Source organism: Heloderma suspectum, chromosome 3, assembly GCF_057233095.1.
Source record: "Heloderma suspectum isolate Gila_16-S chromosome 3, 16-S_ref, whole genome shotgun sequence".
Classification (NCBI taxonomy): domain Eukaryota; kingdom Metazoa; phylum Chordata; class Lepidosauria; order Squamata; family Helodermatidae; genus Heloderma; species Heloderma suspectum.
Window position 1 is genome coordinate 42582449 of NC_139460.1, and position 102829 is coordinate 42685277.

The following is a 102829-nucleotide window of genomic DNA, read 5'->3' on the forward strand; positions in this document are numbered from 1 at the left end:
AGGAGAAATGGAGGAGAGGCAGCAAAGCCATTCTACCAGGCTTACAGACGCGCACCACGTTGTGCTCTACAGGCAGCCAATAGCAGAATGGCAAAGAGGCAAAAGGGCACAGGCGTGGCAGGGTCACACTCCCACCCCATTGTTGTCACAGACATTGTCATGATAACTGCGCCCCCAACAAGCACTCACACAAAAGCGGCTCATTGCGCAATGGCAGAAGTACATGGGCAGGAGGAGGCAGTTTGATGGTGCTACTTGTGAAAATACTGCATTTTCCCCGTTAAGAAATAACATGGGGAAATGGGGGGGGGGAGGCAGGAGGCGGGACAACAGCTGCAGGGCAAGGACGTCATGTAAAGCACGCAGGAAAAACCATGACCAAAGAATGACAATTGCACTAAAAAAAACCTCTGTGTGAAGGAGCCCACAGATTTGGCTCTGGGTAGTATCCAACAATATCATTCCGCAAACTCAAATATCACTAGTAGAGTTCCACCTAATCTTTCTGTTGTGCAGGCGGTTGCACATTATGCCGGTGCAATGTGTTGTGCAACAGTGCTTGCGCAAACATAACTTTAGGTGGATTCACCTCTTGGACATAGTTTGGATCCTAGTTTCTGCTAGTGCAAGATCATTTGTGCTAGAGCATGTGATGGCCTCACAACTCCAAGCAGTGTTGGATGATATTGATTATTTAGGTCCATTCCAATCAGGTTTCAGACCTGGTTTTGGGATGGAAACTGCCTTGGTCGCCCTGGTTGATGACTTACACAAGGGGAATCGATGGGGGTAGTGCAACCCTGTTGGCGCTTTTGAAACTCTCAGTGGTTTTTGATACCATCAACCATGGTATCCTTCTAGATCATTTATCTGGACTGGGCACGGGAGGCACGGTTTTAAAGTGATTCTAGTTTTTCCTGGACAAGCAGTTTCAGAAAATAGTGCAAGGGGACTTTTGTTCCATCCCATGGCCATTACGCTGTGGGGTGCTGCAAGGTTCCATCCTGTCCCTCATGCTTTTTAACATCTACATGAAGCAGCTGGGGAAAGTCATCAGGAGGTTTGGGCTAAAGTGTCACCAGTGTGCAGATGATACTCAGCTCTACCCCTCATCTCCATCTACACATCCCAGGGAGGCTGTCGAACTTGTGAACCAGTGTCTGGAAGCCTTTGAAGACAGTTCAGCAACTCCAGCTTTTGCAGAATAAAGCCACCGAAGTGTTGGTGGGGGCAAGGCAATTCGATCATATAACACTGATATTGCACCAGCTGCACTAGTTACTGTTGTATTTCCAAGCCCAATTTAAATTGCTGGTTTTGTCCAACAGTTTGGGACCAAATTACTTGAAGGACTGCCTTCATCCATATTAGCCTGTTTGCCCTTTAAGATCAGGAAGAGAGGCCCTTCTCATCTGCCCACCTGTGAGAGCAGTTAGGTGGGCAACCACATGAAAGAGGGCCTTTTCTCCAGTGGCCCCACACCGCTGGAATAAGTTGCCATTGGGGGTCCATCAGGCCCCATCACTGCAGGCTTTTAAGAAGGCTCTGAAAACTTACTGCTTTACTCTGGCCTTGCCCTGATTATGTGTTATTGGACAGATGTCTGTTGTAAGTTTTATGCTGGTGTTTGCTGTTCTTTAGAATGTTTGCTGCAGTGGCTGTTTTTATTGCTGTTTCTATTGTGTTTTTACTGTTTTATTGTGCGTGTTTTTGTTTTTAATATCGCATTGGTTTTTATTATATGTTTTAGTGTTTTTTGCCACCTTGGGAGGACTCCTGCCTTGAAAGGTGGTCAAGAAATATTTTAAATGAAAAAATAAATAAAATTGCACTAGCAGAATGACAAAGTTGGATACTGTCCACCGTTTGAAATCTTATAGAACTCGGCATCCAGTTCCCTCACTTCTTTTCTCATTATTGTTAGTAAGAGAACACACTGCCACGAAGTTGTGCCTTTCCCCATATCTGCTCCACATTATTGGCTGCTGTGAGGGTGAAGGGAAGGCCATGGGGAGACACATGACCTGATGACATCAAATCATGCCTCTTCCTTTCTAAAAGTTAAAGTAGGAGAAGGGGAAACTAGACATGCTATTGCTTTTTTCATTAGCAACCATGTGATCTGTGTAGCATTTAATTTCTACCATAAATGCTATCTTCAGATTCAGGATTTGACAGATTAGATTAAACCAGTATCTAGATAATATGAACATTCTCCTTTTACGTTGCTCATCACCATTCAATATTGTACAGGAGAGTATAGGAAAGCATACTATGATAGATTTAATAAATGACCTGTTAATGGAATCCCTTTTAACCTTTTGTCTGCCAGTGGCTGCTCCGAAGCATGACAAGAACACATTATATTCTAATTAGTAGGACTCTCTGACCCTTCCCAGCAGCCTGGCACATAACATTAAAACCACAACAACTCTGCAGGGTATAGGTGAACTAGAAGGAGGGATGACTTCAAACTGGGTTATGATGTTGCCATGTTTGCGGCAACTCTTGCTAATAGCAATAGTAATACAGTGAACAGAATCTGTTTTATGTCCCTTTTATGTTATTAAGGACTCCGCAGCATAGTAACGAAAGGGCCCTGGTTCAGTGACTCATCCAGAAGGGCTTGAGCAACTGAGTCATCCACAGCAGTTCCTTGATTTTTCTTGGAAATCTCCCTTCCGACCATTGGGCCAAGTTAAGTCATTAGTGGTGGAAGCTGATGAAATCCCAAGCAGTCAAGCAACTGGTTGAATAAGACCAACTGAGAGGACATGAGAAAAATGAAGAATAGTTAAAGAAGAAATGAAAGTAGAAATAAAATGAGCATTAAAATTTCAAGTTGGCCACACAAAGTACTGGAGAAAGTAAAGATACTGAGAGAAGTATATTTTTTGGTGGCGGGGGGAGGTGGGGAGGGTTAGTGAGAAATGTAAACTTTGTTTGGAAACTCCTACTAGTTCAAAAATGCAGTTTCTAGAACGCTGGTCAGTGCTCTATGGTTGGAGCACATTATGCTGATTTTATAACATGTACATTGGTTACCTGTTCATTTCTGGGTTAATTTTGAAGTCCTGGCATTGGCCTGTAAAAGCCTGGGACCAGGTTACCTTAAAGACTGTGTTTTCCTGTATGAATCTGCCCAAGCCTTAAGATAGGCCTTGGAGGCCGTGCAATTTGTCCTATGACCATTAGAAATATGGTTGGTGGGAGTACCAGTGACACAGCTTTCTTGATAGTGGAGCTATAGTTGTGGAATACCCTCCATGATGATACCTGATAGGCTCCCTCTCTTTCAGCTTTTCAACAGGGTATGAAAACTTCCTTATCCAGACTGGCATTTGAAGTGCACACCTACTGCTGTTTTAATTGATTTTATGCTATTTTTGATGGTTTAGTATTATTGTTTGTATGAATAGCTTGAATTTTGTGGAAAAGTGGGATGGAAAGAAACGAAATGAAAATAAGTAAACATAAGGACATTTTGGTGCTGGAGAACTGACCTTCCTTTTCACATTCTGAAGGGAACATTGCTAATTTCACTTATGCTGTTAAAGCAGATAAGTGAAGATAATAAGGCTTATTTGTTTTCACCTTCTCTGCAACTGTAGCTAAAACTGCTGAAGAAACCCTTTAGCTAGATTCAGTATTCCAGTGAAGCTGAGAAGGGGTCCTCCTTGCTTTGTCTTGAATCTTTAGTTGGATTTGTGACTTGAGAGCACAGATGGGCGAAACCCTTCCTTATTGATTTGAAATGGGCTAGGGTCCTACTCCGACTTGCAGCGGCTGCCTATGGTGTCAGGAAGAAATCGCTTCCATCATCTGCTATCTGATACTTTTAACTGAAATGCTGAGGATCAAACCTAGGGCCTTCTGCATGCAAAGTATGTGCTCTGCCCCTGAGCTGTGGCCTCTATCCCCCCGCCCCCTACCTTTCCAATACTTTCCCAAACTCATCAAGTTGTGGAAAGCAGTGGGTGGGAGGAGTGAAAATGTCAGCCAAGAGTATTTGCAAAGGCGATGGGATCTCTCTTGATTTCCACTTCTCTGCAATTAAGGCTCCTGAGCAGGGTGGTAAGTAGTCAGGAGGAATAAAATATATACTCTTCCCAGAGTCAACAATGCTTGTTCCGAGCATGCTGAGAAATCTTCCGTTGCAGAATGAGGAACTGCTTAGCTCTCGGCTTAACTCTGAGAACTATAGTTTTTAATTCCCTCCTCCCCCATGAATGACTCAGGAGAAATAATGAAAAAAACACACACACTACATTTCCCAGAGTTCATGTTGGTAGGAACAGTTTAGAGTTCAGGCACAGTTTAGAATGAAACCTTTGTTCTCCCCTCACCCCCAGAATGTGTAAGTGTGAAAAGGGAGACTGGCAGATGAGAGGGCTTGTGTTGAGCCTTTATGAGCTGAGGTAAAATTTATTCAGAAGGGGTGGGTGGGATCAGCTCGTAATGTTTTTTTCCAAACTAGGTTTTGGTTTTTCTTGCTTTTAAACCCTGCCGTTTCTGAAATTCTTCTCCATCCCTACTTAAGGATATGTGAAACTGATGGAGACCATTACAAACACTGAGCAGATTGTGCACCCATTATTGATCTGCCTGCATGATGATGTCCCAACAAGCAGCTCCATTTTGGGCAAATCTCTGTCTCCTAACACTCCACTATCAGCAGTTGCTGGGAAACAGCAGTTCTTGCTACAGAAAATGTAATAATCTCACAGGTTTCTCTGTGGGAATGAAGGTTGTAGGGTCAGCCCTACCATGAAGCAGCGTGATGCAGGCGCATCAGGCGGCAGAATATGGAAAGAGTGGCGAATTGTGCCCCTTTCCCCCTCCAAAGGGCCTGTTGCTTCTTAGTCCTGCTGCCCAGCCATGCAGGCGGCAGGCAGGAACAAGAAGTGGGTGCTCATGCCTGCCCATTCCTGCCTGCCTGTCCACCTGCCTGCTGGCTGATCCACTGCTCTTGCCTTGTCCCCAACCCATGGTGCATCTGGAAGATGTTGGCCAAAGTATCGCAAGAGTTCTTGAAGTACCGCAAGAATTCCAGGACTTCTCGCATGAGATCCAGGTGTCCCACAATACTTTGGCCAACATCTTCCAGAAGCCCTGTGGGTTGGGGACAAGCGTCACGTGCGCCTGCCCACCCCCACCTGCCCACCAGTCTGCTGCTCCCGCCTTGTCCTGAAACCATAGGGCTTCTGAAAGATGTTGGCCAAACTATTACGAGAGGCCCGGAACTCTCACAAGAGGTCTTGGCCCTCTTGCGGTACTTTGGGAAATCTCGTGATTGTTTTGCTGACCTCTTCCAGATGCTCCGTGGCTGCTCCACAAGGTGGGATGGGTGGGAGGCAAGTGGGCAGGAACAGCCAGATGGGATAGCTGGCCACCAAGCAGGTCAGGTGGGAGGGAGGGTGTGAAAAAAAATAAGTGGGGCCGCAGCGGCTTACTTAAGGTGGCAATGTGCCTCAGGCCAGGCCTGGATGGCTGTGATAGTGTTGTGAGCAGCAATTGGATGGCACCCATGATATCTCTGCATCCCAGTCCTAAATCATCATTTACATCATGGGCAGAATCTTATTGTGGTAGCTGGAATATAGGCAGTTACCTTATATCAGGTTAGACAATTTGTCCACCCACCCCAATATTGCCTATTCTGATTAGCAGTGGCTCTCCAGGCAGGGGTCTTTCCCATCACCTGCAACGTGGTCCTTTTAACTGAAGATACCAGAGGCTGAACCTGGAAACATTTGTATGCAAAGCATATAGTTTACCACAGAGCTACCACAATGAGAGCTGGGGGAAGAATCTAGCAGCAGTTGGTTATGTCGGGCAGCATATAGCATTTAGCCACTGCTGGGATCCCATACTTTTATTGGTGGGCACGGTGTGATGGTAGAGGAGGCAGGGCAGCTGTGTCAGCAGCATGTAGATCCATGTGCAGCTGCTCATAGGCCAGCAGTGCCCAGCATGGTTCTTTGGTGCCCAAGATGAGTACAGGCCGCTGATATTGTTATCCCATGGCTTGCACTGCTGGCTGGTCAGCAAGTTTGTGCCCGCACAATGCTGCCACCTGCACACAGCCACCACCGATAAGGACATGGGACCTCCCTTCCTCTCAGTTTCTGCTCAGGAGCTGCAGATGAGTACTGTTCTCCACTCCAACTCACTGACTGCCTCTGGGGGAAAATGGCCATTTTCTAACAAACAAACAAAAATGGAACATTGCTGTTTACATCATGCAACAAAGAAGGAAAGGCAAAAATCCATCATCATCTGGAATAGCTACCCAATTTTAGAGGTTATTCTGAATCCAAGACTCTTTAAAGTTTGACATCATTTGAGTGATGGTGCTGTGGAATTTCTTTCATTACATGCATCAGGTTGAAAGCTATCAGCATATGAGGAAATGTGAGTGAGATCTCTACATATTTCTGCAATGCCTTTTCTTGTGTGTATTTTATTGACCTCGTCCCCTGCAGTGATTTCTAAAGAAGCTGACCAGACAAATATTGGGGTGGCTGGTGGGAGGGAATATCAGAGATTTGTTAAAAAAAGATGAAAAATACCTCACTCTCCCATCATGCACTTCAGGGCATAGAGACTGATACATTTTCTGGCTTAGCAGAGGATTTATGTGGCCTTCTTTTTTATGTAGCTTTTATTTTCTTTTAGCAGCTCTCCCCACTTTAGCCCAAATATCTGTGCATTTCTAGGTCTTAATAAGGGGCAGGAGGGGAAACAATCTCAGAACAGTTGGCCTTTAATCAGAGGATTAAAGTCAGACTCAGACTCTGTCAGACTCTGTTGTCTGGGCCTTTTCCAGAGCCCAGAAATCAGAACATACAACAGTTGCTTCTTTCACACTTCAGTGGGGGACAAGCCCAGATCTGCCTGCACCAAGGCAGTTTTCTTGTATTCTGCTGGCAGCAGAATGACCCAAAGTACAGAGGCATCCATGCGAGAGAGCTTGTTTATTCAGTTTTTGAAGCCGTTGGTGGACTAGCTGCTTTCAGACACGTTGGCCAACCTTTCTCATAAAACAAAATAGCAATGCTTTTAAAGAACACTTTACAAACACTTGTTTCAGCAGGCATTAGGGCAGCTTTCCCCTCCAGATATGTTGGACTACAACTCCCAGCAACCTCCAGCCAGTTTTTAATTTATTTTAGTTTTACTTTTTACAAAACACTGTACCCTTACCTTGTGAGGTAGATCCCTATTACTGCCATTATTATTCCCATTCCAGATGGTGAAGAACCGAGGCCAAGACTTTCTGTGTCAGAGGCAGGATATAAATGTAGGTTCTGCACAAGTTCTATTTGCTGCCTTCTAAGATCACACGGTCACTATTTCCTTTCTCATCACTAATTATTTACTTATTTAATATATATCTCCCACCAGTCTTGCAAAATAAACCCATGGAGGCTGCCTTTATACTAAAGAACCCCCCCCCCCCCGTAGTCCTCCAGTTCTGGAGCCTTTCCACATTTATTGCGGGCCTGGGCTCCCAGACAGTGACCATGTGATTGCTGCGAGGGGAAGCTTTTAATTTTCAAGGTTCCATAGAATTCAATGAAACAGCGACATCTAGTGGCTGTTTTAATCACGTAACATTCCAAGTTGAAAAAATGGTTCATTAGTTCCGGATCTTTTTGGACGAACTAAGCAGGAAATACCTATGAATGTGCCCTGGAGGTTAACGACATCTTGAAAAGGACCTGCAAACTTCCGTGAGTGAGCAATCTTAATAGCCGGATAAAAGCTCCGTGTGAAGGAGCCCGGAAAGAACATTGGAGTTCCGTTACAAGCAAATCACGAAGTAATTAGAGACACAATACGAAGGTAATCCATGAAGAAACATCAGAATATGGTAGAAACAGAAAACCAACAAGAACAATCTGGTGTCCTCTGGATGTTTTGGACTACAATTCTCATCAGCTCCAGCCAGCATTCCCAATGGTCAGGGATTATGGGTGTTGCAGTCCGAAATATCTGGAAGGCACCAGATTGATGAATTAGAACAGAAGAGCTGCTCCATGTATGGAGAGATGGGGAGCATATTACTAGGCATGTTAGTAGTGCAGAACCTCAGGGCCTACCTGGGGCCAATTCCAGCCCTCCAGGATTTCCCAGATAGCCCCATCGTCTTTCCCCTGGCCCCATAATGTTTGGTTTCCTGGCCTCTGTGCAGATTTTCCCCATACCAAAAGGTTGAAGTGCTTAGTTACTGGAAGTAAGAGCTTTAACCTAAAATATGCTGGTATTTTTGGTTTTTCCAGTCCCGCCCCTGGACTGCATCCCCTGAGAGCTTTTCCGAAATGGAATGTGGCCCTTGGGTTGAAAGAGGTTGAGCACCCTTGCTATAGGTGCTCACAGCAGTTACATGAAAATATACACATACTTATTGCACTGGTGGTGGGGAGGTAGCCCTGGCTTTTCCTAGGCATTACTGCAAATGCCAGAGAAAAGCAAAGGCAATTTGACAGAAAATCATCAGAGGTAGAAAAAAGCTGAGCTGTGTATGGCATGCAGTGACAACTTTATTAATACCACCTTCAGCTCTTCGCTTAGGTGTGACCACAGCCACATGCAAACCACTGACAAGCACTCACCTGGGCAGCCCCCCCCCCCCTGCTTAAGAAGCTGCCTTATATGAGTCAGACTACTGGGTCATCTAGCCCAGTCTTGTCGACGCTGACTGGCAGCTCCAGGGTTTCAGGAAGGGATTTTTCCAGCCCTACCTGGAGATGCCAGGGACTGAACACGGGAGCTTCTGCATGCAAAAAGCATGTGCTGAGCTACAGCCCTTCTGGCATTATGTTTTAAAGGCTAGCCAATATATGAACAGCATCGCACTCCAGCAGCTGGGACATAAATAGCTGCAGATGTACAAACCAGTGCACACCTTTCAGACACAATGCTGGCTATATTGACAGCCTACATCTGTAAGTATATTTCCTTATGGCTGTTGTTTTAAAATGGGCCCTAATGGTCATAATGTCAGTACCTCCACTATGTCTGGGCTCTTCTTCAGTTTTGTTCAGTTCCAGAAGCACTGATGTTCCTTCCCTGAAAGAAAGAAAAAAGAGGCCTCCTGGGACCCTCCTGCTGCCTTAAACCTAATCTCAAAGGAGATTTTGAAATGTGTTGAATCCCCCTTTCCCCTTTTTTGGAGGGCAATTTTTTTGCCTAAGCTCTCTCAGCCAGAGGTCATCAGGGGTTATCATATAAGACTTTATATCTTCTTCCTGCCCCAGAATTTTGCTCTTACTCCTTTTAAATGTCAGTGCAGGTTAAAAGGGAGAAGGAGGATTGGTAAGTATAGAATAGGGACTATTAAATCTATATTTGAATTGTGAATTGTTGGTTTGCAAACATAAAAGAATGGAAGAACATTTTTTAAACACCTACATCTTCAGTGCCCCTTTGAGGTTCCGCTTCCAGTATTTCTGCATCAGTCCCCTCTCTCCTTTCCTTCCTTAGCAGTTTGAACATTCTAAGGCACAATGTATTGGTTATATTTGCATCCCACCTCCTTCCATGATGGGCTAATGAGCAAGTTTTGAACTCCTTGAGGCTCTCCTTTTCCTGTCCTAATGTTAGTTTCACCTCATTCCTCCTTGCGAGTGTTTTTTTTTTCTTCCCCTTTTCGAACAGGAAAAGTGCATATTTTTGAACAGGAAAAATGTGCACTTTTCCAAGCGCACCCCTCCTGCCCTCCCCCCTTAGTAAAGCATGAAAATGCACCCTTTGGGGAAAATAAGCATTTTAAAGTGCACTCACACTTGCAGCTACAAGTGGGCCATTTTTATCACTTTTTGAGCGTGATCAAAATACGCATGCATCCCTAAAGCTGCTGCACTATGTTGCGGTGGTTCCGGTCCTTCCTCTCCGGCAGGTACCAGAGGGTAGCACTGGGAGAGGAGGTTTCGGACCCGTGGCCACTCACTTGTGGGGTGCCACAGGGTTCCATCCTCTCCCCGATGCTATTTAACATCTATGTGAAGCTGCTGGGGGCTATCATCAGGAGGTTTGGGGTGCAGTGTCATCAATATGCGGATGACACGCAGCTCTACCTCTCATTCAAATCTTCACCAAGGTTGGCCGTAGAATCCCTGTCCAAATGTCTGGAGACGATGAGTGGCTGGATGGGGAGGAATAGGCTAAAGCTGAACCCTGACAAGACCGAGGTATTTTGGTGGGAGACAAGAGGAGGCTAGGGGATGTTGACCTGGTGTTGAATGGGGTACGGCTACCCTTGAAAGACCAGGTCCGCAGCCTGGGGGTCATTTTGGACTCTCAGCTGTCCATGGAGGCTCAGGTGTCAGCTGTGAGCCGGACAGCGCTGTATCAACTCCATCTGATACGGCGGCTGCGCCCCTTCCTTCCCGACCATCTGCTCCCATCGGTAGTACATGCCCTGATCTCCTCTCGTTTAGACTACTGTAATGCGCTCTACGTGGAGTTACCCTTGAAGACGGTTCGGAAGCTGCAGCTGGTACAGAATGCGGTGGCTCACCTGATTAAAGGCAGCCACCGGCGAGATCACATCACTCCAGTGCTGAAGGAGTTGCACTGGTTACCAGTTGTTTTCCGGGCCATATTCAAGGTGTTGGTTTTGACCTTTAAAACCCTATGTGGTTCCGGCCCAGCCTATCTTAAGGAGCGCCTCCAGCAGCACCAGACAGGCCGCTTAACAAGATCAGCCTCGGATGGCCTTCTCTCTGTCCCATCAGCCAGGACAGCTAGACTGGTGGGGACGAGGGAAAGGGCCTTTTCTGTAGTGGCCCCCACTCTGTGGAACTCCCTCCCTAGGGAACTCCGTCATGCCCACTCTTTAATGAGCTTCTGTCGTGCATTAAAAACGTGGTTGTTCAGGCAGGCATTTGGGGTGGGTTAGGGTATTTTAGAAAATGTTTTTATTGTAGAATTTTATTGTTTTATTGTATGTTGTACATCGCCCAGAGTGGCTGGGTGACCAGATGGGCGATTAATAAATTAAATAATAAATAAATAAATAAATTGGTCATCATCATCACTTGAATCCTTCTCTTTTATACTTAATGCATGTAGGTTCCTAGGAGAGGAGTCCAAAGGGCAGCTAGGTTGTTAATATCCACCTACCACTGTATAGGTGGATATTATCTGTTTGCATTTATCAAAGGAAAATATGTTGCACATTAAAAGGGCACAATTCAGCAAAAGTTATGCTTCTAGTCAATGCTTTGATCATGTAGTCACCTTTCTTGCTGCTTTTCCAGCTTTTTTCTTTCCAGAAAATCTTTAAGTAGGAAGGCATGGAATAGCTCCACAATACTAGATTCTACTAGTTGTTGTTGTTCAGTCGTTCATTCGTTTCCGACTCTTCGTGACCCCATGGACCATAGCACGCCAGGCATTCCTGTCCTGCACTCTCTCCCGGAGCGTGCTCAAGTTCATATTCATTGCATCGGTGATGCTATAGTACTAGGATCTAGAAGCATCATTTGTCCCATCTTGTCCATGGGACTTAATCCTTAAGTCTTAAGCTGCAGGCCTGTACATGTGTTGCATACAGATTTCCTGCCTGTGCAATGCCCTCTCCAGGGAGGCTTACCTGGCACCTATATTATGATACTCCGTCCACCCCACCCGGCATTTTAGTAATTGTTTTTAGTGCTTTTGGATCTTTTCACTATCTTTTTAGCCTGTTTTTAATCTGGTTTATTTTATCTCATTGTTTTATTGTAGCTTCGTTTTTTTTATGTTTTTCATTGTACAGCACCCAGAGAACTTCAGTTCTTGGGTGGTTTCGAAATGTAGTAAAATAAGAGTAAATGCCTATCTGTATGAAACATGGAGTGCAAGCAAAGCACAGAGTTTCACATGGCCTGGAGTCTCATTCAGAATGTGTTCTTACCCTTGCCTTGATTTTTTACATACAGCACTAGCAAGCTATAGTCTAGATAACAGCTTCATTGGCGTACTAAGGGTACATGCAGAGGGACTGTGTATATAACAATTTAAATGAGGCACTTTGTTGTTTATTCGTTCAGTCGCTTCCGACTCTACGTGACTTCATGGACCAGCCCACACCAGAGCTTCCTGTCAGCTGTCGCCACGCCCAGCTCCCCCAAGGTCAAGTCTGTCACCTCCAGAATATCATCATCCATCTTGCCCTTGGTCGGCCCCTCTTCCTTTTGCCTTCCACTTTCCCTAGCATCAGCGTCTTCTCCAGGGTATCCTGTCCTCTCATTATGGGGCCAAAGTACTTCAGTTTTGCCTTTAATATCCTTCCCTCAAGTGAGCATTCTGGCTTTATTTCCTGGAGTATAGGCTGGTTTGATCTTCTTGCAGTCCAAGGCACTCTCAGAATTTTCCTCCAACACCACAGTTCAAAAGCATCTATCTTCCTTCGCTCAGCCTTCCTTATGGTTCAGCTCTCGCAGCCGTAGGTTACTATGGGGAATACCATTGCTTTAACTATGCAGACCTTTGTTGTCAGTGTGATGTATCTGCTCTTAACTATTTTATCAAGATTTATCATTGCTCTCCCAAGAAATAAACGTCTTCTGATTTCCTGGCTGCAGTCAGCGTCTGCAGTCATCTTTGTGCCTAGAAAGACAAAGTCTGTCACTGCCTCCATGTTTTCTCCCTCTATTTGCCAGTTATCAATCCAGCTGGTTGCCATAATCTTGGGTTTTTTTGAGGTTTAAGTGCAACCCAGCTTTTGCACTTTCTTCTTTCACCTTCGTCAGAAGGTTCCTCAGCTCCTCCTCGCTTTCAGCCATCAAAGTGGTTACCATCTGCATATCTGAGACTGTTAATGTCTCTTCCAGTGATTTTAACTCCAGCCTTGGATTCATCAAGCCCAGCACGTCGCGTGATGTGTTCTGCGTACAGGTTGAATAGGTAGGGTGAGAGTATATAACCCTGCCGTACTCCTTTCCCTATCTTAAACCAGTCTGTTGTTCCGTGGTCTGTTCTTACTGTTGCTACTTGGTCGTTATACAGATTCCTCAGGAGGCAGACAAGATGACTTGGTATCCCCATACCACCAAGAACTTGACGTAATTTGTTATGAGCCACACAGTCAAAGGCTTTAGAATAGTCAATAAAACAGAAATAGATGTTTTTCTGAAACTCCCTGGCTTTCTCCATTATCCAGCGGATATTGGCAATTTGGTCTCTAGTTCCTCTGCCTTTTCTAAACCCAGCTTGTACATCTGGCAATTCTCGTTCCATGAATTGCTGGAGTCTACCTTGCAAGATCTTGAGCATTACCTTACTGGCATGTGAAATAAGTGCCACTGTTTGATAGTTTGAGCATTCTTTAGTGTTTCCCTTTTTTGATATGGGGATATAAGTTGATTTTTTCCAGTCTGGTGGCCATTCTTGTGTTTTCCAAATTTGCTGGCATATGGCATGCATCACCTTGACAGCATCATCTTGCCAGATTTTAAACAGTTCAGCTGGGATACCGTCGTCTCCTGCTGCCTTTTTATTAGCAAAGCTTCTTAAGGCCCATTCAACCTCACTCTTCAGGATGTCTGGCTCTAACTCACTGACCACACTGTCAAATCTATCCCCGATATTATTATCCTTCCTATACAGATATTCTGTATATTCTTGCCACCTTTTCTTGATCTCTTCTGCTTCTGTTAGGTCCTTGCCATCTTTGCTTTTGATCATACCCATTTTTGCCTGGAATTTATCTCCAATGTTTCTAATTTTCTGGAAGAGGTCTCTTGTCCTTCCTATTCTATTATCTTCTTCCACTTCCATACATTGCTTGTTTAAAAATAATTCCTTATCTCTTCTGGCTAACCTCTGGAATTTTGCATTTAACTGTTGCCACCTCCTGAACAATGTTGCGAACTTCTGCCCATAGTTCTTCCGGGACCCTATCTACTAAATCTAGTCCCTTAAATCTATTCTTCACCTCTACTGCATATTCATTAGGAATATTAGTGAGCTCATATCTAACTGATCTGTGGGTCTTCCCTATTCTCTTTAGCCTGATTCTAAATTGTGCAATAAGAAGTTCGTGATCTGAACTACAGTCAGCTCCAGGTCTTGTTTTTACCAACTGTATAGATGTCCGCCACCTTTGGCTACAAAGGATGTAGTCAATCTGATTTCGGTGTCGACCATCTGGTGAAGTCCATGTATAAAGTCGTCTTTTAGGTTGTTGGAAGAGAGTGTTTGTTACACACAGTGAGTTGTCTTGACAAAATTCTATCAGCCTATGTCCCGCTTCATTTTGTTTTCCCAGACCATGCTTGCCTGTAATTCTAGGTGTCGTTTGACAACTCACCTTAGTATTCCAGTCTCCTGTAATGAAAATAACATCTCTTTTTGGTGTATTATCCAGTAGGTACTGCAGATCCTCACAGAACTGATCTACTTCTGCTTCTTCAGCATCTGTGGTTGGGGCGTATATTTGGATCACTGTGATGTTAAATGGCTTACCCTGAATTCGAATTGAGATCATTCTATTATTTTTTGGATTGTATCCAAGCACTGCTTTAGCCACTTTATTATTAATTATGAAGGCTACTCCATTTCTTCTGTGATCCTCTTGTCCACAGTAGTAGATCTGGTGGTCATCTGATGTGAAGTGGCCCATTCCTGTCCATTTCAGTTCACTGACACCCAGAATGTCTATATTTAATCTTGACATCTCCCCAATAACCACATCCAATTTGCCCTGGCTCATAGATCTTACATTCCAGGTTCCTCTGGTGTGTTGATCTTTCGAACATCAGATTCATCATTCACCACCAGCACCGTTGGCCGCTAGCCGTCCTTTTGGCTTTGAGCTAGCTGCGTCATCATGTCTGGGGCTAGTTGAACTTATCCTCTGTTCCTCCCCAGTATCATTTTGACCATCTTCCGACCTGGGAGTCCCATCTTCCGATGGTATACCAACGTATCTTTGGTTGTACTGATCCATTAAGTTTTCACGGCAAGAATACTGGGGTGGGTTGCCGTTACCATCCCAAGGGATCGTATTTAGTCTGACCTCTCTGCCATGACCTTCCTGTCTTGGGTGTCCCTTCACAGTTGAGCTCAAGACATCATTGAGGTGCTCAAGCTCCAGCACCATGACAAGGTAACGATCTCCTTTGCTGGAGAAATGAGACACTAGGCTGTGTTAAATGCATGCTGGATGGGAATGCTGGGAGTTGAGGTCTAACACACCTGGAAGGCACCAAAATGGGTAAGGCTATGTTAAACCCTGTGGTGAAATGCCTTGCCCGGTCTTGCATCTCAAATAAATTTACTGCAAGTTCTGTTGAACTTAATGGGATTTGTTCAGTCGTTAAGTCGTGTCTGACTCTTCGTGACCCCATGGACCATAGCACACCAGGCCTTCCTGTCCTCCGCTCTCTCCCGGAGTGTGCGCAAGTTCATTAGTGGGATTTACATCTGAGTAAACAAGGGGCTTCTTCATTTGGACCTTTTATCCTGCTATTGAGATTGCTCACTCACAGAAGTTTGCGGGTCTTTTTCATGATATTGTCAACCTCCAGGACACATCCAGAGGTATTTCCCTGTTATATCATGTTAAAAGGATCTGGAGAAAATGAAGTATCAAAAAATCTCGGATTGTTGCACTATTAAAACAGCCACTAGATGGTGCCGTTTCATTGAGTTCTATGGAACCTTGAAAATTAAAAACTTCCCCCTCAGCAATCACGTGGTCATTGTCTGGGAGCCCTCTGTAAATGTGGAAAGGCTCCACAATGGTAGGACTGTGGATTTTTTCTTTAATGTAAAGGCAGCAATGCTTAGCATTGCATTGATGTCACATTTCATTTCTTTCAATAAAACTCAGTCATTATGACTAACTTTTGCTGGGTTATGTCCTAATGAAGTAAACAAGCAGCTCATAATATGTAGGCCATTTGGTGGTACCCATTATTGCGTCGTTATCCTCCAGTATGGGACAGGTTTCTCTCCACTAAACCTGCTGGAAAAGTTCTCTGCAACATTTCCTGCAGTTTTTGTCATTTGCTAGTCTCCCTGTGCTACATCTTTGTGAAGTTTCTTTGTGCCACTTAAGAAAATGTGTTATTCTCCTGTAAAAACACTTCATGTAATTATATTTTAAATACATGATTGTAAATGCTCATACACATGCTCCTTGTCTGTTTTGCAAAGCATATTGCACAATATATCTGCAACGAACTGTTGACTGTTAGTATGGATAGACGAATGGAGATTGCTGGTTAATGTTTTGCTCCAGGAATTTTACTTGAATAGAGATACTGCTGATTATTGCACGAGGGTACCTGATGGTAGGCTAAATGATGAACATTTTGGTTTATAATAAATAGCAGATGGCTCAAAATTTCATCCCTAAGCAAAATTGTGTGTAATTTTGACTTTTCTAATAACAATTTATAACAACAAATTTATAGATTAAATATTCACGCATCTTACATGTGTTTTGCTTGCTCTGCAGTATGTCTGCATTTATTTTCCTTGATGATTCCACTAATTATTACGTTGTGCATCTCATCTCTTCCAGTTATTTTGATACCCTTGGCTGCAAATTAGGTAAACCTGTGGAAGTTCTAGTCCCAAATTCTTCAACCAACAGAGTACAAAAATCAGTTTAGGGTCTGTTCCTTTAAATGCATCCTGACAAAAAACTGTAGGAAATCTTGTGGAAAACTCATAACTCATGTTACATGGGTGAAGTGGTGTTTACGCAACCAAGGAGCAGCAGGGCCCCAATGTTACAGAACTTCTGCTGATGTCCACACATTAGGCATGGATGTCTGCAGACCAGGGATGTATGCAAATTGCATTTATGTTCACAAATCCCAAACACAAGCATGAGCAGTAGACTTTTAAATGGGAAATGTTTGCACTCACATTTGAAAAAATGATTTTTTTTTAATGTGCATTTTTATATGCCCTTCAAAAAAAGCGCTATTTTACACTTTAGGCGATGGGCGAAAGTGCACACTTTTGAAAAATATGCGGAGAAATGTATATTTTTGCCATTCAAAATGCATGCTTTTCCTGTTCAAATGGGTTGAAAAAAAGATAAGAGTGAGGTGAAATGATCTTGAAACTGCATTTCAGAGAATTTTGGCGGGCTCGAAAATCACTGCTTCTTCCACCCCTATTGCAGAAGGAAACCCTGCATGCATAAATCTCATATCCATCTTCTACATTATGAACCATCATAAGCCCATTTTATGCAAATATGTGTCCTCCTTTTTGGTGATGCATTTCCTCTTTTTGGATGGTACTTCTTCAAAATATTTTGGTTTTCTTCTAAGAAAACAACAGTAATCCAGATTTCTCATTTTTAGCTCCATGGGATTAATTACAATATGGAGAGGGATTATCTCTCCCCCCCCCCCCCGTCCATATTACTGAATAATTTGTTTCACCACCTGTCCCTGTAAAACTATAGCAGTTTCTACTTCAGTTATTCTTAGGCTCCTGTGGTTCAGGAGAAAATTTTTCTGCAAGCTGGAGACACGCAGCGTATTTTTTTTCTTCAGTGTTACATTCAGGCATACGTTCTGTATGCGCAAAGTAGATGTACAATATGTAAAACTTTACAAGCTTTAAATGTCAGCTGTTAAGCACATAATGGACGTTCTCTGGAAATTTATTAGCTGTTGTATTTTCTCAGCCAAGTTGCCAACATGACTTCTTTGAGGTGATTTATGGTGCAGTTTTGGGTCACCGGCACTAATGCCAGATCCATAAATTCCTGGGATTTCCTCCGCTATGGTGTTATCTTTTACAATCTTAGCAGTTGTTTCTTGGTCCATTTCTGCACTTATTTGTTGAATTGATTAAGCATTTGGGAAACAGCAGTAGCACCAACAACACTTGTCTGGGAAGATTCAGTAGTATCAGTGGGATAGTATCAGCTAGCCAATTCCTTTTGCATTATATTCCTTGTCTCCTCAAGCTCCCCAGCACAGCCATTCCCAGTTTTATTTTCTAAAGGAAGGGAAACTCCAGTCTTTAACATGCAGTTAAACATCTTGTATAAAAATTGATTAAAGAAACCACTGTATCAAACAATGCATACTTAACATATGGCCATTTATGTCACCCTGATGGCTTCTAGCATAGGTTTGGTGATGTCACCCAGATTTTGGCTTTATGTGGTTTGGTATACAAATCTACCCAATTTGTAAAGCTCACATGACAAAGCTTGTGCACCATAAGCAGTCAACAGACCAGGCACCCAACGTTGCACTGAAAGTGTATGTTCAAACGTTCTTTAGTATTGACTCCTTACTTTGATGAACTCTGGTTGATTGCTGTGAATTATGGGACAGAAGCCAATGGGGCATTTACTATGCCCCCACCTATTCTCTTACAGCTCACCTGTTCCATTGTGCAAGCAGCCCCCCACTGCTTGCGCAATAGCAATTTAGCACTTCTGGGCAACCTGAGACAGGTTGGAGGTCACATAAGGAAGCTCTGCCAATCTGCCTCCTTCCAGAAATGAGCATTTCTGCTCATTTTGTGGCTTCCCCTAGGAAGCTTGAAATCTCCCTTGCATAAGAGGTGGCTTATGACAAGCCACTCTCTTATTATAAGAGAGGCAAAAGAGGACACATAGTTGCATAAACTGTAACTGCTGATTCAAATGTATACATGCAAATTAAGAAATAATAACTATAATTTAAACAGAAATACAAGACATCGCACCATAATGAAGAAGATGGACTAGGTGACCTGTGTGCCTGCTACTCAGCCTGTTGTTCAGGTACTGCTAATTGTTGATGGGCATCTTCAAGGCTCTGCTCTCCCTTCTTTTTCTTTAGTTTAGACTTGGACCAGAAAGCCTTTCTCACAGAAGGCACCTTCAAATAGAGGACTGTCCTCTGTACAGTCAGACATGCGGCCACCGTATTTGTTGTGAGCGTTTAGGCTGATGGCTTTTAGCTTGGCCACTTGGTGACAAGGTTCTAGAGCAAGAGTGCTACGAGAGCTCCTAACGCTACCAATGAAAAGTCATTGTGCAGTTATTCCATCTTTCCTTCCGTAATGGATTTTTTGTGGCAAAAAAAAAGATGGAAGAAACAAAGGGAAAACACAGCCAGAACACTGGTAAAAGTGACTTTAGACTTCGTGTGTTGTTTATATTTGGTACTCACGCTTATTGGCTAAACCTCTAGTTGTGTTGTTTTGGTGTTAACAGCGTACCCACAAATGTTTCCCTAACGTTCTCCTACAAATACTAATCCTCCCTCCCCCCTTCCCCTCCTCCTCCTCCACCTCCTTGAATTGCCATTTGACCCCGCTGCATCTATATTTACATTTACTTTTATTTTTCTCTCCCTTATATTTTAGAACTTAACCTTCTGCATAAACAGCTTGGTATCCTGTTTTGCTTCCCCCCCGTAACTGCAACTAGGCAGAACACTGGGTTAAAGGATTCAAGGATTTTTCCATTAATAATCCCCACACCCTTTTCCTGGCCAGTATGTTGTTTAAGAAGGATTGAGGTAATTCATTCAAGAATAGGGAACTATACTAATAAGTAAGAAGGAAAACTGAGAGTTCCAGCAAAAGGAAAATATGAGTTTCTCTGTGGTGATTGCTGGCCTATTTTTGTAAAATATTTTTGGGATATATCATATATGCTGTTTCTTTTACAAGAAGCAAGAAGCGCATGGCTTGATTAAATTTCTTTCTGTAGAATTTGAAGGTGCTGCTTGGGCTCTTATTGGCAGAATTCCTTATTGTACAAAACCAATACATGTTTGGCGCTGTGCAATCAAAATGAAACATTCTGACTAGTTTGCATGTCACGTTAAGTTTGCAAGCTTGGCTTAATAAACCGGGAAATGCACAAGCGGTATGTGCATACATGCAGCCCCTTTCCTGCTGCTTCTCTCCTCCTTTTTCTTAATGGCAAAACAAGGCAGGATCTAGCACTTAAGCATAGTTTCTCATTACGTGTGAACCAGGAACTATGTGAAGTACTTCCAAACAAGCAGGATCCTAAGCCAACTTCAAGCCCTAGTTCAAAGCTGGCTTCTGATCCTGGTTTGTTTGGGAGCACTTCCCCATTGTTTCCAGTTCTTATGTACTGGGAAACTATGTTAAGTGCTGAATCCTCCTGTCTTGTTTTCTTGCTTGTATGAAGGGAGTAGTGAAGTGGGATGCATGCATCCACATGCTGCTCATGCGTATCTTGGTTTAAGTTTTGGTTTCCCATTAGGTGCAAACGTGGTCTCTGAAACTGTAAACAGAGAGGTTTTTTTTTTTAAAAAAAGAATTGGCATATCTCCTCTAATATTACTTACATTGTTAAGAACCAATCCTGTTAAGAACCCATCTTACCATGCCAGTGTTTCAGATGAAATGGAGGTAGCGAGGAATCTTGCTGTATGGGGAAAATCTTTTTGCCGTCACCCTTTGTTAATCTGTGTTAAGCATATATTCAGAAAAGAACAAAAATAAATTAAGCTTCTTTTTATTACTTTTGTTCGTCACTTTTAAAAGTGTTATGAATTCTAGGGAGAACTACAACAAAAAGGCTACCAGAACAATTATGCTGCTCAGTGAAGAGGTGTTTACCTTGCAAATAACTTTCAGAAAATTAAAAGCAACTGCTTAAAATGTGAAAAATAAAGCAGGCATGGAAGAGGCGAGGAGGATGTATTTCTTGTCATAAGTGATGTCGCAGGCATTATTATACTGTAGGTGCTTGTGACAGTTAAACAATAACTTATGCACAATGATTTTAGCTGCAATGAAGGCGCAAGTTGAGGAGGTTGGAGAATTAACATGTAACAAGCAGCTCTCAAATGCAGTTTGAGGCAGTAAACTGGAATGTATTGCTCTTCTTACTTGCTATGAAGATCAAATTACAAATGCTCCTCCAGATAGGAGCCTACATTATTCCACAAACCAGTAGCCTCATTCAAAAATGGAAATCTGTGGAGTTCAGGACAGAGATGAGTATCAGAAATTTGGTGTGTAGCTTATGGTTAACCAGTAAACTATATTTGACCCAATTTCAATAAAATATTCTGCAAAATAAGTTCACATGTTAAGCTGCATATCTTAACCATTTTGTGCTAACCCACTTTGTGATACCCACTTCAAATAATATGAGAAGTTCATCTACCATAATGTCCATAATCTGTTTTGTGGAGGTTAAGGTTAAATTGTGCTTATAAAAGGCACAAAATGCCTATCTTAAGGTTGTCTCTAAAATCTGCATCTTTGGGTATATGCATTTACCAACCCATCTATAGCTTGCTATTACTTTCTGAAATAGTTATGTCAAAAATATTTATCTTGTTAAAAACCTTACTTATTTCTGTCACGGTTTGGATTGCAGGTTGTCAAGATTCCCCTTATGACCTGGACCCCCTGAGCAACTCCTTGAGGATTTCTTGACTCCTTAAGAGTCCCACCTTCCTCTTTTTAAACTTCCCCTTTCCAATAACATAGGGTTTAGGCTGTAGACTGGGGTGATTGTCACTTCAGACACTTGGGTTTTAACCACAACAATCTACTGGTAAATTAAAGCAAGCAAATTACAACTAAAGTTATTTACACAATACAGGTGACTGATACAAAAGGCATTAAGAGAAAATAAAACTTGCAAAATGCAAGTTCCTTTACCCTAGCTGTACTTAAACTCCTCTAAGCTGCTTCTTCCTGATCCCTCTTCAGGCTCTGGTCTCCCCAACCCTGCTCTTACTGGCTCTCTCACTCTCTTTATATACTCTCCTCCGTCAAAACTGAAAGTACTGCTTCAAACATGAAAAATGAAACTTAACTGGGGAAATGAAACTACTGTCCTGAGAGAGCTTCGGCTATTGCGCGGTATAGAAATGAAAGAAAGAAAGAAATGAAATGAAATGAATAAATAATATCCCTCCCAACAAAAACTCCAGGCTCTAAGCCTGACCTTTTTTCCCTTTGCCTCTGTAGGCCACAAACCTTCACACAAGTTTTTCTAGATTGTTAAGATTTATTTAATATGAAACCATATAAATACATCCAAAACAAAGCACAAAAATCACATTGGGAGGCTTTCAGCTATTCAAAATTAACTTGTCCTTCCTCTGTCCCAGTATAGCAGAAGAGGAAGGAGGTATGTGTGGGAGTGAACACAGTGCAGAAATTCCCTGTGTATATCGACAGCAATATAATAACATATCCTCGAATGGAAACTGGTGGAGACCTTTAAGCCCACTTAACTTCCGTTTGGTCTGAAATATCTTCCAGAGGACCTGCAGGTGATGTCAGTGTTCCCTTTCCCCTGTCTTTGTAGACATAAGTGGATCGCAGGCACAGATTGAATCATAGAATACTAGGGTTGGAAGGGGCCTTTAAGATCATCATGTCCAACCCCCTGTTCAATGCAGGAATCTAAGTCAAAGCATCCCTGACAGGTGGCTGTCCAGCTTCATCTTGAATACCTCCAGTGTGGGCGAGCCTACTACCTCCCTAGGTAATTGGTTCCATTGCCGTATTGCTCTAACAGTCAGGAAATTTTTCCAGATGTTCAGCTGGAATCTGGCTTCCTGTAACTTGAGCCCATTATTCCGTGTCCTGCACTCTGGGATGATTGAGAAGAGATCCTGGCCTTCCTCTCTGTGACAACCTTTCAAGAACTTGAAGAGTGCTATCATATCTCCCCTCAGTCTTCTCTTCTCAAGGCCCAGTTCTTTCAGTCTCTCCTCATAGGGCTTTGTTTCCAGTCCCCTGATCATCTTCGTTGCCCTCTCCAGTTTGTCTGCATCCTTCTTAAAGTGTGGTGCCCAGAACTGGACACAGTACTCCAGATGAGGCCTAACTAGTGCTGAGTAGAGGGGAACTAGTACTTCATGGGATTTAGAAGCTATGCTCTATTAATGCAGCCCAAAATAGCATTTGCCATTTTTGCAGCCACATCACACTGTTGGCTCATATTCAGCTTGTGATCTACAACAATTCCAAGATCTTTCTTGCTTGTAGTATTGTTGAGCCAAGTATCCTCCATCTTGTAACTGTGCATTTGGTTTCTTTTTCCTAGGTGCAGAACTTGGCATTTATCCCAATTAAATTTCATTCTGTTATTTTCTGCACAGCATTCCAGCATATCAAGATCACTTTGAATTTTGTTTCTGTGTTCCAGGGTATTAGTTATCCTACCCAATTTTGTGTCATCTGCAAATTTGATCAGCATTCCCTGCACCTCTTCATCCAAGTCATTAATAAAAATGTTGAAGAGCACTGGGCCCAGGACTGAGCCCTGCAGTACCCTGCTCATTACCTCTCCCCAGTTTGAGAAGATCCCATTATAAGCACTCTTTGAGTCCGATTCTGTAGCCAACTGTGGATCCACCTGATCATTGTTTCATCTAGCCCACTTTGAGCTAGATTGCTCAGCAGGATATCATGGGGCACTTTGTTGAAAGCTTTGCTGAAGTCGAGGTATATGATATCCAAAGCATTCCCACAGTCCACGAGGGAGGTTACCTGATCAAAAAATGAGATCAGATTTGTCTGGCAGGATTTGTTCTTGACAAATCCATGTTGGCTTCGAGTAATCACTACATTGTTTTCAAGGTGCTTACAGACTGATTGCTTTATAATCTGCTCCAGAATTTTCCCAGGAACTGATGTCAGACTGACTGGTCTGTAGCTCCGAGGTTCCTCCTTTTTGCCCTTCTTGAAGATAGGGGCAACATTAGCCCTCCTCCAATCATCTGGCATTTCACCCATCCTCCATGATTTCTCAAAGATAGTAAGATAGTGGTTCTGAGAGTTCTTCTGCCAGTTCCTTTATTCCTAGGATGTAGTTCATCTGGCCCTGGAGATTTGAATTCATTCAAAGTACTTAAGTGTTCTTTTACCATATGTCTATCGATCTCAAGCTGCAGTCCTGCCCCTTCAGCCTGTACTTTGCCTTTGCCAGGGGGGTCATAGACCCTCTTTTGGGAGAAGACTGAGCCAAAGGAGGATCTGAGCACTTCTGCCTTTTCTTTGTCATCTGTTATCCTTATTTAATAGCTGAACTACCATTTCTTTCCTCTGTCTTTCTTTTACTATGCACATATCTGAAGAAAGCCTTTCTGTTGCTTTTAGCATCCCTCGCTAACCTCAACTCATTCTCAGCATTAGCCTTCCTGACACCATCCCTGCAATTCTGTGCTGCCTGCCTGTACTCTTCCGTTGTAGCTTGGCCTTCCTATATGTGTCCTCTTTTGTTTGCAGGTCACCTCGTGAGCATTTTGTGAAGCCACATTGGCTTCTTCCGTTGTCTTCCACCTTTTTTTTCTTGTTGAAACAGTTTGTAATTGTGCCTTTAGAATTTCCTTTTTTAAAAATTCCCATCCATATTGGACTCCTTTTCTCATACAAGTCGCTTGCCATGGGACCTTACTTATCATTGGCCTGAGTTTATTAAAATTGGCTTTCCTAAAACCCAGCGCGCTCAGCTTTTTCTCCCTTTAGAACTGAGAACTCAGATATAACATGGTCACTTTCCCCCAGAGTTCCTGTAACTGCTACTTTATCCATGAAGTCATCTCTGTTGGTTAGGATCAAGTCAAGGATAGCCAATCCTCTAGTTCCTTCCTCTACTTTCTGCAGGAGGAAGTTATCAGCAACACAAGTCAGGAGTTTCTTGGAGGGGCCATGTTTTGCAGAATTACTACTACATCCTTCTTCCTTTTAACCTTGGCAATTTGCATTTCAGAAGTTTCATCCTTGTCTTCTCCTTGATTTGGTGGTTGGTAGTAGACTCCAACCACCATGTTCCTTTTATTCTTTGCCCTATTTATTTTATTTTAACCCAAGTGCTCTCAATGGGGCTACCAAGCTCATCCTCCTGTATTTCTGTGCAGAGGTCTGTATTTTTAACATATAGTGCAACTCCACCTCCCTTTCTGTTCCTCCTGTTCTTTTTGAACAAGTTATATCCTTCAGTTGCTGTATTCCAGTCATGGAAGTCATCCCAGCAAGTTTCAGTTACACCCCAAGTCATAATTTCCCTCCTGTATTAAGAGCTCAAGTTTGTTCTGTTTGTTTCCCATACTCTGGGCATTAGTATATAGACATCGAAGACCATGTGCTTTATAGTCTGGCTTTCTTCCTACATGTTTCTGAAGACCATCATTGGGTGCTATTAGAGCTGTTTTCTCGGTTGCGGTGCATGAGCCTTCATCCATTGTTACCCCCACCTTTACGTCTCCCTCCCCTGTAGGATTCAAGGTTCTTCATGCTGTGACCAAACACATTCTTCCCAGGCTTTGTGAGGTGCAATCCATCCCTTGCCAACAGTCCATCTTCCAGGAAGAATAGCTCGTGGACCCATAATCCAAATCTCTCACTTCAGCACCACCGTCGTAGCTAGATTGGTGGATCTTTTGGCCTGTGTTTTGACGATACTGAAAGGGTCATTGTTTACAGTAGTTGTTCTCATGTTAGACAGTGCAGAGAAAGATGGATTCATCCTTTACATTTCCCCAGTGTTTATGATTCCTAAATCTTATATCAGCATGATCTTATGGGATGCCTGGAGTTATTGTGTGTTTGTTTTTAAACTGAAGGTGCTAGTTCCAAAATTATAAAAAGCAAGACGGGATGGGCAACTGGCTGCCCATTGGTAGGATTTGAAGGATGAAGCATATTTACCTGGCTCATGGTGAGCCTACCAAATGCAGACTATGATGTGGAAGAAAGGTTTTCCATAGTTTCAAGCATAACACGCAAAAAAATGTTTTCAAATGTTATATACATTTTGGTGTACATTTCCCCTTAATATACACATTTTTGTACACATTTTTTTAATTGGAGAACTTCACTGGAAAATTTGGAGAAGTGCAAATGTGGAATGATAACTGTTTGTGTATTGATTAGAAAGTGCAAAATTAGGTGCAATATGTGCAAAAAACTAAACACATCCCCCCACCAATTCCTAGCCATGTGTGGCAGCTATGTCTCAGATGAGCTACTGAGTAATGGTGGTAGGAATTTGGTTGCCTGGATACTCCTTACTTCTTTCTCCCCAGGACTGTAGGACTTTTTACTGTCCAACGGCAGAAAGGGAGAAGTCCGGTGCAGCAGAATATATGATATGGCCTATACCAAATCAATCTATTGGCCCATCTAACTGAGACCTGTCTACTTTTACTCTCAGCGGTCTGGCTGGTTAAAGATATTTCCACCACCTTCAGCCCCTTTAACTGGGTGTCTCAGGGATTGAGCCTGGAACTATCAGCTTGTGCTGCTCTCCCACTGAGCGATGCCTCCATCCTATAGCTGCTGCTATTATTATTATTATTATTATTATTACTACTACTACTACTACTACTATTACTAATATTATTATTACTGCTACTACTAATACTACTACTACTGCCACCAAGATTTATATATCACTTTCCACAGAGGTATCAAAGTGGTAAACATATAATGTGATTATGTTAAAAACAACAATAACAACATAATAAAAATGCAATAACAAATAAATGCTAATGAGCAGTAAAACTACTCTCTACAGACAATTGCTGTCTGGGTCACACTGCAGGGAAAGCATGTATGAAGAGATGGCTCTTGAGAAGATGTCTGCATGTCAGAAGTGTCAGGACCTGTCTAATGACAGTTGGTAATGCATTTTGGAGGGTGGGTCCTGCAACACTAAACACTCTACTGCAAGTATTCAAAACTAAACACTCTACTGCACCTCAGAAGTGCTCCCTCTGATGATGGCAAAAATCAGGCAGGGACAGAAGGCGTGAGGTGTTCCCAGAGCGCGTATGGGGGATGCATATCAAAATCCTGGACATGCTGCCTTCCAGCCATTGGCTAGCCACATGTGTATATCCCAGATTTCAGCGCATACCAGCCAATGCTTGAAAAGTGATGTTAAAAACAAAATAATGATTTGGATGTGTGATGAAACTGCATATGACTAGCTGGCCATAGATATGGAGTTAACAGATGCAGGATTTTCAAGTGGCTCCCATACTGGTTGTGAGAATCAGTAGTAAATTAACCCCAAATCAAAATGAGCTCAGATCCTCCCACGAATATATTCCAATGCTCGCCAAAATAAGGACGGAATTAGATGTTATTGGAGACATGTGGCAGCCTCTGAAAGCCGCAGCCCTGCATTTCCTTATTCTCTCTGCCTGAGCAGGTGTAGTAAAACACATCAAATTCTGTTCCTGCACCATCATTAGCTGTTATGTGTGTTTACGGGCATGTGTGTGTGTGAGAGAGAGAAGGAAACAAGAACTCAGAGTAGCAAATCCAGAATTCTGTGCTTCTGCTCTAAGAAGAGACAGTTTGAAACATACAATTTCCAGTTCATAACTGGATAATAACTTTTTGTGACGTTGAAAAGATAGCCAGGTTTGAGTTAATTTTACCTTTCTGCCAAATATTAAGAATACCACTTCAAGCACCAATTAAGGTAATGAAGGAAACTGTGTGCATTTTGACACAGGACTGACGATGATGGAACTTGCTATAGTTTTTATCAGTTCCTTGTGCCTTTTCAACCTTAGAAGCCTTCAGAACCACTTCTAATTCAGTGAATGCGGAGGAGAGTGATGTATTGTTTGCATCCACACTTGGCATTCTATTTGCCTCTCCCAATTTAGCTTGCATCTCATGACTGATTTCCTTGTCCGCTTTTGTTCACGAAATGAGCAATAGTGCTATCACCAGTAAATGCATACTCTCACTTTATCCAGGTTGGGCTAGACCATTTGTCATTTGGACTTTGTGATAGGCTTACCTGCTTGAACAGGTCACGTCAACTGTTTTAGCAATTTCAAGCCATCTATTCTAATGAAGTCTAACTGTTGAACATTTGAAATGACTTTGGATTCTTCAGGTGTACCACTTGAGTTACCAGCAGTTGCATGTAGGACTGGAGGTAGTTTTTTCAGACTTAAAAGCAGCTTGAAAGTGGGTTCCTACTTGGTGTGCATATACTCATTCCACTTTCACCTCTAATATACAAGTGTAGTATGTAAAGTCTACTATGTATAAGGCTGCTGAGGTTATGGTGGCGCCCAGGTGTGTGTTCTCACTTTAGGTCTGCCAGAGCATGCACTATGCTGTTGCTATTGAAAAAATGGCCTTAGAAACACATCTTATGCCCTTTGTGACTGGCAAAATGATGCCACTGCAAAAGTGAAAGGGTGAGGGCGGCCATTATTTTATATTATTGTTATTAGTGTGGGAAACAGTAACTGTCTGAAATACAGTAAATGAATATACAGTGAACAAAATAAAAATACAATAAATGAAGATATAAATACATTATTTTGCACGCTTTTCGAAGTGCATCATGTATGGCAGCATGTAAACCAATAGTGTGTGGCCCTGCTCGCCGAATAACTGTGAATGTACTTGTACAATCCCAGAATTGACAGCCAGCCTCAGATCAACCAGTCAGTCCAAAAGAAAGAAAGAAAAGAAAAACAAAGCGAAACAAAAAAACAGCCAGCTGGCAACCCTCATTAACACTACAGTTCTGTAAAAGTGGGAATTAATAGCCACTATAATCAGTCTTTCATGTTCTCTGCATCACAGGAAATCACTTTGTAGGCACTGGCATCAGCATCATAGAGACAGAACTGAGTTCTTATGGATATATCATCTTTTTTCCTTTCGTGATAGAAAAGAGACATGGATTCCCTGTGCAAGTGCCAGCAAAACAAAGCAAATCCTACCTTGCCCTGCTATCCTCCTCCTATCCTCCTCCTATTATTTATCTGACTCCCATGTAGGCAAATGGGTCTTATGGAAAAGGTTACATATGCTAACAGGAAGTTCCATGGCTTTAAGGGGAAGTGAGACCTAACATCAACAGGAAGCCCTGTGCTGCCCAGCTACTGCTGCTTTCAAGAGAGAGAGGCCTCTGAAACAATTCTGCCCATAATTCAGAGCTAGCTAGCAGGAAATGAATATGTGCTGGTGTGTGTGGCAGAGAGGAAATGATAAGCGCTACCTGGTCTGACATGGAGCAGAGATAGCAGAGAGAGAGAAGGCTTTGTTTTCCCTTATGATAGGTTTGAGCCTGTGGTTTGCCAAATGGAAAACAAAACAAGGAAGATATCAGCGAACATAGTAGCGGCCATGGGAAGTCAGGGATTGTGCTGGGAAGAGAGGCTGGATTTACTCCTCCGAGTATTAGACACTGACTTTTTTGCTGCCAGGAATGAAAGAAAGTCCTTCAATTCTCTAGGCATGGTATCAGTGAAGATCTGTTTAAAATTATATTTTAAATGTATAAATATAATATGTAATTGAAAAAAAGATGACTGCGTTCCTCAAATTTTTGAAATAATAATATGAAATGTTTGTTGCTTTAAAAAAAGTTAATTTCTGTGTTTGCTTCTCCTCTCAATCTTAGGCTGAGAGCCAGTGTGGTATAATGGTTAGAGTGTTGGACTGGGGAGTCCCAGGTTCAAGTCCCCACTTGGCCATGAAGCTCACTGGGTGACTTTGGGCCAGTCACTGACTCTCAGCCTGATCTACCTCACAGGGTTGTTGTGAGGGTAAAATGGAAGGGATCATGTACACTGCCTTGGGCTCCTTGGAGGAAAAGGTGGGGTACAAATAAATACCTACATTTATTATTTATTTATTATATTTTTAATCAGCCCAATAACCAACATTCTCTGGGCAAATTACATTTAAAAGACTAAAATTTATTTATTTATTTATTATATTTTTATGCCGCCCCATAGCCAAAGCTCTCTGGGCGGTTTACAAAAGTTAAAACATTAAAATACAATATACAAAGTTTAAAAACCATTTACATAAAAACTTATGGACAATATATACAACAACATATAACTAAAACAATTTTGTACTAAAAACATTTTTTTTTTTAAAAAAAGGTCCAACAATAAAACACAGCTTAAAACAACACTGCTTGAAACAGTATACAAAAGTCAGCAGAATGAACAGGAGTTCTAAAAAGGGAAGGCCTGCTAGAATAATAGCGTCTTTAATGCCCGCTTAAAAACCTTTGACGAGGTCAGCAGGCACATTTCAACTGGCAGGTTGTTCCACAACTGAGGGGCAGCAAAGGAAAAGGCCCTGTTGCATGAGGCTGCCAGTCTCACATTAGGCAGCCGCAGCAGGTAGCCCTCAGAGGACCTTAGGTGGTGAACTGGGATGTAGGGGAGAAGGCGCTCCCTGAGGTACTTTGGACCTAGACCATGTAAGGCTTCAAAGGTAAGAACCACCACTTCATATTTTGCTCGGAAACAAATTGGCAGCCAGTGTAAAGATTTTAAAGCCAGTGTAATATGGTCTCCACGGGATGTCCCAGAGACCAAGCTGGCTGCCATATTTTGTATCATTTGAAGTTTCCGAACTAAATATAAAGGCAGCCCCAAGTACAGCACATTGCAGAAATCAAACCTAGAGGTTACCAGCACATGCACCACCATTACCAGGTCCACATGCTCCAGAAATGGGAATAGCTGGTGTATCAGCTGAAGTTGATAACAGGCACTTCTCACCTTTGCCTCCACCTGAGGTGCCAGGAGTAGGATTGGGTCAAGAAGCAGCCCCAAGCTATGAACTTGCTCCTTCAGGGGGAATGCAACCCCATCCAGAACTGGTTGACATACCTCAATACCTGAATTAGGACCCTTCACGATGAGCACCTCTGTCTTGCCTGGATTCAATTTCAGCTTGTTCTCCCTCATCCAGCCCATTACCAACTTCAGGCAGTCATTTAGAGGAGTCATACCTTCCTTGGATAAAGGTGTCAAGGAGAAATAGATTTGGGTGTCATCAGCATACTGATAACACTCAGCCCCAAACCTCATGATGATCTCTCCCAGCGTAGGGATGGTGGAGAATTCCACCACGGATTTCAGTGAGGCTGAATGCACTGGCATTCGGCCCACCAAAACCCGTGGCGGAACGGCCTCCCACCCCCCGCCACCCAGCAGAATCCCCCCGGGACGAAGCTTACCTGGGGCGGCAGCTGCAGCGGCGGCTGGTCTGTCAGCCGGCTGCTGCGGCCGCAAGTGGCAGCCGTTGTAGCGGCCACCATTTGCGTCCTGCCAGGCTGCGTGATAGGCTACGTAAGTATTTATGTAGCCTATCACAGCAAACAGCAGGGATGCAAACGGCGGCCGCTACACCATTTACACCGCTGCGCTTTCCGTGATAGGCTACGTAAGTATTTACGTAGCGTATCACGGTAAAGGCAGCCACGCAAATGGCAGCCACTACGCCATTTGCGTGGCTGCCTTAACCGTGATAGGCTATGTAAATACATAGCCTATCACGGAAAGAGCAGCGGCACAAACGGCGTAGCAGCTGCCATTTGCACTGCTGCTCTTTGCCGTGATAGGCTACGTAAATACTTACATAGCCTATCACGGCAGCCTGGCAGGACGCAAATGGTGGCCGCTATGACGGCTGCCATTTGTGGCCACAGCAGCCCGGCTGTGGCCGGAACTCCAGCTGCGGACGGCCCTGGCCGGTGGCTCTGCGGAGCAGCCGCAGAGCAGAGCCGGCCAGGGAGGATTCCGGGGGGAGGGACGGAGCACCTCCCCCCCACCGCGGATCCCCCACTACGGCGTCAGGTAAGGGATTCATACATCCCTATAGCAGTTTCATGTAGATATTGAACAGCATCAGGGATAGAATGGAGCCCTAAGGGGCTCCACATAATAGTTCCTTTTTTAAGGAACAACTATCCCCAAGCGACACCATCTGGAACCATCTTGAGAGAAAGGAGTGGAACCACTGCAGAGCAGTGCCCCCAACCCCCAACTCCCTCAGGCAATCCAGAAGGATACCACGTTCAATGGTATCAAATGCCACTGAGAGATCCAAAAGAATCAACAGGGATGCATCAACCCTATCAATTTCCAGGCGAAGATCATCCACCAAGGCGACCATGGCAGCCTCAACTCTGTATCCCGCTTTGAAGCCGGTTTGAAATGGGTCCAGATAATCAGTTTCATTCAAGACTGATTACCATCCAAGGATAAAATGCCACACAAACAGTTAAAAATATAAAAGACAATACACATATTTACAATACAAACTTGAATATGTCTGAAATGTGCCCCAGATGTGACCCAGTGCAGATGTGATATGATGCCCCCAAAGCTTTAATCCAAGCCAATGTAGTATGCAGTCATTACCATTTTATGAGACATGAGTCCCATTGAGCTGGATTGGGGTTAAACCCCTTGTAACTATGCTTGGGATTGCTTTTTTGTAGTAGAATTTTCTACTCCTTCACCTTTTCTCATGGTTGCATTTCCATATGGGTGGTCACAGAACTCTGAAACTGAGAATGGCTGGGTTTGCATGCTCACGGAGCGGAAATAAGCCATGGTGGCTTATTTCTTCTCCCCATGTGTGCTGGTCAGGTGTCAAGAGGATTAGCATAATCACCCTCGGCAGCACAGCTTGTTATGTCATGTGAACCTGGCCAGGGTGGCTTGTTGCTGTGGGTAACAAGGCACTGAGAACCCTACAACAGGTCATGGGCCATGGCCATGGCCACAAGCCACCCTGCCTGGGTGGGTTTGCATGACACAACAAGCTGCGCTACTGAGGGTAATTGTTCTTATCTCCTTGACAAGCAGAGGGAGGGGAAATAAGCCACCATGGTTTATTTCCCCTCAATAATCGTGAAAAACAGATCAATGTGTTCTTGGCATGGTTATTTTTTTAATTTTAAAAATGTCATTTATTTCTACCTGTCTTTTTAATAAACAATAAAACAATTACAGCTGATAAAACCCACATCAATAACACCAATCTGAAAAACAATTCAGATCTGTTTGAAGCTCAAGAAAATGCAGCAAATAATGCTAATTGAAGCACACCAATCCTAGCTCTTTTAAAACCCTCAACAAGATCTACAGTTGTGTTCAGGAGAACCTTCTGCTATGGATATCAATTGATCAAGCTACTCAGTTGTGATAGGTCTCATTTTGTAAGTCTTGTTCTTGGCTATTTTTGCACCAGCAGCTGCACCGTGTCAAATTTGGGTGGAAGTGGGGAGAAAGGTTGTGGTGCATACTATATTGAAAGAGGACTGCTATGCCATAAGAAAATCCTTTCATATAATGGGCAATCATAGAATCACAGAATAGTAGGATTGGAAGGGGCCTACAAGGCCATCGAGTCCAACCCCAATCCTTGAAATAAAGGACATCTGGCAGTCTCGACCAGAAGCTAAATTAGACTGACCTACTATTACAGAAAAGGCACAGCAGGAGCATTTCTAGGAGTAGTTTCATAAGTCAACTGGCATAGATTGATGGTCAGTAGAGGAAAGTAGAACCTTATTAACAACAGGTTGTTTCTCTAGTCCAGGAAGTACCATTAACTATCTTGAGTGTGTGTGAGGTCTCCTAGATGAAACTGTATCTTGCTAAAGAAGCAAATACAAGGCTGATAAAATAAGCTAAAGAAAGGAGGGAGGCAGAGAGTTTGAAAGAGTTTTATTTCACACTGTAATTATTTATTATTCCTAAAAATTTGTTCTACATATCTTCATTTTGGGAGCAGGGGCATTCCCAACCCCTGCTTTCATTTCTCTTTTTAGAGAAACATTAACATTGCATTTCTCTTTAGTGGTTCAGTGTTGTTCATTTGTTGTCTGTTGGCCTGGCTGTTCAAAATTTTGGGTGCTTGCTTTACCGTATATTGATATCCAGGGCTGGCTTCAAAGGTCACTATGGTTGGGCACCTGCTGAGGGCCCACACCCCAGCTGAGGACCCATTGACAAGAGCCCCTGGACTTGCCCCTCTTCTTCACCATTGCAACCGACTTTGTCACCTGCTTCTTGCTATGGCCCAGACAACAGTGGTGGTGTGAAGGAGGAACTGTAGATGCCTCTGCCTACCTGCTCAGTGGCTTTCGGCCTGGCAAGCAAGCAGGTGGTAACAGTGAGGAGCAGGTGCCAATGCTATTAAGAAAGTGGACTCACTGAGGGAGAGGAGCCCGTTGAGGGTGTCTTGCCCAAGGGCCCTCCAAACCTGGAGCCAGCACTGTTGACATCTATCTTTAAATAGAATCTAGGTAAATAACCTCTGTCAAGTCTGTGTTCATTCTTTGTTTACAGGCAGGATAATTCTAGAATTTGGACAAAAGCACAACAGTCTACATATACTAGAGGACATCTTGATGTCAGAAGGCACACATAGGAACATAGGAAGCTGCCTTATGCTGAGTCAGACCATTGGCCCATCTAGCCCAGTATTGTCAACGCTAACTGGCAGCAGCTCTCCAGGGTTTTAGGCAGGATTCTTTCCTCGCCCTACCTGGAGAAGCTGGGGATCGAACCTGGGACCTTCTGCATGCCAAGTATGTGCTCTGTCACACTAAGATGAACAAAATCCCATGAAAGATGTAAAAGTAGTATAACAATCCACTCCTCTAGAATTGGTCCTAAGTGTTCAAAGTTCCTTTAAAATGCATCAGGTTAAAGACAACAAGACAGGGACAAATTCTGAACAGTGTTGAACCTGTTTATTGCAATGTCATAAGCACAGAGGGCCATAAACACAGAGGGCCATGCTGGATTAGACCAAAGGCCTATCTAGTCCATCATTCTGTTTTGACAGTGACCAACCAGATGTCTATGGGAAACTCTCAAGTAGGACACATGTGCAATAGCATCCTCCCACTTGTCTGCCCCAGTAACTGGTATTGAGAGTACCAGGGAGTACCAGTAACTGATACTGAGAGTACTTGTACCAGTAACTGGTACTATTACATCATATCATGTACTTGTAGCATTGCCATACCTCTAGAACCATGAAATTCAGGGGTAGGAGGCAGCATCTGACAGAGCCTAGCTGTGTCTGGTGGCACAGGGATAGTGGAAGTGGATAGTGGGTAGTGGAGCCAATAGCAAAACTTTTCATTGAGTCAAGCAGAAAAATACCCTTGGTTTTGACCCTCAGCCAGAGATTTTACAAAAGGTGGGGCAAAAGTTCGACACTTCAAACTGTTGTCCCAATTTGGGGATGTTTTATGGGTGAAGCTATTCACCCCCTTGCCTTTTTGCCACTGCCACTGCTTCTTTTTCAAACTTTGGGTGCTCTTCTCTGGGTGCCAGTTAGCAGCTACCATTTTTATTTCCAGAATGGCCTCTCTGTGTAACACTGGAGTCGCACCAAAGGAACATTTAGAGAAATAAAATGGTGGTCACTGGCTGCACTCGAAAGACCATTTCAGCCTCTACCACAGTGAGTTCACCCCCACTCCCAAGTCCCCCCACCCCATATTGCTGACATGATTTCCCCATACTACCACCATTCATGGATAGTGAAAAGCAGGGGGTGGCATTTCAGTTCAGCCCTAAATTTAAGCCCTTCTCCTGGAGATGCTGAGAATGAGGCTAATCCCCTGAAGCTCCAGGTCAGATCATAGAATCATAGCATAGTAGGGTTGGAAGGGGCCTACAAGGCCATCGAGTCCAACCCCCTACTCAATGCAGGAATCCAAGTCAGAGCATCCCTGACAGATGGCTGTCCAGCCTCATCTTGAATGCCTCCAGTGTGGGAGAGCCCACCACCTCCCCAGGTAATTGGTTCCATTGTCATATTGCTCTAACAGTCAGGAAGTTTTTCCTGATGTTCAGCCGGAATCTCACTTCCTGTAACTTGAGCCCCTTATTCCGTGTCCTGCACTCTGGGATGATCAAGAAGAGATCCTGGCCTTCTTCTCTGTGACAACCTTTCAAGTACTTGAAGAGTGCTATCATATCTCCCCTCAGTCTTCTCTTCTCAAGGCTAAACACGCCCAGTTCTTTCAGTCTCTCTTCATAGGGCTTTGTTTCCAGTCCCCTGATCATCTTTGTTGCCTTCCTCTGAACCCTCTCCAGTTTGTCTGCATCCTTCTTAAAGTGTGGTGCCCAGAACTGGACACAATACTCCAGATGAGGCCTAACCAGTCCTGAATAGAGGGGAACTAGTACTTCCCGGGATTTGGAAGCTATGCTTCTATTAATGCAGCCCAAAAGAGCATTGACCTTTTTTGCAGCCACATCACATTGTTGGCTCATATTCAGCTTGTGATCAACAACAATTCCAAGCTCCTTCTCGCTTGTAGTGTTGTTGAGCCACGTATCCCCCATCTTGTAACTGTGCATTTGGTTTCTTTTTCCTAGGTGCAGAACTTGGCATTTATCCCTATTAAATGTCATTCTGTTGTTTTTTGGCCAGCGCTCCAGTCTATCAAGATCACTTTGAATTTTGTTTCTGTCTTCCAAGGTATTAGCTATCCTGCCCAATTTTGTGTTGTCTGCAAATTTGATCAGCATTCCCTGCACCTCCTCTGAAGTCATTAATAAAAATGTTGAAGAGCACTGGGCCCAGGACTGAGCCCTGCGGTACCCCACTCGTTACCTCTCCCCAGTTTGAGAAGGTCTCATTGATAAGCACTCTTTGAGTCCGATTCTGTAGCCAACTGTGGATCCACCGGATCATTGTTTCATCTAGCCCACTTTGAACTAGTTTGCTCATCAGGATATTATGGGGCACTTTGTCGAAAGCTTTGCTGAAGTCGAGGTATATGATGTGTACAGCATTCCCACGGTCTACAAGGGAGGTTACTTGATCAAAAAATGAGATCAGATTTGTCTGGCAGGACTTGTTTTTGACAAATCCATGTTGGCTTTGAGTAATCACTGCACTGTTTTCAAAGTGCTTCCAGATGGATTGCTTTATCATCTGCTCCAGATTTTTCCCAGGGATTGATGTCAGACTGACTAGTCTGTAGTTCCCAGGTTCCTCTTTTTTACCCTTTTTGAAGATAGGGACAACAGTAGCCCTCCTCCAGTCATCTGGCACTTCCCCCGTCCTCCATGATTTCTCAAAGAGAATAGACAGCGGTTCTGAGAGTTCTTCTGCCAGTTCCTTTATTACTCTAGGATGCAATTCATCTGGCCCTGGAGATTTGAATTCATTCAAAGTAATTAGGTGTTCCTTGACCATATGCCTATCGATCTCAAGCTGCAATCCTGCCCCTTCAGCCTGTACTTCGCCTTTGCCAGGGGGGTCATAGACCAAAGTAGGAATTGAGCACCTCTGCCTTTTCTTTGTTATCGTTTTGCCATCCTTATTTAATAGCTGAACAACCGTTTCTTTCCTCTGCCTTTTACTATGCACATAGCTGAAGAAAGCCTTTTTGTTGTTTTTAGCATCCCTCGCTAACCTCAGCTCATTCTCAGCTTTAGCCTTCCTGACACCATCCCTGCAATTCTGTGCTACCTGCCTGCACTCTTCCTTTGTTACTTGGCCTTCTTTCCACTTCCTATATATGTCCTTTTTTGTTTTCAGGTCATCCCTAAGCTTTTTATGAAGCCACATTGGCTTCTTCTGTTGTCTTCCACCTTTTCTTCTTGTTGGAATTGTTTGTGATTGTGCCTTGAGAATTTCCTTTTTTAAAAGCTCCCACCCATCTTGGACTCCTTTTCTCGTTAGCGTCGCCTGCCATGGGACCTTACTGATCATTGTTCTGAGTTTATTAAAATCAGCTTTCCTAAAATCCAGGGTACGCGTTTGACTGCACTCGGCTTTTTCTTCCCTTAGAACCAAGAACTCAAGTACAACATGGTCGCTTTCCCCCAGAGTTCCTGTAACTGCTACTTTATCCAATAAGTTATCTCTCTGTTGGTTAGGATCAAGTCAAGGATAGCTGATCCTCCAGTTCCTTCCTCTACTTTCTGTAGGAGGAAGTTATCCGCCACACAAGTCAGGAATTTCCTGGAGGGGCCATGTTTTGCAGAATTTGTCTCCCAACAAATATCGGGGAAATTGATGTCCCCCATTACTACTACATCATGCTTCCTTAAAACATTGGCAATTTGCTTTTTCAGAAGTTTCATCCTCATCTTCTCCTTGTTTGGGTGGCCGGTAGTAGACTCTGACCACCAGGTTCCTTTTATTCTTTGCTCCATTTATTTTAATCCAGATGCTCTCGATGGGGCTACCAAGCTCATCCTCCTGTATTTCTGTGCAGAGATATGTATTTTTCACATGCAGTGCAACCCCACCTCCCTTTCTGTTCCTCCTGTTCTTTTTGAACAAGTTATATCCTTCAATGGCTGTATTGCAGTCATGAGAGTCATCCCACCAAGTCTCAGTTATACCTATCAAGTCATAATTTCCCAGAGTTCAAGTTCGTTCTGTTTGTTTCCCATACTCTGGGCATTAGTATATAGACATCGAAGACCATGTGCTTCATAGTCTGGCTTTCTTACTACATGTGTCTGAAGACTATTATTGGGCGCTATCAGAGCTGTTCTCTCCGTTGCAGTGCATGCGCCTACATCCATTGTTATCCCCAACATTACATCTCCCTTCCCCATAGGAATCTTAGGGATGTCAGAGAATTTCTGCTGCCCCCCCCCCCCGGATGGGACTTATCTTGCTCGAATGTCCCTGGCAGCGGTGGCTCCGGCAGCGGGGAGGCGGCGGTGCGGCGGCGACCGGTCTTCCAACCGGCTGCCGCCGCCTCCATTTCCAAGTTAAAAAAAAAAAAAAGTGATAGGCTACGTAAAGATTTACGTAGCCTATCACAGCTAGATTTTAAAAAAACACCGTGATAGGCTACGTAAATCTTTACGTAGCTTATCACGGCTGACTTTAAAAAAAAAGAAAGTGCGTACGCAAATGACGGCGCCCATGGGCGCCGCCATTTGCGTTCCTTATTTTGGCACGTGTATTCTACGTAAACATTTACGTAGACTATGACGAAAATAAGGGCAATGCAAATAGCCTATCGCGGCTAACTGCAGGGACCTACAGCTGCCGCCATTTGTGTCCCGGCAGGAGACGAGGTTTCACGGCCAGAGGGACGGGGCGCCTCCCCCCCGGCCAGAATTTCGGCAGAGAGGGATGGGGCGCCTCCCCTGCCGGCCAGAATTTCAGGGGGAGGGACGGAGCGCCTTCCCCCCCACCGTGAAGCAAGCGTCGAGATCAGGTAAGGGATTTTCGTCCATCCCTATGTAGGATTCAGTTTAAAGCCCTCCTGATGAAGTTTTTCATGCTGTGGCCAAACACATTCTTCCCAGCCTTTGTGAGGTGCAACCCGTCCCTTGCCAACAGCCCATCTTCCAGGAAGTATAGCCCGTGGTCCCAGAATCCAAATCTCTCACGTCGGCACCACCTTCGTAGCCAGTCATTCACCCGGAGTATTTTTCTTTCCCTTTCTGTCCCTCTTCTAACTACTGGAAGGATGGATGAGAAAACTATCTGGGCCCCAAAGTTCTTGAGTTTCCTTCCCAAAGCTTCAAAACTGATGTGATTTCTTCGTAGCTCCGCTTGGCGGTATCATTTGTTCCCACATGGATGAGAAGAAAGGGATACCTGTCAGTGGGCTTTATGAGTGCAGGCAACCTTTCAGTCACGTCTCTAATTCGTCCTCCCGGGACAGAACATACCTGGCAAGTCCACGGGTCTTCGCAACATACTTGGGTCTCGATCCCACGCAGCAAGGAGTCTCCCACTACTACCACTCTTCTCTTCTTGTTGTTGTAGGCCTGGGTTTCATCACCTCTGTTTGACCTTCAGCCTCTTGCTCACTCTCATGTAGGTTCCCCTGTGATTCTTCCTCTGCAGGCTGTCTTCCAGTCTCATCTGCAAGTACCTGGAATCGGTTCCACAGCTCCACTGCTTCCACTGGTGCAGAGTGGCGTCTAGTTCTTCTTCTCCTAACTGTCACCCTATTCCAAGGAGTATCCTCTACTCCATTTTTCTTCACCTCAGCATTTCCCACTTCTGCCTCATCTTGCTGTTGCTCTTCAAGCTTCTGGTCTTCCCTTTGCTGCTGTATTTCCCCCATTCTGTCCAAGAATTCTTTGTGTTCTCTTATTCCCTGGAGGGTCGACAGTCGCCACTCCAGTCCACTTACTTTTTCTTCCAGCAGCGTGATCAACTTGCACTTGTTGCAGGTGTAGGCCATGTTTCTTAGGCAAGAAAACAAACATTGCACACACCTTGCAGGTCACGACCACTGGAGAGTCCTGTCCTTCCATTGCCTCTTTTCCCTTTTTGTGTCTAGCTTTGTGATTGTTCTAGACTAGCCTGTGCCTGCTCCTCTACTCAGTAGAGGTTAAAAGCAGAGTCCCACTGGTGTGGAAGTGTGTGTTACAAGACAAATAAATGGAAAAAGTTAGTTAAAAATGCAATAAAATAAAATAAAATGAAAAATGAAAAAAAATGATAGGGGCCTCCCCTTTGACCTCCCCTGCCGAATTCCCGTGGCCAACTCCTGTTTGCTCCCCCTGTCCGCTCGCTCTGGTCGCTCGCCCTCTGGGAGCTTGCTTGCTTCTGTAGTCCCTGGACCAGCTGGAGCAGCTTGCTCTGCTCAGCTCAGCTCTGCTCTGCTCTGCTCTGCTCTGCTCAGCTGGGAGGCGGGAAACAGACTGAAGCTTCCCACCCACTCAGCTGCTGGGAGTACTCAGGCCACCCCCCCTAATTCAGTTGGAGCTCTCAGAAGCCTGGCCAACTCCTGTTTGCTCCCCCTGTTCGCTCGCTCTGGTCGCTTGCTCTCTGGGAGCTTGCTTGCTTCTGTATTCCCTGGACCAGCTGGAGCAGCTTGCTCTGCTCTGCTCTGCTCTGCTCTGAGATCCTGATATGCAGATACCCATAGATCCTGATATGCAGAAACCCTATTGTTATAGATGTTTTATTTATTTATTTATTTAGTAAGTAAGTAGATTTATAGCCCACTTTTTAACTAGAGTTCTCAAAGTGGCTTACAATATTTATAAAACACAAGAGATACAACAAGAACCTCATGCTCAAAAGACAAAGCTGAACAACAGAACCAGCTCCAATTGAGCAAGGGCTAGGCTGTTCCTTCCCAAAGGGCAGTTGATGCCCATTGATGACATTTGGGCCTGTGGGTCAAGGCATCCCAACAGGAGCAGGCCCTGAAGTTTGCTTTGCCTGCTCTTGTTCCCCTTGTTCCTTCTTCCTTCCCACAGGGCAGTTGATGTCAGTTAGCCTGGGCAGGGGGGCAGTCCCACAGGAGCAGGCCCCACAAGTCTGGAGCCGAGTTGCGCTTTAAACCAACTTTGTTGATCATCATAGTAATCATTACAACAAATTGCTCACCTGAAATGGAGGATAAGGCTATGAATGATCACTAGTCATGATGGCTGTGTATTACATCCAGTATCAGAGGCAGTATGTTTCCGAATAATAATTGCTGGGGATCATGAGCAGGAGATGCTGTTCTGCTCATGTCTTGATTGTGGGCTTCCAATGGATATTTGATTGCCCACTGTAGGAACAGAGTGCTGAATTAGATAGGCCTTTGGTCTGATCCAGTACAGCTTCCTTATGTTCTTATGTCTTAGAAGGCCTCATGATACTGTAGCAACTTGGCTAACAAAATGAAGTGGGAAAGTGTGACGGTTGCAGCTATAATATTCACTATGCAGACAGGATCACAGCAGCGCCAGCTTGTCTGTTCAAGTTCCAAAGCAGAGCATGGGGCAGCCAAAGTGGAAAGGAGCATGGAAGCTTAAAAGGGGGGATTCATTTTGAAACCCGTTTGATGTTGGTTAGCTATCTCCCTGTTCAAACACAGGTGTCTGGGACTTCCGGTAGCTTGGCTATCATAGCCAAAGTAAACATTGGCACTGGAGGGCTGGCCCATGTTATTTTTTTCTTCTACAAACGAAATGTAGTGCTGGTGAAAAGTGCTGGATTGACAGTTGCAGAGACTGAAGGCCTTTGTCTATGTAGGGCACGGTGCGGCAGACATCCGCTCACACTGTTCTGTTGACATGTCTTATCCTCTGATCACCGAGGATCTGTCTGAAGGAAAAAGGGGACATGTTCAGTCTTTAGTAGTGTCATCCTGTTCATAAGGGCTTTTGCTGTGTTTCCTCCTACTGAGTTTCAATGCATCTGGTGTGGTTAAATGTGCACCGAAAAACCAGGTACACAAAATAGCTCAATGGGCAGCTCTGAAGGCCTTTTCAAATTATTGGTTTTAGTGCAAAAAAAAGTGGGGGGAGGCGGGGAGAAGCATACTTGACATTTATTGGTTAAGCAGTGTCCAAATTACGGATAGGGAGCAATTCAATCAGTCTTATGACATGTCTATCTATTGATCCATTGATTGATCGATAGATAATATATATTTGAGAAATGTACACAAAAATGCGTACAAATGATCATGCAGTTCTCAAAGTTTGGAACAAACCGAATTGAAGATTGGAAGAATTCTCAAAGGGAGCAATCCTATGTCCCCTAGACAGCATCTGGGGAAATAGGATTTTTCAGATTCCTGGCTCCAAGCTCAGTGCCAGGAAACCATGCTCCCTGACCCCTCCCCCTCATAACTGGTGCAGAGAGAACCACACTGGCTTCCTCTCCGGTAAATGGAGCAAGGAGATGGGGGAAAGGAGGTGTTCCTGGGGGCAGGGAGAGGAAGAGGCTGGGGCAGCTGGCTTAGGGCAAAATCCTATGGCCTCTAGTCAGCGGCTAGATGGCCATAGGATAGTTCCTGGGAACTGACCTCTGCCCCCTCCCATGCTGCCTTGTAGGCAGTGTGGATCGGCCCCGCGCTCATAAGAGCCACTCAGAGCAGCAAAAACAGGGTGTTCCTGGGGGCGGGCCAGAGCGAGGAGGGCAGAAGTGCCTTTCCAATGCTTCCTATGCGTCATCTGGCATCCGCCCCCCCCCCCGCTCTGACTTCCCATGGCTAGACAGCCAAAATTGGCTGTCTAGCGTGAAAGCAGGGCGGCTGAAGTGCGGAGGGGAATTTCACCTCTGCGCTGCACCTGCCCTGCATTGGATAGGTGGTCACCTCCGAGTCTGGAGGCAGCTGCCTATCCCAACAGGATTGCGCCCTTAGACCATTTCCTATTGCCGCCCCAGCCTCCTTCCCCTCTCCGAAGCCTCTGCGAGACAGGCAAAATTGCCCGCTAGGTAAAATGCAGCGCAGGAGGCGTAAGGCACTTTCCTCTCTGGGTAGGACACTCATAAGCCTCCAAGTTCGGTGGCTTACGGGTACCCAGGGCATAACCCATAGGATTGCGCCCAAAGTGTGAGCAACTAAGAGAAACTGAAATTGACAGATTCATCCATCTCTAGTCCAGATGTCTTCTCTTTAGGTTATGCCTCTGTTGAAGGTATGCTGCACTTCTAATGTATCCTGCTGCTGCTTTGTTTTTTTAAATGTAGGAAAAACATATTCTTTTCCTAGCTAGAAAACCTTGTGTGATTGTCATGTGGCATGTGGTTTGCATTCCAGGGTGGGGCATCCACTGGTTCTTGCTTGTGATGTCAGAAGTGATGGTTACTCAACACCCTCCTCATCCCAACGCTTACGCCAATTTGTGATTTTTATTTTTTGTCTCTCTGTTTGGAAATAGTTCTGTGCTTTGCCTTCACGGTGTGCCTCTACAGCAATGCAATGCTCATCTAGTGCTCTGAGAATGAAGTTGTGTGCCTGTGTGTAGAGGCGCATGTGGTGGACAAATTACACCAAATACATTGAGGCTTTGTTGGCTAGCTGTTAGACATGATTGACTAGGTCTAAATGATTGGCTATGACCCTGTATGCCAACATTATGTCTGGTTATAGAATGTGAATTTTTGCTCTTTTTTTAGATGCAAAACACTGCATGCTTTCTTGGTGCAGGGTGTGGACAAGAGCTGCGTCTTGCATTTTGAAGGGCTTGATCCCTTCAAAATATGGCCTTTTCCCCAGCAAAAGGGGGAAGGGGTGGGTCGAGGCAGAGAGCTCCAACTCCTTCACAGGCAATAGTCTTCATGGCAGATGGGTGGTGGTGGAAAGGGGCGGTATGAGTTTGGGTATGAGTTTTCCCTCTCCCTTGAGAAATTGGCTAGAAGTATAGAGGTGCAGGATACATACAATTTCCTATGGGAAAGTCATTTTTTGAGGGGTCCATACCATAGTTCGTTGGTAGAATAGTTGCTTTATATGTCTTAGGTCCCCCAGGCCCTGGCATCTTCAGGTGAATATAGCAGGGCTGGGGAGGGAACAGTAGGAGGTCTTATTTATTTATTTATTTATTTATTTATTACATTTATATCCCACCTTTCTTCCATCATGGAACCCAAGGTGGCAACGTGACGTTCCCAGATAGTCTCCCCTCCAAACACTGACCAGACCCAACCCTGCTTAACTTCAGCAAGGTGGCTGCCTCATGTGCCTTCAGACTATGCCCTGGGACCTTGACGAGTTATTGCCACTGCCAGTCAGGGCTAGAAGAACAACCAGTCTTTGAACTCTGTACAATTCTGTATAACACATAACTCCTCTTATCACTACTCTGAAAGGAATCTTGGCTTGGGAAGTGGCCCTTAGTTTAGGGCAGAAGGGAATTCTATATGGCACATAGTGCACGAGCAGATGGGTCTGCTTCATTGCAGTTCACTTACTTAAGATGGTGTGAGGTTTGCTTGTTTTTTCCTAAAACGGCACGTTCAGCTGTAAGCAACAACTGTAATTCCGCACATAGTTAACTGGTCTTATTCCCCATTGCAGTCTGGTTAAGTGTGTGCTGGATTATGGCCAAAGAGACTAGACATATCAAGGCAAGTCCTGGTTAAACAGTCAAAGGCCCTCCAAAAGTGGACATGTGAAGTGTCTAGCTGTAAGCGTAGCTGATGCAATCTACATTGCTTGCGACAGATTCCTGTTTTGTTTTGTTTAATATTTTTGATGTAACAAGGGAGCTGTATATTGCTACACATGCAGTAAAAATGATGTATGTCACCATGGTGCTGTAAAGAGTGTAAGAAAATGTGGAAATAACATTTTGTTTATACTCCTATTTCCCAGTTTCTAATACAAGGTTCTTATCTCAAGACAAGGTTATTATCATCACTGAGCAATAAAAGTTTAATCTATATCCTACTGTGAGAGAGGTGGTGGGGAGGGAGGGAGGGAGAGTATTTATGTGTTTAGATTTGAGGTTTTGGTTGAGTAAACTACATGGACAGGGACCGAATTTCTGGGATAGGGCATGCTGCTGAGGGATGGTGCACCATATATAACCATTTTAAGCAGGAAAAAACACACACACCATGCTTTACCATTGATAAAAAGTATTATTTCCACAAGCCACATTGGCTCAAATTGCATTATAATTTGCAATATCAGTAGATGTAATATTGCAGATGATGGCCATGAGGACTAGAAACTTATTTTAAACTGAAAGCTAATATCCTCAGGGATGTAACAAAATACTGAGGAGACGGAAAAAAGAAAAGCTGCATGCTGCTGAGTGATACAGTTTTCTCCAGTGTGTTGTAATTGCTTAACATTAAGCATACGAAACAAGGATTCCAATGGGATCATTCATATGCTTAATATTTTGCTCATTTCATTTCAGCTATCTCAGCACAAAACTGCCTGGCCTGAGCAGAATCAACCACAAGCAAGGCTGCCAGAAGTTGGCAATTCAAAGCAAATTTTGGTAGCTTGTAGAACATTCTTCAATTTTTTGGAAGGAGGGGGGAAACAAGAGATAAATCCTGTTCAGCATGGTTGGGGGGGTGCTGCTGCTGCTGCTGCATGATATGAAATGAAATGAAATCAAATGAAATCAAATGAACCAAGCACTGAGAGGTGGAGCTTATCCATCCCAAAAAGTGATAGGACATGTGAAGTCTTCAAAAGAAGATTGACAGGACCAGAAAAATGGTCAAAATAACAGGAAACTTTAACAATGCATATATCACACAATACCCTAGATCAGCCTTCCCCAACCTGGCACCCTCCAGGTGTGTTGAACTATAACCCCATCATCCCGAGCCACCATGGCCAATGGCTGTGCTGCCTGGGGTGATGGGAGTTGTAGTCCAACATATTTGGAGGGTGCTGAATTGGGGAAGGCTGCCCTAGATTTACAGTGTTTCTAAGACACTTGATCACCTTTTGGTTTTATTTTTGTCTAAGAATAAGAAAAGGAAAGACTTTAATCTTAATGTGTTTTCATTGCAATTTGTGTGTTCCCCCCCCAAGCTGACGCCTGGGGTCCATACACTCTGTCTTTCTTCTGCGTCTGGTTTCTATTGTAGTTGTAAAACGAGGACATTTTGGCTGCCTGGCAGCACTAGGAGAAACTGTGTGACACCAGCTGCCTCTTCCAACTTCCAAGCCTAGAGTATGGTTTCAATTATAGATATAGGAAGGTTGGGACATACAGCTCCAGCCCTCTTCTTCACACACAGCTACTTTTCTTCTTCTCCCCCCCCCCCACACACACACATGCCATCCCCACCCCCAAGGAACAGAAATGTTCACATTCAAAATTCAAGAGGATTTAGGATTCAGTGTGCATGTTGTTGCAAAAGAAGGATCCTGCTGCAAAATATCAACATGTTCCCGAGTTTCACTTTCTTTCATGAAGAATAACTAACTGCTCATTTGGTTGTGCTTTTTTGCCACAAAGGACCGCTGCACACGAATCAGAAGGAAATTGCCTCCGTACTTATCATGTTGCTAATTAATTAATTAATTAATTATATTTCTATACCACTCAATAGCTGAAGCTCTCTGGGCAGCTCACAACCACTAAAACCATGAAATGCAACATAAGATACAATATAGTTTACAAGTTTAAAACTACAGTATAAAATAAAAGTAAAATCCGAGATAAAACTTAGCAGCAATGCAAATATTTATTACCATCTTAACTCCGCCTCCCAACAGCACTACCTAATGAGTTAGAGAACTCAAATTTCCTTCTGGATTTTGGCTCCACTAAAAGAGATTTTTTTTTCCCCTTGGTGCTCTTCATTCATATCATCAATGCATTGAGGAGCTTGGCTCTGCAGGAAATTGAGGCAGAAGCCCATTCCATCACCAGGGACTTGAGGTCAAGACTGTAATTTTTGGTCGCAAGTGAAATGAATCCCTGTTGGAAGTTGGGTTTTGTTTGTTCTTTTTACTTCACAAACCCACGGCATAGTCTGACAAAATAGGCTTGTTTTCTGTTTGGTGGCGTTCAAGCCCCTTGCCTGCAGGAAATGGTGTGCGTAAAGTTTGGGGAGGGAGTTGGCTACAGCGGTGTGGGAAGTGTAGGGCTGGAATGCCACATGGACATTACAGGTCTAGGAGTGGAGGTAAATTAGAAGGAAGGTTGGTAAGTGTGGATGAAAGCAAACCCTGAGTAAATTGGCACCAGGGCCAAAATAACAAAAGATGTCTCCAGTCAAGTCGGAGGGAAACAGCCATGTGGAAGGATTAGAATTATGGCAGAGATAAGCAGAATTAGATTTTTTTTTTTTTTCAAATTCTGGAATAAGACAATTCTAGTGCACCAAAGACATGGCTATGGATTACAAAATTTGGAATAAGTTCAGAGATGGCATTTGGGCTTGCACCAAGAGGCTGAGCATGGGGTGTGGATTCCTCTAACTGCACAAGGTCTCATCAGAATACAGCAGGCACTTTCTTTGACCCCTGATGCTTTACCGGTTTGATGACATATAGAGATCTCAGAGCTTGTACAGTGAGACGCGGTGTAGCCAAGAAGACAGTGGAGCTTCCAGAGAAATGTACTATGGTTTGGATCCAAGATCTGCTTTCTGTTGATGGAAGGGCTGTGCTCATGAAAAGTGCCTTGGCCCAATTTTGGGGGAGTCTCCTCCCCCCTATACCACAGCTCACATGTTTCAGCAGGGCCCCCTGGCCCTCGGTGTAGCGTTTCCAGGGGGCTTCAGGGGCTGCTGTGGGGAGGAGGTAGTGGGGAGGTCTGCTTCTGCCAGCCCAGTTGCACAAACCCCAGATATTGGTAAGCTGGACTTCCATTGCAGGTGAGCTCAGGTTAGTTACTTCCTGAATCGGACCCCCAAATTCTTGAAGGGAATTTGGATGCTTCATTGGCATTCCAGCTTACAACAGCAGAACATGGCAGTGTTCACCATCCATATTGCTTGTTTCTAGCATCTGGTAGTCAACAGAACTATTTGCAATTTAGCACATCTGTTTGGTTTACACTATACAGTGAATGGTAAAAGGGAAAATGCAAGGAAGACTCTGAAAGGAAACTCAAGGAAACAATTTGTGGATTCCACCTGCCCCTTACCCTGTTCTTTCTCTCTGAAGGGTGAATGAAAGTAACTCTCTTCATTGTGATTGTGGGAGGTTCATTTACCCTGCTTAAGAGTGCTGTTGACCTAAGTTGCTTTTTAAGAAAATAGGTGTTCTGCAAAAGTGAAGATAAAAAAAATTCAGTATTAAATGAAATCCTGCTTCCTATTGTGAACGTGCACCCTGTGGAATATAGTCAAATAAGAGAAAGATGACTTCTAACTATGTCAGATTTGTGACCGTTCTTTTCCTTTTTTGAGAGCCAAATTACTCAGAAGAGAGTTTTATGGACAGCAGAAGACTGTTGCATGTCGATCCTATCACTGTACAGAATATATTTTACAGGATTGTAAGCTCTCAATCTGTAACTGTTTTATCTTCACTGGAGCTGACCTACCTCATTTGTTTCATTCAAGCCAGAAATAGGAAGCTCACATTTTATTCTAAGCTTGCAGTTTACCAGAATCATGATTTGCTCAGAGGGTTTTCATTTGAGACATGTTCATTCAGCACATCCAAGACTTGCAAACCAAACGAACAACCTGCTCTAGTTCCTTGCCTGTCCATGCCACAGATGTGGGAAATCATGGCTTTTAGCTGGATAGTATAAGCCACATGTGGGAGAAGCAGCAACATGGGTACAAAACCTCTCACCACATCATGCCACATCCCATATTTGCAGTTGTTTGCAAAAACATGAACCTTGAATGGGAGAAGCTACCTATGAGAACATGCACAAAAAGCCTCCATGGAGGTAGTCCTGCAAGGCAGAATCTGTAAATGTTGCTAAAATCCTCTGAATCTCAGCCTTTACTTTTCAGAACATAATGTTTCTAGCCTCTACAAGATGGCAGAGACAATCTGGATAATTGTCAATGTCTTTGTTAATGTGAAATTTCACGTGCATAGCTGTATAAGTTGTCTGGAACAATTTAGCTGACAACATTTTGCACAACTGCACTACTTGCTCTAATTTTTATTTAATTGGGGTGGTATTAAATAAGTCTGACATACTTATCCAATGAAGTATATATGATATGGGCATATGTGCTTGGATGTAGGTTTTCCCTGATAAGGTGACTTGTACGAGTAGCTTGGCACTTGTACAAGTCTGTTTCAAAATATGTTCACACTTTATAGATTTGGGCATTCAAACACAATGAATATTAAGAATGAATATGACATGAGTGTTACAGGCCCCTACTGGATAGTACTGGTGGCATGAATTACTGGTAAAAGATACTGCAATTCTTCCTTCCTGCACAATACCCACACTTCAATCTACATTCCTTTTTAAGGATATTAAAAGAAGGGCATATTTTCACATAAATGTGAGATAACTTGCAATTTAATAACTAAACACTACTACTGATTCTTACAGAAAAAGTAATCTTTCACATTTTTCCAAAATATATAGAAACCTAGAATATAGAATATTTGCAATACAGCGAAAACATAAAAACCAAAATATCTTCAAATGTGAACAAGGTCAAACCCCATCATATTGTGGAAAGCCCAGATTTAAAGGCTGTATCGACATAGATTTAATCTGGTTACAGTTCATTTCAATTTTCCATAGCTGTAGTACATACAGGGCCGGCCCTCCCATTAGGCAGGTGGCGGCAACCATCTGAAGCTGGAGGACTGCGGGGGGGGGGGGCGGCAAAGCAGTGGCAGCCCAGTGCCCATTCCTCCTGAGCCTCTCAGCCATTCCCCCACTGTTGGAGGACAGAGCTGTGCATACCACATGGCCTGTCCTGTACCTTCTAAACTAGCCTGCTGCTCTCAGGTGTGGTGGAGAAAGGCTAGTCCAGTTGGCTTCTGTATGTGGAATGGGAAGGGTGCCATCTTGTCCTTTTCCTCAGGCAGCAAAATGGAGTACTTATTGCTAGAAAAATGCCACAGTGATTTCACCTGAAAAGCAAAGTACATGTGGGTGTTCAAGATAAGTATTGCCTTGTAGGATCAGGCCAAGCTCTATTTAGCAGTCTGTCTCCACAGATGCCAAGAAGATGCCTCTAGGGAACTCATCAGGAGGCCATGGTGACAGCATGGCCTCTCTTCCTTATTCTCAGCATGTATTTAGAGCAGAGCCAGTTCCAGGTTTTGAGGGTCCTTGGGCAAGACACCCTCAATGGGCTCCGTTCCTCAAGGACTCTGCCTTCTCACCTCCATTGTGCCCAGCTGCTATTGTTCCTCATCCTCTTTCTCATCAATACCACCACTTGCTTGCTTGAGAGGCAGAGAGGCAGCAAGCAAGTAGGCAGTGGCATCTACTGCTGCTCCTTCTCACCACCATCGTTGTCCGGGCCAGAGCAAGAGGCAGGTGAGCAAGCAGGCTGCTATGGTGAAGAGGAGGAGCAAGTCCAGGGGGCTCTTGTCACTGGGCCCCTGCTTGGAAATGGACCCTTGGCAGGAGCAACCCTGGACTTTGGCTTGTTTGCCCGGAAGCTTGATTTTCCCTGGTTTAAGTTACTTACATAAATAGAAATGTGTGCAAATTACAGGAGCAATTTGAGTAAATTACGCAATTTGCAGCCAAAATGTATGTAGCTTATGCAATTTGCATCTGCAATTTGTGCACATTTCTATTTACTTTTTTTTTTTGTTTTAATCAGAAAAAGTTCCCAGATTTTAGGAAAAGCCCTGTGGCTCAGCCCACAAATGTGAGCCACGTTGGGTGCATACTGGGAGTCCATCAAGGCCAAAAAGGGTGGACAACCACAGCGATGGACAACCCTACATATAAGTTGGAAGTAAAAGCCATCTTAAAGTTTCTTTTTTCATTTTGCACTTGTAGAAGGGTGCTGCTGATGTATCTATGTTGCCTTCCCTGCCAATAAATTTGGAGGATGGGGATTGCCATCTTTATTTATTTAATGTATTTTTTAATCACTCCTCCACTCTGAGTGCTTGAGGCGACTTACAATAAGGCTATAAAAGGAATAAAATACAACCATTAAAAAAACTAAAAACAAAACAGATAAAATGCATACATTACAACAAAACAGGGATGCCCTCTAAAATCAAGGAGCACATTCATCACTGAAAGCTCAGCAGAACTGTATGTATAGTTTTTAGATCAGCCATCTAAAGGCCAGTAACAAGGCAGCCACCCTAACTTCCCTGGGGAGGAAATTCCACAAGCAATTAACTAGCTAAGTTGATTAATACCAACGATGTAGATTAATACTTGCATCACTCCTTTGTATTCTCTGTTCATCATCCTTTGCCCATTCTAAGGATAATAATATTGTTGTGTAAAGGCAATTGAATCTGAGGTCCCCCAGGAAAGATCTCCTCCATTTTGCTTAATTCTCCCTTTCCTTCTGTTAGTTCCCCCAGTGCTGAAGAGCTGTGCAGAGTTCATAGAGACTCACGGAATTGTGGACGGCATCTACCGGCTTTCTGGAGTGACATCCAACATTCAAAAACTGAGGTGAGGCGAATAAAAAACCCAGATGCAAGAGAGGTGTGATGTTGAGGATGGTTTGTGAAAGAACAGCCTGTGAACAAACTCTGCTTTGCAGATGGACTCTAGATCATAGTCAGAACACATGTTTTTAGGAATCATCGCAGAAATCCTATGCTTCTAAAGCTCATTTGTTTGTTTTTTTGAGAATATAATCAGTTCCACTCCCCTCCCCGGTGTATATGCCTCAGGCGATGACAGTAAGTCTTGGCTTCATGCTCCTTCCCCAACATAGAACAGTGAGTGTAAACCAAGACCTGTGCACATATATTACAAGTTAAGCCCCATTTCTGCATTTTGCCTGCTGCAGGAAAAGCGGTGAATGGGTTGTGGGGATGACACCGACTTCCATATGAATATACACACTTCCTTCCTCTCTAAACATTTTACACCGTGCTTATGTGGGAAGGTGCGCAAGTTGAAAGGCTCACTCCTGTGAACCACCGTGTGCACAATGAGGGCTTCTGTGAACCAGCCCTATCAGAACATTGCAAAATTATGTCCACTAGCTCGACTGTGGCTTATAATAGATCATCTTCATGCAAATGGCAGTTAAAACATGCAAATTATGTGAAACAAGAATATGCAGAATCCATACAGCCCTCAAGGTTATGATAGGTTTCCATGGTGATCTTTGGTGCTGAACAGGTTCCCCATCACTGAGGTAATACATTATCAGATCTTTGCCACCCAATCAGTACCCTTTTTCTTTTTTTACCTTGCCTTTGTCTGTGACAGAAATTGAGGCACGGATTGTTTCCATCTCATTCTGTTCATTAACCCCACCATGCCTCTGTTGTTTCAGGCAAGAGTTTGGCTCAGACCAATGCCCAGACCTGACAAGGGAAGTTTACCTTCAGGACATTCACTGTGTGGGGTCACTCTGCAAGTTATACTTCAGGGAGTTACCCAACCCCCTCCTCACATATGAACTTTACAAGAAATTCACGGTGAGATGTTTCCCTCTTTGTTTCCTGCCTGGCTAGGGCTGTTACAGTTTTGGACTCACTCCATTAATGTGTGTGTGTGTGTGTGTGTGTGTGTAAAAGAAAAAGATAGCAGGAGACTGGTGGAATGGGGTGCATGTGGAAAGAACCATTCATCATTTTTGTCATTTCCTTGTCTGCTCACCTTTCTTCTTCATTCTTGGTTCTTTCTGCATTTCATTCCTTGCTTATTTCCAGGCCTTAATCTGAATCAGGCTTAAGCCCTGGAACTCATTATCCGTTATTAACCTCAAAACATGTGAGATAATAATAAAGTAAGGAATGCCTTTGTGTATGTGCAGAGTGCTTTCCTCTCATCACTGTCTAGCTTCAACTAGCTTTCCTAGACAGACAGCATAACTTTCTGGCAGACATAAGCCCTTCTTGCTTTACAAGTTAGGCAGTGCTTATTTCTATATTTCACCTCACCCTGTCCCTGTGGATTGGCCATAGCTCAGTGGTAGACCACTTGCTTTGTATGCATAAAGTTCCAGTTTCAGTCCCTGACTTCATTCTCTGTGGGGATGTCACAGTGAATGCTCCCATATGTGCCATGATCACAACTCAACATATCCTGAAAACCTCTGAGAAACAAGTAAAGGCAGGGGCCTCAGCCAGAGCCTCAAAATGTGTTGAATTGTCACACCAAAATCCCCCTTCCCCTTCTCATTATTGTTATTGTTATTGCTATTATTGTTATTATTTCAATTTATGAGTCACCCTGTAGCCGAAGTTCTCAGGGCAACCTACTCAATACAAGCAAAAGCAATACAACCAATGATAAAAACCCAATAATAAAACACATTAAAATATTACTTTAAAAGCAGCAACAAAAACCCAGCATTTAAAAGAAATAAATAACCAAACAGCTACAAACAGAGAAGATGATCTTAAAATGCAGCAGTACACATATTTCATCACACAATCACCAGGTAACAAGTGGTTGTGTGAAATGACTCTGTCTTCTTAACCCTTGTGGTGGGATTGGTGCTCTCAGGCAGCAGAATGCCAAGGTGAGTGCTGTTCCAGCTTGTGCTGATGCATTTGTCTTCCATGCCCCATATAAGAGCTGTGATGGTATACCTGGGCAAGGAAGAAGCACTCTCTCTAGTAATGCCAGGGCCACTCAGTTTATAGCATGGGAGTGATGGGACAACCTGGAAGCAGTGAGTCTACTGGACTTCAAGCTCTGCTACCGAAGGCCATGACTGGGCCAGACTAAGGGCAGAGGAGCCATATGATAGGCATACGTGTCATCCTCAGTCAAAGCAAGGAAGCTGATTGGAGCCCACTTGAATCCTTAGGCAAATCTCCTTTGTACGAAAGGAAAGACGGTGTTCCTTTCTGAGCACATGGCACAGGCATCCAGCCCAACCATCCACTTTCATGGTTTCTTTTTGCTGTGCTGCCATGCCCTTCTACTCCTGAGTTTCTTGTTCACAGATGTCTCTGTAACTCTGTGCTGCCTTTTTTTTTTACTTTCTAAACCAGAGGTGGGTAACACACAACCTGCAGGACACATACAGCCCCCTGGGGGAGTTTTGTGCCCCCCACTGGGTCCCCAGTCTTGGTGGCATGGCCTCCACCACTACTGTGCCACTGGATTCCCAGTGATTCTGCCTTGTTTCCTAATAGAATTGCTGGGAATGCAGTCACGTCACCATTTCTGGTTGCCGTGCAGCCACTTCCAGTTGTGGCTGCAGTGGATATGTGTGTGTGGCTCCGGAGGAGTCTGGTTGGGTCTAGTGCAGCCCCCCAAGTTGCCCGCCACTGTTGCCCGCCAACAATAGCTCAATAGTTCATGAGGCTTATTCGAGTTTGACTAAAGGTGTGCCTTGGGTGTGTAAACATTGAAGACTACTGGGAAATGGTAGCGAACTGAAAACTTTATAATAAAGGACTACCTGCAATTTAGTGTTATGAATGTTTAAAAGAATTATTTGAGTAATTGAAATGCCATAGAATAATGGGCAGAATGGATCAGTGCTATATCAAAGATTAAACCAACAAACATCAGACGTGTTGGCAACCGGAGTCTTCTTCAGTGAAAATCCAAGATACAAATTTCCATTTCCATTTTTAACCACGTTCCAAGCAGGACACGTGTGTAACTTCTCTTTTTTTACTTTCTTTTATCCTTCTTATACCAATGGATTCTTATTATCTTTTTATCAGCTGAGGCTTTTACTGTCACTTAATCCACTGCAAAGTGGGTGAAAGCAGCATATTTCTGTATTGTACTTACATCCCTCTCCCAGTTTATGCTGAACTTAATGAGTCAAGGTGCAGAGCAGTGGAAAATCAGGTTCAAAATTATCATGCCATGAATGCAGAGAGTGAGTGTAGGTGGAAACTGTCCAAGCAGAAATCTCCCAACAACTTTAATGTAATGACTTCATTCTGAAGCTGGGGGCATGGGGGGGGGGGATGAGTAGAGATTATGTATGTCTATAGCTCCAAAGTTGTGAGCAGGCTGGAAGAACCATAAGGACAGGACAAAAGTTCCATCACCAAAATTCATGCACTATTTTGGAATCTAAAATAGGGTTAACAGTAAGTATGCTAGAGGCAAGACATCAACAAAAGCTCAACAATAGAGGACTGTATGGTGTTCCGGCCAGAGCGCTAAGATTGGAATCTGATTTTCAGATGTCGTCTCAGCCAGGAATTTGCAGAGTAGAGTCCAAATAGGGTTCACTTTTGATGCTGTTTGCATGACTGCCACCCAAAGGATTCAAAAGGATCTCAGAGCTAAGGGCATAGTTAGAGCCCTGCTACTTCCTTCTATCCTCTACTTTGGAAAACTCTGGTCATTAAGCTCAAAGTTCTTTCTTGGCATGACTGACTACACAGTGCATCCACATTTCACATTATGAAGAATATTCCTCCCATAGGGTAAAGTCCATCATGCCACCTCCTTAGCGTACCCATGCCCTTTCTTGGGCACATCCACATATCACTACTGAATTGGCCAGAAGAGTGTGTCAGCCTGGGGTGTCTGACATGGTGCCTGCAGTCACTTCTCTTGACACCCCCCAAGTTCCCTGCCTCTATTGGTTTTTATTTATTTATTTATTTATTTAAAACCAAAATTAAGTGGGAGGCTGGCATGCTGCATAGTTAAGTGTTGCTCTCTGGCAACATCTTTCTTTGGGTTCAAAAGACTGGGGCAACTTATGGAGCAAGTTACTTTTCTTTTAGTCTCACCAGTTTGCCTTCTGGGAAATGAGTGTTCATGACTGTCAGCCATGCCCACTATGGCAGCCATTTTATGGATAGGAAAGCCCTCCATGGCAGCCATTTTGTGAGAGCACCCACAACACTACCTCAAAATTCCAAATGTGCCCCCTGACCTGAAATTGTTGGGGACTGACCCCTGGTGTAAGCTGTCTCATGCGCCATACCACTCTGGGCTCCATCTCATCTCACTCCTGCTGCTGTTCTGTTAACCAGGGTTTTAAAGGGTTTTATTGCAATATTGGTTTCCCAACATCATAATTTATTATTGACAATAGTGCCTAAAATATCCTAGGTGTTGAACAGAGATGAAAAACTGAAGCTCACAATTTCCCACCAGCTGGCCAGGGCTGCAGCCAGCTTCCCCTGAGTCTGCAGAGTTTGTTTTTACCTTACCTACCTACGTTGCTTGTCTGGCACATTCAGTCCCCAGATCTGTAAAATGGGATTAATTATAAGGACCTATCTCATTGTGCTCTTGTGAGAAGAATATGGATTGCTAAGCGCTAGAAATTATGAACAGTGTGGGCCATCTGTGGGAAGCAGAATGCACAACCTCTGTCAAATGTTATAATTACATTCCTAAGGCGCTCATTAGTGTAAGTATTTACAATCTTGCACTGTACAAATCACACAAGCTGTATACAGCAGCCTCATTATGACAGTTAATATTTAATACACCATAGATTTAATACACCCTATGTCCCAACACACTTCATAAGAGAGCTATTGAAAATACAGGTAATTATGCCAGTGTTTTCCTTTTTACGATGCTCATTAAATATTGGGTTGTACCCAAGGTTTCCCTAACTTAAGTCGCATTCATTCCAATGGGTCTACTTTAAGGAGGGCTAGTAGTAGATACAACCCAATGCATTTATTTACATTTCTGTTGTGATTTTTCTGCCTTTTGCTCCTTCTCATTTTAACAAACCTATTGGGTTTTGGGAATGAATGTATGAAAGAAAAAAAGTGTGTGTGTGTGTGTGGGGGGGGATTGATGCTATAAACAAAAGTTTATTCTTGCAAGCAACAGCCTGTTCCTGGGCAGTTTGTTCACTAACAGGAGGGGTTTGGTGCGTGCTTCAATTAAGCAAGCGTTGTCTTCATCCTTTTTATTTGTATTAGGCGGGGTGAATCATTGATCTGATTTCATATAAACAGAGTCCCCCACTAGTGTGTTGTAAAGAAAGTGCTAATGTGCTATGATAAATTAATTAGTAACTCAAAAGTATCTGCCCACAGCAGCGTGGAGGCAGATCATTCCAGAGTAGCTATATGAGTCACATATGATTGACCTCTAATCACCACTAGTGCAGAGAAGGAGCAGAATTACATGTCCTCAGAAGTGACTGCCTTCTGAGTGTCTGCGTGAGTCACTGGGTTGAATCCAGATTTAGTTGTGAACAATGGAGCTGGCAGAAGTAGACTTCCTCCTTCCGACAGCACCCCTGCCCCGCCCCCCTCCAATGCTGCACAAAGGGTCAAGAGACCCTGCTGAATGGGATAGGCTGAGGTGCAGAGGGGAGGTGGGATCATTCAAAATTGTGTTGAGGCATCTTCTCAGCTGCAGTCAGGAAAGATGCCTCTGCCTGTTTGGGGGCGGGGCGGGGGGATCTCCCTGCACCACAGCCTACCCCATTCAGTAGGATCTCCCAATCCTCTGTGGTGCATTTTCAGAAGGGCTGAAGAGGCTGCCATGAGGTGGGGTGGGAAAGTCTACGTCCACCTGCCCAGCTGCATGCACCTAAATCTAGATCCATCCCATCAGTTTGAATATGCCTTATTCCTATCAGGAGACATGCCCAGAGAACAGCAAACATGATGTGTAAAATGTGTCTTCTATTTAACATGGAGGTTATTTTAAATGCAAGTAGTAGCATCCAGAGGGAGGGGTGAGGGCAGACTGATAATTATTGAGATCACAGCATGTATGGAGGGGGGAAATCCCTCCTCTGAAGATGAGAGGAAATGTGGAGGAAATCCCCCACTGGGGCCAGCGTGTGTGTGTGTAATTCTGCCGTTTCTCTGTGGAGGGACCATAGCTCAGTGGAAGACCATGCGTTTTTCAGGCGGAAGGTTCTAGTTTCAGTCCCTGGCTTCTCCAGGTATTAAAGGATAGGAGGTAGAAGGTGATAGGAAAGACCTCTGCTTGAGGAGACAATGCTGCCAGAGCAGACAAGACTGGGCTAGATAGACAAGTAGTCTGACTTGGTTTAAAGCAATTCCCTATGTTCCTATTTTGTTACACAACAAGTCTCTGAGTGCGAACTAAAGGGGGTTAGGAAAAAAGGAGTTTCAAAGGATATTCAAAAGAGTAAAAACAACAAAGAGTGATGTTGGTACTGCTCAGGTACTTCTCTACCCACCACTAGACATAGTGAGTCAATTGCCTCAGGCAACAGATGGTGGGAGGCAGCAGCAAGGGCTTGGAGGAGAGAGCTGTGGGCCACATGGCCTGTAGTGCACCCCCTAAACTAGTCTGCTGCTTTTGGTGTGGTGGAAGGCTGTCCCGTTGCCATTGTTGAAGAAAGAGTGAATTTCTAGTCCAGCTGACTTTTTCTACATGCAGTTGGAGGGGGCACCATCTTGGCCTTCATCTCAGGCAGCAAAATGTCTTGGGCCGGCCCTGGGGTTGCTTCTGTCTTATTTGTTTAGAATAGTCCAGTTCATTACAATCTCTGTGTGACAGCACTTGGTAGTATACAATAAGAGAAGTTTATGTACAAGAGAGTTGAAAACTTACAGTAAGCATTTTTTCCATAAAGTGCCTTACTCACCCAGGAGTTGTTAACACCTACATAACTCTTTTTTCTCATGCTTGCTCACAATTTTAGTTAATGGTCATCCCTTAAATTTAATCTCTAATCTGCGCTTGCCAGCGAGTTCCATCAAGTTTAGTGGGACTTCTTTCTGAACAAACCTGGTGAGGATGAGGCTGCCAGTTTCAGTGTGTTTGGATCGGGTGTGGAACGTTGCTGTAGGAAACAAATTGTATTATTAGTCTGTAAAGTGCCTAATGTTGTGATAGGCACTGCGCAAATTAAAAACAAAAATTAGTTCCTGCTAATGGCTTGCAATTAACAAAGCAAGTCACAGTTAATTTAATTACAAATTGAAATTGGTGTCTTGATTTACTTTTATATATTCAGTGTAACTTTGATATGTGACTTCATTTTTGATCTAGAAACCTATCGTGTTTCAGCTATCAGAAGTTTGGGAAATACTAGTATAAGGAACCCTCTTTTATCAGGGGTGGGAAACGTCTTTCAGCCCGAGGACCAAATTCAATTTCAGATAGGGATGTACGAAAGTTACTTATCGTTTCGCGGATCTGCTTCGCAGTGGGGGGGGGGAGGCGCTCCGTCCCTCCCCCCGGAATCCTTTATTTACGTAGGCTAAATATTTACGTAGGCTAAAACAGCAAATCAAAAAGGAATGCAAACAGCGCCCACTACGCTATTTGCGTTCCCCTTTATTTTCACCGTAATAGTCTACGTAAATATTTACGTAGACTAAGACGGCAGAAAATAAGGAATGCAAATGGCGGCGGCCGCCGCCGCCGCCATTTGCCTATGCGTTTTTTTTTTTTTAACTCAGACGTGATAGGCTACGTAAGTCTTTACGTAGCCTATCACGTCTATGTAAAAAAAAAAGAAAAAAAGTTGAGACTGCAAATGGCGGCGGCGGCAGCCAGTCGGAAGACCAGCTGCCGAAGCTGCCACCTGAACATCCGCCCCAGGTAAGTCTCGTCCCAGGGGGGATCCGTGGGGGGGGTGGCAGGCCGTTCCGCCACGGATTTCGGGGGGCCAAATGCCAGTGCATTCAGCCTCACTGAAATCCGTGGCGGAATTCTCCACCATCCCTAATTTCAGAGAAGCTCTCAGGAGCTTCTCTCCAGTGGTGCATGGGGGCAAAAGCCACAGGTAAAAGGAACTGGGCCAAAGCAAAATACCCCCCCCCCAAATGCCAGCATATTGTAGCTTAAAGCTCTTCCTGCCAGTAACTAAGCCTTAGGAGAGGCATTTCAACCTTTTAGAATGGGGGAAAAACTGGGAAATCACCAAATGATTGGTGGTCAGGAGGAAAGAGGTGGGGCGAGGGGGAGGGGGAGGGGAGGGGGCAGGGGAAGGATGTGTGGCCATCCTGGGATGCCAGGAAGGCTGGATTTGGCCCCCAGGCCTGAAGTTCCTCACCCTTATCTTATATCCTAGTTTAGGGATGGGCGAACTTACCATGGTCCGGTCACGCGCTGCTTGCTGGACCCCTACAGGCTGGCTGCCCCTACTTGCTGCATGTGGCGAGTCGCCAGGCGGTCCACAAGTACCTGGTTAGCAGCCACCCAATCCCTTGCTGAGCTGCCATTTTGTGTAAAAATGGTGGCTCAGCCTTTTTTGTATAGGCCAATTTTATGCAGAAAGTGGCTGTAAAGTGGACATTTACACAAGATCACAGGCATAAATGGCCATTTAAGACTGTAATCTTGTGTAAATGGTCGCTTTACAGCCACCATTTGCATAAAATCCGCCTTTACAAAAAAGTCCAAGCCTCCATTTTGTGGCTCGGCAAGGGATCAGGGATCCCTATGCTTGCCCAACTCAGCATGTGCCTAGTGAGGCAAACGCAGAGATCCATGGACTGGGATCCATGGACTGGCGTCCAGAGGGCCAAGCCAGCAATTTCTGACTGGGCCTCGAGCTCCAGCCAGACACCTGCAACATGCCTATCCTAATTAAAGTAACTTGCAACCTGGATTTTCTGAACCTTAAAAAAAAGTCTACTTTTGTGTTATTAAAAGGGGCACATGGGGGTATACAGTACAGCAAAAGGTAAACTCTGATGAGGCACACTTTAATTGCACATGCAGAAAGGCCCGTGTGATTTTCCTCTATGTATTTGTGTGACTTTCCTCTTCCATAAGAACACAACAAGAGCCCTGCCGGATCAGACCAATGGTCACTCTAGACCAGCCCCAGCATCCTGTTTTCCACACTGGCCAGCCAGGGGCTGGATCCAGGATCTCCCTTCCATTGATGGAAGGGCTCCATTCATGGAAGGTGCCTCTGCACAATTTGGGGAGGGGATCCCCTTGCATCCCGGCTCACCCCATTCAGTAGTGTCCCTTGACCCTTTGTGTAGCATTTTTGACATGCTGTAGGGGCTGTAGACGTCCGTTTCCACCAGCCCAGTTGCACATGCCTGGATCTAACCTCAGATGCATATGGGAAGCGGTGCATGAAAGCAGTTGCAATTCCCTTCCTGTGACATAAAATGTTGCATGCTTTTTAACATTATACTCTTTTTCGGAATATATCCCATAGACATGAAGCTAGATTGCATCATCTTTATCAGGGAGATAGATCCTTTGATGATGAGGGGCCCAGTTTGCATGGCAAAATGCAGCTCTGGATCCCTATCCAGATAATAGAACAGCCTTGAGTGTCAAGAGGTTGTCCATCGTTGACATGTGCAATATCTAGGCCTTCTCCTGGACCCACCCCTTTTCCCCTGCCACCAATCATTTGGTGATTCCCCAGTTTTTGCACAGGCCCTCCCCCATTCTAAAGTTTGAAGTGCCTCTCCTAAGGCTTAGTTCCTGGCAGTAAGAGATCTAAGCTACAATATGCTGGTACTTTTGGTATTTCGACCCTGCCCTTTTGCTTTCGGCCTGCCCCCTTTTACCTTTATCCCTGCCTACCACTGGAACCTGGTCCTTGGTGGGAACTTCTCCAAAATTTAATTTGGCCCTCAGGCTAAAAGAGGTCCAACACCTCTGCCATAAGTTAATTATTTTATCCCCGTTGTTCTGTTGTTCCAAGTTAATGGGAGGTGGCATTTGGTGCTCTTTGCTTGCTATATGTTTTGTTTATTCATAAGTTAGCTCAACTATCTTACATGTAAATTTGGTAGGGATGTTTTGGACATTGTGATTCCTGGTTTTCGGGGTGGGGTTCAGGACCAATTGACCTTTGAAGGCTTTTCCAGCCCAACAGCTCCTTGATTCTCTTTTGTCCATCTCCTTGAAGGAGGCAGTATCGTGCTTCCCAGAGGAAGAGCAATTGGCCCAAATTCAGAATGCCATCCAGGAACTTCCGCCATCTCATTACAGGTAAATCAAGACCTAGCCTCTAAGACTTGGGGACAGTCTTAGTGATTATTACTGATGGCAGGGAAACATTACCGGAATTGGAACTTATGGGTTGAGGCTGGTGAAGTCAAGTCAATTAATGATCCCTTTCCCGACTTGCATTAGGCAAACTGTTGATTTACCTGTTCGGGATAAAATGACTGTTCCTTAAACTCACAGTCTTCTCCCCAGAAGTCCTCAGAGTGCACTTGGCCAGTTGTGCACGAGATCTAGGCAATGCACGTTTCCGTAAAAAGTGCTGATCTTATGTTTCAGAGCTACTGTGAATTAGCAGCACCTGTTCCTCAGGTCTGCATCACATCCCCTTCCAAAATGCAGTAAAGATGCCGGGTTCCCTTTTATTATTAATTACAAGCTTTTGTATTATTCTCACCAGCCTCACCTATATAGACAATATGGTGGTTTGTTACGTTTGTAGCACTAGCAGCTGGCACATAAACCACTTATGATTCCTAGTGAGAGATTTATTTGCTTCTTCCTTATTCTTCTCTCTCAGACATATGATGGAATCAGTTGAAGGAGTTGAGAGTAGGGATGTCGGAAGAATCTGCCTGGGGGGTGAAATTTGCCAAGCTTTCAGCAGCTTGCCCCCCACTTCCCGGACTCCGGCCCGCTTACCCATGAGCTGGCCCCACTCAATCTGTTTCAGGTTGAACCAGTTTGCAGATTTTCAGGTTTCCCCTTCCCCCTAAAATCTCAATTTATGCAAATTGCAGCTGCACGTTGGAACCCCAGTGTGGCTCCCATGAGCACCATAGTGCGTTTACACAAATTGCGGCTGTAATTTGCTCAAATTTCAGCTGTAATATGCTTAATTTGTGCAAATTGCAGTTGCAATTTGCACAAAATCAAGCATATCATGGCCAAAATTTGTGCAAATTATGTCCAAAATTTATGCAAATTATGGCCGCAATTTGCATAAATGCACTATGGTTGAGGACCCAATGTGTGGCCACAATTTGCATGAATTGAGATTTTAGTGATGGGGGAACACATGAGAAGGTTCCCAGATTTTGGGAAAAGGCCTGCAGCTCTGCTCACAAATGCAAGCCAAGCCAGGGCCAATCAAGAAATCAAGTCAGCCCCAAAAGGGCCAGATTTCCCCATGACAGCCATTCCTAGCTGAGAAATGTGAGAATAATAGTATGGTTTTGGGATCCCCAGTAAAGAAGGAGCTCATGAACAAATAGAAGAACAGGGGCAGCAGGTTGGCTGGCAGGAGGAGAAATGAGGACTGAGAAAGAAAAAAATAGCAATGACAGCAGGGAGAGGTTGGTGGCATAGCATCAGTAGCAGAGGTTGCAGATCTTGGCTCATTTGAGACATTTAATGTGGCACTTGGAATCTCTGGGCATCCTTCTTCCCTCAACACAACCAGCAGGGTAAGACATGATCATATGCATAGTGCTTAATGAGTGGTGTTTTTAAAAAAATCTTTTGGTCTTAATCAAATCATTGCAGGACCCTGGAATACCTGAGTAAGCACCTGACTCTTCTAGCATCCTTCAGCTGCATGACCAACATGCACACCAGGAACCTGGCTTTAGTGTGGGCACCCAATCTCCTCAGGTACGATGGAAGTTCTTACTTTTTTACTTCATCATGGAGGCAACACTGAAAATGTTAATGGGAATTGGGAATTTGTTAATGTTAATGGGGATCTAACTGTGAGGGGGAACCCCAAAAAGCGAGGAGGAGGTCAGGTCAACAGTAATTCATGGTAGTATTGGAGCTCAATTCATCCCAAATTATCCAGGATGTTTCACCATCTAGTGTATGCCATGTCACAATGATGTAATCATACTCGTTACCAGGGTGGGTGGAAATCTAGAGAGGCTCTCCGCAAACTTTAGGGAACACACTTCATGGGGTATTGTTACCAAATCTGCTGCTTAAACCTGGTTGCAGAAGCTCCATCTCCATGAAAGTGCTTGCAAGATATGCTGGGTCTGCAGACTGTGTTGGAAATGGGGTGATAGGAGAATCACCCTTGCTGGTGTGTTCCTTGCCTTTAACGAAACCTTTATTAGCAAATCCTAAGGGAAAGTGTGCATATGTAATTTTAAGCCTGAAACTAGAAATGGGCACCTTGTTTTTAATGGAGCAGAAATAACTCCTTGTGAAATTGCAGTGGCTTACCCTACGGAGGCTTGAGCAATAATAAGAAGGAAAATGAGCAGAGGAAAAAAAGTTATGGACCAGGATACAAAAACCAGATTAGCATAAATAAATGGGGCTTGATGGCCTCAAGATAGATGCACATGGATATTGGTCTATATCACAATATTCCCACTTAAAACCATAGTTTGAAATACTTCAACTCAGAGTCAGCTCAACATTTACAGCAGAGAAATGCTGCTTCCAGATGTGTGGCTCCCAGCACTACCCAATCTTTGCTCTTTCTGTTGCAAGCTACAAGCAGAGTTGCAATTGACTTTTCACACTGTTGGGGGAATTGTGCTATTCAAAGTCCTGTTTATGACCTAGAAATCCCTACATCAGTTGGGACAAGGCTATTGGAATGGCTGCTCTCTCCCATATGAGCCTGCCCAGGTTTTAACATCTTCAGGGGAGGCTTTCAGTACCACCGACATTAGAGCCACGTTTGGCGGGGATGCAAGAGAGGGCCTTCTCAGTGGCCGCTCCCAGGCTCTGGAACTCCCTGCTGAGGGAAGCTAGGTTGGCCCCCACTCTGCTGTCCTTCTGCCAGCAGGCAAAGATGTTTCTATTCAGGCAGGTCTTTGGCATTTAAGCTGGTTTGTTGCTGAAGGGTTTTTTAATTGCCTGGGTACTGTTTCTTTTTTACTGTGTTTTTATTTATGCTTTTAATCTATTTGCTTTTATGTTATGTTTTAATTAAGATTTTGTTTTTAATCTGTATTTGGCAGGGGGTGGGTTAGCTGCCTTGAGCACCATTTTTGGTGGAAAGGAAGGATATTCAATACATCCATCCATCCATCCATCCATCCATCCATCCATCCATCCATCCTAGGCTACTATGTTCTGTCCACACAGTGGAGCTTGACGTAGCTGCTGTAGATGGGAAAGTGGAGGGTTTGATTTACCTGAGTGGGTGTTTAAAGCTCAGCACACATTCGCTATAATCTTTATGATAAACAACATTTTATCACACTGTTTCTTATTATTTCATTAAATATTTTAATTGAAAATTTAATTAGCTCTAAAATGCTTTATGGGCTTAAAAAAATTAAAATATAAAAACATGGAACAGTAGGCCTAAGAGCATCCACACTTGTGGAGATTTCCCTATTCCTGTGTTTACAAAGTTAGACTTTCTGTAATCTGAGAAAAGATGGAAGAACCACAGGGCAAATACAGGATGACAGTGACTGGATGATGGTGTCACGTGGATGCCCTGAAAGAGTGAGTGAGTGAGTGAAGCATAGCAATTCCCTACTAGATGTCCCATGTTACCTTGGGTTTTACTTTGACCTAAAGTAAAACCCAAAGTTACTTTGGGTTTTTTGAGACTCATGGATTTCACATATTACAGCAGAAATGAGGAGTTTCAGAGTATGTTTCTCTTTTTCTCAGTTTCTTGAACATCCAAACCAGCGAGTAACCCTGAAAAAATGGCTTGATTTGGACATCATGCTAAAATCAAAGTCTAGTATTATGTGTACAAGCCTGCTTTGTCTTCCCCTCCCCTCCTTTGGTGCAGCTGTGAGGAGGAGATCAGAAGCATCAGCCTTCATTTTCAACTAACCACAGTTTGTTGTTTCATCTCAGCCAGGAACTGTGATTATTTTTTAACTATGATTTCTCCAAACAAGCCAGGAACAGAAACCATGGTTTGAAGCTGGCTTGTTCGGACAAATCATAGTTTAAACTAACCACAGTTTGTTCTGTTCAGATGAAACAACAAATTTCAGTTAGTTGAAAATGAAAGCAGATGCTTTCACTCTCCTCACAGCTACACTGAAGAAGGGGCACAGAAGGGAAGCACACAAGCTGGAGATTCATTCACATGGCACTGAACTAGGGTTTAGCATCATGTCCAACCGCAGCTAGCTCCCAGAATAATGAAAAATATTGACAGAGTATTTCTGTATACAACAACCCATTTAATGGATGGAGTTGCAGAAGAAGTGTTGCACAGATCATATTTGTTTAAATTGGTCATGTGGAAGCAAAGTTCCTGGTCAATTGTATCAGTTACATTTATGTGACAGCAACTTGTGAGCTACTGCTAAAGATAGCTGAGTTGAGGGACACTGGTCCAAGTAAGCAGCTTGCTCAGCACTCGAGTAGCAGAAGGAACCGCAGGACAAAATAAAAATCATTGGCTTCTGGCGGAATCACCCTAAATAAACTTCCTCAACTTTTGCAATTGCAAATGAGGCAGAGCTGGTCCTATGATGGCGAGAGATATTAAATCTGCTAAATACACTCTGCTCAAAAACTTTAATTCCATCTACTGTCCATTTTTTTTTGGTGGAACTCTGATTCCTCTTATAAATCTGGATCCCAAGGAGAACATGAAAGGAGCAGGAGGCGCAGCTGTCGTTTCCTTACATGGCTATCCTGTTGGCGAAGTCCCCTCCGAGTTTTATCTAACACTCCAGCCATTAACTTGACAAAGGATTTGTTGCCCAGAGATAATTTCTTCAGTAACACTTTGGCATGTCAAGATAAGAACCAGTTTATCTGCTGCTCCTTTTTGGGTGGGGGTGGGGGTGGGAGGAGGAGAGATTGGTTTGGCAGCGCCAGTGAGGCAGCGCCAGTGAGGCGATAGAGAACAAGAAGCAGGCATTTAAAAAAAGGGAGGGGGAAGCACAAACCCACAAAATTCATCAAGATGAGTTGTGATGTTCTCATTTGATGCTTTCCCTCCCAGCCCCACTTGATGTTGTTTTGATGTGATGTTTCTACACAGAGATAAGCTAAATCCTGTAGATTGCCTTTATCTGCAGCAGCCCCAGCTGTAACTAGCACAGCTGCAGCTGAAACACAGGACTTGGTCTGGAAAGTGGAACTCCTTGCCAGGAAACTCCTTGGCAAGGGGTTTATTAATTAAAATATTTCTGTACCACTTAATATATTAAAATCCCTAAGTTATGGTGGGTGCTGGTCTCTGTGCCCCCCACCCAATACCTATCAAAGTCCCTTGTGCCAACCAGAGGTGTATTTGTAAATTCTGTAGTGCATGAAAAAATGCGTGCATCTGAAAAATGCACACAATTGATGCATACATTTGGAAAATATGCACAGGTTTTCATACAAAGAAAAAGCAAAGCTCGCAATCTGTTATGGACATGAGTCAGAACAAGCTTTGAGATGTAAATCGGAGAACTTTGACGAGCTCAAATTTTGCTGATTTGCACATTCCTCCCCCAGCTGATGCTCTTTGAATTTTTTTTAAAACCTGCACATTAAAATGCAAAGATGCATTTAATGTGACCTCTGGTTTGCCCTTAGAAGGAGTGACTGGCACAAGATCTCACAGTGGGCTTCTTAGGATTTGAATGCAGGTCTCTCTGTTCCCAGTCTAACACTCTAAGCACTGTACCAGATTGGCTCTCTTCTTCATGGTCCCACTTGGGATAGAAAGGTGAGATATAAATACTTAAACAAGCAAACCAATATCATGGAGTTTGATTCAGGCCAGTGAAATCAGTGGGAGTTTTGTCACTGATTTCCATGTAATGTGGATGGCACTTGTGAGTTCCTTCAGCCCCATACTTAAAAAAAAACCTGTCCTGACTCTCCCATGGATCTGACACTGCTTTAGCAGCAGGGACCTGGTGGAGGAAGTGGCTGCACGGTACCTTCAGCTCTATTCACACATACACTGCTCCACTCTTATTTGAGAGAGATCCTGGCTTGCCATCCATCCCCTCCTGAGCATTTCTTGGTCCTCTTTTAATCAGGGCTGCCCCAAGGCGAAGGACAAGATGGTGCACACCCCCACACCCCCATTTCATGTACAGAATCCAGATGAACTGGCAGCTAAATCTTACTTCAGTGGTGGTGAGAGGATAGTGTCCTCTCCTGCAACTGAAAGCAGCAAGCTAGCTTATAGGGCATAAGGCATCCACATGGCATCCACAGCTCTGTCCTCCAACACCTTGCCACCACTCACCACCCCCTGCATCCACCACCTCACTCTTGTGTAATGGTAGGGCCGGCTCTGAGATTCCTTCTAGCTTACAGCAGCATCATTTCCAGAGTGTTCCACCACTGCTGAGTCCCTTATGTTCTCAGACAGGTTTTCATTATCTGCCCTGCTCATTTTTTCCTGGGTGACCTTTGCTACCTCTCCAAACACCATACTTTGATTTTGATAGGGGTGGTGGTGGTGAGGATTGTATAAGGACCACAACTTTGAACAGGGAAAAAGAGAACCAGTCTTAGGATTTGGTAGCTCAGGGTGTTATACATTTTGCTAAATGGTGTAATGGGAGCATGGAACCATTGGGGTTTCAAGAAGTCAGTGCAAATTAAGGAGGTATGGATTTTGTAAAATCCATTCTGTCTGCGTTTTGCGTATTTTCAGGTGCGTTTTGTTCCGGCGACACTCATTGGCAGAATATAAACTTTTCCAGTTTCCTGAAAGTGTGAACAATTCCACACTTGAGCAAATCCACACTTGAGCAAATCCACAAATACCCTCCCCCCAAAATGCGCAAATCCCCCCCATGTGTATTTTCAGCTGGTGTTTTTTTTTTTTAAAAAAATTACGTATTCTTCTATGAGTAGATTTGTGTAAAATTCCAGAAAGTAAAAAAAACCCGGTCCACAAGTCCATTGAATCTGTGCAACTCAGGAAAAGATGGTCCGCTGCAGCATCCACAGGTCAGATTCATAGGAATCTGAACTAATTTGATTCCGTTGCGGATTTCCCCGATATCCCTAGTGCAAATGGTTAAACTTTGTCAGACCCAAAGCTTAGTGATTCCCCCCACCCCACAGAAAGTACCTAGAAGATGGCAAGATGATAAGCTCATGTTATCAAAAGTACAAGCTGAATTGATTATAGTAACAACAGTGAACAAAAGTGGGATCTACTACGACAGGTTGCAGTGTGGAATGCTCCTGTTCAGAGTTCCAGCCAGTCAGCCAGTCCCCCTTCCAGGATACTCCATTGGATTCCCCTCTACAACAGGCACTGTACACTCTGTGGCCACTGAGAACGCTGAGTCCTTCCCATAGGGCCATGGGTGTGTGTGTGTTTGGCCCCCGCTTTTTCATAAAGAGGTTTTATACTTCTCCAAACCTTGGAGTTCCCCCAAGCATGCCGATCCCTCCTTCTTGTGTCCCTGTTCTGGCTATAACTGTGTTGGCACTCAGCACCTGAGTTTGCTATTAGAAAGCATGAGTCCCCGCAAAGCAAAGCAAGCTCACTGTAATCTAGCCCAGTGTCAAATCCTCTCTCTTGTATCACCTGAAACATTGCTGGAAGTCATTAGCTGAATGTGTTGAGTAGTTAATTGAGCAACACAGGATCTCTGTGACTGGTTGACAGGACCTTGTGTACACAGGTATTATGCTACACAATGACCTGACAGCATTAATGAAAATGGTGCTTTGGACTTTAGGGATTAACTCCTTCCCCATCTTTCCTAAAGCAAGCTATTGTATGTGAGCCTTGCTTCTCTAAATCTTATGTGAAAAAGAGCCAAAGGTGTTTTAGATATAGCCAGCAGAGGCTGGTGGCTCCAATGTCAGTGGGGCTGTAAATCCACTCTGGGTTCCAGTCAGAACTCTAAAGGAGCTATCCAAGGTGCTGAACATGCTTTGGGGGTGGCTAGGGTTCAGCACTTTGGATAGCTCCATTAGCATTCTAGCACTGGCTCTGACTGAAACCCAGAGTGAATTCACTGCCCCAGTGAAATAAGAGCCACCAGCCTGGATATATCATACCTTGCAGAGAAAATGGAAATCAGAAAGTTGGAACAAGGACAGACATATATTCAGATGGTGGGTAAAAGCGCCCGCTACAGTAATATATCTGTATTTCTACTAGGAAGTTGCAGACATGGCATATGAGGGTATGCAACTTGCTCCCCTTCTTCACAAGCTGAGCCTTGGTTATGTGGTGCTTCATTGCTCTTCCACCTGCTTTTCTTACTGTGGTGCAGGTCAAAGGAGATTGAGGCTGTGGGCTGCAATGGAGATGCAGCTTTTCTGGAGGTGCGAGTCCAGCAGTTGGTGATCGAGTTTATACTGAACCATGTCGAGGAAATCTTCAGTGACAGTGTCTCTGCCAAGCCGAAGGAGAATGAGGGTGAGTCCTCCTGAACTATATCTTCTACACCAGCACTGACCCTATCCAAATCCCACCAGAAGACATTTGGCAAGTAAGCTAGTTCCTACCATAGGGCATATCGACGTGGCTTTGAATTATTCTTGGCCTCTGGAGTGCACCTGAATCCCAATTCTATATGAGAAGAATGTGGAAGAAGGAAATGGGGATGATTCACATTGGGGGTGGAGAACTGTTCCAGCCCCAGGGACCAGATTGCCTTCTGGCTCACCCCCCTGGGGGCCAGATGAAGTCAAGGGGTGGCCCCCTCCATCCCAAAGCCCCTCCCTCTCCCAGACATCATAGGGTCCCTTTCCCCATGTAAAGGGTGGCATTTAATTGTTGCTCTTGCCTCTCTCTGCACAGAGAATGGACTCTCCCTCCGAACACTAGATAAAGGCAACCTTTCTCTAGCATGGGGAGAGGAAAATCCCATGGTCATCTCTAGTCAGTGTTTGGAGATAACAGCAGGATTTCTTCTTCCAGTATTAGAGAGAGGCTGCCTTTCTCTGGTGCTGGGAGAGGAGGCAGGGCCTGGGAGGGTGCCTCTGCAGGCCGGATGGTGAACAGCAACTTGTGAGGATGGCGAATTTGTCCTGCAGGCCAGAGGTTCCCCATCAATTAATATTTTTAAGGCTAAAGCCCCCATAAGTAGAACATCTTGATACAGTGACTAGTCTTATCTATAGCCAAACTATTGAGGGCCGGAACCCTCCCCCCACATCACTGTTCATACTTGGCTCGGTCTTTCTGAGCTTTCTTGGGCCACTGTCAGAGAAAACTCAGATTATTTGCAAAAGTTTTTCTAAGCTCAAGAAGACCCAGCCCAGTACAGCTTCTCAGTCTTCGTCAGGAAAAAAAAAGCTACATCTTCCAGAGTCCTCATTGGCAAGAGAGGCTCCAAGCAGGCTCAGAAGCCTTCATTGCAGACAGGAACCCAAGGGAATTGAAGACAAGCCCGCAGTTTTCACCTTTCCCCTCTGCTATTGGTCTCTCCTTTAGGGATGTCACAAATGTCTGCGGGAGGGTAGGGGGTGTGTGGAGTCTGATGGACTCCCCCTTGCCTGTCCTCCTGGACCCCAGTAGTTGAACCATGGGATGCTTGCGGACCTGCTTGGTGAGCACCCTGCAGCTTGGCAAGCGTCCAGGATGTCGCAAGTGTCTGTGGGATGGTGGGGTGGGGTGGGGTCTGATGGACTCCCCCTTGCCTGCCTTCCTGGACCCCATTTACAGAACATTACAGGTGTGAATGTTGCATAAATGGGGCCTTTACGACCGCCAAGTATGCAACATTACCTACCCAGAAGCCCCTGAGCTGTCATTGTTGCACACAGTAGCAGCTCACTAGGGAGGACAGATGGCCCTGTGGCTTCGTCAGGCACTCGCCGGGCCGCAGCAAAGCTCGCATGGTGCCGGGGGTGGCTGGCAGCAGCAGCTTGGTGAGCACCTGATGAAGCCAGGCGCAGGTGAGTCCGTCCATCCCTACTCCCCTTTCCCTGCCTTTCCAACTTGAATCTTTCAAAGAGCAGGGAGAGGGAAGCCAACGGCAAGGAAAGCTGGATCTCACAGATGGTTTCTTTGGCTCAGCTCGTAACTGGTTGCACTTTTCAGAACGTTGCCCTCATCACTAGCCTGACCCATGCTGAGACAGCAACTCACTACCCAATACCTTTCGCATGTAGGTTGAGCCAGGAGGTGCTGAGTTAAGAGTTTGACAGATGTCAGAAGCATGCTGGGCCATTAGCATCATGCTGGAAAATCAGCTTGGCAGTGGCTTTGCCCCGTAATGGCCACATTTTAAAAAAGGTAGTACAAATAGTATTGTCTTCTGTCTTACAGCTGTGATGTAGGGAGACTCCTTTAAATTGATTCATGTGGCGACTGTTACTACAACAAATCCATTCAGGTGGAGTGGGTTATTTTTACTACACTACCCCAAATGCCCCAAAAGAAAGGTTGCCGTGCGATCATAAGAATCTCCCAATCTATATGATAAGCTGGTCCATGCAGATGGCTTACAACATGATAACAGCTGCCATAAGGAGTCATTTAAAATGCTTTCCATGTGCTGGCCATAGCATGTAAAGGTTCCTCCTGTGCAAGCACCGAGTCATTGCTGACTCCTAGAGGGACGCCGCTTGTGCTGGCGTTTTCATGGCAGACTGTAGCGGGGTGGTTTGCCATTGCTTTCCCCAATCGTGACTCCCTTTCCCCCAGCAAGCTGGGTACTCATTTTACCGACCACGGAAGGATGGAAGGCTGAGTCGACCTGAGCCGGCTACCTGGGACCCAGCTTCCGCTGGGATCAAACTCAGGTCATGGGGAGAGTTTCGGTTGCAATACTGCCGCCTACCACTCTGCGCCACACGAGGCTCATAGCATGTAAAACAGGCCCTAAATATACCAGGTATTTTAAACTGTAAATGCATAGCATATAATTCCAAACCCATGGTGTTAACTTTGAGATAATCTCATGTGGCCTTGGCCAGGTGTATTCTGAAATCTTCCCAGTTGTTTGTCGTCTCCCCACCCCCCAGTCTTTTTGCTGCAAGGGGATTTTGGGGGTGAGCTTGCTTTACAATCACTTTTTCTGTTTAGCAATGACTGCAATCATTAGTGGGCAGAAGTGCCAAAGTGCCAGCATTGAAACTGGAAAAATCCTCTTTAATCATCAGGACTTTTTTTGAGCTCTAAAGCTGGCACTTTGACACTTCCTGCTAACAATAGCAGCCATTGATAAATAGGAAAAGCGATGGCAATTTTCAGAACAAACTCTCTGAAAATCATTGGGAGGGGAAGAGAATGTTGATTCATCTCAAAGGCCAGAACTGGAGCTGAGCCTTCCCAAAAGTTCAGTCCAGCAGGGATCCTCAGGCCTCATCTTTAGAAGATGCATGTGGAGCGCTTTGGAGACTGGCTGGTGACCAGGAACCCGCTGGGGTGGAAGGCAAGGGCAACAGATCAAATTGCTCGGAAAGAAGAGAATTCAACCAAGAAGCACACTCCCAAACACTGTTTTCGCTGGAAGTGTTTAGTCATGAAAGGAAACGCTGGAGAGACCTTCTAAGGACTTCCTCTCCTCCCTACGCCATCCCTAAACCCTACCCCCCAACTATGGGGTAGAATCTGTAGTCAACTAGGCTGGAATCTGTAATTTCTCCTTTCCACCTCTCTCCCCCTCCGCTTTGCAGAGAATAAGCCCATTATGAAGAGCTTGACACTGCCTTCCACCTCTCTGCCAATGAAGCTGGTAAGCCTGGAAGAAGCTCAGGCCCGAAGCCTCTCAGCCTGTCACCCTGCCCGCAAAGAGCGGAGGGAAAACAGCTTGCCGGAAATTGTTCCAGTCACAGGCTCCTTCTACCATACCGTCCTTGATCTACCCGACAGCAAGTAAGTGGCCCCGTTCCTCAGTGTCAGAAAGTTGAACACAAAAGACAGGCAAGACCCCTGTCAGCAGATAGCACCCTTGGGCAACTGCCAAGGGTTCACCACTGCCCAAGGCCTCCTCTTCTAATGCTAGGTGGCTGCAGCTGTAATTGCCCATACTATCAACCCTCGGGCAGCATGGAAAATTACAGTAGCGACCGCCTAGCTCTCATGGGAGTAACACCGCTTCTGCATCACCACTTGTCCACTTCCACCAGTAAGTCCAGCACAATATTTGGAGGAGGAGGGCCCGTACTATCCAGGCCACTGATGAGGGGTGTGGGGGGCAGCATCCCAAGAGCTTATCCAAACCTGGAACTGGCTGTGAAGGCAGATAGGCTTCTTTCCCATTGTCTGCCTACTCTGTGGTGAAAGACACATTACCTTTCACCACTTCTGAGAAAAGGCTAATACTTCCAACATTTACATGTTCATTGTCTGACTAGCTTTCTCCATGTCCTATGAACATGGGCAATGGAGACCATGGATGTTTGTAGCCAAGTACTGCTTCCTATGTCTGGCTGCATATTTGCTATATACTTCAAGCAGCGGAGGCTGATGGCTTCAATTTTGGTGGGGCTATGATTCCATTCCAGGTTTCGGTCAGAAGCAGCCAGAACTCTAAAGGAGCTATCCAAGGTGCTGAACCCAGTCCCCAAATAGGTTCAGCACCATGGATAGCTCTGTTAGAGTTCTGGCTGCTTCTGACCAGAATGCTGGAATGGAATCACAGCCCCACCACAATCGGAGCCACCAGCCTCCACTGACTTCAAGGTCTTTTCCATTCCTGGCTTGAAATTCTTAATAGGTAGAGATGACAGGGACCTTGGGCATGCAAAGCATGTGTGCTACCACTGAGCTACGGTCCGTCTCTGGTGTCAGGCCTCTTACTATTCAAGCAAACAGACGGATGTAGGCTTGTTCTGGAGGAATCGTTTTTGCTGCTTTGCTTCATTTAGAATTTTTTATCAGCGTGAGCTGAATGCTCAACACGGGTCTTGAGACGTCTGTTATAAGACAGCCACCTGCTGGTCACCTGCCCCAATTGCACATGCAACATCCATCTCTGACTTCATAGCTCACCATCGTTCTTGTATGCAAAGGGTGGTTGAGGGGCCGACTTTTCATTCCTGGTGCACAACGCGGAGACTGCTGCAGTGCAAGGTGGCAGAGGCGGTGACGTGAGCCTCGCGTCATCCGGGCTCAATGGAGTTGTCAGCGTGCTTTTCTAGTGACTTAAATTACTGTCTGTCTATGACATTCAGTAAAGTCTGTGTAATATAATAAATTATAGCCACTACACTGCAAAACCTTTATGAGACGGTAGCAGTAAACTCCTGGAGCACGAATGCAAGACCGTGTTCCACTTGGACCTCAGAAGCCTGAAGTCAGTTGTCATTTCACCCATGAACTCCTTGGCATCTCCTGAAGGGCCACATCACATATTTGTATAACACGCAACCCACATACGCAGCACTGGCGATGACTGCAACATAAGACGCTGCCTTCTTATGCCCAGCCTTGCCTGTTCCAAGGACAGCCAACACGGCCCCCATGGGTCCCCATGCAGCCCCAAACAGCTTTCGCAGTGCCCACTTCGAAAGCAAACACTTTTTCTTACCAGCAGCTGGGATTGCTGTGTAACAGGTTTCTGCTGGTGCTGAAAACTCTGGGTTCGAAGCAGCGCTGTGTCGAAACCCCACCTGCCCTTTCTCAACCCCCTCGTTTCTCTGCAACGGGGGTGGTCGTTTTTCTGCCCCTTTTGTTGGGATGTTGAGAATTGCCTGCTGGGTGCCTGAAAGCTGAACGAGGAGTTGTTCCTGTTCTTATTTTTCTTCTCTCTGTTGTTAAAAGGACTTATAATAACAACAAAGCAAAACCAAAAATGCCTCTCAGTTTTCAGGCAGCCACACTGGAAAGCCCCACGGGAGGAAGTCCCGGCTAAGTCCTCTAGGGGCCTTTCCAAGAAGCGCAAGCAGCCGGAGAGGCTGCAAGGACAGAATGGGGGGAAATGGCAAAAGAAGGAGCACACAGGAGCCCCTCTGCCACCCCCTTCCAGTAGGTGAGCACTCAAGCTCTGTAGCCCGAGAAATTTCTCCAAAATTCTCACCTCTTCCCACAATTTTTGGGTACAGTTTCTTTTTGCCCCCCCCCCCCCCCCCGGCAAATGATCGAAAATAAATAGATAAAAAAAATTGGCACAATGCTAGTTCAAAGGGGTTGTGTAGTGTGTTGGGGCTCAGACCACACCCCTGCCTTATACTCAGCCTTTGGGGCAGGTTATTTGTCCTTTGCCCTGCCACCCATGGTAGCCATTTTGTGCTGGTACCCACGACAGTTTCTCAAATTGCCAAATGTGCCCATAGCTCAAAAAGGTTGCCTAGCCCAGGCCTATTCTGACTGGCAGAGGCTCTCCAGAGGCTCAGGCAGACGTCTTCACACCATTTGCTGCCTGATCCTTTTTTAAAACTGGAGGTGCTAGGGATTGAACCTGGACCGTCACCTTCTGCATGCAAAGCATGTGCTCTACCACTGAACTACGATCCTCCCCCATAGCACATGCATATACCACTGAATGTATTTGCACTGGGAAATGGTGACCGAGCTACTGTCTCTTCACATGAAGTGAAATACATGTATTGGTTGCATGCTTTGTCCTACATGAAAGCACTTTTGATGTAAAAAGAATAATTCAGTGTATGAAATATCCCTAACTCTCAGCCTCGTTTCTTCAGTGATATAGAATCATAGAATAGTAGGGTGGGAAGGGGCCTACAAGGCCATCGAGTCCAACCCCCTGCTCAATGCAGGAATCCAAGTCACAGCATCCCTGACAGATGGCTGTCCAGCCTCGTCTTGAACGCCTCCAGTGTGGGAGAGATGCAAGAAATAATACTAATGCTTATCTTAACTGCTTCTAGGGGTGTTGTTAAGCGTAGGCCCATATCTATTTCCCAGGGCCCTGGATCTATTCCACAGAGCCCTGAGTGTCCACTGATGCCAATGGAAGGGTTTTCTTTCTACTTAATTGCCAGATTACAACGGGAGAGGGAAGGGTTAATTATCCCCTCTCCACATGATGCAACACCCCCTCCCCAAATAATATTCAGCTGCATGGCAATTAAGCTAAGAAAAATATTTTTTTCTTTTGGTTTGGGATGATCTGGGGCAGGATGCAAATTAAATGAAGAATGTATTTTATTTGAGATTATTTAGATGAGAAATTAACTTGCTGGCTTTGCCTCCTGTGATTTTTTTTTAAAATCCTCTTAATTATTTCTAAAAGTGTATATATTGATATAAATTAGCATATGCAGATATTATGCTGATTTGTGCCCTACGGGCCTGGGCCTCAAATCTTTTATGTGCCTAACACCACCCCTGATTGCTTCACATATATTATCACAGCAGTCCTTACAAAAGGCCTGGACAACTGATGACCCGTTAAACTGAATGCAGTCCATCAACCATGTTGTTCTGTTTTAGAAGTCCCAGGTAGCACCAAAACCAGGAGGATTAGTGAGCCCCTCATGGCTGCTTTCGCATTATGTAGCCCTGCCTTACGGCCACCCTGCAATGTAAATTACAGATGTTTTGAAAACTTGAAGCTTGGAACTAAAATAAACTATATACAATATGCAAATATATGCAGGACTGCAGGTATTTATTTTGGCATGGGTTATGTATGAGCTCTGATGGTGTGACATGTCGCCTGTAATAATAAAGGCTGTATTTTTAAAGGTGCCTAGTTCCCACTGAAAATAATAGGTCCTATGGAGCTGGAAGGCTCCATACCCCAGGCTTTGAATATTAAAATCCTAGCCTTTGCTATCTGTCTATCATCTATCTATCTATCTATCTATCTATCTATCTATCTTGCAAAGGCTAGCATTTTAAAAAAGCAGTCAATTAAAACGTTAAAAGATGGGCAGAAATGGAGGCAGATGGGAGTGATGATAAACTCCCTCATCCTTGCAGTTAAGCTATGCCATCCAATATCTTACCGTTTTCCATTACCAATATCTTATCAATTTTCTCTTCCAGGAGAAAGTTATCCACCAAATCCAAGAAATGGAAGTCAATCTTCAACTTGGGCCGGTCTGGATCAGAAGCCAAGACTAAACTGAGCCGAAATGGGAGTGTGTTTGTACGGGGCCAGAAGCTCTCTGGTAAGGAGCATTGGTGGCCTTCACTGATGGGGGCTTATCTTTTCTCCATGAGCTCAGCCTTGTTGCTCCTCCCTTGTGTAGCACAGAAATGTTCCAGCACGTTGCAAAAGACCATTCATGCCAAAAAAGTTGCAAGGATTCAGAGAGGGCCTGAAAGGCTTTTAATGAGAGCAAGGGGGAGAGCACATATTTAACCTCTTGCATCATGTGGAGCATCACCACATTAGGACAATGGAAGGCAGTCATAGCCCAAAGCATACAAGCTGCCTGCTGTGAATATTTCCCATTATATTACTGGAGTGAAGATGCGTCTCCTGCACTTGCTTGATACAAGCACATACAGAGGTCAAATATGTCCACCAGAGTTCTGTTACTAAGAATACATGTATACCAGTCACTTTACCAAGAAGATGTCCCAGAACATACTGGGAATGGATGGTGCAGCCCAGTGGTGTAGTAGTAAATTTGGAAGCTCATCATGACCGTCCCCATAGCCACTCCCCCTAGAAGAGTCCCAAAATGCAGGCCCTTGTGTGGATCCATATCAGCAAACCAGTTCTATCTGTTTTCTCTCCACCACGAGCAGGTCTTTTGTACAGCTAATTGGTCATAATTGCCCATTAATTTATGTATTTATTTGTGATATTTATATACCTCTAAATATAATAAAATCCCTCAGTGGTTTACATATAAATATTAAAATCACATTTAAAATACAATATTAAAACAACTACAATTACAATAAGAGCAATACAAGGAGCAGTAAGATGGAGCGGCATATTAATTTCATTACAAGCCAGGGAAAGCCTGGGTGAACAAGCGCATTCTCAGGAGGCGTTTGAAAGGTGCCACTCTTTCTGCGTCTGAGCTGCACGGAGGAGGGTTCTCCAGAGGGTGGGCACCGCTACCGAGAAGGTCCACCGCCGAAGTATTATGTGGCAACATTCTGTTAATTTTGGGATACCAGCAAGATCTCCTCCCATAATCTTAAAAGTTGTCTGGGTACATATAAGGGAAGGCGGTCTGCTAGATATCCTGGTCCCAAGCTGGGGCTTTGCATGACAATAACATAACCCCGAACATGGCTCGGAAGCTAATAGGCAGCCAGCGCAGTTCTTTTAACACAAAGCTTATGCGGGCATAGCTTTGTCCCAGTGAGCACCCTAGCTGCTGCATTTTGCACTTGCTGCAGCTTCTGAACCAGGCACAAGGGCAGCCCACATACAGCACATTGCAGTAGCCTAATCAACCCTGAGTGCTCATTGGAAGGACAGATACTGAAGCTGAAGCTCAAATATTTTGGCCACCTAATGCGAAGAGAAAACTCTCTGGAAAAGACCCTGATGCTGGGAAAGACTGAAGGCAAAAGGAGAAGGGGACAGCAGAGGATGAGATGGCTAGATAGCATCACCGATGCAATGAATATGAACTTGAGCACGCTCTGGGAGAGAGTGCAGGACAGGAAGGCCTGGCGTGCTATGGTCCATGGGGTCACGAAGAGTCGGACACGACTGAAGGACTGAACAACAAATCATGAGGTTACCAGTGCATGACAGGCCGCTTAACAAGATCAGCCTCGGATGGCCTTCTCTCTGTCCCATCAGCCAGGACAGCTAGACTGGTGGGGACGAGGGAGAGGGCCTTTTCTTTGGTGGCCCCGACTCTGTGGAACTCCCTCCCTAGGGAACTCCGCCATGCCCCCTCTTTAATGAGCTTCCGTCGTGCATTAAAAACGTGGTTGTTCAGGCAGGCATTTGGGGTGGGTTAGGGTATTTTAGAAAATGTTTTTATTGTAGAATTTTATTGTTTTAAACTGTTTTATTGTATGCTGTACATCGCCCAGAGTGGCTGGGTGACCAGCCAGATGGGCGATTAATAAATTTAATAATAAGAAATAAATAAAAATGAATCGCTGTAGTTAGGCTATCCCTATCCAGGAATGCGTGTAGTTGGCTTACCGACTGAAGTTGGCAAAGGTGACCACCGAGGTCACCTTTCAAGAAACCATGGCAAAATACTCAACATTGCAACAAACAAGGAACAATATATTGTTGCTGGGAAAATTCTTTTCCCCCCAGCTATGGTGAGGATTTCAGCTAAGCTGAGAGGGAACAGGGAAGTCTGAGCGGGTGGCTGGATACGTCAGCGTTCCTGCTAATAAAAAGTGCTGGAGCTGCATCCTTGCGAACCCTGGCCCTGCTACACCACTGGTGCAGTCTCCACCTCATCTTGATTTCTGTGTCTGGTCAGAGTTCTACTGATAGGGAAATTGTCATGCCATTGAAGAGGGCTTAGCTCCCCTACAAGGTCCCTTGCAATAACAAAAAAAGAGATGCAGCCGCTATCCATGGCTCTTGATTCATACAACAACAACAACAACAATGCATATTAGCAGCTACAGATAAGTGTCCTGAATAAGCAACAGATGTCCAAACAGTTATCACGGATATTCACAGTTCATTGTACAGAATGGGGAATGATGTGAAAATAAACCGGTCTTTAGAGTAACAGCCCAGCATTTTTTAACAGATAACAACAAACATTAATGCTAGCTTATGAATGAGCAGTTTGAAAAAGACTAGCAAAAATTACATCTCCATTTTGGTGGATAAAAATACTGAACATGTGATCTGCAGAAATATTTGCAGAAATAATAGGAAAGGGTTTGCCCCTCCCTAGTGTGGACATGCTTAGCTTCCAACCACAAAGGAGGCTGGTGTGAGAATGGAGAATGACTCCTTCTCTGCATTGCAGCTGCAGTTGGGGTATTAGTTTCCATGCAACCGTGCTTTGCTCTGCAGTTACACTTCAATCTTCCAAGACCCTAGAGCATGAAACTCAGTGTGTTCCAATTTTTCTCTCTACAGAAAAAGCAACCATTCGGCCAGCTAAAAGTATGGACTCGCTGTGTTCACTTCCAGTAGAAGGTGAGTCTTCTTGGCCAGTGTGTATCCAGAGACAAGCCACCTGCGCTGCACATGCACACTAAGTATGTGCATTGGTGGTGGAGGCAGCTGCCTTTGTGGGTTTGGGGCTTTTATATATATTAGGGGGTTGAACCTCTTTCAGCCCAAGGGCCAAATTCCATTTTGGAGAAGATTTTCAGGGCCTCATTCCAGTGGTGGGTGGGGCCAGTGGCAAAAAGGGCCAGGCTAATATACCAAAACTACCAGCATACTTTAGCTTAAAGCTCTTATTGTCAGTAACGAAACCTCAGGAAAGGCATTTCTACCATTTAGAATGGGGGGGAAACTACAAAACCCAGGAAACCACCAAACAATCAGTAGTCAGGGGTGGGACCAGGGGAAGGGGTGTAGTCATCTGGGGAATCCCAGAGGGCTGGAGTGGGATCCAGGAGGGCCAGATGTGGTCCCCAGGGCTGAGGTTCTGCACCCCTGATACTGATACATGCATAGACACACACAGACACACACGCCTGTTCATATTAATAGGTTTCTTTATTTGTCCCAAGAGTTTTGCATGTCTATACAAAGGTGTGTCTGTTCATAGAATCAAAGGGTTGGAAGTCCACCGAAACACATGCAGTTCAATCCCTGTCCAAAGACAGTGCAGGACCAGCCAGTTGTTTCCCCTTCTGTCTTGTCTTCCTCCTCACCCAGTCAGTGTGCAGAGCTAACAGCTTCCCACAACTCAAGCAAAACAACCAAGATGATCACTCTTGGTTGGGCAAAACATGCATATACCCCAGATCCAAAGCAGGGTTTCTGGCCCAGAGGAAAATTCCTTCCTTTTCCCCAAAGAGTGTGATCATTCAGATGGTTTTCTGAAGGAAGGTAGTTTCCTGGCAGGATATTGCTTCCCTTGATTAATATTTTATTTGCATCACCCATACCAAGAAAATATCTTCATCACTGAATAATAGAAAGAACAAGCCAGCCCTGATCCCAAGAATATTTGTGTGTGTGTGTTGGGGAAAGTAGTGGGGAAATCACATACGATTGACGGTTCTTGCCCTTTTAACACCTATACGTATTTGAAATAGCAAGGTATCAATGCACGTTTGGCAATGCTCTTCAGCTTTTCTCCCTCCCTTCCGTAGGAGATGATGAAAAGGGCCACTTCAAGCGCACTGTCATGGCTGGAGGTTTTTTCGTTCCGGTGATGAAACCACGGATGGGGGGCCCGAGCAGTTCCTCCGACCTTAGCAAGCAGGAGACCGAGTGGGACCCAAAGGGCGCTATGAAAGGGGCAGAGGGTGGGGCCGAGGATGGTGGAGAGAACGATGCTCCTCGGCCTACCCAAGCCAGACCACTTCCTGAGCAACTGAAGGTGTTCCGGGCCATAGAAGACCCCGAGAATGAGCAAACCTCCCCGAAGATGTGCCGTATGTTCTACACTTCCAATGACGGGACAGCCAAATCGGGATTCCATGGGACTCTGTTCCCCTTGGAAGCCTCTCCTCGGCACCAGCGGAAGGCCTTGAACATCTCAGAGCCCTTTGCTGTCTCAGTGCCCCTGCGGGTGTCTGCAGTCATCAGCATCAACAGCACCCCTTGCCGCATGCCCACTAAAGACAAGCCTGCCTTCTCCAATTTGCAAGAATCTTCTTTCCTGGGGCAGGACAGTGCTGTTTCCACAGCCTCTGAAGTAGACAACCAAGGCAGTTCCAAGCATATTGCAGTCCAGGAGGAAAAGAAGGCCAAGTCTAAAGCAGCAGCAGGTATGTTTAGAAGAAGGCTGCAGTCCTTTCTTCATCATATGGCATGAAGAACTTGCTCCTGTACAGTCGATTTTGGATGTGACTTCTCCACTTAATAATTAAAGGTTGACTAAGCTCTCAAGGGCATGCTGAGAGTAACTGCCAAATGAATTGTTACATGGAAGTGGAAAGCAGCTTCGGAAGGGGGCGGTGTGGGGCAGAATAACAACTGGCAAGGAAAGGCATCCCATCTCTGCCACCACGCCACTGTTCCCAACTAGGGGTGGGGAAGAAATTTGTTGAGTTTGCACTTTAATGCAAATTTAGAACCATTAGGGGAAACAAAAATCACTTATCCTTCAAAATTCACCCTTCTCTGAATTTTGCAATGGCGTTCTCAGCAATGCATATATTAGGGGAGAGCACAGACAAAAATGTTTATATTAGTGAAAACAATGTTAAAAATGCATTATATTAGGAAATGCCTTGCAAAAAATGTGTATATTAGGCAAAATGGATTACAAAGATGCATGTGTTAGGAGAAATGTGCATAATAATACTTATGAATGTTTTTTAAAAATCTTGAACTTCTTTGAACTTAGACTGGAAAAATTCTCAAAGTTCAGGACAAAATTAACACACGATTGGAAAAAAACAGAGAGAAACCAAAATTGACAGATGCATCCATCCCTATTCCTAACTTCCCCCTCCTGAAGCAGCTTTTTTTTTTTTTAAGCCAGTTGGGGCTACTGTTACATGTGCCTATAGGCAATCTGTAGATTGGCCCTTTGGCCATGTTGGAACCCTGGTGGGTTGCAGTTCCAGTGTGGCAAGAAACAGGAGGGAAAATTAAGAGCTAGATTGTGCATCTAAAATCAGGAAGATCACATAGCTTGCACACTGATCCTTGCACTGTACCGACACTGGGATGGGAAGGACCATCACTCAGTGTCAGAGCACATGGGCCCCATATACACTGGGCTTTTACTCTGGGGTGGGTGCGAGTTGAGGTCCCTTGTGATAGATGACACGGTCGCGACTTCCCAGCCATCCCGTGGTTTTCGCCTGGAAAAAGCAGAGTTCCAAGGAGTCGTTTTACTGCGATTTGGGGGGGTTGCTGCGGTTGCGGGCCGTCTGTTTCTTCCCCGAACTGACTTCGCATCTTACAGTGGGCATGTTGTAGGCATGCGTAGGGCCTGCATCACTATGTGACGTCCCTTTACTCCCCCATCCCTTTGCAGCTGTGCAGTTACAGAGGCACAGAGGGGCGTTTTCATTTATTTAATCACACTTTTGCACATTTTTGCAGCTTCGTATCTTCACAACGGTTGCTTTTGGACTCAGTACCCAAGGGCTGGGGAGGGTCTTGGGGGAGGAACAACATCGCTCTGGGCACCATTTTGGAGCGCTGGCTAGGCACGTAGCGCTCACGCTTATGAGTGCGGACCATCGCGAGAGTCTCAGGCTGGGGAACTGACAAACTGATGGTGCGGAAATGAAGGAGCACAAAACACCCAGTTTTTACCTAAAACAGGGTCAGAAAGACATAGCAGAGCCCCTCAAATATAAAACAGCCACTGAGGTGTCGCACCCTCACGCTCATGGGACTGTACAGCCGCGCATTTCAGTATAATGGCAAAAAAAAAAAAAAGGGCACGGCAAGTCTCTTAGGGAAGCGCGCAGTACATCATGAGTGTATTGCAGGGCATGGTGAGTCGAAGCTGCGTTGCTGCACAGTTGTGATGGAGTGGGGGGTCAAAGCGGTACCATAGAGATGGGGCCCTGGTTTGGATGCAAAAGGTCCCAAGTTCAATCCCTGACATTTTCAGATGGGACTGGGAACCCCAGTCCAAAACCCTGGAGAGCTGGTGCTGGGCAATGTAGACAATACTGGGCTAGATGGACTAGCAGTCTGGCTGGGTATAAGGCAGCGTCCTGTGTTCCTAGAATGACTGTATCGATAGTCATATTAGTCTGCAGCAGAGAAACCATGCCTTGGTTGCATATAGGCACACAGCCGATACATAACCCGCTTAGGGCATGGTGCACATCACAGCTGTTACTACGCAACAACAGACAGCTCAGGTGCAATTGGTCCATTAATTTAAGAACACAAGAAGAGCCCTGCTGGATCAGACCAAGGGTCCATCTAGTCCAGCATTCTGTTCACACACTGTTCACAGTGGCCCACCAGCTGTTGATGGGAAACCCACAAGCCGGTCATGAGTTTCTGCCCTTACGGATAGTCCTGCAATGAGAACTGCACCAATCCAATGCCAAAACGAAGAGGAATTGCATCTAAATGTATTGTAGAAAATCACTTTTATTCTTAGAATCCCTAATTAATTTCAATCTATGAGACTTTCTTTTGTGGACTCTTTTTGACAATGTCTGGGTTTTCTTTCTCTCCATTTACTTGCCCAAAGGGAGGGTATCTTAAGAATAAAACTGATTTTCCGTAACATCTTTGGACATGGTTCTCATTCTCTTGTTTTTCTGTGCAGGCGCAACCTGAAGGAAAACTGTTCTCATTTCACTAAATGTCATGAATAATGGAAATTTATTGTTAAAGAAGTCATTAAACAGAGGCCTCGTTTACAAAGAGAAGTACACATAAGCCTGTTGAAATTATGGTTAACTCTATGTTGGCTTGCAGGCAGACATTTATGCTAACCTTAGGCCCCTCCTCCTTTGCCTTTGTCCCTGCCCACCACTGGAATCCGAGCTCCAGGAACTTCCCCAGAATTGAATTCAGTCCTCAGGCTGAAAGGGGTTCCCCTCCCTTGTCTTAGGGAATATGGGGGCTCTAGTGGTATACCATTTATTGCCATGTGAATTTTTAATCAGCCCCTTGTTACCTGACCTTTTAACCTACATCGCTTCCATTTTTTTAATCTGTCCCCCCCGCCCCTCCCGTGATTATTTATTTATTTATTTACAATATTTGTATATCGCTCCACATCCAAAGTTCTTGGAGCGGTGAACAGCAGACAGGATAAAATAATAAAAACACCATGTTAAAATAATTAATATTTTGTAAAAGAAACAGAGTTTTGACAAAGTTTTGATAAACCGTGGCTGTCACTAAAGGAAGGCCTTCCAAAATAACAATGTATTCAGGAGGCGCTGGAAGCAACATGATGTTGGCTCCTGCCTAACCTCCAAAGGCAGAGAATTCCACAGGAAGGGGGCCACCACACTGAAGGCTCTCTTCCTGGTGGACTCCGGTCAGGCCATGATGGTTTTACGACTCCTCTTTTTGCTTCCAATGCAGATTCGACTATTGAGGAACTAGCAGTAGCTGAGAAATTGGAGTCCATAGGTGCCTCTCAACCAACAACAAAACCAGTTGATACAAAGTATGGTGGCAACAGCAGCAGCCAAGCTTCAGAGGAAAAACAGAGCCTGGAACAGAAGCCACTAATCAAGATCCCAGCAAGCCAGCAGCAGCCAGACAAAGCGAGTCAGGGCCAACTTGGAGTTAATGATAGACCAAAACAAGGATGCTGGCCGCAGGAGGTGGCAAGGGACAAAGTGGAGGACACCCCGCACCTAAAGGAACTGGTAAGAAGAAGGTGGTGAATGTACCTCCTCCCCCATGTTTCATTGTCTGAATGAGGTAGGAGAAAGTCACCACTTTGCTGAGAATGCCCCAAACTTGTTTTCTTCTGCAATGTCCATTGGTGATATCATTTATTTCATTGTACACCTTCCACCAAGCAGCTTTAGACTCTATAATTCATCGTTACAATGGGGAAAGATGAGCGGGAGGCTGCTATAACACTAGCACTATGTTAGTAAACACTATGTCCTGCTTTTGGGCTTCCCATAGGCATCTGGTTGACCATTGTGGGAACAGAATGCTGGACTGGATAGGCTTTTGGCTTGATTCTTCTGTTGCTGTTAATATTATTTTTTATTATGATTATGATTAAGTATGCACTTTTCCACTCACCTCTTACTAGCCAGTCCCGGACTTGCCTCTTTTCAGTGAAAAGCCACCATAAGCCTTGTCTACTGCTCTAACTTTGGTTGTACGATGCTGCCCTGCTCTTTAGAATTATAGAATCATAGAATATAATAGTAGGGTTGGAAGGGGCCTACAAGACCATCAAGTCCAAACCCCCTGCTCAATGCAGGAATCCAAGTCAGAGCATCCCTGACAGATGGCTGTCTAGCCTCATCTTGAATGCCTCCAGTGTGGGAGAGCCCACTACCTCCCTAGGTAATTGGTTCCATTGTCATATTGCTCTAACAGTCAGGATGTTTTTCCCAATGTTCAACCAGAATCTGGTTTCCTGTCACTTGAGCCCATTATTCCATATCCTGCATTTTGGGATGATTGAGAAGAGATCAGCCTTCCTCTCTGTGACAACCTTTCAAGGCCTTGAAGAACGCTATCATATCTCCCCTCAGTCTTCTCTTCTCAAGGCTAAACATGTCCAGTTCTTTCAGTCTCTTCATAGGGCTTTGTTGCCAGTCCCTTAATCGTCTTCGTTGCCCTCCTCTGAACCCTCTCCAGCTTCTCTGCGTCCTTCTTAAAGTGCGGTGCCCAGAACTGGACACAATACTCCAGATGAGGCCTAACCAGTGCTGAGTAGAGGGGAACTCGTATTTCCCGGGATTTGGAAGCTATGCTTCTATTAATGCAGCCCAAAATAGCATTTGCCATTTTTGCAGCCACATCACACTGTTGGCTCATATTCAGCTTGTGATCTACAACAATTCCAAGATCCTTCTCGCTTGTAGTGTTGTTGAGCCACGTATCCCCCACCTTGTAACTGTGCATTTGGTTTCTTTTTCCTAGGTGCACAACTTGGCATTTATCCCCATTAAATGTCATTCTGTTGTTTTCTGGCCAGTGCTCCAGTCTATCAAGATCACTTTGAATTTTGTTTCTGTCTTCCAAGGTATTAGCTATCCTGCCCAATTTTGTGTTGTCTGCAAATTTGATCAGCATTCCCTGCACCTCCTCTGAAGTCATTAATAAAAATGTTGAAGAGCACTGGGCCCAGGACAGAGCCCTGCGGTACCCTACTCGTTACCTCTCCCCAGTTTGAGAAGATCCCATTATAAGCACTCTTTGAGTCCGATTCTGTAGCCAACTGTGGATCCACTGGATCGTTGTTTCATCTAGCCCACTTTGAGCTAGTTTGCTCATCAGGATATCATGGGGCACTTTGTCAAAAGCTTTGCTGAAGTTGAGGTATATGATGTCCACAGCATTCCCACAGTCCACAAGGGAAGTTATTTGATCAAAAGATGAGATCAGATTCATCTGGCAGGATTTGTTCTTGACAAATCCATGTTGGCTTCGAGTAATCACTGCATTGTTTTCAAGGTGCTTACAGACTGATTGCTTTATAATCTGCTCCAGAATTTTCCCAGGGTTTGATGTCAGACTGACTGGTCTGAAGTTCCCAGGTTCCTCCTTTTTACTAGGGATGTACGAAACGTACTCACCCGTCCGTTCCAGGGCATCAGCAGTGTTGGGGGGAGGCACTCCGTCCCTCCCCCCAGAATCCTCCCCGGTCGGCTCCGCTCTGCGGCAACTCCACAGAGCCGCCAGCCCAGGCCAGCCGCAGCTGGAATTCTGGCCGCGGCTGGGCTACTGCGGCCACAAATGGCAGCTGCTATGCCAGCCGCCATTTGCGTGGCTGCCAAGCCGTGATAGGCTATGCAAGTATTTACCTAGCCTATGACAGCAAAAGGAAGCCACGCAAATGGTGGCCGCTACAATGGAGTCCGTGGCAGAATTCTCTGGCATCCCTACTTCTTACCCTTTTTGAAGATAGGGACAACATTAGCCCTCCTCCAGTCATCTGGCACTTCACATGTCCTCCATGATTACTCAAAGATAACAGACAGTGGCTCTGAGAGTTCTTCTGCCAGTTCCTTTATTACTCTAGGATGCAGTTCATCTGGCCCTGGAGATTTGAACTCATTCAAAGTAATTAGGTATTCCTTGACCATATGCCTATCAAATCTCAAGCTGCAATCCTGCCCATTCAGCCTGTACGTTGCCTTTGCCAGGGGGTCATAGACCCTCTTTTGGGAGAAGACTGAGCCAAAGTAGGAATTGAGCACTTCTGCCTTTTCTTTGTCATCTGTTATCATTTTGCCATCCTTATTTAATAGCTGAACCACTGTCCTCTGTCTTGTATTTTGTACGTAGCTGAAGAAAGCCTTTTTGTTGCTTTTAGCATCCCTTGCTAACCTCAACTCATTCTCAGCTTTAGCTTTCCTGATGCCATGCCTGCCATTCTGTGCTACCTACCTGTACTCTTCCTTTGTTGCTTGGCCTTCCTTCCACTTCCTATATGTGTACTTCTTTTGTTTTCAGGTCATCTCTAAGCTTTTTGTGAAGCCACATTGGCTTCTTCTGTTGTTTTCCACCTTTTTTTCTTGTTGGAATTGTTTGTAATTATGCCTTGAGAATTTCATTTTTTAAAACTCCCACCCATCTTGGACTCCTTTCCTTGTTAGAGTCACTTGCCATGGGACCGCTTTTTCTTCCTTTAGAATCAAGAACTCAAGTATAACATGGTCACTTTCCCCCAGAGTTCCAGTAACTGCTACTTTATCCACTAAGTCATCTTTGTTGGTTAGGATCAAGTCAAGGATAGCTGATCCTCTAGTTCCTTCCTCTGCTTTATGTAGGAGGAAGTTATCCGCCACAGACACAAGTCAGGAATTTCCTGGAGGGGCCATGTTTTGCAGAATTTGTTTCCTAACAAATATCGAGGAAATTGAAGTCCCCCATTACTACTACATCATGCTTCCTTGAAACATTGGCTATTTGCTTCTCAAAAGTTTCATCCTCGTCTTCTCCTTGATTGGGTGGCTGATAGTAGACTCCGATCACCATGTTCCTTTTATTCTTTGCTGCATTTATTTTAACCCAGATGCTCTCAGGCTACCAAGTTCATCCTCCTGTATTTCTGTGCAGAGGTCTGTATTTTTAACATATAGTGCAACCCCACCTCCCTTTCTGTTCCTCCTGTTGTTTTTGAACAAGTTATATCCTTCAATTGCTGTATTCCAGTCATGAGAGTCATCCCACCAAGTCTCAGTTACACCCATCAAGTCATAATTTCCCTCCTGTATTAAGAGTTCAAGTTCGTTCTGTTTGTTTCCCATACTCGGCATTAGTATATAGACATCGAAGACTATGTGCTTCATAGACTGGCTTTCTTCCTAATGTTTGTGAAGACTATGATTGGGCGCTATTAGAGCTGTTCATTCCGGTGCATGAGCCTTTGTCCATTGTTACCCCCAACTTTACGTCTCCCTTCCCCGTAGGATTCAGTTTAAAGCCCTCTTGATAAAGTTTTTCATGCTGTGGCCAAACACGTTCTTCCCAGCCTTTGTGAGGTGCAACCCGTCCCTTGCCAACAGTCCATCTTCCAGGAAGTATAGCCTGTGGTCCCAGAATCCAAATCTCTCTCGTCGGCACCACCTTCGTAGCCAGTCATTCACCCGGAGTATTTTTCTTTCCCTTTCTATCCCTCTTCTCACTACAGGAAGGATGGATGAGAAAACTATCTGGGCCCCAAAATACTTGAGTTTCCTTCCCAAAGTTTCAAAGTCTGACGTGATTTCTTTGTAGCTCCGCTTGGCGGTATCATTTGTTCCCACATGGATGATAAGAAGGGGATACCTTTCTGTGGGCTTTATGAGTGCAGGCAACCCTTCAGTCATGTCTCTAATCCATTCTCCTGGGAGACAGCATACCTGGCGAGCCCACGGGTCTTCACGACATACTTGGGTTTCGATCCCACGCAGCGAGGAGTCTCCCACTACTACTACTCTTCTCTTCTTGTTGTTGTAGGCCTGGGTTTCATCACCTCTGTTTGACCTTCAGCCTCTTGCTCACTCTCATGCAGGTTACCCTGTAATTCTTCCTCTGCAGGCTGGCCTCCAGTCTCATCCTCAAGTAGCTGGAAACGGTTCCATAGTTCCAGTGCTTCCACTGGTGTAGAGTGGCTTCTAGTTCTTCAATTCCTGTCACCCTTTTCCAAGGAGTATCCTCCACTGCATTTTTCCTCACCTCAGCATTTCCCTCTTCTGCCTCAGCTTGCTGCTGCTCTTCAAGCTTCTGTTCTTCACTTTGCTGCTGTAGTTCCATCGTTCTGTCCAAGAACTCTTCGTGTTCTCTTATTCCCTGGAGAGTCGACAGTTGCCACTCCAGTCCTCTTACTTTTTCTTCCAGCAGTGTGATCAACCTGCACTTGTTGCACGTGTAGGCCATGTTGTTCTCAGGCAAGAAAACAAACATTGCACACACCTTGCAGGTCACCACCTCTGGAGATTCTTGTCCGTCCATAGTCTCTTTTCCCTTTTTGTGTCTAGCTTTCTGATTGTTCTAGAGTCGCCTGTGCCTGGTCCTCTACCCACTGGAGGTTAAAAACAGAGTCCCACTGGTATGGAAGTTTGTGTTACAACAAAAAAATGTTTTTTAAAAAAATGTTAGGGGCCTCCCCTTTGACCTCTCCTGCCGACCTCCCCTGGCCAACTCCTGTTTGCTCTCCCTGTTTCTTCGCTCTGGTCGCTTGCTCTCTGGGAGCTTGCTTGCTTCTATAGTCCCTAGACCAGCTGGAGCAGCTTCCTCTGCTCTGTGTAGCTGGGAGGCGGGAAACAGACTGAAACGTCCTGCCCACACAGCTGCTGGGAGTACTCAGGCCACACCCCATCAGTTCAGTTGGAGCTCTCAGGAGCGCCTGGTGAGCTCACAGCCACTCAGAAGGGACAGGACAGCCCCCTGGGCTTATTCCAGCCCACTTACCTCTTTGCCTTTGTCTCCTTTGCCTCTTTTGTCCCCTCTTCCACTGCAACTCCCCTGGCCAACTCCTGTTTGCTCTCCCTGTTCGCTCGCTCTGATGGCTCGCTCTCTGGGAGCTTGCTTGCTTCTGTAGTCCCTAGACCAGATCTCTGAGTGGTCCAGGACATGGTTTAAAGTGACATGATGTAGCAACTTTGCTAACAGTAACTAAGCCAGTCTGGTCTGGTAAGTGCCTGGAAGACAAACTGCCTGGGAACCCCATGAACATCTCTTTGAGTTCCATGCTGGAAGAAAAGGAGAGTATAAATGTATTCAGTCCATCCACCAGTAGTGGTGTTTTCATGTTTTATGCTCCATGTCAATCAGTTAACTAGTATTTAGCAACTAGTTTGTGTTAATTGTTCAGATTAGTCAGCACTCGGTGTTGACTATCAGGTGGCTAACAAAGCCCTAGCCTTCCAGTTGACTGGAAAGCATCATCTCAGTTACAAAGCTGGGCTATTTTACAGGTTTTGTGAACCTGCCCATAATTATCAGATAGTTGGAGTTATGTGCAAGTGGGACCTGCAACAAAATGTTGCAGCACGGGGTACTCTTGTTCAGCATTCCAGCCAATCAGCCATTCCTTCTTCCAGGATACTCCATTCCATTCCCCTTCCTCTCAGTTTTCTGTTTTCTTCCTTCCAACAAACAGTCAGCATTCTATGCCCAAGGAGTATGCTCAGTTCCCATTGGGCAGTTCAGGCTCTCCCACTCCACGGGTTTTCCTCCCTAAATATTTGTAATACTTGTGTAAATGTTGGGGTTCCCCCAAACCTCCTGATACCTCCCTCTTATGTGTAGATGCTGCCATTTTGGCTACATAAAGATCCACACTTGGAGAAACTGAGTTCACTATTAATACTAGCATATATTATATGATTCTCTTTTTGTTAGGATAACAAAGAACTGAGTACATGGGTTTATCTAACGGTGACAGGTAGGGGGTTGGGCCTAGTCACATTATGTTAACTTATAGCACCATTATATCTTCAATTTTCTGTTTAAATTTCTTAGTGCTGACTTTGGAAAATGACTGCAGTGGGATTTGGTTGCACACTTAGTTCCACAACTCCCAAATGCGCCCTGAGTTTTTAACGTGTCATTTCAAATAGCACATAGTTGAGTAGTTGAGGTTTCTACCTTCAGTGGATTTAAACTTCCATTTATCGGTGTTTACTTAGCGGGATGTTTACTTAGCGGGATGCGCCATGTTTTTAAGGGGAAAGGATAATGGAAGGCCTAAAGGAAATTTGTTTTTCATTCTTTCAACTATGTGCATGTTTAGCTGCTGCTCTATAAATCCCCCTCGGAATCCTATTGGCAAATGAACATATATCTTTAACAAGATTTTAGATTTAGATTTCTGTGCATGCATATGCACGTATGTGTAGATTAATTTAATTATTATCCGGAATGCCGTGTGTAGAAAAGAGTGTGGTTGGGTGGAAACAAAGGGAGAGCAAGCTGGTAAGGAGGGAGTTGTCTGATAATGCCGGTTCTCTTTTTCAGACTCATGAGGACCATTCCAGTACCCAAATGGAACCGCTGTGGCCAGAAATTCAACAAGAGCTGAAAATTGTTGAATCTGAAGAGGAGCTGTCATTTGCTGCAGCTACTCCAGAGACAGGCCAGCAAGAGTCTAAACCCAACCTTGCATCTATTTCATCCTCAGAAGCAAACAATGTAGCATGCAATTCTGTGCTGCCTCCAGCACCACCCAAAGAAGAAAACATGGCCAGAAACTCACCAGCTGTACCTGACATTCCTTTGATTGTCACTTCCTCCAAAGAATCAAAGGACTCACCTGTTTGTGACTCTGAACTGCTCATAAAAGATGGTGCTTCTTCCTTACTAGAACTGGAAAATATCTCGTATGCGACACATTATCCAAAGGAGTGTCTAGAAGTAGAGGATACCAGGAGTGACCTTCCACTTCAGCCACAAGACTGGAAGATTCCATCAGAACCACAAGAAGACGCACCTCTTCCAGGAGATGAGTCACCATATCCCAAAGAAAAGCATTTAGACCAATCAGAGTGGGAAAGTAACAGTTGGCTTCTTCAGAGGAAGAAGGAAGGTGCAGCTGTGACCCAGGCAGAGGAAAGTGATAAAGTGTTTTCAGAAAGAAAGGACCTGGCCAGTTCAAAGACCTCAAGTGGAATTGGAGCCCACCACCTCAAGGAGGGCAGAATGAATTATCAATCCCAAGATTCATTTGACCAGCAAGAGGAAGATACATGGGTGGACCACGTCCAGAGCTTAGAGTTGGTGGAGCCATGGGAAGATCACCAGTGGGTGACCAGCCCCCTCCATTCCCCTACCTTCAAGGACACCCAAGGAGAAGTGCTTCAGGAGTTTCAGCCGCAGAGCCAAGGAGTGGCCCAGAGTCATTTCAAGAAGCCATGTTTCAGTCGTAGCTTTTCTTTAGACAGTAAAGACTTTGTGAGGAGGCACTGGGCTATCCCACTGCCTTTTGCAAGTGCGGATGAGGAGCATCTTTGTAATGACATCCAATCAGGCATCATGGAACCCTCACAAGCACAGTGGAGAGAAACAGACAGAGTAGAAGCCTGGCTGAATCTTTTAGAGGAACCTTCTAAGCCAGATGAAAGAAGCAGGAAACCTCTGAGCCATGAAGCAGGTTTTGTAGCTAACAAGTTGCCATCCAGTAATGAAGGACTGTACCCTGTCATTCACAAAGAGTCAGGTGAGAAGGAAGTGTATGAGGACAAAGAAAACCAGGAAGTCTTGAAGCCTGAGACTCCTTTGCCACAATATAATAGTAGAGATAGTTTATTAAGTTCAAACAGCCCAGAGAAAGATATACAAGATGCATCCCATGTTCAACAGGCTGAAAGCCCTGGAGCTACTGTCACAAAGGATCTATGTTCTGCCAAAGAATCACAGATCAGCAAAGATGAAGACATCCCACGGAAACGGAGACCAAGGCCCTCTTCTCTCAATCTGGATTCTGTCCTTCCAGCTGCCACCCTTTTTAACTTCGAGAGTCTTTCTGTGCCCACTCCACCGAGGCACCTCCTCTGTGGACAAAAAGAAGTTAAGACTAGTGATTCTGTGCCATCACTTCCTGTTGCCTGCCCAAGCAAGAATAAAGCTGACCTTTGGGGTTCTCACTTTGATCCTCAAGACTTAGACCTAGACTACATAATGATGGCTCATGCTACCACTGGTCGCCGGAACTCTGCTCCAGTGAGTGTCTCAGCTGTGAGAACCTCTTTCATGGTAAAGATGTGCCAGGCTAGAGCTGTGCCAGTTATTCCACCCAAGATTCAGTACACCCAGGTCCCGCAGCCCCTGCAGACACAGAACCCCAACTGCAGGATGCAGTTGGCACCAGAGAATAAAGAAGCAGAAGCCAACGTGGGCCAGCGCAAGCCAACTCAAAATACTCAGGGCCAGCTGCAACCCCCAAAGAGTCCACCAGTAGATAGGAAGGGGAAGGAAAATAATAATGTAGCCTTTATGGATTCAACAGTGACTAGAAAGGCAGAGCCATCCTTCTCTAATCATAATTCTACCCAGGATGTACCAGTTCTTCGTCGAAAGCGCACCTCTGAAGGAGAGACTACAGGAGACAATCCACAGTCCTCAAAAATGGAGAGATCATCAGGGGTTTCCAAGCCTTCTTACAGATCTAGACCAGGAAGACCTCAGAGCCTTATCCTATTTAGTCCTCCCTTCCCCATTATGGACCATCCCTCTTCCTCTGCAGACTCCAGGGTGTTGCTTTCTCCCATAAGAAGCCCCTCAGAGACCCCCTCTCCAAGCCCCATCTCCAGTGATTTTTCAGGGACAGCCTCAGAGGGGGTCACTCTTCGGAACAAGATGACCATTCCAAAGAATGGCCAAAGACTAGAGACTTCCACAAGCTGTTTTTACCAACCCCAGAGGAGGTCTGTGATTCTGGATGGGAGAAGTGGGAGGCAGATAGAATAATACCCATTCATTCTCTTCACTTCACTTCTCTTCCCTGGCGGATGAGATGGGAGTGGTCACACTGAGAACTATGATGATGATGTTATTGTTAAACACATACTATTCACATAGTACTTGTCAGTTCCAACAATCCCTAACTTGTCACTTTTAAGTGGCAGAACATTCAGTGGATTTGGCTTCGAGTCCATCTTGGCAAAGGATGTGCCAGTGGAAGCAAAGTTTTGCCAGAAGGAAAGCAGAGATCAATCCCTGTTACCCTGACCAAAGTTACACACTCCAGACTCTCTCTCATTCTTCAGCTTCCAAGCAACAGACAAGAATTGCAAGAATCATCTCAGCAACCTATGCTTGGCTACAGTTTTCTCCATATTCCTGTTTGTCGCCTCCCTGTTGATCTTGTTTTGTCATATTCCTGAGATTCCTATCCGCACCTATATTAAACACCTGATGGCTTTCACTTCCCTCTCCACTTGTTTATGTACAGACTTACAAGGAGCATTATAATGAGTATGATGTGTACAATGGGCACTCAGATAAGTGGTTTGCGAAGACTGCTGATGTGTTTGAGCAAAAAGCTATTTTGTTGTTGCCAGTAAGCACCTGTTTCTTGCTACAGTCCTATTCCCATAGCATCTGTTTCTCCAGGATTTTTGATAATTTAGAGTTAACTGCAGGGTTCTTCTATTAATTGACCATAGGGAATTGTACAAACAGCCATGTAAGCTACCTGTCTCAGAGGCTGGCAATATTAGCGATGCAGTAGCAAGAGGGTCGGGGCTGAACCCATTAGCTGATCCCATTGATAGTCTCCAAAAAGCACTCTTTGTTTTGCTAGTCTTTCTGCAGTATCGGGCTCAGGTCTTGGTAGCCACTGAAAGGAGTGATGGACAGGACAGTCACAACAAGCTGCAATCCCTCTGTATTACTTGTATTTTTATAGTGTGCTGCTCTTTATTTGAAGATATCAGAGTAGGATCTCTGTCTCTCTCTCTCTCAGTGTGGTTGCTCATTGTTCAGAAGGAGCTTGTTCTTGAAGCTTCCACTTAACCCGCAGCATCAGGACAGCAGGTGGCAAGAAATGAATTAGCAAAGGCATCCCTGTGCTAAATCATGGCTATGAGTCACTACAGCTAAACTAGATGCTATGTTAAATAAGTAGTGTACAGCAGAGCTTCACCATTTTTCGACCTTGAGGTAAGTACACTGGGCTGTGATCTGAACTGGGACTATCATGTGCGGGCAGTGGTGGTTTAAACCTTCCCACCCAGCTACTCTCCTCTCCTAAATCTCCCCCCCCCCACACACACACACACACTTCTAGGGGCTAAGAAAAAACCTTCCACTAGTGCCAAGACTGGGGGCTTGAAGGCTTCAGAGTTGGGTGAATTAAAAATGTTACATTTCATCTTCGCATAGATCAGGGCCCAGCTCACAATGGTACAATCTAGAGCCATGCTTTTCCCAGAACACAGTGGGAAAACCTGGGACACATGGCTGCAGCCAGAAAAGATATGGAGGCGCCACATCGTAGTGAGAGCTGGCATGCAAAAAAGAAAAGCCTTGTTTGAACTAGAGAGCTGCACGCTTGCACCTTGTGCTGAAATTCTGAAGTGACATGCAACTACACTAACTAGACTTTGATACAGGTACTTCTGCCTGGAATGTCTAACCCTGATTATAAAAAGCTGCTTCATAAAACTAAATGGATGACTCTCATTTGGGGCTCTGTATGTCCATTCAGAATCCCTGGGTTGGATGGATCCAGTATCTGCCTTCCGTGACAAGAAGGCATCATCCACTAGAGAAAGAGCTCTGCTTGCAGAAGGTTCCCCTGCCAGATTTTGGGGGATCCAAAAATTTCCTGAGAGAAACTCAGCTAATACCTTGGCTTCTAGATCTGTGTACAGAATAACTCAAGTTGAGTTTGCCCACTTTTCATGCATAGAGCGAGGGAATCTGCTAGAGTTTTTGTACTTTCATGTTTAGTATGTTGTTTATCAGATCTTGAAAAAGTGGACAAAGGAGAGACAGAGTTGCATTATTATTTTTGCCTGTAGTGCACAGGGAGGGGCTCATGGGGTTGTCGTCTTTGGTGGAAGTACGGAAGGATCAGTGGAGGAGTGGAGCAGGCTGTCTGAATAGAAGGGAGGTGGTTTAGTACAGCATTCCAGTCCCTGAACAGGAGGGAGGATTCACTTGTTCAAAGCAGAGTGGAAAAGTCACCAGTCTAAATGGGAAGGGAGGTATGCATGAGTCACCTGGATGGAAGGGATTGTCCCTCTGTCTAAACAAAACCTAAGGCTTGCTTTAAACCTAGGGTATTGACTGTTTAGCCAAGAGCAGAGAAGTTTCCTGAAACAGCATTTCATTATTTTTTTAAGGGTTTGAGCACATGCAGAAGCAGCAGAGCCTGAGCAAATTCCACTGACCCCCGCTGGTTTTTGTTTAAGTTGCAGTCCAAAACCTATAGCTAGCTTTTCATCTCTTCAGAGTTCTAAAATAGCTGTACTGATTAATATTGTGTTAAATTTATATATAAACAGAACATATATAAATATATTAAAATGTAATTAAAAACTCAGAAATTGGCTGTAAGCAGCATTACATCTGTGAATCTTGGATGGATCTGATGTACAGGAATTATTGTTTGTTGTAAACTCCACTCATGCAGGTTTCCCAAAAATTTTCTAGAGAAGACAAGCGATAGGATTGCAAGACCAACCTTTCAATCCCAGCAAGAGTGTCTTCCTCTCTCTCTCTCTCTCTCTCCCCCAGCCCCTTCTCCTGCATTGTCTTTAATATCAGCTGTAAGTGGGGGTGAGAGAGGAATTCATTCAGTTCACATTGTAATGCAGACTTGCATATTTTCACACTTTCAAACAAGTATGTGAACGGAAACTCAGTTACCCAAAATTCACACTTCTCTGAATTTTCCAATGGAGTTCTTCAGTTAAAAAAAAAGTGTACAAAAAGTGTATATTAGGGGAAATCACATTCAAAAGTGCATTATATTAGGCAAATTGCTTGCAAAGATGTGTATATTAGGCAAAAATGCATCTAAAAATGGACAAATGTGCACAAAAATGCTTATGAATTTTCATGTGAACTTTTAAAAAAAAATCTCAACATTGGAAACAAATCAAACTTAAGACTGGAGAAATCCTCAAAGTTTGAGACAAATCAGACTTGACACTGGAAAAATGAGAAACTCAGAGATGTGGAAATTGACAGATTCATCCATCCCATCCTGTCAAGCCTACCAAATGACTGGGCCTAACTCAGTTCATGCTGAGGTCATATGAAAGATAACTATGAACTTCATTATCAATAGTTGGAACCTGAAAGTAGAACTGCAAATCATCCCATGGGTAGACACAAACACACACCAGTTCCCGTTTGCCACATCAAATGAGACCATGTTTGGGTTATTTAAAACTGTAACTCTGGTTGTGCTGCCATTTCTTGTCAAATTCAATACTTGGGAAGAAGTATACATTGATGACCGCAACAGATGGAGCAGCAGCTAAGCAATTTTTTTTAAAAAGAGATGTTTCGGGTTCTCCTTCCGTTAAAGCTTTATAGGAACCTGCCTTATACCAAGTTATATAAGGCCTTATAACAAATATAAGGAGTATTTGTCCTTCCAGACCTATATTGTCTGCCCTGACTACTAGCAGTGACTCTGCAGGGTCTCAGATAGAGAGATGTTTCATATCACCTGATCCTTTAAAAAAAAGAGAGAGATAAATATATGTCTGTATTCTGAGGAAAAGGTGCCAGTTTCTTCTACATACATTAATCACATTGAACGTGGGGGAGTGGGAGGGAGAGAGAAAATCTATCACAGTGTGGTCTGGGCCATGCAGGACTGTGTTATGTTCCTTTTGGTAGGTCTGATGGGTCTTGTTTTCATGGAGTGTTGTTGCTCCTGTAGGCTATCTGCTTTAATACTTTTATTGCTTGGGAGTTGCGCTAAGTCTCAACCATGAGATTAAACTGGAGTTTTTATAAAACTTTATATGTGTCTTAGTGGTATTTGGAGACATAGTTATTTATTTTGATTCTGACGAACACAGGAAACGGCTGCTTTCTTTTATCACTTTTGTTGTGGCATCTATTGCTTGATTTGCTAGCCCAAAGTACCATGGGATTTGGAGCTGGGGTTCTTCAGCATCAGCAGCAGTTATATAATACAAATATAATTGCCTCCATCCATTCAGGAACCCTTCCTTTAAGGAACCAAGAGCTGCATATGCGTGGATTTTGAACAAGTAAAATTTTTAAAATGGGACTAGTACAGGCATTTTCCTAGACCAGAGCTGAAACCAGGGGAGTGCCGCTTTGTGACAAACAACCCTCTCAAAATTACACCCCCTTCCTTGTGGGTGATTGAGAGGAAGACCAGGAAGCATTCTTCTCTGGGATTGCTTTTCCCAGCATCACACAGCCACATCTCCGGCACCATCGGAAAGCCTTTTCTTAGTGTGTGCAATGGTTCCTGTTCTCACTCTCATGTGGCTTTGTGACACTGTAATGTAGCCAGATCTGATTAGCTGCATGATGATGTTATGGTGCCATGGTGCCTGTGTGATTGCTATTAAATGGAGATTGCCCTCTAAAGACAAGCTAGCTCTCTCATTCTGAGCAGAAGAGTACTGATTTAGAGAAGACTGATTAGCCCAGAAAGGTGAACAGACTACTCCATGTGGCCACACAGATGGCTCTTCTAGTCACATAGGCCTGTGGGAAGCAACTAGAGTGTAGAAAGGCACTTGTCCTCTTTTACAAGTCTGCAGCCCTTCACAGACTGAGAATCTCTGCTGTACCCTAGCTCCCCTGAAGGAGAATTAGCAGAAAATCATTCTACTGTGTTTCCAAAGCAACAAGCATAAATCTAACATTACATTCTGTGGCAGCTGAACCTCACACTCTTATAAGAAGCATCTATCTTGACTGCTGTCACCACAAGCTCATGACTAGGAGTGATTTAGTGCTCCCTAACCTCTCTTTCAGCTGCTTCCCATTACTTTTTGAAAACATAAATACATTCATTGGTGTCCCACTTGTGTCTTTAGATGCATGAAAAATGTAATGCCAGACTTCACATGTATTTTGGATGAAAGACACCAGATCTCAGGAATCACACCTGGGTGGTTTGTCTTACCTCCATCTCTTTTTAAAAAGTCTTTCTAGCATTAAATTTTGGGTTACCGTGCGATTAAAAAAAAAACTGGTCTGGCCTGCTCCTATGCTGTTGTCAGATGTGGGACAAACTGCTAGAGTTCTCCTATTTGATAAGGCCCAGCACTTCTGTGACTTTAATGTGTACGTAGAAAGAAAACTTCTGGTAGGGGCAGCTTGTCTTGCCATATGTTGTATTAACTGAAATTCTTCCTTCAATGCAAGTACAAAGGGCACAAGAATCCCCTCCCTTATTGCACTTAGAAACCCTGACATGAGATACAAAAGTCAACACCCACAAGACTTGGTAATGTGACTGTTGCTTTCCTATTCAAAATAGCATCACACATTTACAGTAGCTCAAGATGCCAAAGAAATGTCTGACCAGATGTAACAGATATAATAGCAGTAGCCATGCTGGCATATTTGTCAGCTCTCTAGTGGTTAAGGACAAAAGCTTCAGTATGTTGGAAGTTATAATTTGACTAGATTAAGATGAAATTAAGTTGCAACTTGCAGGTATGGAATTTGTATGGTGGAACAAAAATGCAGTTAGATAATACCATTACGTAGCAATCCTATGTCCCCCAGCGTCTGGGGGACATAGGATTATTTGGTTTCTGGGCTCCGAGTTCGGAAACGGCTGTGACCTTGGAGCCCAGAAACCATGCTCCCTGCCCCCTCCACCTCCCCCTTGTGGCCAGCATGGTTCTGGCTACGTCTCCATGCTCAGAAATGGAGTGTGGAGACAGGAAAAGCAGGGGTTCCTGGGGGTGGGGAGGGGAGGAGACTGGGGCATCGGCCATATGATATTTCCTGTGGCCACCCCAACCTCCCTCCCTCCCCCTCCGAAGCGTTGCTGCTAGATGGGCAAAACTGCCTGTCTAGCAGAAATGCAGGGCAGCTGGAGAGCCGAGGGGAAGATCACCTCCACCCTCCACCCACCCTGCATTGGCTACTCGGCACCCTCCAAGTTCAGAGGCTGCCGACTGTCTTCATAGGGCTGCGCCCTTAGGCAGTCTCATGTTCAATACAGGACCTATATACTAGATTTGATTTGGAGCACAGAATTCAATGCTGTACTTCTGGTCCATACCACATAGCCACTTGGAGTTACTGTATTTTCCACTGATAGAATCTCAGTGATGCTGGCAGACAAAGAAAATGCATCAAATTATCTTAGCTTAAGTAAATCTCTGATCCAGAAATATTTAATTTTGGCAATACGAAAATACTTTAGCACATCAAAGGAAATACAGCAGCTGCTTAAGAATAAACCATGGGATTAAAGGCAGGAGCAGGGGGCTAAAGTAACGTAGCTGAAGTTGCATGAACAAGGAACAGTTTCTGAAGGCAAAGCTTAAGTGAACAAACAAAAACCAGATGTTGAATTCATTCTCAAATGTCCACAGAATCTGAAAAGAGCTAGTTTTTAAAAGTGTGTGTGTGTGTGTGTGTGTGTGTACACACACACACACACACACACACACTTCAATCATCCCTATCTCATTACTGTTGTCTGAGGCAACTGCAGTTCCCAAGAATTTTGCCTTAAGAAAAATGGTCAAAATTGAACCCCCTCGTGTCTTTGAACGTGTCCTGGAGCACCCACAGCCTTAAAATGATACTTGAGACTCCATTGCAGGCTGCTTGCCCCCATCCAATCTCTTCCCTAGCCTCCGCACCCAACTCAAAAGCCCGGCGTAGCATCTTCCAGCTGGTTTCCTTGTGGTTGAGATTCTTCAGAACGCAAACCGGAGACTCTGCAGAGGATCCATGCCATGTGAAACATACCACACATTCAAGAGAAGCTTTGCTTAATGGTTACAGAAGGCAAGCAAGGCTTCCAAAATGAATTCAGCTCCAAGCTGACTGGGGAAACCTTAGGCCACACTTTCTCTAAATGGAGCAGCTACTATCACAAGATTCCTTTGTGAAATGGTCTGGGCTCAAGTTGTGAGGAAATAGGATACTGGTATTCTCTAGAAAAGCCCCTCCCCACAACCTGGTGCCTTCCAGATGTGTTGGACTACAATTTCCAGAATCCCTCAGCCAGCATAGCCAGATGTAGTCCACATCTGGAAGGCACCAGGTTTCGAGGGAGGCTGCTCTAAAACCACAAAAAGGTACACGTGGAGTAAAGGTGAGGTTAACTGTACGGACTTTTTGCGAGCATCTGAGTAGGAGGTACTCCCCAAAGTGAGCACCCCTGCTCAATATCGTACTGCCATTATACAAATGTATGGGGCAACCACACTTGGAATACTGTGTACAGTTCTGGTCACCACACCTAAAACTCATAATACTAGAACCCCGGGTCATTCCATGTAGCTGATTGGTGGGACATTCAGGACAGATAAAAGGAAGTCCTTCTTCACACAGCACACAGTCGAACTATGGAATTCGCAACCACAAGATGTAGTGATGGCCATCAACTTGGATGGCTTTAAAAGAGGGTTAGAGAAA

At 44.6% G+C, this 102829-nt stretch overlaps 1 protein-coding gene across 1 annotated transcript; it reads left to right on the forward strand.

The window, feature by feature from the left end:
• The first annotated feature begins 4780 nt into the window (after positions 1 to 4780).
• On the forward strand, positions 4781 to 99185 carry ARHGAP31 (Rho GTPase activating protein 31). The gene is made up of 15 exons (XM_084845451.1): positions 4781 to 5114; positions 5200 to 5338; positions 5728 to 5890; positions 18667 to 18742; positions 51374 to 51476; positions 52315 to 52459; positions 61759 to 61841; positions 63342 to 63449; positions 69983 to 70128; positions 73338 to 73536; positions 77617 to 77741; positions 80609 to 80668; positions 81802 to 82422; positions 85676 to 85965; positions 92735 to 99185. Exons 1-15 carry the CDS (start codon positions 4781 to 4783, stop codon positions 95180 to 95182), a joined length of 5040 nt encoding a protein of 1679 aa, XP_084701577.1. The 3' UTR covers positions 95183 to 99185.
• The last annotated feature ends 3644 nt before the right edge of the window (positions 99186 to 102829 follow it).

Excerpts from the sequence above, each read along its gene's own strand:
- ARHGAP31 (XM_084845451.1), top strand. The coding sequence starts at position 4,781 with ATGCAGGCGCATCAGGCGGCAGAATATGGAAAGAGTGGCGAATTGTGC. Across the intron at positions 51,477-52,314 it reads TCCAACATTCAAAAACTGAG|GCAAGAGTTTGGCTCAGACC; the intron begins GTGAGGCGAATA and ends CTGTTGTTTCAG. Across the intron at positions 63,450-69,982 it reads TGGGCACCCAATCTCCTCAG|GTCAAAGGAGATTGAGGCTG; the intron begins GTACGATGGAAG and ends ACTGTGGTGCAG.